A 144,179-nucleotide genomic window follows, 5' to 3' on the forward strand; every position below is an offset into this window, starting at 1 on the left:
GTGGAATTTGATTAAAATTATTGCAGCTTGGTACTCGAAAAACTAGATAAATTGATGGTAATAGAAAGCAGCTCGCTCTTCACATGCTTTGTCGAGTAGATGGAAAAGTTATTAAATTGCTGCGAACCTATGTATGTTTGAATAAACAAATAAAAAAAGATTTTTCTAAATCACACCATTAAGTGTCCACACAAATATGCAGCGCCAAAATGCAATGATTATAATGAAAGCATTTCTTAGATTCCTTTAAGTTTGAATATTTGCGCCAGATACTTTCACTTTCAATTGCCATAAGGTTGAACGTTTCGTAAACCAGTAGCTGCTCCTTATTATCAGCACAGTAACTTCACCGGTTATCACACACAAACATGATATTATGCGGGACCTTGAAAGCGTCTCTTCGCACGCAACTGATTTCGTTCGCGTTCAGCAGTAGCAGCTGGAGTGAGGGTAATCCTTTGAAAACGCTCGCCGGTAAATCCTTAATTTTATTACCATAAAGAACGCTGCAAATGGTCACCAATGCATGCAAAAGAAGACGTTAGTCAGGAGGGGGAGCGAATGAGCTCGAGATAGTGTTCGTAGCGGTTGATTCCACGGCTGAGAGCTTTTTATAGACATAGTAAAGAGGATGGGAGTGGCGACTCTGTTTACTTATGATAAGAATTTAACGTCCTACTCGTGTTGCTCAGATTTTTGGGGTTGTGCTCTAGGAAGTGGGACACCGTTTCCGGATTCCGCGTCCTCGCATACTTACAGCGACGTTAAGGACTTCAGCCCGCTGAAGGCATCGTAGGCGACTCGCGAAATATTGTTATTTGACAAGTCTATCCGCTTAAGGCGCCGGTGGTTAGCGAACGCTTTCGGTGGAATTTCGGTGATGTAGTTCTGCTGGAGCCGGCTGTAAAAATATTTAGATTACATATTATAATGCCCAAAGCGTCCCGGGAGATAACATAAACCCAAGCGACAGTAACATAAAAAAAGAAACACTTACAGCTCAGTAGTGTCCTCCGGTAGCGTGGACGGTACGGTGGTAAGACTTTTCTCCCGACAGTCGACAATTCCGTCGGCACAGCGGCACGGATGGGGACAGAGGCTTCGACCGCCACACTCCATCGGGGTGTTCTCGGTGAGGCCTACGTATTGATAAATAATAAACAGCGTTAGAGCTAAAATTTGGCTGCTTGGGCGTGATTTGATTTAATTTTGCGTAATGGATTAACTTTTGAAGCTCTCACTCTGATTTAATAACATTTTAAAGTGCGCTGTTTGTTCCACCTCATGAAGGTTGAGGTTTTTGCAAATAAACCTCGATTTAAACACGATGTGGTTCATTGTAGCAGTTCATGGAAGTATTCTAATGTTAACAGCGCAACATATTGCTGATGTTGTTGTACTTGAGCTCCTCTCCATTGTAAATTGTGCAAAATTTCCATAAATAAACACTTATACGAAAAACATTTATGTTTGATTTCATGCAACACGATGTAATAGCTTTTTTTACACACGCCTGGACGTTAGGCTCACTAGAGCGTGAATACGTGTTTTGCAGCGTGAAGTAAGTAATTGCGTAAAAAGGATAATAATGACCAATTATGTCCCCGTCGCCATGTGGTCTAATCGAGTTTTATGGAGTGATATGTGACTATTATCAAACCTCTAATGCTTTCTCAACGAGCATCTACTTCGTATTGAATTAGGTCGTGCATTATTTTAATGGTACTGACAGTTAAAAAAGGACACACAATAATGCACGAGTTGTAATCGATTGCCTCGCGTCTAGACACGTCGGCAGACTGCGTCGGAAAAGTTCGATTTGGGCCGGTTCGGTTGGACGATTATTTTTCCACTAATTTGATTTCATTGATCCAAAGGCGTGAATGTGTGTGTGTGTGTGTGTGAGCGTGGGCCAATTCTAGCCCATGACGTGCTTTTCATCTCTGTAACACTGCACTGGCGTGGAGTGTGAAAATCGCAAACCAAAACCCCCCAAACGAGAATGCGTTATCCGTTGCCCTTTCTAGAGCTGAGCACACACACACGTAGGTGGCATAAATTAACATTTACATATTCATGAGTGTCACGTACGGAGGAAGTGTTTGGTAGCTGTGCAAAATGGGTCCGCGAAAGTGTGAACACAGTGTGGTCCTCGGGGTACGTTGTTGCGTTCTATGCAGGCAGTGATGTTGTGCCCAGTGTCCAGATTGCTTCTGGTTTTCGCGGTCTTTACCCACCGACCCACACCATTTGGGCTGTGTGATGATGTGGATGCCAGGTACAGGTGATGAGTATGAGGTTTATGAGTTTATTCCCCTGCAGTAAGAGGAACTACACGCGGAAATGCAGCGGTCGTAGCGCAGGTGCAACGTTTAATAGACCCATTTGCAGTAAAATTTGCCTTTCCTGAATCACTCAATCGTGCGGCACACGTATAGCGTTGAGTGGCGGTTCAACCAAATCCTCAATTTGACCTGCTTTCGAATGCGTACCATTTCAAATGATGCGTCCACAAAAGCTGATAGCTCTCGTGGTTGAACCGTGGTGGATTTGATTGGTTTAAATCTACTGCAGGACTTTTATTTCCTTTTTGTATTGTTTCCATCATCCGAAAGCTGACGTTTTTATCCAGCACTTGGTACACGGCAGAGATTATTTTTGAATGCAATTTGCATCAGTGAGTGTGTGTGTGTGGAAAAGTGAGGAAAAAAACATTTTCCACCATGATGTCGTTGTTGGCAACTTCATTAGAATGCTGGGGAAAATAAATTAGTGTCGTATCACGTTTGATATGGTTTCGCCAAGCCAAGTGTCGGACGACGTGTTTGAACGTAAAAGCTCGTTGCAGTGTGGTTCCGTAATAATAATAATGAACACGAAGAAAACGCAACGCAATTTGCGTGTGCTGCATAATAAAAAATGTAATTATTCGCTGGAAGCTTTAATAAAGACGTGAGTTAATTTTCAGGGGTTTGGAGAACTTTTTGCATTTTATGAATAAGCTATGGAACGTGTAGAATGACAATATTGTAAAAAATAAATGAAAGTAGTATAACATTATTCTAAATCCTATGACGAAATTGTGAATCACATTTGTTGTTTTTTTCATAAACACCTCAATGTAAACAAAGTACTTGCGATTAATTTTATTACAGAAGAATTGTGGACCACTATGTCACCACTCTCCAATGACGGTCGACCAATCGGACGACAAATTAGTTTGAGGTTGATTGAATGAACATAATTGGAGCAATGCAGTGTTCCGAGGGACATAGTGGTTACTGTACTGTCATCGTTGGGTGCCTATGGTTCTAGCTATTGTGTCTAAGGCCGCTCCCAAACAATGTCCCAGCCTGGATGAACCTCACTATAGGGAACATCCGAGACAAACCCTACTTTGTACCGTACTGACGAAGGGGAAAAAACCAAACACATTGCGTGTTTTCCATGTTGAAGTATACACTAGACAGCCATATAAGTCCATCCCATGGTGCACTCACGGCTCAGAACAAACAACAATTATGTGGCACTCCAGTCTGAACTGAATTCCAGCGTCGCCTGCGTCGTTCAACACACCTGAATTAGGACTGACCGTTCGCGTTGGCCGTCCGCACACTTACCGGAACATTTGAAGTCCTGCTCGTGCAGATCCGCCACATTCTGGCCCTTGAGCTGACCGGGCGAATGGCACCGAGTGTACGGTGCCAGACGTGATGCATTCTTCAGATACCGTGCCAACCAGGAAAGATGACAATCGCACGCAAACGGGTTCTCCGAAAGGCGCAGCGCTCGCAGGCGTGGCATTCCGGCAAACATGTCGCGCGGAAGCGTGGTGATGTTATTATTATTTAAGGTCCTGCAGGCCCGCAATGAAATGAAATGAAAACGAAAGGTAAAAGAAAGGAACCACCGCATTGGTGTTGGTGTGCTCGGAAGTAATTTCATTCGAACAGCCACTGGTGAACTGGCTTTGTACTTACAGTATCTCCAGCTCTGTTAGTCCTTTCACGGCACCTTCATCCAGGCAGGTGATTTGATTGTTGTCCAGCTGAAGACTGCGCAGCGCCGGTGCTCCCTTGAACGCACGTTTCGGTACGGCAGTGAGTGCATTGTGTGACAGATCCCTGTAAATGTGAATGTTTGCGTGAATTCATGATTTAGTGGCTGTTGTCATTCAGCTACTGTGGCGTAATCGTAAGTGAGATACGAGCTGAATTTGAGAGACACTAAATGCTATTCTAGGCTTTATATATTTTGGATGCATGTGTTGTGTTTTGTTCCGATTGAATGTTACTGTTCGCATCATATAGAACGGCAAAACGACACATTGAGCAACATCAATCATGCTATCAATCGTCGATTAGATCCATTAACATAAATTAGAAAAGATATCACAAAAGTGTGCAAACGTAAGATAAATGTTAACAAATGACAATTATCAATAAAAAAAAGTCATCGTTTTTGGTGTCGTTAATCATGCAAACTTAAACTTCTGAGACTGTTCAACATAGAATGGGAGCTAAATATTCAAAACAAAAGATGCTTCAAAAACACAAAAGCCAAAAACTAATTTGTATTGCATGCATACGAAAGACTGAAAAGCGTTTGTCCATTAACAAAGTATAAAAAACACAAAAGTCATATTAATTTGCAAAAAAAAAAAAAAAAACAAGACATAAAACAACAAGGGGAAAGCCAAATCTTGTCGCTAATTAGAATCGATCTGCTTTGAAAATGTCTAAGCAGCTTTCGGTCTAATGACTTTGACTTGCTGAACAAAAGGAAACAAATGACTATACATTTGCTAAACCGATAAACACAAAACACACAAACAAGAAAGGAAAACAAAAACATACATCGAACGGAAATAAATCACTACAAACTACTACTTACAATCGTAATAAATTAGCGGCACTGGATAAAAAATTATCTGGTATAGATTTTAAGCGATTGCTATTAAGTCGCCTCAAAAAAGGAAAGAAACGGAACATAAAATCATAATAATTATAAGAGTGATGAAAATAAGACAAAAGTAAGCAAATCTCGTGACAAGAAGGACGAAAGAGAAACGATTGAAACAAGCGAGTGAGCGTAGCCTGTGTAGTGATGGTCGTTAAACCAGTCGATGTGTCGTTGAAACTTAATTAAAGATACGTCACAGTAAAAGGAGTCCACCCACTGTTGATTATTGCTGACGCCAGTTCCCTGTCCCGTGCCCTTTTCGGGCGTCAGCTTGCCCTCGCCGGAAGCAAAGTGATGTAGGAGAATATGAATTTGCTTTGCTAAGCAATATTGATGTTTCTTTGTAGCTTCGGACAGCAAGGAAGGCGTGATCAATTACGTCAAGATGATCGTAAGATGAACGATAAAAACGAGGTTTCAGATAATTAACGGAAATCGATTTCCAATCGCATTGGGGCAAGCGATTGTGAGTTTCATTTCTATCTTTTTTCTTTTGATTTTCTTTTATTTAATGTGTGTGGTCAACAAGAGAGTCGTAGGATGTTGTTGACCAGCGGCGAGTCAAAATATTTACTACAATCATAAGTCGTCTGTATCATATGTATCGTAATAAAAAGATAATCGTAATAATGTATCGTAAAATTGATTAAACTTCTCTTGATTTTGTTATTCTTTTTTTAAACTTGATAATTTTAATAGGACATTTTCTTTTTTGTATTGTTTTTGAAATTAATTCGATTCTTTCTAAAAATTGTTTTGTAGGTTGTGAAGTGTGAGGTATACTATCTTAATTAATTTGTATTTTGTAGAAATATCATGGCACAAACACAACCAATTATCGTCATTGCTTATCAAATGTCATAAATTTTAAGCTCCAATGATACCTGTCTCATGAATCGATTGTCTATTTTCGGATTCATCGATAAAGACCATCACAACAACGATAGGAACCACGCTATATCGAATAAAAAATATTGCAAATTGGCCGTTACCACGCGGGGTGGATCTAATAATTCAAGTTATTTTATTATGCCCTTGGCACCTTTCGACGTAAAATAGTTGTAAATAAAGCCTACCTAACAACAGCAAAGTGAGCATAAATTAATACTAAACCGTCTGCAACTCTGGTGTTCAGATCAAACCAGACAAGAGTAAAAACTCACAAAAACTACAACGATTTGATGGTGTTGCAGCTGAGTGTAATATTGGAATAGGAAGAAACCATGTGTTTCTATTGGAGAAAACGTTGCAGCCGTAAGCAAACAACATTGTAATATATGTAGCAATCGAATAACAACCTCTGTCATAATATTTCCATTGACACAGGATAGAATTTGCACAAAACCACCGAATTGTGAAAACCTACGCATAAAGTTGACTGATTGACTGCGACAGGTAATATTCAACACGGCGGACAGGTGATTTGACAGGTCTTGTGTTGGTTAATATGAATCGAATCCGTCGGTTGGTATTTGGAGTGTCGGTAGAGCAAAGAGCTGTGGCGGTGCCTGTCAGCCCGGATCTGGCGACTGATGGACCAGATGGTTGGTTTGTGTAGGTGCAAGTAGGATTGTATTAGGGAAAGAATGCGGGCGATCGAAGAGAGGACGGGTTGGAATAGATAACAAGGCTAGGTAGAAATAAAATCATAACTTACAATCTCTCCAGCGAGATCAGATCGTGCAAGGCATCCTTCTCGATGGTGTAGATGTGGTTGTCTGTCAGTTGCCTGTAAATTTATAACACATTGAATTAAAGATTTGACGCAAAATAAAATACATTTCGTGATAGCTGAGATTATATTCAAAATGTTTAATGAATATTGATTAATGCTACTGCCTGTAAAATGGTAAAATTCTTCATTACGGAAGGCAAATTAAGTTGTTTGTATGTAAGCGACAGCCACCTCTCAGACTGAGTGAGTTATTGCACGCGGGAAACTTAAAAGAATCCGCTTACTTATAAATATTAATTTGATTATAGCATTAGCATATGTTTTTGGTGACTGGTGGATGTGTGATGTGTGAAACAAAACTTTGTAAGAGAATACATATAGACATCTGGAAGTTGTTAAAATTCTCTATGTCAATACTGTAGCTTGCTCTTAGCATGCCCTCAGTTTAAGGATTTTGTATTTTATTTTATTTCTATTAATATTGCTTTGCAATTAATTCGATCAGAGTTATTATAGTTGAAATTCCAACGCCAAACGAAATCATTTCAAACCCTTAATTAAAACTCGATCAGGATGCAGAAATGTTGGTTTATTTAACAGCAAAGAAACCTCTTTGTCGTACACCGTAAAAAACGGAATGGCGAAAGTGACGACTAATTAAAAACGTCATTCGGTTCCAAAAATACCTCCATAACCACCGTCGTACGGCTTCATGGAAGCACTTGGTAGCGATATTGTATTTGAATTATAAATTAATTGAAATCGAATCCATTCCCTACCAGCCATGCAATAAGTATGGCGCGACGATTGAACGTGTGATACGAACGTCACCGGAAACAAGTTATCTTTTAAGCGACCGTGTCAATTTGAATACCATTTCTTCTTATTTGCCTTATTTTGTGTCAGTGTGAAAGGTAGCGTACCACCATTTCCGGTGACTAAATAACAGCTTCGCCATCGATGTAACTCTAAACCTCACTAATGGGTTGAGGTCGGCCGGTCATAAAATTATTCCAAATTCGGTAAAATAAAAGAAACACGTTTCCTTTCCGATAACTCCATACAGCGTCACGTGCTATCCCATCTGGTGTCCAGTTTTGTGTGTTACCGGGGTGTTTTGGGGTGGATTAATATTTCATCATTTATTCCATGAAAGGTAAAGATGATCCGAGGACAATTCCAAAACGGGTAAAAATACGTTTTCGGTACGTCCTAAGTCCAAGGAGAGGTATTTTTTGGTGATCAGCGTAATTACTTAAAACTTATGAGCCTCGCAGTGGGAGGCAGATCCGAGTGAGAGAGATCTATTTCATCTGCTTTTTGTGTCCATTTGGGAAGCAATGAAGCACCAGGGCGATGAGAAACAAACTTATGTAAATTAATGATCAGCTAACACAATGCCCAACCGATCAAATTCCCTATGCCCAGTGAAAGTGGGACAGTTGTTTCAACGTTGAAGTGATTTGGCCGATGTCCAACTGGTTCTCTCTTGGGATAAAACACCTCGACATGCCCGTTGTGCAGTGGACCAGTAAAATACATCACCACCATCGTCGCAGATTAAATCGATGAAAGTTAGGGAGAATGATTGGGAATCGATTAAAATGATAAATAAATGGGCAACGGATGGATGATGGGGAAAGGCGCAGAAATGACTCGAATCGGTAAATCTTTGTCCTCTCGAGGGTTGCACATTTGAATAATGAGTCGGTGTTGCCGATGGGTCGAAGCTTCGATGAACTGCATGTGTGTCTAGCTCATGAGAGTAAATCATTCGAACCTTTGGGGCTGCGTGTGGTGAAAAAATACATTTTTATGGCGATACTAAACAGTGTCACTTCGGCACGTCTGGACCGCAGGGTCATTTGCGTTTTTATGGATTCATCCGTCGCCAGAGCGCCATGTTGTGCTGCATGGTGTCTCTTGATTAGCAAACGCCGCTAATGATCTCAACACTATCGTTGCGATCGGAATGAATTCATATTTCATTCCCGGATGTATTGGAAGCTCTCACAAAACGGTTTTGATGATATTTTGATGTTAATTTCTTAGTTGCATCATTATACTTTTTCGTTGTTAAAGTCACAAGTCAACTACTAGCCCAATATGCTGCCGATTTTAACACTGTTCATTGCGTCATTCAACACTACAAGTAAACGTTGGTACAGGAGGAAATCTCGAACCAATATGGGTGGCAACATTCCGTCGGGCAAGTTTAACTACACACGGGGTAACTTCATTTCCGTCCCGCTTCCACCGGATGTCTATCGTTGATCGTAAACGTCAGACAGCTTCAGGGCTGGGGTAATTTTGGAAAGCACTTCGCGTAACACTATTAAAACCATCCGACCAGCGGAAGTTGCAACCGAAGCGGTGAAGACCATTCTATCGGTGGTTTTCACTTGTCGCTGTGCATGTTCACGGTTGTGGTGTAATTAGTTTAAAAAGAGTCGTTCTCTCGCCATTCCCATACGACGTCCGGAGTTCGGGTCAATAAGGCGGTCTTCCTGAAGAGTGACACCCAAGGGAAGGGGGGAGCGATGCATACCGGGGCCGTGTTGCTGTGATAGTTCGCACAGTTTTATGGAGGGGAATTTCGGATTTTATTTAATTACTGCGAGACGTTCACTGTGCGCTGAAGGAAGCTAGCAACCAACGGCCTCGTTGTTTTATCGTTTCTGCATCTTAGACGACAACTTTTTACTTCGATGACTGTGTTAATAGTGTGCTAGGAAGTGAATTCAATTGTAAGACTAGCCTGAAATGGGGGAGACGCAAGGGCAAAGGCATAGGAAAACTTTACTTACAGTATTCGCAGCTTCGCCAATCCTTGGAAGTCCGACTCGTAGATGACACTGATGTTATTGCCCTGCAGATCACTAAAAGAGAAAGAGTGAGGGAGAACGATAGAAGTCAATTAATTGTGAAGAAAGGCAATCGGAATTGGTTATGCTTTGATCTATCGGCAATGGGAAGGTATGATGATGATTTAATTAGCAGAAATAACTTAATAATATTATTATCAGTGATAATTATCCTCAAAATAATGGTCCATTTTAAACTTAGCCTTCTTATACATAGACATGATATAAGATTGGTTCTCAAAGCAATAGCCAATTCACAACCTTAAATAACCTACATGGGTACTACAATGCCACAAGTATGCAAATATCGACTGACGATGGAGCTTAATTGCTGATATACGTTTCCATAGAAAGGATATTCACAAGTCCTTGTCGTCAATCGCCATGCGATAGCAGCAGAGTGTGTCTGACATACTCTTAAACGACATACCCTTTAGCTTTAACAGTATACTTTCTATATTACCGTGTCGAGACTTAGGCATAGTGTATGTTTCAAGTTTGACTCACTCATGTTTCCGGTAGATGAAAAATTATAGGTTTAAGCTTGGTCCTATGTCACAGATTGCATCGTCACGCATGGATGGTTTGGTAGAACAAAATCTCAATAAATTGGACTAAAAACCATGTCAACCGTAAGAGTGATAGAGCATGTCGTACAATGAACTACTAGAGCTCTTCACCAGCACCCTGCATGAAAGGTCATTTAATTATTATTTCGTTCAATTTGTATCCATCAGCATTCTTATGATATGGAATGACAGCAACAAAATTCTCTTCAAGACGACATTCCTTTTTGAATTTCAGTAAACACAGATAACCATTTGGGAGGATGCATGAATAGAAACGCAATAGCCAAATGTATTTGTTGTAGCCAACAAAAAATCGCAACGGAAACGCTAGTTCACATCGTCGTACATCTTTCGCCAGCTGTTAATATTCATGACACATTTCGCTCGAATTTACGCTTCTTAACACACTCTGAGAATGTGTGCTCTCGGTTTGTTACCTCCCGAGTGGCTGCCTCGCGGAGGCACATGTCCGTCTACATCTGGATGCATGTTTACACAACGGATTTACGAGTGTTTGCACTTGAAGATGAGCGAAAGCGAGCAGATGAAAGGGAAATTGATGTGAGATTCGGACGGGACGAATGGGATTCGCTTGAATCAGATAGCTAGGGGCTGGAAGGTGAGATGTCCCACGGCGATGAATCTTCGTTTAGAATCCCAAAATTCTTCAGCAGCTGAAGCTGCATTGTGTGCGGAGATGCACGGTAGCACTCAGCGAATGCACACGTATTGTATGGCATGAATGGTGATGGAGGTGTGGGTGCATAAAATAAATAAAATGTTGCACTAGGAGGTCATTCCAGGCAATGCACTGAGGGAATATTTACGAACAACACAAAATATTGCTCAAACTGCATTAGAGTGCTTCTGCTGCTCGTGTGGGATGTGGTATGTACGGTGTAAGTAAAAGCAAGACCCGTCACCAAAATCATACTGCAGCACTGAAAAAGACGGATGTGGACGGATGTAGATGAAGCTGCATCAAAATATTTCCCCAAAATGCAAGCGCTTGCCACATGCAATCAGTGGCAACGTTGCTCGCTTGAAATGTTTGTACCATTTTTACTACGTCCTGTGGTAGTGTGGGATGATATGCACGTTTGACTAGATTCACCCATGTGCTATGTGTCAGTCACGGTGTCATGAGCCCGTTCCACAGATAGTTATCGTGTGAAAGGAGTCACACAACGCCAACTACGTTTTATAATCCCTGTGGCAGTGAATGTAAGTGAGAAAAATGGCACCAGGCACATACGAGACTCGTGTGATTGAATTCTCTACACAGTCCTGTTGAAAAGGAGCACAAAAGATGTGAAAGTGTGGACGATGGTCCCCCACCATATTCCTTGTGTCAGAATCAACTAACAGCCGCTCCCGCAACGGACACTACAAAAAGGATAATGCGAATGTCATGTACGGGGTAATGGTTCACGCACATTATGGGAGAGTAAGCAGATTTTGGTGTTGAATTGAAAATGTTAAAACCGATTGAAGTGCTTCGTTCACAGTTAACCAGCACATTTGGCACCTTTTTTTCCTGATGGCGTTAATGATGAGGCTTCGCGAGTCAAACGATTGCTAACGGGCGGCTTTTTATGTGAATGATCCTTGCTTTTATGTGTACTCTCTGCATTTTTTGTTGAATATGTTAGGTGTTGCTTGATTTTTATTTATTTTTGGTAGGGTCGAGTTCTGTTTCCTGGAAAGCGGCTTAATAGCTTTCGGCTGGATTATGAGCACTCAGCGGGGATGATGGTGAGCAATTAAAGTATTTTATGTGTCACGTTAATCCAGATGAACGTTTGAAGACATTTAAAGGCATAATGAGAGTTGATAATCTGCAAAAAAGCATTGCTCTATGGTTGTTTGGCTGTTGAAACTCTAAAGCTTAAAATGTATCCTTAATTGTGTGAAACACCAGTTCAGATATATAACATGAATATTACGTGATTATTTCGTATCGCAAAATACGCGTCATTTTTTACCCATCAACCGAGAGAACATTAAATAAATGGCAAAGCAATAAATTCTTATTGACACTAAGATGCCATGAAGTTTTAAATATTGGTTCATAATTGGTTTCGTGTTTCAAACGTTGATTCTTTCGCTGTTTTATTTCGATGTTTATGTTTTCGATGTTTCAAAATCCAGTATAAAATATCCGGCACAGCATGTCGCCATGAAGCAACGACCTGTTGACATGCAAATAAACATGCATTAGCATTTTGTATTCCATCTTATACACTCTAATACTGACTGAATTATTCGATGGAATGCATTTATTTTGCATACATACTTATTGTCCGATTGCGAAAGGTGTGTTGGTTTGCATGTTTGATTCATATTAGATAGCAAAAGCAGGACAATAATCATCTAATCCACTCTGTCTACACATCACTTTATTGACCGTCCGGTTTGAGGAACGCATACCGAAGGCTACAAAATAACAATGAAGTTGGTTTTGAATTGGTTCATAAATTAACTGAGAATGGAATATGATGAGCTGATAACGCGCTCCACCGACACTTTGCGGTGCTCGTGCATGCATTTACGTGTCCCCGTGTTATGGCGGACTTGGGATAGCCAAGCGCATTGGAGCATCCTCAGTGCTAACCACCAGCACATGATGTTGTTCGATGCTAATGTCATGTTAATAAATGGGGTTTCGGTGAAATGGGGCCACCCGGTGTTGGTTAGCGTGTCGCATATCGCTGCAAATATGTATGCATGTGGCAACAAAACACTGCACTGTATGTGCCGGGAAGTGCCCATAAGAGGCCTCTTGTGGTTTATCGTCCCTTCATCATCATCGTTGATACTGTGCGAATGACATTTTCCGAGCTATCGATCCCGTCAACGTGCAAGCATGCTAACAACATCCTGATTAGAATTTATAATCATCAAAGTGTCCTCTACGCTTGTCGGCGTTTACAACACCAATCCGTTCACGAAACTCATGGGATACTGCCCTGAGTGTCCTTTTGAATATTTTCAACTAATTTATCCGACAAAAGAAAAGGATTGGACGTCAGGGAAAAGTTAGTTTGCTGACAGGAAAAGTATACTGTCTTATTGGTATGAATTTGATGAGGGTCTGGCAGGGATCAACATAAACTTTAATTTGAAGTTCATAACAAATAACAAAAATGCAATCAGAAATCAGCCGATTAGCCTACAGTTATAAATGAGGCTATGAACACAAATTCAACAATGGTTCAACCCGTAAAACTCTGCTTGGAAAACATTAAACGAAAATAAATCGTCTAGATTTATCAACCTGGCCAACTGGTCAGTTTCTCAAAAGACTCTTGATATAATTCTTCGCTCTTTCTCTCTGCAACGAAAACATCTTAACGAAAACCTTCGGAATAGGCTACCTTCCTAAGAACATTCCACCAACATGGTCTACGGACCACCCCAAGCACGACAAGAAAGATTTGTGCTTCAGGAACTAGCATTCCTCTTCCCTATTTCCTGCAAGTAGCAAGCAGAACACAGTGCAGATGGGAGTCAAACAGCACATTCATTTCTGCTCTGAAGTGGAAGTGAGTGTGAATGAAAGCCAATCCGAAAGCTGCTACTAACGACGTTCATATGTGCTTGGGAATACTGGAGCAGCCGCAATTTATACAGTATCTCCATGGGTTTGGTTTCTAGCAAAATCACACTGAAACACGATGATGCTGGGTGTAGATGAGCATGTAATTATGTATGTTTACAGATATCATAAGACATGTGCACAACCAAATGGTAGGTGTGGATTCCGCCAGGGAACTGCCAATTTGCGGTGCTAGCAATCATGTTAACCGGAGCTGTTTGATGGTAGAGGAAGGGCGATAATTCAGAGCATAGGTCAAAAAAGCACGAAACCGATGTTATGGATACGAAGTTGGTATCAGCGTGGTACGGAATTTCTTCCTCAGCATCATTGCTATGTGACCAATTTGGTAATTTAGCCGACGATGGAGAATATTTGGAGCGTTTAATTAAACCACAAACCTACGCTGGATTGATGGTGGTCGCAATGGGATGACTTGTACGTGATGACGAAGTTATGTCAGTCGATGAATTCTTGATTAACGGTTTTGTACGATATGCATTGTTTAGATAAGACGTGATTTGTATTTGACTGGAATGTCAGAGACTTTTTGCAATTCAATAAATTGTTGAAAAGAATCTTTAATTAAAACCAAAAAGGACACTGATCTGACTTCTCATTGAAAAGTTTATTCTTCAACCTTTGTTTAAGTATAACTCAAACGACATATTAAAAAAAAATGTCGTCAACTACAAGCTGATTTCGATCCTTAACACTTGCCTGAGAGCCTCTTGACAAGACAGCAATCACGAGCAGACTTTGCGTCGACGCGATGTGAAATAAACGTGATAATTACTCCTATTTGCCTGGTTAATTAAGATGATTTCAATCTTGTTAAGACTCACGACATCAATGGTGAGTTAAAAAAAAGACTCGAGCATCATTGTTTGCTTAAAGGGTCTCCGCGGTTATACTCCACCCAATCTTACTGGCGAGCGTTACACGGCCATACGAATATAGTTGTGCTTCGCTACCAAAATAGAACTTACGACGAGTGAAGCAGTATATTCCTCCCAACACCAGACACATGACGAATGCATATTATTTTAGGTTCACGTTGCATCTGTCTTTCAACACTGAAATCGGTACTGATTTGACGGTATCATGTATTTTTTACGACTTATGTTCAACAGAAAAAGGTAGGAAAGGGGTCCTTTAGTAAAGCAATGCGACCAACACAGACGTAGCGGTATGGTTGGATCTCTACAGTCTGTCATAGGTTCTAAAGATTGGTAATTATTTCGTTCTACATTCACAGCGCTATCAGAGTTATGTCGACAGATGTGTTAAAACGGACCACAAACACGTTAGGCAATGCACCATAGCAAGGGTTGTGTTAGCTAGTGTCTAAGCGGTTTGGCTAAAAAAGACGTCTCTTTTAAACCCAACTTTCGCTTTTTGTTGGCGAGAGCTATCCACGCCAGAGTTATCCATAGAATCGGGCTTTAGAAAAGAGTACAATAAGCATTCAAAAGAAACTGTCAAAACCTGATCAACGGATTTACGGAAGCTTAACAAAACTGACAGATTTGACAAATTTAGACACGATGGTGCCTCAAGCTGACGGAAAGCAACCTGCGTTGAGTGCATTGTTCGTTCGGCAACTGACTACACCATATTACGGCAAGACTATAGCTGGTCCGATCCGACTCACGGTATCTGATTTATCAACGACCAGATCGTTGATAGAATCGTGGGTTTTTGATTGAGCATGCCAGATTGTGAAATGTAGATTAGAAAGCGCTGTGTTGTTTGATGATTGATCGAAAAACCTACACCTTTAGGGAGCCGATTAAGTCATCTACGTAGTTTATTTAATCGATTTAACATAACCTAAAAAACTTTGGGGCCCAAGTGACCATCTAAAGCGTCCAGATTGTTGATCTGTGCAAATGCTTATTGTGACAGTAAAAAGTTTACGTTGTCCGATTGAGTAATCGTGGGAGTTTAAGACCACATTTCAAAATGTTTATGACAGTCTTGAAACAAACACAAGCGACTGCCGTCTTTCTGGAAATATCATAATGGCTAATGGAGCGTTTGGCCGTAAATTTAGCTTCGACCGTTCTGCAAATATAAGGGGAACTTAGAATGAGGGGGAAGTGGGAAGTTTTTAGATCCGACACAGCAAATAAACAGCTGTAAAGATAATCTTGATCCAACGCGTTGCTGCTTGTGCCGGACTGACCGAGCGGTTATCAAAATGTGGTAATGATATAAATTATTTGCGCACGAGTCCAAGAACCAACACTTTAAACGTGGCAAAGTCACTGAATGTCTAAATGTTGGATCTTGGGTACATTAACACGCCGTAGCTAATCGACCCTTACTGACACCGCCTTTCCTGGGACCAAAACAACGAACTTTTGATAAGCACTCACAAAAACACACATTTTATTACATCACCTCTTTTCCTGGTGCCTTGCCGGCAGGTTTAAAGGACGCACTCAAACGTATCGTCCATCGCGGTAGCATCCTGATAGCTCGTTCGTTGAAACTCCCTTCTTCAACTGACGCCAACGCCAAACACCCGCATAGAGTAAGGTGTGTGAGTGGGCTTGGCATACGGTCGTAAAAAGCGTCTGAACGAGTAAATTTCAAGCCAAATTGATTTTCAACTTTAAGCAAAGAGGTTAAATACTTAATCTGATTTATGCTCCCAGATAAAATCTTCCAGCTTTTGCGTGCTGCAATGGTGAGGCACGTTGCGCTACCGTGACCGGGTAGCACAATTTGTCGAATCGTACCAGAAGCGTGGTGCATTTTGGGTGGTGAGTTTTTTGGGTTCTACCTTTGTTGACCATTCTACTACCGTCTGTTTTTCTCTTCACGTGCCACTCGCTTACCGCAATAAACCCATTGCAGAAGTTAGTGGCAAACGATTGCACTTTAGCGATTACAAAATGATCCAGTTTTACTGGCGCCTTTACGCGGCTCGCATAGAGATGAAACAAGAATTGGCGTTTATGCTTACCTGAAAGTAAAAAAAGAGAAAAAAGGACACGGTTAATTGACTGATTAATTATTACCAGGTGGATAAGAGTGTGAAAAAGGACAAGATAAAATCATCCAAAGGGTTTTAAAGGATCGAATTCAAGTGGATGTGGAAGGTGCTTCGTGATAATTAAGATGCTTTACGAACATTTTAGCCATCGGGCTCATTGTTCCATCGTTATCTAGGGTCTTGTACCAAGGTAAGACAAGATTGCTTGTAAAAGAAGAAGCTTTTCGTTTACTCAACACCTTCAAAGACAAATATGTTTCGTATTAAAGAAAAACTTTAACACACCGTACATTAAAAAGGCACATTTACAAAAAGAACTATTCCTTGTATGACTCATGACATCATCTCTACTTCTCAAATCCCATTGACCTTATACAGTCCTACCATAAATCTTTCACATTTCACTGCATCCACCGTCAAGGCAACACGGCAACAGATTATTTCTCCGTCTTCGGCTTTCCCTTTTCTAGGAAATCAGATTTATCGAGCCATGTCTGTTCAGATCGACGGATCTTGGTTTGGGGAAGAAGGAAGGTGTTTGCAAGGGCGCATTTATAAACCGATTAAGGCTTTCGATCGGAAGACAATCACAACACAAACCACACAAGACGCATCTATTTCTACTTTTTTATTAACGCCACCACAAACAGAGATTTACCATTTTCATTTGGCCCAACTGTCCTACCAGTCCTATACTATGGGCATGTTGTTCTAGATTTTCGTATGACCAGAAAACCAGGAAAGCATATCGAATTTTTGCTCAGGCACAAACCAATACCTGTTTTGGTTCTTTGGTGTTGTTGTTGGGTTATAACTACGAAAATTGTAAATCAATCTTGGGTTCAACGCCGGTGTACAAGAACATTGGAATTTTAGGAGTCCAAACACGAAATTGTTCAGTGTGCTTTCGTGGGAGAGGTTGTTGACTGGGGATATTGGTCAAACCTTTTGGTCATAAATTGTCCAGAAGCGAATTTAATTTGACCAGTAAGTCATGTGAGCCGGTTTTACCACAGTTGGCAGCGTATCCATTTGGGTTAACGTGTGGTTTGAACTATCCCGGTGATTAATGGGACCTGGGTCATCGCCACCCAAGTCGCCTCGTCTACACACTCTCAGATGATGCATCGAATATCAATCGAAGCGGTCAAAATGCATCGTTTCTCTGAGAGTGTGGCATCCAGACACATAAAAAAAGGAATCATGATGGTTTATATTGACATATGGCATGGAGAGCTATCGAAGTTGTCGACGGATTTCGCCGAAGCTCGGTCTAAATATCATCATCCGACGTTAATTGTTGCGACGGTCGTAAATCTCCAGCAACGTCCAATAGGCCAGTGCGTGTGTGCTTGCTTCATGGTACAAGCGTTGGCGTTTGCGGAGATGCTTTTCCACCCCATATGGTCCGAGAAGTGAAGCATGATTGTAAGAATTATGAATACCTTTGTTTATACAATGTGCCGTCTTCGCGTAGTACCATAAATTGTATACATCGTTTCAAGCTGACCGAACGTAGACAGTGACCAAACGTGAACACCACCTCCACACACACATCGGGCGAGTTGGCTCGTAAAAAAAACGAACCGAGGATCGGGGTCGAAACAATACGTCAAATTAATGGTTCCTGACAAGATGATTTGATTATGCAAAATAACAGCAACGCACTGTGGGAGGAAGTTGAAGGGTTCGTGTATGCCGCTGCGAAGGAAAGAACTCAGTCGGTGCTTCATAATTGGAACCATTCTTTACAATAAATTAACTTACGCAGACGGGGGGATCATTAATTTATATAGCAGCACACAGACAGAAGAAGAAGCAAACAACTGAGAAACGAGTGTTTGACATCCGTAAAAACAAACGAGGTAGGTTGAAAGCATTGCTTCCAAATTGAATAAGTTTAGTAATAAATGATTGGAAACCTCCTTCACAAGCACTAACGGGGATAAATAGACGTGCGAAGAACATTTTAATTTGTCTGAAAATTAGCATCTTTTGGACAGATTGCTGAAAGAGATGAGATCTTCTGATTGAATTCTAATTCACAGCGAAGCTGGTTTACGGCAAGTGTTTAGTTAACCCGTGCTTCCAAATTTTGATACATGTGAGAGTAATAATTGTATTTCAATTTGTGCGATAATAATGTGTTTCTGACCATTTTTCCTCAGAAAGATCCGATTACCAGCAGATGACCTGTTACAAAACAAACAATGCTGGCTGGTTCAAAGATGCTCCCTTATTTGCGAAGGACAAAAGCGTTTCTCGCCTTGAGCACGGCAGCAGTTACGAAACGGTGCTATCAGCGATAAATCTTCAATTTGTGCATCTTTCAGCTCACCCATCATGTCGTGTCTCGGATTACATGTCTGAGGATGATGGCAAGCAATATTCGTAACACGTTGCACATTTGTCTCTTTCTGCATCAGACATTCTTTTACCATCGGTAGCGAAAAGGAATGGTTTGGATGTAAAGCAAAACAAATAATGCTTCGTATAAATTACTCATTAGTTTTCCTGTACATATCATGATCCCGAATGGGAGGAGTGTGTAATTTTTCTTTATACCTTTGATTCCTCTTTGAACGACGCAAAACATGCACTTGACGACCGGGATTCGTTGAGCAACGGATTCCGGTCCTCTGCTGGGAACGAGATTTCAGGTTCATTTCTCATAATTTGATATTTCAATAAATCTCTCAGTTCTCGGGCGAATATCTTACAAATCAAAGACAGAAGAAGGCCGAGCATTTGTTTTCGAAGATGTTCCAGCAGCGAGCATGGGTATATGTCATCGAACGATATGCACAAACGCTTTTTTTTGGCCCTTTGCCAACGATTTTTGTGAGAAACAAGCAACGTGAACAACGAAAGGGATAACAGACGACTACGGCGACGACGAAACCAAGTGAATGCATCTGCCATGTCCGATTTATGATAAAGACGTTAAGGACTTCTCGCTTCGATAGCGTCGCTTTTTTGTGGCGCCTTCCAGCAATACCACCTTCATGGATGAGGGATTGGAGTTGGAGTGTGCAACACCGTCTTACTTTTTCGTGGCGGTACTGGTCAGAATCGAAAAGACAGAAAGAAGAAGCTCTAAGAGAAGAATAAAAAGGCAGTCACATAAGAGGATGGGCAGGCGAACGTCTCGAGACCGTAGCGAAAGATGAGCATTGCTCATCCTCCACGAAAGTTGATGAATAATTTAGAGCGGTGCTCATGTTAAGAACCCGAAAACCCAAAAACCCAACCACACTGGGAATCAAATCGAAAGGGATGATCATTTTTCCTGGTGGCAAGCTTTAGGCCGACTTTATAAAATAAAAATATTTATAATTTATGTGCTTTAAAAATTCACTCGATCTCGTAAAACTATCCCACCGCTCGACAGGGGGTTCTCTTGAAGGACGCCTGGAAAACGGTGTCCCTCTTACTTGAAATCTTCTACAGAAGCCCTCGCTAAGGGCGGGCTGCACACTTTTCGAAAAAAAACATTAGAGGCAGACATTTTTTGTTGTTTCGTTCGCTTCATTTCGATCTCTTTTCTACAATCAAAATTGGATCATCGCTACGGGGGCGGTATAGGGACGAATTTTTAAGAAAACAATCCCTGTCGACATTCCGGGTTTGCGTTTCCAAACACGAACAAAAAAAAAAAAACAGATTCAACGGTTGTGCAATCTCACTGCTGCACACACTCCAACGAATAACAAAGTTCTTTCTCTGCAATGCTGTTTTGGTCGTTATTGTCAATATTTTCTCTCTACTTCCGGGTGGGCATCCCGTGGGGCAAATTCGATTTCGTTTGTGGGAAAACTGAAGGATGAGACACTACTGGCGGATGTCGCCTTCAAATATGGTTTTTTCTTGTTCAGTTTCGAATATATTTATTTTTCGTGTGCATTCTTCTTGATGCAACTGACACTAGTACAGCCTTTGCCGTTATTGTGTGGTGCGTTTTCTTCCAGGAAAGGAAAAGGTTTTTCTTTTTTTCCAGTTCATTTCCCATCGATAATATATTTGTTAAATAAAAATAAATATTGTCCTGCCGTTGCCAAAGGCAAGTAAACTTCTATTATATCTCATAATGTTCATTGGGCGTTGGGTGACAGCATATCAAGGGTGTTATTTATGTGTCACAGTAAAAGCTATAGTAGATTACACCCGATCAATGGGATCATTAACGTTCTACGGATTTGAACTAGAAATTCAGGGAGAGAGGGATCAAATCAATGATAAAAAAGATCCAAGTGCTTAACTTCAGCTTCTCTATAAATAGAGAATATTCGGAGGTTGTGTTGTCGAATCTATACATTCATTCATTCATGTGCTCAGTCGATTAAGATTCGCTTGCAAGTAACATCTACTGCGGCTGAATAATGTGTTGTATGTTCTGGTGTGGTACCGCATGTTCTCCAAATGAAATATATACCTTCTCTGTACATGCTGATGAATATTTTTCTCTAAACATAGCGAACAAACTGACTCATAGGTAATGTAGTGCAATGTTTATGTTTGTATTACCGAACCGTAATTGCTACGTAAACACAGAACTACTTACTTCGGCACACTATCCACGTAATCTTGAAGCAGATTAGAAGTTCGAGTTATTTATCCATTCTCACGTCAATTTTGTGATAAATTTCTGCTTTTATTCCATTTCGTAGCAGAGGCCAACGTTGTTTACATGTAGGCTGAGGATGAAAAGCCTTGCCCTTGTAAAAGCCAAAGACCTGAGAGTTTTTTCGTTATATATCATTTAGTTTAGGGACACTTAGTTGTTTGGCAATTTTCAGTCATATTGAATTTTCCATAGAAATATGTCCATAAATGATTGGGATGTTTTGAATTGAAACAGGATTTCATGATTGTAAACGCTCCTAGTTGAAAATATATGAAAGCTTTTTCAACTTGATGAATGCTACAGATGGTTCCAATGAAGGATAGTACGAACAATGCGGTTTGCATACCGCACTCAGTCTTTGAAGATTTAACCAAAAAAGTACCCAAAATTTCTTTCATTCTTACGCATTGGACTTGAACCGATCAAAGTAAGACCCACAGATCGTTTATCATAAGTTCCAGACATTCCAGGTTTAGTTTGCTGAATCTCGGTATGTATAAATTTATCATTCTTTCCTGCATTTGCTACTGGTCGGACGCCATTTCGATTCAAAACTCCGCAAAAAATAAATTTAAACATGTTTAAAATGCTTCGTAAGCGTATACATATTTACAATAATGTTTCAAGAAAGCCGAGTTTTGAAAAAAAGAAAATGTTATATGTCTAAAAAATACTAGCTGAAATGAAAATATTTTTTTTGACTATCATGTTAAAGAGCTATGTTAAACAATAAAGTATGTACAGATAGAATTTTATATGTTAAAATACCGTCATATCTATGCACAAAATTCTATTAAACAGAATCAAAATTTTTTTTCCTGCCATAACAAGGCACATAATCCTCCCCGCTATTTTCAAGGATTGTTCCATTCTTTCTTATACGCTTTGCAAGCATAGTTCGCTTTTTGCCAAAGTCTAACTATGTTCAATTTCAATCACCATCACTTTTCCCGTCTCCGTGGATCCGTTGGAGTTAGAGGCATCATTTAAACTGGAGCCCGTCGGGATCGGAACGTGAAATATTGTTATGGGACTTAGACCGCGTGACGTGAAGAACGTGCCAATGAAGCGAGTTTTTCTTAGTTTCCTCTATCCACTGTGCTCCATAAGACCATAGCCACTAGCGTAAAGTGTTTGCATATGTGCGGTGGCCGTGGTTTTGCCTTCATTGTGGTTTTGTCTTCGTGCATGTAAAACCGTCCCCTTGGTTTTGCTTCTTTTCCTAGCGCCACACGTGGCAGAGGTACAGAAAGAATGTTTCTCTCATTTCTCGGTTTCGAGGTTTTTGCTGAACTTTTCTCTTTTCTTGTGAGTTGTGAATTGAAAAGAATGGTAAGAAATAATGTAGGATTTGTTTGAGGTTTTTCACATGAGGAAATAGAGGAAAAAACTCAATAAGTACGTGAGCATTGAGGGCAAATGTGATAAAACCGTGCTTTCATGGGGATAGAACAAACAGGTATTGGTGCCGAACATTAGCCATTAATCACTAGATTTTGTACTATGTTTTGTTCCGGATTTGTTTAGCTAACGAGCAAATTGAAATGGTCTGGCCCTAATGGATTTTAAATCCATGTATCACATTAAACACGAAACCAAATTTATAGAAACCCATAACATTTCATTATTATTTATATCATTTTTTTCCCATTGCGTGGTAGGAGGTTCTATATTTAATTGCAGGTATTCATTGTATTGTTCACTAACCATTACTTTTACTCAATTTATATCACCAGCAATTGTTATATTTAATTTGACAAATTTATCAAACACCTCTCATATGAATTGGCACTTCACTTGGAAATCCAAATGGAAATCCAATTTTCCACACGATAAAAAGTCACGAAGGAAAGATGTCCACAGCCAAATGGCAATAACCAAATGTGAAAACATTGCTTCCATTTCCATACTCCCTGATTCTGCTCAGTACGGATTGCAATCGTGTGAATATTTATTGACAAAAGATTAAAATAAAACCCAATAATTTAACTTAATTAACGTCAGTTCCATGCATTTTCCTGTGTACGCTCTGTATTCGTCCCATTTGTTCTCCTGATGGCTATGAGGATAGCTTTTGGAGGACCTTTTATTTTTGTGTGCACTTACTATCACATCCGGATGTGGGAAAGCCACTGTGGGATAATTTATCTGTCGCCTGCGTTGTCATCGATTATTCATTATGAGCCCATGATATTGACAAGAGGAATAAAAATCCAAATTGTCATCACAGTCATGTCCGGAAGGTCCAACAGTAGAATGAGAGCACCGATTGATTTTGTCTTCTTGTGTGAAACAAAGTTGGACGACAATCAGAACAGTTGAGTTGAGTGTTTCAGTGTATTATCAAGCACTTACGATGGGCAGTGTAATGTCCGAGTGGTTTTGACACTGATTGAATGTTGCACAATGATTGATTTCATTAGCATCATGTAAAGTGAGGCTGTTTCCGACCTTTCTCTGCATACATGATTTTGATTTTTTAAAATAAATATGAATCGACCATTTATTCGAGGAAAGTATATCTCAACAACAAATGTATGTAATACAAAACTAACATAAATTATTCTTGTTTTGAACATGCAACGCGTTTGAATGCAAAACACTACATTTTTCATGTTTAAAAGATCGTACATCTAAAAGATTATAGCAAATCCTAAACATTTCAAAAACCCGACGACAACGTTTTGCGAAGAAACATATTGTTTGAAGAACTTCTTGCATTTGAAGAACAGCGACATTACCACCTATTGTTTTCGTTCTTTCAAGAACACAATTGAACCGTACAATGATTCTATGTTTAATCCACGTACTCTGGCTGTAAATGGTTTTGAAGTGGTTTTGGATTATTTGCACCTTTAGATATTTTGAATTTACAGAATGCAGACCCGGGTTAAGTATCATGGGATAGAAAAGGGTTGAACAAGCATCTTATTGAACCAGTCCTGTTGCATTACAATCGAAAATTACATTTTAAGCCTCACTTGGCGCAATGCGCTTTTTACAACCTTTTTGAAACTCAAATACATTCTGAAGCACATGCTGTCGTAACAATTTTCCCCTTATATACTTTTTTAAATACGTTTACTTGTCACCATTCTGATTTGACAATCATCTTGAATATAAATACCACAGCAAACTCCATGGCGCCGTCCATTACTCCCTCACCATTAAATACATGACTCATCCGGCAGACGAAAGGATCATCATTGTTCATCCTTGTGATCCTGCTGGTTTCGTTTAGACGGGAAGCACTCAGACATTCTTATGACTCACGGTAAATGTGAAAAGAAATGTCTGCAAGAAGTGAGAGGTTTATTGAATCAGGACAACCGTTCAATCTACCAACGCTATTTGGAGTGAATGAATTTGTTTCGTAGGATAATAGAAACATATCCAACTCGTATGTGGCTTTTCTTTCTTAGGTATAGCTATGCTGTTTTAATGTAAGAACACGCTTCCAAAGGTTGTTTGTTGCTTCCGCAGGGCTACACTGCGTTATTTCTGTGTCTAACATTATTTTTTTTTTTGTGACAAGTTGTTCATCAGAATGCAACCATGGAGCGACATTGTAACCCTCTCCCGGAAGAATGATATTTTTATTAGACACGACTGTTGTTGGTATCATTTCGATGGCGGAGACGGTGGACACATACCTTGCACTGATGGCACCGGCAGTTAGAATGCGGACATCACAAAGCCAGAACTGTTTATGATGTATCGTCATCGTTGTTAGGTGCCTTGGAGAGCTACGGATGGTTAACCTGTGCCGAGAACCTGAAGCTTTACTACGGCCACCAGGGGAGCCGTAACTTTTTATTAGGCTCCTGTTTCTTGCTGTTGGCTGTAACGAATGTGCACCACCCCATGTAACTTTTACGGCGAGCATGGTGTCCAAGCACATGCATGATCCACCGAGCAACCAAGCAGTCTTTAAATTAATGCGGATCCGTATCATCGCCTATGCTTGTCAGTGTGGTTCGTTATGGACAATTCGGAATACAATATAATAGCTGAAAATGGCCCCATCCTGTTCTTGCATTAGCGGTACGCTCAATTGCGGTAGTTTGTTTTCGGCAGCTCCAAACCTTCCGGCCGCTCGCTAATTGAACCTTTTTCGCCAGTTGTTTGTCTCGGAGTGGTAATAAATTTCAATTTTCTTTATACCCTGCCTGTTCTTCATGCTGGCTAGCATCCGCAGGTATCCTTTACTAGCGCTAAACTTTGTTAAAAGCCCGACTCCTAATAAACAAGCTATTCTCGGGTGTTTGTCAGCAAAATGGAACGAGGATAATATGTACCTTGTTTATTACCTTTTCGTCCCAGAATGGTCCCGACGGTCGTCGATAGTGTCATCGAGGTTGGATCTAATAAATTACAGCAAATCTTCGATGCAGAGTTTGCTTTAGCTTCTTGATCTTAAACGTCTGTACTTCGTACTGTACTGAAGACTTCGAAATATTGCAACAGCCAGCAATCATAACTTTCGCGTTTTGCGTTGGTAGTGAAAAGCAAATATCTTTTAGCTAAGCGTTATAAACTACAAGTAATATAATATCGTACATGTATTTTTTGTGCTTTGTTATATTTTAGAAAAAAAACAGTGATCCAAACAATCAATACGCATACCATCTGTCAACTTGTTTATATTTTCTAACAAAGAAAGATTATCTTACCTAATCTGACAAACTACATCTCAATTTTGGGCAATGAAAATATAACAAATAATGTTAAAAAATTAACCCGTGTTTTTGGGGGGACAACTTTAGCGGTTGAAGAGCGAAAAGCTGATTTTGACGAAAATGGTAACCTGAAAGGAATGCTGAACGAGATTCGCGAAATGTATCGCAATCAAAAAAAACAACCAGCATCCCAAAATAAAAACGGTATACCGCGTAAACACCGCCAGACCATGATTAATTACACTTTTATGAAATTTTGACATCATTACATAATTTATGAATCGGGCTTTATGCGTCGATTTGGTGGTCCACAATACCGTTGCCTCCTGTCCATTAGAGAAAGGTTCGAGAAAGGTTATTCTCGGGAGCATTTGGGCGTCTGCTCTGTCCATTCGTTGCCAATTTGCTTCTGCTCAACAGCTCAACTGCAGTGCAACAACTCTTCACGCTTTCAGTCGGTTTTTTATGTGCTATAGATTGGTTTGAGTTGATTCCCGAGGGACATTTCGCCTGGCCCGAGCATCACAAGGGGAAAGTTTTTGGCTAACCGAAACAGATTTCTCATAATTCCACCAAGCATCCCATCTCAATCCAATGCAGTGGATTATACGTAACTGGAAGAGATGATTTTTCATCCAAAGCCACTCAAAACCAATCTCTGTGTTCTGCCCGAAGGCAGAGTTTATCAAATTATACAACTCCTTACAACTCCATCGTTTTTCATCTGGTTTGAAGGTAATAAACAAAGGAAAGATATAAATGATTGTTGGTCGATTACGATGAAAAAAAAATCGATTATTGCTTAAGCTATGGCTTATTCCCTTTCACGAAATGTGGTGCAATTTGTCCATGAATTTTGTGTGATCAATATATCTGACACAAAATTGTCAGCCTGTACAATCTTTAATTCATGAGAGCAGTTGGATAAAAAATATATACCTTGGGGGCGAAATCAAACTGGAAAGAAATTGATCATGAAAGTAATGGCAAACATAGGACTGATGCAGTATAAATATGGAAAAACGAAAGGAGAACACAATTCAAAGGCCAAAAATGCAAAAATGAAACAAACTAGCTTCAGACGATAAACCTGCATTTACCCTGCGGAGTGCATTTATTTTTGGTAAATGTGGTGTATGTGGGTGTGAACATATCGCAAAGAACAACATCGAAATCATGGAAATGGTTCGGTGCACAATGACGATGCACATGATTCAGAAACAGGATGCAAGAGCTCGCGGAGGTTTGGTACGGAAGTTGATCGGTTTGGTTTTTCGATTTCCACAGCCCCAACATCGGTGGTGGGATTGGTGTTAATATATGCAAACCGTAAACCGCACATGGTGGTGCATCCGTTGAACATACACTGCATTGAACCATTTGGGTAAAATGTTGTTCTACATTTGAAGATTGTGAGTGGGGTAATCATGCTCATGGCCTGTTTGAGTATAATTCACTCAAAAACAGCTATAAACAAAAACATTCAATCATGAAAATTTGATATCTTTTGTGTTTTAAATAGGTTAAAAGCGTAGTTTTCAGGGAATAACCTCTTGCTTTAATGATAAAGAGTTGTCTCGGTGATTCATGTCTGTTCAGTTCGAAAGTTCATTGGCCTCGTGCGATTTAAGAATAAAGCCTATCACTTAGATTCACCAAACGAACCACTGTTAGGAGTCTGATGTTCCAGATTACCTACACGATTCCCATTAAAGCACAAAACCAGATCTGCTATTCAATTGGCAATGAAAAGTGAAGCAAATTATACATCTTTCCATGTCGATTCATCCGATGGCACACTACAGAATGACCAGCGAAAACTTGAGCATCGTGTATCTCCAGTCAAATTGTGAGGGCTCCAAGAGAAAACGATATTCTGGAACGTAACGCCAGTAGGGTCGCCCTATTACGCTGTTGGAGCTTTCCGCTGTGAGGAAGTGGACAGTTATCCAATGCGCTGAACCATAGCAAACGCGCGAACATTGTGCCATTAGTCGAGTCAAGGGTGTTCTACTTCATCTACTCCGGAGGTCTGCACGATGGCGATCTCCCGTGGGTCGCAATAATTTTGTGTGTGTTATTTTTTTAATGTGATTTCGTTTTGCAGTCGATATCGTGCATGTGCCAATGTTTGTGAACTAGGTACGAAAGGAAGGACGGAAAAGGGGAACGATTTCCTTTCGTAACGTTGCTACATGTTGGTTGAGTTTTGTTGTTTTAGTTGTTTTGCTGCTCTCATGTGATTTGATCGTGCCATTTGAACACGTTTACAGCGTGGAATAAATAGCTTCTTCGATGTTTCGTTTTTCTCTTCGATTCGGTGATCATTGTTTTGTGATCTTCGAATATCTTTCTAGTCTTGGGATTTGTTTTTGTGGCACACCGTTACCATCTGATATTCGAACATCGGCAGTGCATGATGTTGTTGTTCCACAGGAGTACGATATCGTTGCTATCTTTTGCTTCTTCATTTCGACTTGCAAGTTTCTTTCGAGCATTCTTTGGCATGGGGAGTTCTAGAGAACCCTTTCTCAACACTCAACAGCAAAATAGCGTATTAATGAAATAAGAATGAAAAAGATACGATATTAGTAATACAATTAAACGTTGTGTCTCAAGAGAACCATTATTTTCCCTAAACAATCAGAATAGTCTACAATCTATAAAAGGTTTGCTAACGACTGTGACGATTAAATATTTCCAATTTTCCAACTTTTTATACAATAAATCAAACTACAAAGAGTCAGTAAATTCATCATTTTGCTTTTAATACAAATCACATAAACATCAGCTACGTGTAGGATTAAAATAGGTTAGTTAGGATTAGTTTCATTCAAAAATTTTGCTCGGGGGTTTTTTTCTTCTAATTTTTCCAACAACGACAATCCTAAACACAAAAAAAAAGTTAAAAAAATTCAACTTGGCAGGGCTAGCTAAACTGTTCAAACAATGAGGAAAGAAAACGAATTCGAACCCATTACAAATCTACAAGAGTACCCATTGTACACTGTACACAAATTTCAAATCAATAAAAACGTGTATACTACATACTATAAACATCAGCTACGAGCTTTATTTTTATCCTAGAAAATAAGATTCATGGAAGCAAATTTGTAACACTCATTTCTAACAAATGGTTGTCTCCGAGCACCCGTCTGCATGATAACAGTCCGTGTGACGCTGACGCCGAGACATAAAAATTGCTACAGCATTAATTAAGCACATCCCCATGGCAGAAAGATGATTCTACGGAAGGTAAGAGGAAGCGAAGATCGAGAAATCTCACCAAACATACCTTATATGGTGTTGCTTTTCGTGTTTAATTCAGACTGGTTTTGCCAAAGCTTGCAAGAAACGACAGTTGATGTTGGTAACGAATTCCAGTAGCATTCTGTGTCTACGTTTCAGGTCGTATAAGTTGTTTACAACTTAACAACAAATTAAACCACGTTGTCATCGGTAGAATAATTAAAAAAAAACAAAGGTCTTCGAATCCGTTCCCAAAAAAATCACAAAAATATACAAATTCAATGGCAATTCATGGATTTAAACCAACAGCATTTCATACACATTTATTTCATAAAGTGAGGCAAATGATTCTTCATGTAGTTGACATTTATTGTTAAACAAGCACGAGTAAAGACTTTTGACGAATATAAAACCAGTTCAAATAAACAAAAAAAAAAAAGACAGTAGAAATTCTCTGATAAGCCAACACACAACAACAGTTTGCATCGAAATTTGACTCTCGAGACCCTTATACGGACGGTTTGTAGGTTAAGTGGCCTCATTACTTTAACGACTCAATTATATTGTTTCGGGGGAAAATATCAACATAATCATCAGCAGCACTTTGAAGAATGCTCATCGGAAATGGAAATCTTCTACAAAGCAATCCGTTGGCGTGTGTCAGCCTTCAGGAGTTTTTCACAGCGCTTTGTGAAGCACTCTACCAGTAGATGTATATTTTTATTCTGGATATGTTTTGCGTAGTTTGAAACAGGCGGTAAGCAAGGGAAGCTCACTTACGCTAAATATACACACGTTTTACCACTTGAGGTCAAGTGAGTAATATCCTGCCACCCGTGATGGAGTGTAAAGGAAAGCTAATCGCGTGCACTCGTTGCTTGTTGATAGGGTTTTGCCTAGTGGTACCGCAAAAGGTTAAGAAAGGATAATTGAATTAACCTGTGGAATAAATATACCCTAGTAGGTAAGCTAATTTAACCTGTTGGACATGAATAACGTTCTTCACGAACATGTGACAGCAAGAGATGTTTACCGTCTTTTTTACGTGCGCTCCACAATAACTGCAATTATAATATGTGAAATCTGGTCATTCCAAATCCTTTTACTCAAAAAGAAAAAGAAAACAAACCCTTACAATCTATTTCAACACAGAATCGTTTCATCCTGTCGAATAAGGAATGCTTTTCCACAGACTGAGCAGTTGACCTAAAAAAATGAGCAGAAAATAAAGCACCAATTTTGACAGCTAATGGGCAACCATTTATCCACCGTGACTGGCTCTCGATCAATTCCGTTGACCACTCGATGAACACCGACGGAGGCTGCCGTAGAAATGTTCCGCCATGGGGCAACATAATGATGATTAGTTTTAACGCTTTAAAGCTTATCCGCTGATCCGGTGGATAAATGGCAGCAGTTCGCTACGCATTGGTGGCGATCCGCGGAACGCAGAGAACGGGTGAGGGTGTATTTCAATTTCATGATTAGCTCCGGTTGTTTCGTGTATCCATTTTTTTTCCATCGCGCCCTGTGACCCTCGTGACTGTAAATCGATGAAAATCACACCGTACACCAGTAAAGTAGGTTGAAAGACGGTGGGAAACATGTGCATGTGTTTTGATTTCCTTCGGCAGCTTCTTCGATTCTGAAGGTGCTTTCATGGCTCACTCATTTCGGCTGTGTGTCCACAATCCACGACGATTTACCCCGAAGAAGATGATGATTGATGGCTAATAATTTCTCGCACGGCAAGGAAAAACCGTACATAGCCGCGAATAAGACGGATGGGAATGTTTTCGACGGCATGGTAGATTTACGAAATCGAATTTAACATAGGCTACCTAAACCGGTTGGACAGAAAACTTCTAGCCTTCGAGCTACTGCCACCGTCAAGCGTTTGTTGGAAGCTACATAGTGTTGGTAGAAAAATTATTATGGTGATTTATGCAAACGAAACCACAAACACAACGCGCGATGAGCTGCTGGCAATAAACGCCGCAAAATCGTTTCTTCGCCAACTTTTCGCTCTCGGCAGGAGCGGATCTCCTACCCAGCAAGAAAGAGATGGTCCCAGATTCGCGAATGATGATGCCCAACGAGAGCAAGATTAATTGAATGCTTTAAAATATTCATACACGACATTTAAATTAACCTGTTGACTCTGGCGGACACTTTGCGTTGGCTAGGGGCTTTTGCACTGTCTTAAGCATTGAGATTCTTCGAGTGTCATTCCCATGCCCCGTTGTTTGAGAGAAACTGTTTCTGTCGGTAATCGCGCGTTGTGTTGTTTTGAGTGTTGAGAAGACGATCGCAATATGATTCGCGGCTTAAATGCTGCCGACGTCTAAAGTGTGGCCTAGTGGCGAACAGATTTCATCACGATCATGACGTCGCTTTTGAGAATGCTGACGATGGTGGTGATGATGATGATGCTGCTGCGCTGAGCAATGAGGTAGAAATGTTAAGTGCAGATTGCGTGCATAGCGTTGGAAGCACATTTAACGGTCGGACACCAGCTTGACATCAGAACGCCTACTTTCGCAAATGCAGAGTAACGTAGTGACGGACGAGGTCGGTTGCACGACGTTCATGGCGGTGGTCGACAGCGATGAAGGTCAGGATTGTACAGCTCGCTTGGTAGAGTGGAGGATAGAAGAGCGGAAAATTAATTAACCATCTCCAACGGTCCATCGGGACAGCAGGCGTGCGATTTTCAACACCTCTGATACACACCCTAAAACACTGCATTATGGTAGTAAATTTAATCGTAGCTTATCAAACTTTATGTTTGATACTATTGCCCATGGAATGGGGAGGCAAGAACACGCTGGACAGTTTATGCCCCATCGCCGACAAGAAGCATCCAAGCATTTTCAAACACGTTTCTTTTATTCAAGCAATATGCAGTATAAACCATACATTTCAATAAATCAAAACACTAATTTTGTTAATTGTAAAAGAACCACAAGAAACTGTGCCGAATCCGACCGTTGTGCAATCGAAGGCAAAAATTGTGTTATTAAATTGGACAGAGTAGCTTACACCATCTGACGTGTGAGCAAGTGGTAGACAGCGGTGTCTATTCAAAACGACTATTGTTATAAACAAGTGGACAGTTGTTTATTATGCTGGTAAACCCTGTATCGGTCCCATTAAAAACACCTGACCACTATAAAATAATCCTTCCCGACATAATTTTAAATAAAATTAAACAAAGAAACTTGATCAGAAAACAATGGCAGAGAAATAGAAGGTGTTTATATCTTAAATCTTGGTACAACGCTTTAGCTAATGAAATCAAGAACGACATTAAAAAAACTCGCAACACTGCATGGCAGAGTAATTTATCCAAAATGAACAAAGGCAAAAACAATGATAGACTCTGGAAATTCGTAAAAATAATGAAATCCGATTGTAAAATTATCCCTCCCCTAAGATCCAATGATAAAGCATACTTAACTGACAAAGAAAAATGTGAAGCTATCAAAACAAATTTTGAAAAAGCGCATAACATCACCCACTCACAAAAAAGTTCAATAGAAAATCAAGTGAACCAAACAGTGCATGCTTTTAAAGCCCGGCAACTCTTGGTACCAAATACAGACCCAACTCTATTTTGCAAGCCCAAACAAATTCAAACCATAATCAAAAAACTAAAAACAAAAAAATCTACCGGTTGTGATAAAATCAACAACCGTTGTTTAAAACAACTTTCTAAGAAGGCAATTATCTACCTATCATTTATATTTAATTGCTGCTACAAATTAAACTATTTTCCTTATGCCTGGAAAACTGCAAAAATAGTCCCAATTAAAAAACCCAACCAAGATCCTAGTAATCCAGCTAACTATAGGCCAATAAGCTTACTAAGTGGCTTATCAAAAATTTATGAAAAACTTATAGGTAAACGCATCTTAACACATGTTCAAAACAATAACATCATTCCATCATATCAATTTGGATTCCAAAAAGGTCTTTCAACCACAGATCAATTGAACCGATTAACAAAAACAGTTAAAGTGCAACGATGCCTAAAGAAATCAACAGGATTAGTACTTCTCGATCTAGAAAAAGCCTACGACACCGTGTGGCACCAAGGTCTAATTTATAAGCTTATTCAATTTCAATTCCTCCCAAAGATATTCTCTTGATTGAATCCTTTCTCTTAAACCGAAAGTGTATAATTCAAGTGAAATCAAAATACTCAGAGCCATACACCCCCCCTGCCGGTTTACCACAGGGCAGCGTTTTGTCACCTTGCTTGTTCAACATTTTCATATCGGATATTCCCCCAATGAAATCAGCAAAACGTTTTGCTTTTGCTGACGATTTTGCTATATCGTCCTCAGCCCGTTACCCTAGGACTATATTACAAAACTTAAATCATGGCATTAAAAAATACGTTGGTTATTGCACTAAATGGAAACTAAAACTAAATGAAAATAAGACAGAGGCTATATACTTTACCCGTTTCACAAGTGCCAGGAAAAAACCTAATACAAACCTAAAAATAAACAACTTGGAAATTGCATGGAGCAACAATGTAAAGTACTTAGGTATAAATCTTGATAAAAGGCTAACCTTCAAATACCACACTGAGCAAAAACAAATAAATGGTGAAAAAGCAATGAAAGTATTGTACTGTTTTCTAAACAGAAAATCAAAACTTAGCAGAAAGAACCAGTTTTTACTCTACAAAACAATCATTAGACCAATTATTGTGTACGCATCCCCAGTGTGGGGAAACTGTGCTAATTCTCATATAACGAAGCTGCAAATATTTCAGAACAAATGTCTAAAACGGATCCTTAATTTACCACCTTGGCATAGAACAACAGATGTACACAGACTAGCAAATTTACCGAGTTTGTTTGAATACATAAAAAATACTATGGCTAAATATAATGACAGACAACTAAGACTAAGGGAAACACAATGAACTACTTTAGACGTAAATAAAATAAGTTAGTATAAGTATTAATTAGAGAATAGTTAAATACCTAAGAACGTAGAATAATTCGTTAGTTACGTAAGAAGGAAATTTAAAAAAATAGAAAAATAAACAGGTACCAGGGTTTTTTGTCAATTTTTCCCAAAGGTTGGATCATCCTCCATAATCATCCCATAATAATTAATTTCAAAATGGCATAGCACAAGAAAGGAAATAGCTAGTATTGAGTTAAGGTGCGAATAATGGAATTAAGCGACCAGAACCAATGTAATGAATTGTGAAGAAAATTAAGTTTATGTATAAATAAATACTACTACTACTACTACTACTACACCAGCTTGACATCAGAACGCCTACTTTCGCAAATTCAGAGTAACGTAGTGACGGACGAGGTCGGTTGCACGACGTTCATAGCAGTGGTCCACAGCGATGAAGGTCAGGTTTGTACAGCTCGCTTGGTAGAGTGGAGGATAGAAGAGCGGAAAATTAATTAACCATCTCCAACGGTCCATCGAGCTCGGGACAGCAGGCGTGCGATTTTCAACACCTCTGATACACACCCTAAAACACTGCATTATGGTAGTAAATTTAATCGTAGCTTATCAAACTTTATGTTTGATACTATTGCCCATGGAGTGGGGAGGCAAGAACACGCTGGACAGTTTATGCCCCATCGCCGGCAAGAAGCATCCCCGCCCACTTTACGCTTTTAATTGTTTCGCGTAATTGTAATTTATTGCATCGAATGTAATGCATCATGCTGTTCGCCTGCAGTCGCTGACCGGTTATGTTGAAATTGATTTCGCTGCACGCCCTCGGACGGAATGTTCCTTCTAGGCGACGGTTTGAGCCGACAGCGCGAAAGGTGTGCGTGAAAAGTATTAATCATGTTAGAATAAATCATACCAGCTCTCAGCTATAGAAATAAGAAAGCACATCGCATGTAATAAATGGTAAGCTAATATCTCATAGTCAATTATCTAAGAAGATTCATTTTAAGAAGTAAAGTAGTTAGAGATTTACGTTCCACAATATTATTCTGATAGCACCCCAGCAAAATTTCAACAATTTTCAGAAGGACTTGCAATTGACCTCTCCCATGAAATTATAACTGATTTCGTTAATATCCTCAGGGCTATAGTTTATGTGAGAATAAAAAAAGGAAAATTCCCATTTTGAGCACACAGGGATCATTTCACAAAATAAGACATATCGTATTCATCCAATGAACACAATGTAGCATAGATGCAATCACACTAGATAAACATAGTCACTCGAAATCTCATCCAGAGAAAACTGCTCAATTCCCTATATATTATTCATTCTTCCTCCGCACTCCCATCACAATAGGTCGCGGATGGTAATAATAGTAATAACAATCACTATCGCACTGGTACGATGATAAAAAATAATAATAACAGCAATGATGCTAATAATAACAGTTCTAATAGCGCGCATTGAACAATGGCCACTTCCCTGTCCATTTTTGTGGAGTCTTTCACGCCCTCTCGCTGTTGCATCGAAGCACCAACCCGATGCTCTACAAGGCTGCTCAAATAAAATAACTTAACTTTCCACTTCCACCGATCAGTAGTTGCCGATTATTTGCATGACACGCAGATTCCGAGGATCCCAAGTGGGACTGGGGACCTCAACCACGGGTCCAAACGCGGGCGCTTATCGGAGAGTCCACCACTCGGGAAGCAGTTACTTGTGGCTAGCCGACTCGGACTGGAGCTTATTGGCACAGAGGTAAGTTGGACAATAAATTTGAGAAATGGCTAACAACATCACCACCACCATCGGACTTCGAACGTTGGCCACTTCCTGGGTGGAATCGTGTACCGCTATCGTCCGTTTCGGGCAACGGGCTTAATCACGAGTCACGAACTAGCTGAGCTTGAGTTTGTTGCTGCCCGTTGCTGGACGGTGGGATTGTGTCTTTGTTCCAATTCGACTCGACTCGGAGGGCTGCCTGAAAGATTGTGTGCGGTAAGCTGGAGCCCGTTTGACCATACGAAGGGTACAACGCACACGACCGCGTACTCATGCTCAAGGGAGGTAAGAGATCCCGGGGGAAGAGATGGTATCTATTCTTCGTAGTGTGGAGTTTCGCTTTTGAAGGTCTCTCCATAATACGACACGGTGGACTGTTCGCTAGACGAGGTCGCATAGGTTGAGGTTAGTTGTCCACTGATGTATGGCAGATGGAGAGGAAAGAGTGATGCGTAAGGAAATCCAATTCCAAGCCCTTAAACACCCGGTGGTCGATGAACGACGTTTGTGGTCGTTGTATTTTTTCTGGTCATATTTTTCTACTCGATTGCATCTCCCCATGAATGAACAATAAACAATCGAACAGCTCGAAAATGGGATCGCAGACTGTGATCGTAGGGCTGGAGAGTTAGGGGCAGTTCAGAGCCTTCTGCAAATATGAGTAAAATTCTGATCGGACAGTATGATGTCCAGTGTGAGATTAAGGTGAAAGTTTAGACAAATTGATTGACGCCAATTGTTCTACAGTTTGGAATGTAGCTCTCTCAGCATACTTTTTGTAAGATGGAGGTGCAAAAAAAGGTAACATTGTACTTTAAAAGGTTTTAGTCGCATGATGAATTGAGGATTTGTACTTTAAAAGGTGAAACATAATTTTGCACTTGAACTTTTTTATTCAGAAGGAAAGGTTCTACGATAGTACTTAAAAATGTTTGGTTTTACAACGTACACAATATTTATACGCTCTTCTGACCAACGAAATCATTTTAAACATTATAGACAACCATAATTTATGAAATCAAGATTCTGACCAGATAGCTTTCAACTCTTTTTTATCAGAGGAATGTCTGCTTGCATATAATCTCGTTACGATTCATTTGGGTACCGTAAACTTCTGATTATATGTTTGAAAATTGACCCTTTGCTTTCATGATGGGTTGATATGTCAAACTGATGGGACTCGTAGAACTTATGGAAAGATCTCTGAGGTAGCATTCCATCGCCAGTGTGTGATCTTTAACGATCCGATACATGATACGCTGCGATGGGAAACCTAAGATAAGCCCAGCTCCCTATGGCTACTTTCAAAATATTTTAATCCTTATTATACTCTTATAATTCAAGCAAGTCAGTTGACACTCCATTTTGGAGGTGAAACGAGGCCTAAAAACGTTGCCTTTAACGGTAACTTTGTTATGCAAGAATGTCATGGGACAGCTCTGTTTTTCGTCGGTAGATCTACGATTCACAAGCAAAGCAAGAAGAGAGATCGATTTGAAAGGAACGAATGAGTAATTGCCAAGACCTTCAATAACACCAATATCTATAGGCGTTGCTGATATTATTGGTAGGTCAACAGCATCTCGAACCAGCTCAATTGTTGAGGTCATCCAGAGAACGCGAGGTCTTGCCACGTTCCAGGAGGCAATTTATGGCTCTCCATCGTCATCGTTACTTCAGTCGGTCCAAACACATTGGTTCAATTTCGTTCGACGTCGTAATTTTCGAATGAAAAAGAATGTCTATGTTCACCAGAACCTGTTCCCAGAAGAGCTGAGAGCATGGCAATTCGGCAACAACGTACTGCAACATTATTCAATCGACTATGCGGTGCAGTGCTGTGAAGGTGCAGGCGTAGTATTTTTGTATTTTGTTCGTCCGTTTACATATCTTCTTCGCACAGAAAATTATTCTCTGAGCAGTGCAGTCACAAGACCGTCCTGATTGCATTGTTGTGCAAGTAATAAGTAAAAATTGAAGGTTTTCTTTATCTCTTTATCTGCAATTTAAAAATGTTCAATGCCCTGATATCTACCATGACTAATAAATGTTTAAAATTATATAAATAAATAAACACCTGTAATAATAGATTTCTTTTGCAGTAGTTGTTGTTGCACACCTTTTGACGTTGTTGTATGCCTTTTTTTCTTTTGGATAAAATCTCAGTACATGTTTTTGAAAAAATCATATAAAAACAAAAAGTACAAACAATATAGCGACTCCGTAAAAATAACATTCAGAAATGGCCCAATAAGATAGTACGGACAGTAAAGGTGAAAACATGAAAAAAATGATGCAGAAAAATAACAAGGGGTTTCCTGTATCTCACCCATCCAATTGTATGCACTGAATTGTGTCGCATTCAATTTGAGCGAACAGACGGACAAAGTAATTCTTGAATATAGTAGTATGCCTCCTAAGGGAAAAGGTTGTTCCACAGGGAGTGAGGCGAGTAAATCCTTCCACAGGGAATACTTTCCTGTTTTACCATTTCCACAGGATGTTTGTTCGAAAAAGTATGTTTTCTCCTGTTGTAGTTTCTCCTTTTGAGAGACAAACAGAATGCATTAAGAAAGGACAGTTCTTTGATGGTGGCGACGCAGTAATCAAAATTATTACAGAGGATATGATAGCACAACTCCTGTCCTGCTACAAAAGCGATACGAATTGTGCGGTGTGTAATGTTTTGCAAATTAAATGAAACAACGTGTGCAAATGATGTAATAAAAGTGCTGACAAGACTTAGAACTGGAAAAGGGGCAGTTTTGGTGATACCCACGGCAAAGTAATAATCACAAACACCTCAGGAGGAAGGATTTTATTGCTCTAGCAATGTAAGAGGCAGCATAGGGGCTTAGAAAACCCTAGTATGAGAGCATGACATTATGATGTCCTTTTTTTTGTCTTCCTTTTCGTTCCACCGAATGCGCTGTCAATGGAAAAAAATCTTATGCCACTGTTTTGACACTTACTCCCTCTTTTGCGTTTGCAGCCTGTGTGCAAGTGTAACACATCTGGTACGTATTTATACGTTTTTTTCTTATAATTATTATATTATATTCAAATTATATTTTAAAGAAGAAAGTATCAGATTAAGAAGCATACTCCTTTTTAATAAGCACGGATTTCACTGTAATTATTCACTAGCTTACAGGGTTTCACACTTTATCTCAAGACCGCGGGACCCCTTCCCGAATCTGTCTTAGCCAAAGCCAAGACTGCGGTATGATGCTTGAAAACGTTGATGATACCTGAATTCATCGGATGCAATGCTGAATCTGCGGCACATTTCTCGAAACACACTGGTCCGCGCCGAGGACATGCGGTCGAATATTTTTTTTACACGGATAACCTTTGTGTACAACAGTGTACTGAAAACAGTGAATTATTTTTTCGTGTTTTTACCAGAAAAGATTATTTAAACAGTTCAAACTACTTTCTTAACACTTGTAAATATTTTAATTAAACAAATATGCATTCACTCATTTTATTAAATTGTCATTTTTGGTAAAAAAACGAAAAGGATAATTGAGTGTTTCTAATAGACTGATGTACACAAAGGTTAACCGTGTAAAAAAATATTCGACCGCATGTCCTCGGCGCGGACCAGTGTGTTTCGAGAAATGTGCCGCAGATTCAGCATTGCATCCGATGAATTCAGGTATCATCAACGTTTTCAAGCATCATACCGCAGTCTTGGCTTTGGCTAAGACAGATTCGGGAAGGGGTCCCGTGGTCTTGAGATAAAGTGTGAAACCCTGTAAGTTCTATACTTAAGTATATGTGGTATAAATTGTACTTTTATAAAAAAAGAAACTCTGTGGCTGATCCCAAACGTAATGTGAAGAATAAAAATTGATTGATGTTTTATTTTTGCCATTCTCGCTACCATTGTATATTATTTAACAATTATTTCATCTGAAAAAGTGCACATTTAGCTGAATGACCATCGCGTACAAAGAGCGATCTATGTTGTCTGTAAAAAATCTAGTTATGGTAGTTTTTATTGCAGCAGGTTACGGTTGAATGATTTCGTCGCTCAAACGACCCAATGTTTGCCTTGAAATTCTTTCTTCTGTAGTGGTTGCGCCTCATTAGAGCAGCTCATATCCCCACAAGAAAAACACAAGTGTGCGGTGCAGTGGAAACCCATCCCCAATGCAATGCCATGGAAGCGCATGTGGCACTGATTCCCATGTCAACTACAAACATAATCGTGACGTTACTAATTAATATCTTCCGGTGTACCGCAGCCCAAACAAACGAGCCAGCGTTGGGTCGCGTTAGCAAAGTGAATGTCTTGTATAACATAAATTTGACGATTTTCGACATTTGTACGCCGGTATGCATACACGCCCCAAGAAAATGGAGCGACTACATGGACACACTTGGTGGGACATTCCTAAGTTGATGCGACCTGTTTCCATCACACCGATGGGCTTTGGTTGATTTGAATATATTAGAGGCACAATTACTAACATTTCCTATGTTTCACAACGCTCAAAATGACCTGATATATTCGATGTGATGAGTAAGAAAGGGATGGAATCGAGGAATGGACGAAGCAAAAGCCCAGCGGTCTGTGAGTTGCATCCCACTCGAATAAATTATCAATCGAGATCATTAATCTTATCGCATAAATGTCAAAATAGACAACACGCCGAGCGACACAGCTCTGCATAAACGCATGGAAAACGCAATTTGTGAGAAACGTAATTTACATAATGGGCGCAGATACATCCGTAGGAGTTTATGCTTGTGGATAGTGTAGACTGCTGCAAATCGTAAGGGATATGGAGTAAGCAAGATGATGAATGGCACATTCCACAAAAGGATGCGTCTTTTGCAGGCAAACAAGAACGAAATTGTTCGATTAAAGTAGAGCAGCCATATTTGGATCACATAACAAAGCTCCTATTTTGTCAATACTAGATACCAATTTTTAGTAATAAGGGTTCACTGTCGTGAATTCACTTATAAATAATATGCATAGAAAATCAATATATAAGCCAATCTCACACCATTGATCTGTTGTGACTTTTCAGAAATGAAGAGATTTGAATAAAACGCTGATTATGTTTGCCCATGGTGTAACCTATACCTTAAATACTAAGACCTGATCCTAATTGATCTTTGGGTATTATGTTTCATCTTACTTCAAACTGATAATATTCCACTCTTCGCCAATTTGTTAACAATACGTGATACTAATGTTGCTGGTGAAGACATGGGTATGAGCAAAAGCAGATATATTCTCACCGTTTGAAATTTCCTTAACTACTCATTATATGGCCAGCATTGTACGGTTATTCTGCAATACAGAAGCCTCTAAGTGGACTGTTCGCTAATCGATTTACTATCGCTCGAGGTACCGATTTACAACCAACCACTGAGTTTTGTTGCGGTGAGTTTGGTAGCCGTTGATGAAGCTCACCTCCGTGCGATACTGTTCGAGGGAAGCCTATCAAATTACACCGCTACTCGCTCATGTAAAATGGAAAAGACCCCGCAGGGACAGCGTTGCTAACTATCACATTCGACGGAGACGGAGATGCGTCCCAAGCGTCGAGTCTTTAGTGTCAAGCATAGGCGTCACGACTGCACCATCATCCGACAGTCCGGGTGATCGATTGAGATAGTGCCACCTGCACAACCCACCTCGGAATTAAGTGTGTTTGTATCATCATCCTCCCATGCGCTCAACCTTGTCAGACATACGCAGAATAGCGCGAATGGTCGACATTTTACGCCTTCTGGCAATCGCGTCGCTGGCAATTGAACGACCGATTGAGATCCCGGTGGGATCTCCGATAATGTTTATAGCTTTTCGAATGTGTTGTTGTTTTATTTTCCACCACTTGCTCGGGACACAACTGTGTCAGAAGGTATGAGTGATGGTGTAAAGGGCGGTACAATATCCCGGTTAAATGGGGCCGGAGGCAGTTGGATAGATTGCGACGAATGTAAGGAACTGCGTCGCGATGTATGATTAATTGAGTTGCTTTGGAGTCATGAGAGGGAATGCGAGGGAAACTGTGGACAATAACCGAACAAGGCGGCAGGTGAAGGTTTTTATGCTATGTGGATATTTGAGATGCAAAGAAGTAGCAAATCGAACATTGATTTTTGGATAGGTTATGCAAGTTATGGAGACACAATCCAATTTACTACTCACAAATCACAAAATAAACTGCCTTATATTAAAAAGTCTGTTTTCTTATTGAATGAAACAATTGAGCAAAAGTTATTGGTTTCACAAATCACATGGACTAGCTCTTCAGATAAATATTCATTTTCATTCATCAATCGTCTTTTTCTTCACGTTAACATTCTTTTTTACGGATGCGTGTGGAGGAGCAGATTGAAGAATCCTCTTGAAGACATTCGGTTTATTTATAGTATAGGCAAACTGAACAACTGAATCAGCTTAAATTTATAAGTGTAGTTGATACCGACAACCCCTCTCACTGCCTGGGCGAGAAGTGCTTTAGAGAAATGCACCTCACTTTTGTTTGGCTGTGAATGTTGTGAGAAACAAAAAAGACCAGAAGCCATACAACAACCTCAAATTTCTGGGGTTATCAAGAGAAAGCAACGGGAAACAGACACTGGCGGTGTGTGGTAGATTTATGTGAAATAAACATAATTTTCATTGCACACTTTGAAACACGTGACGATGGGAGGCTTCGATGCGGCATGTGGTTTTCCACGCCATGTCCCGTCTCGTCCGGAATTTATTGTGCTAATTAAATTTTATGAATGAAATATATTTTCACGATAATTAACTGACTCGTGTGATCTCCCTCTTCGCATCTTACATATGCAGCAAAACAACGCACTACGATGAGTCCGATGTACCGTAGACCAAGGGCGTACAGAAACGCACTAGACGTAGGTGATCGTGTCTCATGGGTGGCTTGATCGTTGCAAGCGAAAGGGTTCCCAAGCGTAGCAAGAGAAGCGCCTTGACGTTGTGGTAGCTCTACGACACATAACTGCCAGTCTGGCTACATTTTATGTTAAAATAAAGATTAAACCGTCCGCGCTAGAGAACCGATGCCATGTCATGATGGTCGATGCGTTTGAAAGATTGATCCGGGGCTGTTGTGTTGTGCTTTAAGGTTGACCTAAATCTGGGTGGAATATCTTCAACAAAGATGATATGGAACGATTTTGTTATAATTATATTTTCCTACGTTTAATGAGACATTTCTGGGGTAGCTTCACGACGATTGAATATTTTGTACTAAAATCTGCTAATTAAAAAAAGGTAACCTAAACTTTTTAAAATAAATGTTGATATTTTGGCAAATACTTACTTACTTATCAGGCGCTACAACCGCTTTGCGGTCTTGGCCTTGTAATGGGTTAGGCGATAGCTACGGTCGCCATATGATGAGCGTACAGCTGTACCTCAAGTACCGTCGCGGTAGGTCAGTTTTTACTGACATGAGCCGAGGTGGAATAACACTTTTGTTCGAAGCGGACTTTTCAACACTTGATCGTCCAGGCGATCATAGAAACCTTTAGGAGGTTTCCCTTACTGGAAACGTTGGAGTTTAGAAGCCTTACATTGGGTAGGGGGACATAACTAAACTCTTGAAATAAGTTGGAAGGCGAAGTATTAGGAAGCGTAACGTTCTATCTTGGCAGTCCGAACGAATCTGACTTGCCAGGGCCGGAATTGGTTTTATTTATACTCAACGGGTTTCGTACATTTGGTTTTGGAATGTGTTTTTGTCCTAATTAAAGGTTATTGATATGAATTACAATTAATACATTTTATTGGTGTGAGGTGTCTGTCAATTTGTCCCTATGCTGCGCTTTTAGTGTTTTTACAAAGGTTCTGGAAAGTTTCAACTGTTCTAGCCAAAGGACGAGTGCGTTCGTCGATCTTTGCCTACACTGCGCTTTTTAGCAATAAGTTGCTATGCGTTCTCTGTTTGTCCACTTTGCCGCAGTAACGCTTGAATTGCTTATGCTGCGCGTTTCGGTTGTTTTCAATAAATGTTTCTCAATTGTTTTTTCTATGAACGGTATGGTCTGGGTGTGTTGCTATGGTGTGGATTGATTTGCTGATGTGTTATAATGAATGTGTTGCAATGGTGTGATTTGGCTTTCCGAGGTGTGTTACAATGTGTCTATAGCTGATAGTGTGTATTATAATAAGTTCTGTTTAGCAGATATGCTACAGCCTGCCTCAGGAGTGTCCGAAACCGCTCACGGTCTCGCGCCTTCAAATAAGTCAATAAGACAAATAAGTAAACAAATAAAAGAAAAATGATTTATCTCTTTCATTAGTATTTACGAATGCTTCTAGCCATGACATCCCGCAAGTTGGTTATAAGCAGCTCTCCGCTGTTGTTGTAGATGAGAAACATAAATTTATGATGGTTTCAATTAATGTCGACCATTAAACCCATCCTCCAGTCTGTGGCCAACACGTGGTAGTGCATCGGTTTAATTAGTTTATAAATTGTTGTACCTATTTAAAACCAATGAAGCTGATATGTGCGCAATTGTCCATTAAGAGCCGTCTTTTTTTTATGTACAGTGTTACAATATAGCCGTATAGCGTATAGCGCGTGTAGTTTGACGGGCCAAATAGACAAATATTTACAGACATCAAGCTATGAAGTACCATGACAACTTTTGTGAGCAATGTTTTTGCGTTGCTGGCTGTTTAGTTGAGAATTTTGTGAACAAGAATTTTGCGTCCATATCGTTTGCTTCCGTGGGTTTGGAGATCGTCACTTTTAAAAAGCATATTTTTTGAAGCAAATATAGAAGATAAATGGTTTACAGGCACCAAAAATGGTCTTCCGTTGCGCTTAATTATTCATTATTTGAGAGCTGTATGCTGTTAATGAAACATGTTTTCAGGTTCATATGGTTCACTTTTGGAGCAGCTTGCTTCGTCGTGAATATCGTCAAGCCGTTATCTACCGGTAGGCCTGGCAATGGATCATTGTTTGGTGGAAGCCCTTATTGCACGTTAGTAGGATGTAAAAAGTAAAAAAGACAGTAAACTGTTTATCATCAAACTAGCATTCCCTAGCTTGCTCTGGGTCGACCAAGTCTACAGCTGTGCTCAGAATCTTCATGATGAGTCAGTTATCATATCGGCGAAATAATATCATGTTTCACACACACAATCACACACACATACACACTCCGTAAGCTAGGTAAGCTTAATTAAATATCAAAGGGAGTCATTTTTGATGCGTACTATGCAAGTACCAACAATTGGTAAATAATAATTTGTATATTTTATAAATCCTCTGTTTTTGAGGGGCATATTAAATTTAAATAAGATTTAATTAAAATAGTTTTTTTAACCGAGGATTGGCTTTTGTTTTCATTATTTGTGATTATCACAGGTTGTATGCGATGCTAAAATAAACAAAAACAGCAGGACTGTAATACGGTAATTTTCTTATACCTTTTTTTCGTCATGATTTTATGAATTCGATCACTTTAACGAGCAACATTGTCGGAGCATCATATAATACTGCTGCTTTAATTCTACTTGAAGGGAGGAAACAAAACTGTTTGTAGATTTCCACCCAAGGGTGTCTGTCTTCTCGAAACGGCCGCAAAACGGTGCAGAGTGCAGGATATAAGCTGATTAAACATGATCGTAAACTCATTGCAGGATGGGACATCGCATGGTACTTGGTCATGTACATTGTTACGAGCAGATAGTTCAGAACGGGCGTTCTGCCCAATGTTCAAGGAGCATGACAAATCATCGTCGATTTGGTGCAGCATTACGCTAAGTGACAGGAACGGGTACTTTCGAATGGCAAACCTCTTGTCGTAATATTGTAGCACTAGTGTCGTCTATTCCCCGTTGAACACCATATGAACACCATTCGGCTATTTTCACATGTTGGATGACATGAAGTACCTTTTGAGAGTATGTAAACTATTTGGGAAACAAACAGGATGGTATCAATCGAATCCCGGAGATGCTTCAGTACGGAAGGGCTCTATCGTTTGTTTTTGAACGGAAATGGTCTGAATGCTTGAACGAGTGATGTCAACTAGAACGTTCATTGACATTGGATGACATTGCGTCTTTATAAAAGGGGTTGTAGTAAGTTCACAATTGCAAGAGGACGACGCATTTTGACTGCTCTAAAGAATTGAACTGGGATTTGGGATTTAGTGAATTACAACAGCACACAATTGTTCAGTACAATACGCAAACTCAACAATCAAGAGCAACCATTTTTCAAGCTTCATCAATAATTTACATCATGCAAATTTTTAAACTGTTCCCAGGAGTCGTTGCATTCTATTTTTCATAAGCAAAGGGAGTGCTTGATTGTCTGCAGCATGATACAAAGATAGCCAAGTTGTTATTGGATACTGCCACACGGAATCCAACTCAATCTAGTTTTTCATTTTTCTTGTCGATATTTCTTGATAAAATTGTCGTGAAAATGCAACTGACAATTTATTCAAAACAACGAGTTTCATGCCTCACGACTAAAAGTACAGAGAACATTCCCTCTATTACCTTCGAAGGTAAAATATTGGTTCATCTGTCATCCCGCACCATCGCTAGTGGCCGAACAACAGGACATTGATGCTCTGCCGTAAGAATGCCCAGCTCGAGAAACTGGTATTTGCGTGAATGGAATATTTAAAAGCATAAGTACAGCCATCTTCAGTCTATGCGTTGAGGGAGCCTCTACAGGAAGAATATTGCAATGTATGGAAATGTCTTGACTTCGCTGAAGGTATATCTTTTAAAAACGTTACAATTTCTCCGGCTCTAACCAAACCCATTCGAGTTACGAGACGGTTACTTCACACAGTAGGATATCTCGTTCAATCATGCAATTGCCATCAGCACTTTTACTCCCACTGAAAGCTATTCCAAGCAGAATATGGAATTGATCCACTTTGTCTAAATTGCAAACCAACCATTTTGAGGACAGAAGGTGCAAGAAGCGTCTCCGCAATGCTGTTTAAGGCTCAATAACTCTATAGCAACGTGAAAGAACGCGACATTAGCGGCGCTATCGTCGTGGTGAATCTTTATCGATTACTCGCTTATATCAGCAGTTGTCGCGCGTTAAAGGATTTACTCAATTACTGAAGACAAAAAAAAACAAGAAAGATGTTGAGCATGTCTCCCTCTTTACCCTCAATCGGGTCCCAAGAGTCGCTTAAAGCACTACACTCTAAGTACACCCTGCTGATAGGACTTTTGAAAGGGTTTTATACTATCGTAAATCTTATACCTTCTATGAAATTGTATGTGTGTATATTTCTCTGCATACTGAGCAAGTTGATTGCCTCGAGAAAAGTACCGTTTAAAGTGTATTATCCATTTAGCGTGTTCCAATTTCTTTCAGAGTAGTATTGGTGAGTAAAACTCGGACGTTATACAGTGTGAAACCACGCGGCAGCAGCATAATCGTTTGAAAAGGTAAAGGCTGAAGATGAGAAGAGAGCTCCAATTGCTTAATTTTTATAGCGATATGTATAGACAATGAAACTATTTCTAAACTTAAAACAACTGGACTGATTGAAGAGTTTAACGTGTGGCCATAGATTGAGTAATATAAATATTCGTGAATAATTTAGAAAACCAGTAAGGTATGTTTGAAAACTTCAACCAAAAAGGGCTCTTTTTCCGAATAGATACAATCACATTAATTTATTCACACTTCTACACATCTGTTCTACACGTGTTTAATTTACCACCAAATGGCTTCAGTTTATATGATTGTATCGAATGTAAATGGATGATTAATTACCGTGCCCTGTTTAAAATGCAATTCGCACAACGTTCGAGCTGTACTACCCGGTTTCCTAGCAACTGATGAATCGGTTTGTAAATATTGGAAACCAATAATTTAAATAACTGTGGGCTTCCATCGGTCAACATTCACACCCATTCCATTATTTACAGCAGTGTGCTCCGCAAAGGGCCAAACGGTTGGCACATTGGCTTCAGTATCGTTTTCGACGCGGGGTGCGGTTGAATGCATTTATTTATCGGTGCACAAAACCACCATCATATTTGCGGTCGGACTGTGTGCGATAAGCAATCGCAATGAGCGATCATTGCGGATGCAGCACTTGGTCGATGCATAATGGTGATTCCTAATCGGTGCATAATTATCAGCCGATGCGGAAAACGTCCAATGAAATACCAATAGGGCAGGAAGTTGGTTGTATGTGAAAGGAAAAGGTGAAAACAATGATCTGCATACTCTCCACTACTGAGCACCGAATGGTGTAATTATTGGACACTGGCTTTTCCTGGAAGATATCAACGTTGTACAATGCTCCAACTACAAAGGACTGCAACAACCCAACAAATAGCATACTGACACAGCAATACATTCAGTTTCGACCACAAAAATGGTATGATTGCTCCAGGAATGCAGGAAACTTTATACATTTTATAGATGAGGTCGGCAAATAGTAATATCCTTCTAGACAAACGTGTGCAATATCATTGACGATGGTCCTGGATCGATAGGATGCGTGTTGTGGTAGATGCAATAGATATCCCTGACTGTGTGGGCCAGAACTTTTGCCTGTAAGATGAACTGTAAGATACCTTAGGATCACAGTAAAGCATGCAAATATCGCTTCATAAAAACTATTTGTAATAAAACATACAAAAACTTCGCTTATGTATCATCTACTCTTTTCTTTGTAGTGATAGACATGATAGCCATTTGCACAAGTTTCAACCAACTTCTATTTATTTCGACTGTCTACTCGATCAGTAATTATCGAGATGACTACTTAACCAAACTAAAGTACCAAACAAGTTTGCTTCAATGTTGGTAATTATCTATATCTAATGCTTATTTGATGTATTTGGTTCAATAGTATTAATTCATCTTAATCTTTAACTCATATCCCATTTTGTGAACAAAATAAATGATGTAGGTATTATCTTTTTCAATAAATAACAAAAATATATTCATAAATAACAACCTCACTCAAAAAACCATTGGATTGTGATCTATTGATATAATCAACACACACACAAATAAATGAGCATTCCAGTTTCCACCCAAATATGACGTTGCCCACATAGTTCTGCTTGAAAGCAAACATCACTTACAACACATCGGGGACAGTGTTGGTCGATTTGATAAACTGTCATCATTGAACATTGAATCGAATTTTTCCACTCTACAAAACACCAACAGCAAACACCAAAAGCAAACATTCTACGCTTAGCCTCCCACCATTGCGAACGGAAGTAATTGATGTCCCTACTAAAGTCACGATAAAAATCAAAATCCCGCTTTCCGGTCAATGTAAGAAAGCTTTAAGATGATGTTCCATTCGATTTTGAGAGCAGGAAAGAGGCAAAAAACAAACTTCGCTACGTAAGAAACCCATCCCTGCGATATCAAATCTTCCGAAACGAAAACGGACAGATTGGCTGCTAAAGCGCCAAAAGAGCAATCAAGGGGACTTGATTGGAGAATTAGGAGATCTATTGATGTAGGATCAAACATTCCCTTAGCTTACGATATTGGCCGGCATGTGAGAGGTAAAGAAGTACACTGGTGATGCTGGTGCACAGACGCAAATCGTTGGACCCAGCATAGTGAGTGAAATAAGCTGGTGTAATTTGATTGCTGGGATACTTTGATTTGAAGGATGTTTTCTTAACTTTGCTTCGACGAGGAATGGAGGCAAAAAAGATCTTGCCTTCTTGCTTCCCCTTTATCAACATGAGAAACGTACTGAGAAATGTTGTTTTTGTTATTATTGCGTAAAAGAACACAACTTCTAAACACTAACCGAACCATCCTGGGCTTGCTTAGAAGGTTAAGACTTGATTCAGTATAAAAGGGATCGTTTTACCCACTAAAGGGTTGCTGTTTGGGGGCTATTACTTGGAGTCAGGTAAACTTGAACATTTCGTGATAAGAGGAATGTTGAAGTGTCTTGGGAAGTAAGGAGTAAGAATAAATCGTGGATTAGTGGCGTCTGTTTGACGTATCCTTTACGCTGAAAGATATTTGCAACTGATTACTGGAATCTTTTTTTATGGCTTAATCTTAAGCATCACTTTTTAAAGCATCTGTCTCTCACTCGCTCTTCATAGGGTTTCTTTCAAAAGAAAGTCTTCTTGCTGAATATAACTCGGCATTTAACCACATGCCGTTTCTTGAGGGTCTCATTTGTTGGTCACTATTTTCCTTTTTGCTAACAACTACAAGGTGAACATGAACGGGATGTATTATCTGTGAAACACCATCAAAAGTATGTCTATGATATAAGAAATTCATGAAGATGTTGCTTTTAAGACTGCCGCTGGTTGACACTGCCGCCCACTGAGGATAGAATACTACTAAAACAAATATGTACGTCCTCGAGACATCTTAAAGAGTTCTTGGCCAGTGAAGGAATATCGGTACATAGCTTTGGTTTTACATACATTTCAGATATTGTATAAGAGAAACAAATTGTACGACATTTAAAGTGTCGAGATAGACCACTTCTCCATGAGCAAAAAGAAAAATCTTAAAGGCGTCTTGTATCTTTTCATAGAAACTGTTTAGAATAAGCTCTTCAAAACAGAAGAGTTGACTTAAAAAAGGCCCTGGGTGAAAGCAAGCTAAGGAAACAACTTTATCCTTGGACGAAAAAGTAAGTCTACTGTGGTGTAAAATACTGCTTCCTCGAAAAGAAGAAGAGACACTCCACTTTGCTTCGAGAGAAAAAGAGAACGGATGGGCTTAAAATATTCGTAACATCTTCCCTGGGGCAAACTTCGTTTTTACAGGATACGTAGATCTCGTAAGGCAACCATAAAAACGAATGAAAAAGGTGTGAATAAAAACGATAACTTACGTGCCATATTCTACACCTTCTTGGAAAAATGTGCGGAGGTCGAGCGTGTTACGAAGGCATTAGAAAAATTATGTCTATTGGATCCAAATGTCCGCAGTAATCAATTCCATCTTGACCGTGAGCAGTGCTGTTGTTTCAGCAAACGGATCCACATACATTTTGGATATTTTAAAACTGGACAATTCTGTACCATTAATGCTTTAGTGAATAGTGTGCAAAGTCTCCATCTTTGAAATCCTGGTATTTTTTATTAAGTTACTGACTTAGTTACTTACTTACTTGCCCTGCCACAGGAAGGTCCGAAACGCTCACGGTCTCGCGCCTTCGTCTGCCAGTCTGTTACTTATTAATTTTATTTAGTTAATTTTTCGAAGATTAATTAAATTTTACAGTACGATAAATTACTCGCTTGATGATTCGCTTACGTGTGTGGACTGAATTTAATGCAAATATTCCACCGCATAATTGTTTTTTTTTTCAAAAAAAAAGAAAAGTGAAAGCAGGAGTGGTATGATTCCCTCATTCATATGACGGCATTTTTATGGTAAAAAGACGCAAAACCTTTAAAACAATAATTATTTGTAGGATAGGGAACATAGAAGTGTTTATAAGTTCTTACTTAAATAAAAAAAATCGTTTTTTTTCTAATGTATAAAAAATTGTATTTTAGGCTTCACTTTTCGTTGACTTGCCTCAAAATTAAAAAAACGAACCAATTAATTTAAAAAAAAAACTAATTAGCTACCCAATGGCCAATAAGCAAGGAGTGCAAATTGTATTCGACTCGAAGACGGAAGCCTGTAGGAAGTATTTAGCAAGGGTGGGAAATAAACGAAAAGGAAAAAAGCTAATTTAATTGAAAATGCCCATTTCTCGCGCGCTATAAAAATCCCCTATTTTATGAAACGCATTAGTTTAGAAAAAAAAATAGGATCAAACGAAGTACGGTGCTAAAAGAAGGAACGTTGTGAAAGTGTTTAGTCGTAAGTGTGAGGAAAATAGAAAAAGATTTTTCTATAGGTCGGCTAATTTTTTCCAAAAGAAACCCAAAAATACTTTCCATACTTTACAGCTTCAACGGTTGGCAAGAAAATGGTACATCCTTGCGAGAAAAGTTACGCTAACTTTAGTTTTTATTGCTCCGAACATAGGCTGGGCAAATAGATTTTTTAATCACCCACAATCTAGAAATCGGGCTGCTTTAGGGCACCAAGAACGCGTATTAGAGAAGAAAAGTTTGTTAAACAAAATTCAGTAGTTATCTTAAATATCATTCGGTTTGTAAGTTAATATCAATAATAAATTAAGGTAGTATGTATGGACGATCACACCAAATTTTGAAGTTGTTTGTAAATATTCATAGCATTCAAATTACTATGCATTACCCTGTATCTCCCAAGGGAAAGTTGGCTATAAAACGACAATAAAAACCTTTAAACAATACAGAATAACGTTGTACTTTATATTGCTTATTTTAGGATTCCTTAGGCTGGATGCTTAGGTAGGATTCCAACTCAGTTACGTCGACCATTCTTTTAACCGTTCTAGCCTTCTTTTGACACTTTTAAACAAACTAATATCAACACTTCCTGGGAAGAAAAGAAAACCTGTACTTCATTGTTTCTGTACTACCATTTCAAAAGCACACGAATGAAAAGTCGTTTTCAATTTGCTTCTTATATACAAGTACTCCCCGAGGAAATGTTATCGGTGGTTTTTCAATGTATAACAATTTGCTACATTGTTCTTAGGCCTCAGGCTTCAAAAAAGCTCTACTGACAAATAAGGTGGTGGTAATAATTTGAATATTTTTATTTTAATGTCATTTTTATAAATGGGGGTGACACTAGTTCTACGTTTGTTTCATGTTTCATACGAAAATATGACTGAAGGGACACTCCACCCTATGTATTTGTTGTGAGATAAAAGGATGGTTAAATAAGGTCCTTGTTTAAATGTATTGCAAAGTGGAGAGTAACTAGCATTAATTGAAATATATTACAATGCCTAAACAATATTCCAAACGGAGTAGAATGGGGAAAATATTTTATTAAAATAACAGTTTATTATAGCCTTAAACTAGAATCAATCTATAAGAGGAGTGTACTTGAAACCTGAAAAGGAGATAGTATTGTAAGATGATGTCTTCAACTACACGTCTGAGCAATTGTTTTGAATAATCGAGGCAATAAAAGTTATTTAAGCCAATATGGTAGAACTTATAAAAAACCAAACCATCATTTTACTTTTTAAAATGTAGAAAAACTCAGGACCAATTATTCCTTTTTTACAGGTGCATACATTGCGTAGTGTCTGCAAACCCACTATTTCAGTTGCAGAGACACAGCAAACTGTCTGATGAATAATTAATCAGGATCTAGTCCTGTTTCTTTCGCATATCGATGTCATGCCAAAGGCTGGACAATGTAATGTACAATTAAAGTCCACTGTGGTGGAGAAAGGTACCGCAAAATTGAATCACACTACCCAGAATAATGTTTTCCCTTTCCTATTATCGTTTTCTCTGAGAGATCCAATCCTGTACTAATTCAGTCGTTTATCATGCTCCGTTTCATTCTATCTGTTTCAACCATCGTCTTCCTGCTTAAAGCATCCATTTTCGGGCAAGAATCTTCCCGATCATTGCAGGGCGTGAAGATGTAGTTAGTTCATCACCGCTTCAAACCAGCCACTTCCGTGGGAGGTTTGGTAATGTCTGGTTGGTTTTGGCGGTATGCGTTACGTTCCATTTGCCGTTCATTCAGTCGTCCACAGTTGACGGCCATGCTACGGTAACACGTACCACCAGCAAGAAGAAAAAACATCATCTAGAATGTCTGAGTAGAGCATCAAATGATACGGGAAGGTGATGAAAGACCTTTTGCTCATTTCAAGGGGAAGTAACCTTATTTTGCATGGGGTTCCAGGCTCCACGTGGTGGACTTCATTCCAGTCACGTAGCATTCTTTTCCAAACAATAATTTGTGCATTTCCGGGACGCATTTCTTCCTTCATACGTCGATCCATCTAGAGAGACATTTCGTTCTTTCTGTTAGGTACATGTTTTTTCGCAGCAACTCATAGTGCTACAAGCATGATGATTCAAAGCTGTACAAAGCATAATACCCTACAGGCACGCTATACAAGAAGCTGTAACACTCTGTAGGATCAGTTCACACTTCACAGCTCCACTGTCCGATGGGGTTGGATGGTTTGAAAAATTCAACATCCCCTCTTAGGTTGCAATAAACATGCAATGGGAGCTACCCAGGAGCGGGAAGCTACGACGTCCACATCAGACGCATGTTACGTGACGGCCACCGGAGTTGGTGGAACACGTACCAGCACCGTTTAACCTTCGGCGAAAGGGAAAAATATTTTATTGACGTTTTTGGTTCATCAAAAATTTAGCTAAAATTGTTCCCCCAGCATTCCATGCCTAGTGTTCGTTTCTGTTTTAGGGATGCTTTTGTGAAAGACCAGATGAGGATACTGCCTTAGCTGCTTATTGGATACTGGTGCGTGGAGTACGAATTATTATAGTCCTCACGGGAGCTACAAGTGTGCAGGCGAAGAAACAGACGAAGCGTTACGTTCGTCATTCTACAGTATTCCAAAGGTATTTTAAATTGAATTGTCTGAAGCTATTTTCAATTCATATTACGAGTATGGTCAGCGTAAAAATGTTTACCAGTGGGGTGTGATAGGCGAGTCCACATTGGTTTGCTTTTATGATTGTATTAATAAAACAATTGTTGATTTTTTACCATTGAAGAGTTGGGTAAATAGAAACGGTCAATAGCATTTTGAGTCATCAAGAGATATATAGTTGAATTATCCAAACAATCACCATTATTCCACCATTTGAGGTGCTCATCTAATCAGTATTTAAGAATCATATTTACACATCATGAAAATATTTCAAAAACGTTACTATTGAATCTCTTTAACTCATTTCACAATTAGCCGATACGAACATTACTGTAGCAGGCCAGGAGTAATGAAACATTAGCAAGCAAGCAGTTCAAATTAAAATTTTAAGGGATTTTAAATTATTCGGGTTATACTGTTAAATAACCGCTACTACAGACGTATGAAACACTTACAGTAACTCTTTCACTTTCCATTCTGATAGTAATGGAAAAAAAATAATTAGTGAAGGCTGCTTGTTAGTGAAAGTTTGGTGAAAATTATGGAATGGAAATGTAAATTACGTGGAAAAAGTTACACGACTCCATTTTCTAATCGTCCTACACAAAGAGAATTTTTCTAATCAAACCATTCCTGGCGATGATACTATTGAATATACTATTGTGGTGTGGCACGTTTCCTAACTAACCAAAATCATTACGATTGTAACTTGAGCTGGGGGTTTCCTCCAATTGCTAGGAGCACATTGAAAACTTTACAAAAATTGAAGGACTTCATGTTTTATGAGTTTTTCACTTTATTTGTATAAATTAGATTAAAATGAATAAGAAGATACTTCTATCTTTCATTGTACTTTAATCGCATTAATGATTAACAACGAGAGAAAACAAAAACGTTCAAGACACTCTCTCCTATGCAATAGGATAAAACACAAACGATCAATATTTCATACCGAATACAGGAGTTGTATTCATCTCCATTGTGTTTTCGTAAAAACTGAGGTGCTAAAGAACCGTTATAATCATGACAGTAGCTAGTGCCCACTGTAGAGCGTGTGGGAGTAATGAAATAAATCTTCCCGTATCAAGATCTTGCTCGGTGCTCTGAATAAAACGAACAGAAGAGTCGCGGAAAAGTTAAACCGCAAAGCATCCCGATAGAATCTGTGGCATGAGATTTTGCGGCACAACCCTCACGACAAATCAACCACGCTTGTCGGAGAGTAATGGAAAATCATCTTTCTCTTCACGTTAGATTAGATGCTGTTTGAAAGGGAGGAAACCATATCGGCTGAAACCCTTTTTTGGAAGTCATTGATTCTTTAGTGTGTAAACATGCTGGGTAGCTCGGTTAATTCCACTAGAACGTAGAGAAGAATTTGAGCCACAAACTGTGACACCCAACACCAGCAGTACGGGTTTCATTGCACATCAGCTCATCGGCAATCGATTGACGTTATAGTCGTGGAATAGGTATTGTTTTTCTTTTGGAAAATCGTTCCGTCATCGCCGTCATCATGCTTCACTATGTCATCGATTGCGTTGTCTTTTATAATACTTCCGCTAACGAACAGGACCTAATGCTTTAGCGGGACACATCTACAGAAGGACACATCTATTGAAGGATTAGAATACGTTAGTCTAACATGTTTTGAGAACTCAAATTTCAAAATTAACTTGTTTACTGAAATGTATGCTTTTGCAAACTTACTACATATATTTCGATTAAATAACAAGATATTGAAAAGGTTTGGTAAAATGCGAAGACTGAAATTCTAAAAGCCTTAGAGTCAGAATATGATGAATTTATAATAAGTATTGCAGAGCAAATACCTATAATAAATGAAATGTGTAGCACCAAATGAATATATTCATCCTAAGTAGACGGAAATGAACGTTGTACAGAAGCAGATTACTTCCGCATTCGCAGCGGAACTGTTGCACCGGTAGAAAAAAGGAAATAGTGAACCGAGTGTGTCCGGATATTGGAACATATGTTGGAAGGATATTCTATGCTCGTTTTTTTTTCTTCGTTCAACCAGTTGGAATCGATTTGAGTTCGCCCAAACAAAAAAAAAAAACTGTTTTGTTGAGATTTTTGGTGTCAGCCATCCCACCCCAACCAAAGATTGTGCTTAGGACATTCTCCGTTCAATTTCGTCTTACATCTACGAACCAACAAATGCTAGAACATGGACACTTGCATACATTCGACTATTGGTTGAATCAAGCATATATTTTGCCAATCAAATTCCTCAGGTGTAACTCTCCTGCAGACAGGCAGGAAGTGTAAGTGTTGGGTGTCATGGAAAAGCAATTCCGTATCACACGTCGTCAGTTCATATCATACCAATGGACCATACTGTTCACAACATTGATCCTTTTTCCTCCAGAAACTTCTCCGTGTACATTTTCGACACATAGATATGAAGATTCTATGGAAGCTCTACTAAGGGCATCGCAGCCAGAGTTTTTATAAAGCTTCAATGCATTGGAAGGTATTCTTGTCATCGAATCATGGACAAGGAAGGAGAGCATAGACAAGCAGAAGGGTGTATCGTTCGGGTCAGGTAAGAATGCAATATGGTACTTGATATGTCATACCTTTTCAGGATAGCAGATGGGGAAGGAAATTGGAAAATATAGAAAAATCGATAACAAGACGCTGACACTGTTTTCACCTGTGGGAAGCTTAAAACAAGAAATTTCTACTTGCAACACTTCTTTTAGTAGACTTTCTTTAGAAAAAGATATATTGATAGAAAACATATTATTTTTAAATTTATTTTATGTTTAATATGTTTCCTCACCGCATATTTTACATAAAGTCCATGCAATATCGCCTTGTGTTTGCACTTTGTATATAAATCAGGGATTAAATTGAATTTTATATCCTGTCAATAGATGAAAGATTGAACAATGTTGTATTTATTGCCAAATGAGTTTATGATTTATAATCAATGAAAATTTTAAATTATTAAAAAGTGTATTAAAAGTATTATTTCTTTTTAATTTCAAAAGGAATAAAAATTTAAAACTTCGATCATAATACTTTTAAAATATACTTTTGTAAAAGCAATATTTTAGTTCAAATTCCAGTTAATTATCTTATGTGCGCTCCAATTCGCAAATACCAAAGATTGTATGCACATTTATATCTGCTGTTTTTTTTCATCATTTTTTTTAATTCACGTTCGTGCGGCTATTTGAATGTGCAATGGTACTTTTATCTGCCTGCAGCCGACGCAAGAAATTGATTTTTTTATTCGCCACTGAAATAATGGGTCAAGAGTCTGTCAGGCAGAACACGAATAGATTGCCTCCAAGCGTGAACGTGACAGGAAAATGCCTCCAAGCGTGAACGTGACAGGAAAACACTTCGAACACCATAGAAAAGCTTTGGCGAATCGGTCAAAAGCAATCTATAGTGGGCAAAATAAACCTTCAGTCAATTCAGTATGACACCGTTGCAGAAAAGAATTTCGATTATTGAGATTTTCCATTTAACAAACTCACTCTACACATTTGCTGTCGAGACTCTGCCATTTCTGTTTTCTGTAAAAGCAAAAACAATTTAGCCAGGAAGTGTCAACTAGAACTTTGATAGTCAAGCGTGGGATGCATGCAATAAAATGGATTGGGGGGATATTTTATGAGCCCTCTATTTGAGTCGGGAAATGAGAAAAACTAAGCCAAAATGGACCTAGAACGCCAAATGGAATTGAAATTGACTAACGATAACTCGCGTTTCTACCTCAGGCATCACCATCCTTTGCAACTTCACGAGACTAACTACTAGAAACAATCTCATGGGATAAACGGGGAATGGAAAGCTGTACGTGAAATGCGAAAATAGGAGCGATGAAATAAAAACAATTCTGAATTGTCGTCTGAGTTTGACAGTTGCAGTGATTTGAGGTTATGGTGTTGTTGTTTATTTTTTTCACATTTGCACGCTTGTTCCACCATCAGGACATTCAACGGGCAGATTGGAAAAGTTGTAATGAAAAGCTCGACAGGCTTTAACGGGACAACAAACAGCTTGAGCAGCAGTTAGGATAAATAATGATTAATTTTACAGTGGTGCTACAAATTTCGCTCGCCAGTTATCTGGTTTAAGCAGTCGTTGAGATGTTTTATTATCTACCTTAACTGATGATGATTATGAGAAAAGTCCATTGCGTTTAAACTTTTCACAGGTCATTTACTGAGATAGCTGGCTGACAATTACAATCAACATAAAAGATGGCATATTTATGACCTTAACGCAATAATTTCGTATTGTTTCAGAAAAGTTTGTGTAGCAAAATATGAGATGATGTAAACGGTATGATTTTTTTAAACTCTCGTATTGTGTACGCAACTTAACACTCATATCATACACAGTTGATACAACTTTCAAACAGTACCTACTGAAAGACAAGGACTGATAAGTATAATGGAAAACTTTTAAATTGCTCTTACAACTCAAGACGATCATTGGTGCCTTCAATATGATGTCAAAGGGAAATGCAAACGCAAAACAAGCCAAAACAATGACTGATGACGATCAGGAAGCAAGTTGTATTAACGTTCACTATAGAAGAGCACCAATTTTCCAAAACTTTCCTGTCATCCAGTGGTTTATTGTACGACCGTTTACAATCTGGAAAGTGTCATAGGGAACAGCAACACAATCATTTAACTTTCCTTGCCAGAGGACCTTTTGACACACTCGTGACAAAATTATGGACTTTCAAACGATTACTGTACATATCCTGCCCATCAGTAGTAAAATTATCATTGACATGCGGTGCATGACGTCCAACCTCAAGGTGAAACTTGGTCCCACACTAAGCGAGTGCCTGAGATCATTTGGACCACAAAAAGACCGTAGTTTTAAATTACTGACCCAAAATGCAAAGAAGGGCTGGCAACACACATCTGAAAGCTTCCGGGAAAAGTTTGCACCAAATTGCTTTATAATCACTAGCTTTCCTGACATTGACGTCACATTGGGCGTGTTGTGGTTTCCAACGCATCCACATAAAAGGAATAGCATTTTAACATCCTGTCTTGGGAGATCGAAAGGAGTGACGGGAAAGGTGTGATTGAAGTTGTGGCTGGCAAATTATTATATCATTTGCCGCCCACTGCTACTGCTAGGTTGTTTCCCCCCGGGACAAGCGATCGTTCGTTTGAAGTGGTAGATGATGCTGTTACCGCTGAGCCGTAAAAAGTGCTTTGATTTTGACGAAAGAATGTCGTTAGCCTCAGCTGCCCTACCAGTTGCCTATGGAACGAGGCCGAGAATCGAGCAACGATCTGCAAACGATGGCAGGAAGCAGAACTAATTAGACTTTTAATATTTTCGACAACTCCGGAGAATAATTTGCATTTGATGGAAATCTCGCAAACCAAATATCCGTCGTCTACCCGATGTCGATCAGGAAGAGTTGCTTGCAGTGTTTCTGGGGCGTCAGACTGTCTACCGGAACACCAATGGGGAGGTATTGTTATTCCGGGTTCGAGCTTACTCTCCCAACTTTACTAGGTTAGTCTTCTACAGTCAGTGCAAAGCCAGGACCGGTTGAAGCTCAGACTCTATCGGAAATGACAGCAAAATTGATAAACTTTGTCGATGGTTTTGAATTAAAAACTTTTACTTTGCTTCCTGGTGAGTTGCTTCCTCGGCGAAGTAGTATCGGTGGGTGTGTCTGCGTGAACATGCTTGCAGGTCAAAACGTTCAGTGGAGCTAAAAAGCAGCAAAATTGATTTTCCCACTTCCTGAAAAACCATTACAAAAGTAAGGTTGTTGAACATGCCTCGGCTGATGATGATGATGTGCCAATGCTGAAAAGGCGCTCAATATCACACGCTGTTCCCTCTTCAAAAGGATCAGAAATCTACCGAACACATGGCTGGAATTGGTTTGACCTCATTATAATTCACGGTTGCGGAACCTTTTTGACCTCGATTAGCACATGTGTGAGTGTGGTAAAATAAACGAGAAAAATATGCAAATCATCGAAAAGAGCTCGTATGTATAGATAGAGAATTGAGCATTTTTAGATAACAGTCGTCAAAACATACTGACCGAAATTGGATAAAATGATACAGGAAAAACGGAAAGTAACAAGGGAGGGAGGAAACATAAACAGCTTCATCACTTTTGATCCAAATACACCCACGGTAGCTGTCAGCAAAAATCCTACTTTGAAGATTAATTTATGCAAAGTCACTTTCCTTCGTGAGATCAAAGGTTTCCGCTTCATCTATAGAGAGCCATAACATGTTACGTTTAATCTCTGTTTCCCTTTCTATACATTGTTTTAGTAACGTCCTTTTAAAATTTGCCAGATTCAAAAGTAAGATAGATAGAGATTAAAAATAATAAGAGAAAAAGGGAAAAGAAAGATGTTTGTACATTATTTACTCAAGAGGAATTAACGCTATTCAAGACACATGTGGTTCCTCGAAATTGATTGTTTGGATTATGAAATCGCCTTTCAAAAAAATTTAATCATTATAGTATTATATTTAAACACCTTTGGAATGATTCTATTACCAAACGAAGCAGTTCATCAACACTACACATTATTTTCTGAAATCCCTCAGCTCATCGTCAACTTCGAAATAAACTCCCATCCTCTTGGAATTTTTCATTTCATTTCATTTCATTTCAAGTTTATTCAAATTGTCAGCCTGATGGTTTCACAATTCCTAAATCTAACTAATTCCTAACTTAACCTATCTAAATTCCTAATACTAAAGCGAACTTTTGAGCACATGAAAAACAGATATTAGAATAAAATACAAACGTAAGAAAAGAAGAGTGAATAATATTAGATATGATAGTCGGAAAAAAGAGGATGAGAAAAAAAGAGGATAGGGAAGAGTATCAGGGAAAAGGATTATAAAGGATTATAAACGGGGGTGGGGAGGATCTGTGCTAGTATTAAAAGTGCGAACACACAGGAGAAGAGGCTCGTTGGAACCAAATGTGGTGTGTCGAGAAACCATGTTTAGTGCGCTACGTGCCCTTAAATTTCTGGAGGGTGCGTACAAGCCAATCTTCTCAAGGAGAGTGGGAGCATCAATAAGCCCATTGAGCATGCGTCCGATGAAAAGGACGCGCGCTTGGGAGCGTCTTACTTCCAGGGATTCCAGACCTAGTAAATTGCAGCGAGATTCGTAGCTGGGCATAGCGGCATTGGGGCCAGCCATTCGTCGAAAAGCGAACCTAGTGAAACGCTTTTGGACCTTTTCAAATCTTAAGATCCATCCAGAACGGACTGGACCAACGACCACTGAAGCGTATTCCAATGTTGATCTAACTAAAGAACAATAAAGTGACTTGAGGCAAAGTGGATCACGAAAATCTCTGGTAAGTCTACATATAAGACCCAGCGTTCTAGAAGCACTTGCGACAACCGACTCTAAATGTTCGTTTAGTGATAATTTATCATCCCAAAGGACGCCAAGATCACGTATAAGGGAGGTTCGAGACAGCACAGAATTGGAGAGCGAATATTCGTAATGGATAGGGTTGCGGTTATGACAGAAGGATATTACAGAGCATTTTTCAGGGCAAAGACTTAGCTGGTTGTAGGAGCACCATAAAGAGAATGAGTTCAGAAACTCCTGGAGCCGAAGGCAGTCGCTGTGCGTACTGATAGTTAAATATATTTTTAAATCATCAGCATACAGTAAATGACCTTCGGACGGGAGAATTGCATGAACATCACTGACAAAAAGTACGAATAAGAGTGGGCTCAAGACGCTGCCTTGTGGCACTCCAGAGGAGGGACAAAAGGACGAAGAAAAGGTAGTGTCGGTTTTTACACGAATGGACCTGCTGTTTAAAAAAGAATAAAGCCAGTCAATTAACATATTAGAAAAACCAAGTTTTTTTAGTTTTAACAGCAAAAGGTGGTGGGGAACGGTATCAAAGGCGGCCTTGAAATCCGTGTAGATCGTGTCTACTTGCAAACCAGAATCAAGCGAGGGTATGACGTGAGACGCGAATTGCATTAAATTCGTGACCGTCGAGCGGCTTGGCATGAACCCATGTTGGTTCACGCTGATCCAGCTTTTTACCTGGAAAGAAATTACGGAGTGAACTGCAATTTCGAAAACTTTGCTACAAGCCGGTAGCAGAACAATGCCACGGTAGTTTGACACGTCAGCGGAATTACCTTTCTTGAAGATGGGACAAAGCCAGCCCGATTTCCATGAAGAAGGGAAGCAGCAGAGGCGCAGGGATAGATTGAAAATGAATGACAAAAGAGGGGCTATCACCTCAGCCGTTTTTTTCAAAAGTGAGGGAGGAATTCCGTCAGGGCCTGCAGAGAAAGAAGGTTTTAGTTTTGAAAGAGCTTCAGAGACAGAGTGTTCATCGAAGCCAAAGCAGGACACATCAATCACATCTTGGGGGGTATACGAAAGACATTGAGATGCGGTATTGGGTATTTGCGAGGGAGTGCTAAAAATATTCGAGAAATGGTTGCGAAAAAGCGAGCAAATATCCTCCGGCGAAGAGGCGTATACGGACTCTAAATGCATAGTGCTCGGGAGAGAGCTGCCTTTGCGTCGAGCATTCATAAATTTCCAGAAGGCACGGGGGTACCAGCGGAGGCGCGTCTGAAGGATAAGAATATAACCATTGTAGCGAGTGCGGTTATAAAGTCGATATGCGGCAGCTGCATATTTGTAAGTTCTAAGAGCGTTAACAGAACGGGTACTCCAGTATGCACGTTGGTAGCGGGATTTGTCACGCTTCAGGGACTTTAAGGTAGCATCAGACCAGGGAGGGGAACGAGGGGGATTGCGCTTGGGACAACATTGCGGGAGTGTGGATAAAAAGAGGGATGTGAAAGTAGAAACGGCCAAATTTACATCTTTACAAGAGTAAAGTTGTGACCAATCTATATTAGAAAGAGAAGTATTTAATAGGTTAAAATCAGTTTTTCTAAAATCGAGCGAGGGGGCGGTAGTTAAACGAGAAGAGCTATGCTGAGAACGATTACTGGGGGTAAGTGAACCTGTGATTTTAAGAGACAGTTCCAGCGGGGGGTGGTGAGGGTCTATCTGTAGGATGGGAACTGGAGCTTGCGAGACGTATGTACATGTAGACGTTGCATTAGACTGATTTTTAGGGAAAGTAAAAATTAGATCAAGCTGAACCTGTCTGAAATTACTGACACTACTAAGCTGACTAAGGCTGTGGTAACGCACGATATCGATGAATAAACTTGAAGAATGAGCTGATGAGGCAGGAACTAAGAGCGGCAAGAAGGGGGGAGCTGGGTCCGGTGACGCGTGCCAGGTAATAGATGGAATGTTGAAATCACCGAACAGCAGTAAACGATCATTTTTCTTCATGCGCGAGATGATTTCGTCGATCGATGCATCTAACGTGTTGAGCGTGCTGGCATCGGCGCTGAGAGTAGGCGGCAGATAGATAGATCCGATGAAGAGAGAGCAGGATGGGAGTTTTAAACGTATCCAGCACTGCTCGAGCGAATCGGAAGCTGGAGAAATCTCACAGGCTGCGAGCTTTCGGGACACAGCGATGAGAGTGCCCCCGCCGCGAGAGCGTGAGCTGTTGCGAGAATTGCGATCGCATCGGTATACAACGAAGTTGTTATCAAATGCTAGAGATGAGGGAATGTTCTCAGAGAGCCATGTTTCGGTGAGAATGAGTACATGGTATTCTGTATCAGCTGAAGCGAGTCTGAGATCGTCTAGCTTGGTCCTTAAGCCACGGGTATTTTGGTAGTAGAACCGTAGATCATCGATAGGATGCGGGAATGATGCGTGTAAGGGTAGCGGGGCACTAACCGTAATAGGTGAAGCGACCGAAGGTAAAGTTTCGAAGCGCTCAGCAGCATGATGGAGAGGGGTTATTGGCGTAGAGGTGCTGTTTGACTGCGCAGTTGTCGCTGCTGGTTCGTCAACAGGGGGGAAGTTGGCGGCGCTGAATCGGTACGGATAGACGGAAGTGATTCGTGTTCTTGGGTCGCATCTGTTGATTGCCTGGGACGGGATGGCGGCAGCGGTGGTTGATGAAAATCCCGGCGAGCATTGTAGTCCAAAAATTCGCGGAATGCGAGGTGAGGGGGCCAAGAGCAGGGCGATAGAGCTTTGGCTTTCAGTGACAGGGGGACCCCGACCTTGAAAGATACAAAGGAAAGTCGCGATTCGTCTGCCCCTTGCTTCACCAATCGGAAAACCATGACGTCGCTGGTGTTCAGACGAGATTTTACAAAGGTGGTGAAGTTGTCCGCTGTGACGTCAGGGCTGATGTGTGCGAAGTAGATCCAGAAGCGAGGTTCGGAAACAGTAACCGTTTTGATAGCGTGATCATTGTTTGACGAACTTCCAGTGCCATGTAATAGCGGGGGTTGCGGTTGTTTTGGTCCCGTGACGTTTGTGTTGGTGCTTGCACCGGTGTTGATCTGTGTTGGTGCTAACGGTGGATAATTGCCGTCGTCGGATATGTGAGTGTCATTAGCCGGCCTAGGTGGGCAAACATCACGACCAAAATCCTGTTTAAGGCTGGAAATTGCGTTGTTGATATCGTTGCGTAAGAGATCTCTAAGCTCTCCCACAAGCGTAGATTTTAGGTGCTGCAAATAAGGAATGACAGCACATCCTTTGCAATACCACTTTAGTTGAGGATTGCACTTTAGGTCCATTATAGAGCCTTTACTGAGGCCTATACAGATAGGATGGTAAAGACCACCGCAAGTGCCACTACAGGGAACGGCCTCGCCGTTGATAGTGTTAGTGCAAGCTATGCAGCTCATCCTTTGCTGTGTGCGATGGGGCTATGACTGCTCGTGTGGTGGTGTGAAGGTGTCGTCAGGAAACTGATAATGGCGCTGATGCGAAGATCCACAGCGGCCTAACTTTTCAGGCGATGAAAACACAATGAACAGGCTCGCAAAACGTATTAAACACACGCAAATTGAGACAATCGCTCAAGTAGCTGCAGCGCAGCCAACAGTGAAAGAGCTTCGCGAGTTGTAACCGGGGTAAAACACTTGGCGAAAGGGGAGCTGAAGATAAGTGCAGCCGACGGCGTTCGCGTTTGACGTTTATTGGACGAATTGTATCGTTTCAGTTGTATAACGGTGGCAAACAAATAGGCAGTGTGTATCGTTAGCATTAAAACATGCTGACATCTAATGCTACCATGCACGGTGCAATATGCAGTCATGAACAGACAAATGATTGAGTTTTTCGCTACCGATAGTGCACGTTTGCTAATTCATGTGATAGAATCTAGAAAAAAGTGTATCCAGATCATTTAACAACATGCCCCAACGACCGTCCAGTTGGACTCGTTGGACAGCTGCACATCGTTAGAGACGCAATTAGGTGGACGGTTGAACTATTTATCACCTCGCGTTATGCAGTGATGTCATGTACGATCTAAACTGTTTGAAGTATTCAGTCGACTAGCTACACTAGCAACGGGTGACGGAGGGAGTTGAAGTTCATTGACAAACGGGTTGAAGTGACCATCTTTCACGCCAAACCAACTCGACTTGGCCTGTCACGGCTCGCTGTATGTTTCGATCAATGACAAATGATGGCTGTCGCCGGTTCAGGGTGAGGTGACGTACTTTCAGATTCGGACCGACCGGTTCGTTTCGATGATACTATGTGGTCTTTTCGTCTTCTCTGCATTGCAAAAGAAACCAAACGAACAACCTTGAAGGTATATATTGAACATCGTAATTGCGCAACCAAACACTTGGCACATGAGGGTTGAAATGCTTTGCACCTATCGTATCCCTATACCTGCTTGCTTTTCTACCGGCGACTGAAATCTCGGAGTCTACGGCGAACGGACGAAAGAAGGTATCGACTTGCTACATTCTTCGCTTAATTCTGCATTGCTGTGGACTCTGCCTGCCCATAGCAATTATAAAAACAATTTCTCGACTGGTCTTTTCGGTCGTTCCCTTGTGGTCAGCGGTTGTGTCGATAATTAAGCTACACATCGGCAACGATGACTCGGCAATGGCTATCGTTGCTAAAATCAAGGATAGAAGAGCTGATGGGAACGGCAAACCTGGCTTGTGTCTCCTTTGTACCATGATGCAGATTGGAATGGTTCTTTGGTGGCACACCTACAATTGTTGTTGGAGAACGTGCAATCAGCGCCGACGCGTATTTTGCGAACGAGCGCACCCACGCCACGTCACGTTCATGCTGGATTGCAATTAAATGCAATATGTACTCTATACCATTTTATCTCGCTGTGGATAACGGAGTTTATTTGGAAACAAAAATGCTGATAGCTCAAGTGCCAAGATGCATACCAATATCTCATACAGCAAATGAAACAAGCAACACATTATATGTTTAACATGTATATACACCCACAATTACCGAACTTACTCAAAACGATGGAAAAATGATTCTTCGCTGAAGTCTTCGTGCCATTCTTCAAACAACTGACATAGAACAGATCAAACAACAAACACTTCAACATCATTAGCTCTCCTAAGTCTTCATTCAGATCTTCCAGTCTTCGTCAATGTGAACGAAAAAGTTGTAATGAAGCTGAACCATTGAACCACGCCAATGACAACTTTTGCAAATACGATTCCAATCAATCTACTCTACTTCGAATCAATACTCTTCCTTGAAGCTTTCTTTTCTTCAGTGAAAGTTTTCCCCAGAGACTCTCCTATTTCTCAAGCTCCCGAAACAACAAACAGAAGCAGATAAACACACAAAAACAACAACACTGGACGGATTTTCTCGCCGTCCTCCTGAGTGGCACGTACGGAATCCGTTTAATGGACGCTGTGAAGGAACGATAATGATGCTGATTATCTTTTACCAAGCACTGACATGTGGGTTGGTTGGTGGAGCCTTGCAGTCTTGCGACGTGCGATGATCAGATATGCTGCAGTACAAGATGGAGCAGCAGTTTTGGAATTATTTGTTTACAAGCATGACTTTCGGAATTAAGCTCTCGTTCTTTTCATCGTTTCGGTTTGTTTGGAGGTATGTTTTCGATCACAAAGCCTTCATATAAAGCTGCTTTTCCACAGAAGTCGAAGAAGGAGAAATAGATTCATTTTCGATTCCGTGGCTCCGATCGTCATCTCGGGGTAGCCACAACGGACAAACTCGACAGCCCGTAGCAAATGCAATGAATCGTAAAACGAAACATAAAATCCACTGCTACCAGACGTGCCTTAGTATGGGTGTTGGTGGATTAACTATCGTTTGCGTCCACTGGGAGGTTGTGGTAAACGATTGCCTAGGCTAGACAGGGCCATTCAAGTCAGCTAGGAGGCCGGCTAGTCATACCTGTGGTTTCTACACGAGACGGGTGGGTGCTGCAGTACGCTACACATTTCTCTGTCACTGCATACTGGACCATTGAGGTGCGAGAGACGTCGTAGCAATTCCAACGTTTTGACTTCGGACATACCATCAGAAGTGGTCACAAAGTGAAGATTCAAGCCTAGCATGCCACAATAGCAACTGCCAGAACCCCTTTTCCGACTAATCGAGCGAACTGGGGAGCTCAAGTCCAGCAATAGCCTCGTAAACGGTCGTCAGTTGATGGTTGGCGATGATAAATGGATTTCCAACCGCTGCTTCCTACCGTGCGATGTTCCAATATCAAGGCAATCTATGGAACTTCTCATGCTGGTAGGCATAGTGAGTAGGAGGTAGGTATGATTCTGCCTACGAGATGAGATGGCAGCTTTTATTCGATCTCATTTAAATTGCCCTTCGGTGGAAGCTAGATGTTTGTCGACTAATAGGCCTACAATAACAACGGAGGCCATTGCGTCCGGTAGGGTTCCCTTTAAATAATGTCACCTTAAGGTAAAACCCAGGTTGATCTCATGTGGATGCTTCACACCGGGCTTGGGATGTAGAGTCGAATTTCAAAAAAATAAAAAATAAATAATTCATAATGGCAACGAAAAAACATGCTACAAAACGCAAAAATCTGCATTGTTTCTATACCTTCACCATTAATTCTTCGACATGACATAAATTACGGCTTAAAGGACACCAGGTCAGTAGCAAATTTTTGTCAAGTGATATTATCGAAGGAAAAGCATTCGATTCTACTTGCTTCCTTCAGTGCCCTAAATCAGTACGACACAAAAGGTATCACCTCAAACACGCAAGATAGCCGGAGGCATTGAACATTATGCCACCCCAACAGAATATGTTGTACAAACGGTATGGGAGATTTTTTATCCTCCGGCTACACTTTGTAGAACACAGGAATTCGTAAAACTGGAGCATCAGTATCGATCTGCCAACTTTTTTATCAATTTTGTTTTCAAAATCTTTTCGTTACATGGTTCCATTCCTTCGTCCTTTAAGATAAAAGAACATTTTTATCGCCCATTGAATGTTTGCAGACTCTTCAAGATGCACTCGTCACTTTAACACTGTTGAAATAAAAAAGTCCAGATAAAGTTACCCCAAGGCGTTGTTGAAATTTTGTTGGTTTGGTCTTGATAAGGGATCGTTGGTCCAACCGACTCACAAAGCAACCACGACAGCTTAACGGCATCTCTTACTACGGATACCTGTTTTTTCTTGCAAGCATTCATGCAAAAGGACGAAAAGTTTTCTACAAGATTTTAGGGATAGAGAACCAAAACTTTTCGTCCACCGTCCACCTCGCGAGTCGAAGAATTCTCACCAACACCAAAAAGTTCTAGTTTTACTTAAAGTGCGGGCGAAGGTTTGTTGCTCCCAACACAAATACCAACCGAGGCTTGAATATACTGGCGAGATGGACAAAAATAACCTTGGCTGGTAGGAACGCTCGGCATGGACTCGCACTAAGATATCCTGGTAGATGAACAATTTGGGCAAGCCACCACAAACTTAACATGAATAGAATGCTGCGCGATGATAACGGTAGAAGAAAGCAGGTCAAAAGATGTTTTAATAATGTACCTTTGCACTCAAAGAATTTCAGGTCACGGGAGGAACTATGATTCTGGATACAACATTCCCCAAATATTCACCCACGTACCGACCGGGGTATACTTCCGTGCTTTGTGAAACCTTCAGAAGGTTCCATGCGATTGGCTTTGTCTAGCCCTTGAGCAAGTAAGAATAAAGCTCTATCAAGTACAGAGAGCATGCGGGATGCTCCTGCTGTTAGATAAACAGCTAATACGGCACTGGTACGTGGTGTTTATTTCGTTAAAGTTAGGCTTCAAGTAAACTTTTCGGGTAAAGAGGCAGATTCTGTGCTGCATGCAATGAACGTTCTTACTGCCGTATGATGTAGACAGATTTCGCCCAATCGGTCCATGGTTCACCAACAGAACAGCAATCTACTTTTTCTAGTCTATCAACGAACGAGCCAATTGAGCAGGTGGTTTACATAGTTCTTTGTAAGCTGCTTTTTGTAAAGGCAACTAGCATGAGCAATTGACTTGGCTCACCATGGCCAAAAAAAGATAGTTCAAAAGCTTTTACAAGCATTACAAAACGTATTTAACCACATATTGTAAAAGATGGTCTTGATACTGAGTCTAAGCGTCTTTTGAACATTAATCGATTGAAAACTTATACCATGCAAAAGAAAACCTCCAACAAAAGTTTTCTCGTCCAAATATTATAAAATAAGCAAAGATTTTAACGATATTTTACATTTTGTAACACATTGTGAACACTAACAGTAGCAGTTAATATTTTTTGACAAATATAATTCTCTTTTGAATAAGATCGAGATTCATCGAGAAAAATTTACAAGATCAATATTAATTAAACCATCCAATCTATTTATATATCGGTTACTGCAGTCCTTGCTCATAATTCCGTTCAGGTTAATCTTTTTGCTCAACAAATATGTTTCACTTTAATACAACAAACTTTCAAAAAACGAATAACAAAGCTGTATAGTCTCAATTCTTGAGACGTCATGAACAACAAGCAGACCAACAAATGCTTCCATAATTGTAAATCATGTTCACTTCATCTGAACCGATTCGTTGTACCGCAGAGATGTCACTGTTAATGGTAGCCTCCGGCAGGCCGCTAGTTAGCATATCCAAAGCGCCTTTACCTGCCGAAAATGTGCCAAAGTGCCAAACTTCATTATTTACTTTGCATTTAACGAGACGCGAACGGTTGATTGCTTCGTCTGTTTAGTGTTGAATGTAGTAAAGGAAGCCGACAGACGCTTTACGTTAGTGTATCCATCTTTGGAGCTGCTTCCACTTTGACACGCAAGATTTCTTTCCTCCCTAAAACTAGCTGATCTTCCGAGGGTCTTGTGATGAATGTATTTCGCATAAACTGTTTCTCACTTCTTCCATCTGTGTACAGTTTACCGTGAGCCGAACCCGACAAGACAGGAGCTAGTGCGTTACGATCCGCAGAAAGATGTATGAACGTGTTTTATGACTTCACGTCGCTTTCCATCCATTCATTCAACTGTTTCCGTACAGTTCATCGTGTCATTTGCTGACGAACGCGTAGGATTTCCATCTAGCGGCACGCCGTTTGAGCCACAGCCCGTTGAACGATACGAATCGTTTGGTCCGACGGCCTGTCGGTTTTCTCGTGCCGCTGTCTCGTTAATGAAATTAATATTGCACGAAATGGAAACGTATGTAGCGGAAAGTGCATCAAATGGTCTGTTGCAGTGCGGAACTGGCGCCTTAGCTTGCGTTGCGTCGGTCCAGACTGCACGACTCCGTTTGAAGTCCGGTAATAGCGTGTTGTTTGTAGTTCTTTGATCATACGAAACGCTCTCTTGGCGATTCTTCCATTTCCGATACATAAGCTGGTCAATGTTTATGAAAAAAAAACTCTTCAAGCAACGAGTCCCAATATTATTAACGGGTGGTTCGACAAACAATTGCTTTTCATCTTGACTGCAATTGTGACCCTCCACAGTGACAGTCAGAACGTACATGGTAGGGCTAAATGATTTCCAAAGCTGCAGTCTCCTGTTCTCTACAAACCAGTCAACCTTTTCACTGTTCAAAAACAGTTGTACCGGTGAAACTAAATTGCAACAACCGACTTCAATAGAACGGATGATAAAAGTGAATTGTGTGCCGTCAACCACCGCCAACAAAATATGTCCGGAATTACAATCGAAATAAATTGCCAAAGTTTACTCAGACATTGTCCCTCGCAAAATTCGTCAATGGTTCCACGGAAACTGTTTTGCTCTATTCACTCGGAAACTCATTGCTGATGGCCGTTACTGCAATAATAACCACGTGCGAGGTGATTCCTAGCGGTTGCAATTGGGACTACTCTGACTATGCGGCAGATAGTTGCTTCTAGAATTCGGTTGTAGTACCCTTCTCCTTTCCTCAATCACAGCATAGGAAAAGCATAGTTTTCCCGATGTAAGGATGCTTTGTATCCTGGAAGGATTAAACGCGAGCACAACCTCGTTCTCGTCTTCGTCTCTGTTGACTGTCAATTTAACCTTTTCCTCGTGCAGAATTTGGTATTCCGAAGCACATTAGTCGTTTCGGAAAATATCGAGCAGCTTAGAACTGACCATGTTATACACAGCACAGCAAACGAATCACTTTATTCAAGGCACGATTCTGAAAAAATATATCCGGTTGTCCAAGTGTAGGCACAACCTTACACAGCCCATAGAACCTTTCATGCCATACGTCAGAAGCCAACATCATCTGGGCGGCACCTAGACTGGCAGACGTGGTGTTTCACATTTCGGTCAGATTTGAACGAAAAAGAATAGTTGAAATGCTCTCTGTGTAACACTTTATTGTCTTCCAGTGATTAAGGATTTTCTAAAGAAAATTTTCTACAAAAAGGCCTACATTGTAGTCAATCGATTGACGCATATAGAACTAGCGATTAAGAAGCAAAGCGTTCTTTGTTAGAGTATGTTTTATGTAACTAATAAGACTAACTAAGATGATATTTTTCGTTCATGATAAAAGTACCAGCCTTGCATAATTTATTCAAAAAATTATAGAGTAAAGTAAATTATTTGTCAATTTCACCTGAATTCTAAAAACTACAAAATACGCAGATATTGTAATCAAAGTTATATACACTGTATAATTCTTTGAACAAAGGCAATGTATAGTGCATGGACAATGTCAGCTAGTAACTTATTGGTGTCGTTCAAAATCAGCAAAAAAGGTGAAGTCGTTCTTGCATCTCTGTGTCTAACTCCATCACCTATGAAGGCACGAACGACAAACGTTCCAATGTCAATCAACGAAATAGGAAAGTGCTGCATGGGAATCTGCACGTAACGCCTTTGAGGTTGACCTTGAGGGGCACCAAGGAGTGACTAGAGTGCCGATACCCGTGTTTGATGTCCATTTATGGGTTGGCTATATCAACACATTTTTTCCTGTTCGATAGTTAATCAACGTTTTCTTTACTGATCGAGACTTTCTTGTGGGAAATAGTCTGGATCACGCTATATTTGGGTCATTGTTTAGCTATCGACATCATTGTAGCTTGTTTCAGTTTGAAATGGATGTATCCCAGTTATCAGCAAATCAGATTCAAATGCATTGGTTCCTTCGAATGATCAGATTAGTACCATGAGACATTATTATATGTTGTGTTGTTTTATTACAACAGCCGCGTTATTGTTTTTATTTTTTTCTTATTGCATTAAAGTATGTTGCAATCCTTCACATTTTGATACTTTCTTGGAGGATTATTTGAGACAGCAAAAGGTATTTGAAAAACTCAAATGATTTGTGAAATTCTCCACGCTCAACAACACCATCTCTTTTCTAAGGCGTGAAAAAGATTATTCGAAAAACTTCCCACCATCGCCACTGACGATAGAAAGGAGAAAAGTGTTGATCTATTCACAGATTGCACCATTCCAAGCAGCTGCAAGTTGCTTCTCCTCTCACGGGAGTTCCTTAATAGAAAAAGAAGATTCCCAGCAGCACCAGCCTCAACCGGAAACACACCGAGGCGGATGGCAATAATGAGATTGCAGATTCTTTGCAGAGTTTTTCGCCAGACGTTTCGTCCCACGACGCAGACATGCTCAAACGTAAGAACACAGAAGGAGCAAAAACTATAAAATGCAGAGACAAATTCTATGTGTCACTATCAAGCTGACAAACAGGCTCTCTTAGGGGAGAGTTTATGAAAGCAAAGCTGACAAAAATTGCAGCAGAATGCAAGATACCGAGGTCTCAGCAAGTGTCCGTTTTCTGTCGTTATGCAAGACTCTTTAGTATCGCCACCTTTACCTTCTTGGGTTCCCAGTTCTATGCAGACGCTGGAATGTGCACGTGTGTTGGCAGCAAATCCGAAATCCTATTAACTATACTAGTATCTAGGCAAACGTCACGTGGTTGAGGGACAGTGGGGTTAAGTAGTGGAAAAGAAAACTTAAAAAAAGTCACTCCAAGAGCTTCAACTATTTCATACAATAAAATTAAACGGGTTTCCAACCTCGACGGCACAAGCCAAACATCTGAAACATCTCGCATTTCGGATAACCACATATTGGTTCATCTTCCGGATGAAAGCGAATGAAAGAATAGGAATTCATCGAGTAAATTATCGATCACTTGCTGACAGTCCAAAATATGGGCTTATCTCGCAAAAATGAAGAAATATTGAATCCTCTCCGTGTAGCTAAAGATTATCAGAAATGTCTTCCAGTGTCAAATTAAGTTTCACTGGTAGTCTTCACGAGTATATTTATCTTTTATCAATGGTAAATATATTCGAACTATCGACCTGAAGACATATACAATTCTGCTTGGCAATATATAACAACAGTTCAACAAGGTCTGAAACAATTCTCTTGATAAAGTTTTACTTTCCATTTCTATCAACACCATTCGAGTTGCACACATTTATTGTGCACGTTACAGTTTCCGATAAAATGGGAGTTCTTTCTTAAAAGAAGACATTGAATTAAGCGCAACTGGTACGACCTATCATATCATATCTTTAGGTGCATGAATTTATGATTAAAGAGGCACTATGCCTCTCAGACATGGCCTGTAGAAACTTTTCCGATATCCGAAAAACTTTCGTTTGATTGGGTTGGTAGAAGAAGGAAATCGAGCATTCCCTTGTGAAAACACCGTTCTAGCAAAGAACACACAAACAAACCACACATCCACAGGCTAGGCAGCAATGATGACGCACAGTCGTAAAAGTTTGATTTCTCTTTCGACAGCCTTGTAGATTGGGATACGAAGGAGCCAAGAACGAGTCCCCGACAGTAAGAACGTGACATCGTAAAATGTGATAAAGTCCTATTGGCCATCCTTCAGACTAGGTTAGTACCAAAAGGATACTCTTCGCCAAACGGCAAGAAACACAGGCCAAATATTTACGACCAGCCTAATGGACTTATGGAATGTCGATACGCCACCTCACTCTTCTGCTGACTTTCTTCTGCTGTGTGTGGTGTGTAGACTGATAGGGCTTTTATTTGAACGGTCATTTTCTCTTTGTACCGTTCTCGCCTGAGTAAAAAGGCGTGTTAAGTGCTAAAGTAAGAGTTAGCTTTTCTTTTATGAGCGTGCGTTGTTGATTGTTTTCAGTTTTCATTTCCGCATTTTATTGCTTCATTTAATGAAACGCCAATGGACACCGGGCAATATTATCGATTTGACCAAACAAAAAAAAAACGAAAGGATGGAAGCAAAAGTTAATCACACAGCAAAGTTTTGTAAGTATTTTTTTTTTCTTATAATCCATGATTGGCTTCTTTTTGATCGTACGGTCACTATTTGCGTAAGAATCGCCGGGCGTCTCCTTTCGCATTCATTAGTTAGTACATGTAAATTGGCTTGCTTTGTCTAATGAATATGTTCAACTAAATTAAAAATGAAGAAAATTGAATGTGCTTCACTTTCGCATGTATCCTTTTATCTACAATATTGCTAGCATATACAATTTTCCCCGAACGATCGTAATGATTTTCTTATTGTAAAATACAATTGGAAAACGGTACCCTGTTGCCTGAAAACATTCTCAGGAAAAAGTGCTATTTGTAAAGGGTCTTTCCCTCTTAAAACCTTGCTTTTACGTTAGACCTCATGGAAACACATTCATGGAAAAGAACATGCATCACCACTTGTTCAACTTCAAAGCCGCAACGAACGTATGGTGCAAAAGCGGGAGATTGAAACGATGATTTATGATTACAGCAGAGTTATAAAAAATGTAGTAAGTCCCTTGAAGTTTAGATCGTACGATATGTTTGCTTTCAATTGCATTCAATTATGGTAAACTGCTAACGAGCAGCGCCTTTTCTGTATTCTGCGAGGAAAAGCAATGTTGTGCAAATAGATTTCTCCATTGAGAGAATCAAGTGTATGAAATACTGAATGGTTTTTTTTTTTTTGTAATAGAAGAAAGTTCAAAATATCTTTTAAATGATTCTAAATCTTCAGAAATCCAAAACACAGAATAACACAGGAATACTGTTATTTACTTCGAGGGCGGTCCCATTGTACAGTCGTCAACTCGAACGACTCAATAACATGCCCGTCATGGGTTCAAGCCTACAGTGGACCGTCCTCCCGTAGCAAGGATTGACTATCCGGTTGCGTGTTAATGATTTGAGTCTCGAAAGCCTGTACAAGCCGGCATGTCCGCGTAGGACGTTACGCCAAATAGAAGAAGACTGTCATTTTCTATACCTCGTGTAATGATTTGTAGCCCATTAAAAATAAAATACTTTACCTCGACACACAAAGGCACTCAAAACACACTTTTACGAAACGGTCAGTCTTAGTAAACTTACAATTAAGGAAACTTTACAGTAATTGGTTTATTCAACAAGCTTTTTTCTTTCAAAATAATCGCTTTCGTTTTATTCAGGGGTCTCCATACTACGGCCCGCGGGACGCATGGGGCCTACAAGAGCCTATAATATAGCCCGCGATGATTTTGAAAAGAATAAAATAATTATTTTACTTTTTTCCAAACATGATAAATAACAGTAAGCAGTTGAAATTCTTTAAAATGACTTACTATTTTCATATAAAAACGAGATTTGAACGTTCTCATTAACTAAAGGTAGTGTCAAATTGGCCCTCAACAAGATAATTTGCATTTCTATGCGGCTCGCGAACTGAAATGTTTGGAGAATCCTGGTTTAAATAAACTCCCTTCAAATAAAACAACATGTATAACATCGACTCACTACAATTGCAATTTACTTCCTTTCTTTGTTGAAGTTAACGTAGACATGGTTAAAGAATGAACGAAATCCAGCCGCTTAGTGAACCATTCATTGACGGATCAAATAATAGTGCTGCAACTATGTATCCATTTTGCAACTACCCAAGAGCTGCCGGTCTCCTAATCAATCTAAGGCTCTCGGACAGTTCATCAATCAACCACGGGTTGTTCAGTATTTCAAGTTCGTTCCAAATGTTTTATTTCGATATTCTGGGTTGGTAAAGTTACGGATGAGCAACTACTGCTTTCCCGTATCTCTAGAGTGTGTTGTTCGTACCGTTTGAGCTAGCGAAAGTGACTAATGTGTTGATGTTAGCGTCCATTAGAAGGCTATTGCTGTCTTGGTTTCTACTCGATGGTAAATACAAGAATAGCAACAGATGCGATTGCGTGGTGATTGGGATAAGCAATCAACCTTCATTTCAGACACTTTAGTTACGCTTTGTGGAAATAGTAGAACGGAATGAGTTGTGTTAAAATAATTGCACTGCATGGATCATTTGCTTTGTTTGAAATGAACTTCTGCACCCTTTTTTGATTCAAGCGAATAAAACACGTATTCCAAGCCATACATGATACCCAAACTAAACAATGAATGAATCAGTTAAAGTGCTCAGATTTTAGAAATGCACTTACAAGCATCCTTTCGCCAAAGATCAAAGTGTGAATGACAAACCCATTTTCGAGAGCAAGATTACCCCATGATACATGGGATACGTATAAGTGTAGGGTCTTTTAATGACACCATTTCATTATTATTTAATTGGCACTTAAATATTACCCCCAAAAGCTACATGTGCTCAACCATAGATTCCCAGACATTCTTGATGATGATGCTACGGCCATTAGTCCCCGCTAAATCCCAATGTCATGAATAAACAATGACGTCGAAAACAATCTCTCTAACAAACAGCAGCGCAAAACATATCGCATCGACAGTATTTCAACACCTTCCCGCTATCCTAGCGTATTCCGAATGGCACCGAGCACCTTGTCATTGAATTGTGGAGCACAAACATTGCAGCTTTCCGCGTTTAAACCAAAGCAAGATACCAAAAGCCTCGCATGTCTCCCTAACCCGCACACCGGTTCAACATTTCCGGATCGGTGATTTTGTTTACCATCTAACACATGGATAGGGAAGGGATGGTGATGACGTACACTTGTTTTTCGTGATTATAAATTTCCACTTCCATGCCACCGATCTAATTAATCTCGAAATAATTGACAACACCATAAAATGCAGATTTATGTTACCACAGTGTTGGATATGTTTGACTCCTTACACGAACCAGATAGAGCAAGAGAGAGGATGGGATGGACATGGGATGGAAATAGTTTATCAAAGTGGTTTCTGCAACCAAGAAACTTATCACGCCTGAACGTCGGTTGGAAGAGACCAGTAAAGGTCGTGATTCGCGCTTGTGTTATACCATCGTTTGTTGTGTTTGCTATCAGAACGGAAGACTGTGCGGGAAGTCATATGGTTGTGAAAAGTTATTCACTGTCATGACACGCATGATGCAAGGATGAGGATAAATATGAATTTCGTTGTGTGCAATGAAGAAATCCCACATTACGACAACTTTACACTTTGGAAATGTTTTCACAGATAAAGATCATTCTTCAATTTGTATTCATGTATTTCTACATATTAATATGTATATGGTATTGCTTGCTCTGAATGCTTTTTTCCAACGATCACTGGCGATAATTTAATATTCTCTCCTGCTGCTTGCTTTCTACAACGATAGAAAAAAACAACTCCTACAACTGTGTAAGTCGCGGTGAAAAACTGTCGTGTGGAAGCGAGGACCAACTTGAGCCAACTAGCAGCTCAAGGGAAATTAATTTTTCAATAACTTACAAAAATCAATCAAACAATCACCATACCATACCATCGAACAACTTCCGCCAAGGGGATCATTCTACCGTCATGAACCAATCTGCTCCGACTAAAGAGCTCTGCAAGAAACGCACAAAACGTTCGCTCTGATGTTATAGTAATCGATTGTGTCCACACGCACGTTCACGAGCAACCATTATCCCATTTGCCTGGCTAACCAACGACGCCTTGAACGAACGGCGCCATGACGCTACAGGCAAATACATATTTAATGAACTTTGTAATGGTTTCCATATAATATGTAGCAACATGGCCCTAGTGCAATGGGAGACGCCTGTAAGGTGGAAATGTTGTGGCAGGCGTTACTAGTACGTTTCCTTCTGACTCAGCCGGCGTCGGGCACCCAGAGGCTATTCCAGACGATGTGTGCTGGAAATGGTTGCGGTCGCGATCGGTAAACACTGTTCTGTTGCACTCTACTGCTGTAAGGAGTAACAAATCGAAATCGTTTCGATGCAAAGTTCATAGCGTGGGTGTCAACAAAATCACTCCTACAATAACCTACTGTCCATGGCTTTGAATTCTAACTGAAGCAGCATGGATTCATAGAACAATGCAAACATAAGCTGTGATCATTTTTAAAATATTTTTTCAATCTTAGTTTTTAAACAGTTCAAATAAAACAGTTTATTCTAAGAAACGCATTCTAGGATTTTATAATCAATTTTGTTCAGTTAATCCATCTCATCAGCCTGTTCCATGTTATGTGCCCCATGCCAAGGACAGACATATTCAGTCTTTCTTTCCCTTCATTGACATGGGATTAACGTATAGGATTGCCAATAAATTGCTTTTTGTCGTTACAAGCGTAACAACATAAACGGGTATACACGTAAGGAACAAATGACAACAACGTCATGTGAATGGCACAGGAAGGAAAATGTTCAATTGCCTAGAACACGGAATCGGATCCCACCGGATGACTAGAACGTGGGTTGATGCCGCACATACACTGACGATGACACAATGACAGTGCGATAATTAAGCGCTGAATAAATGATGGCACAAACCGCCAAGCAAGAAATTGCTGAAGAGCTTACTTTTATGTCTGCAAGCACAGGGCATAACCGCTGACATTGGGCATATTTGCAAGAACGCTGGCAAGATTGAAGAACAAGTGAACGAGATTTGGGTAAAAAGTTTTCACCACGGATATTGCCTCTTGGGAAACGCGTTACGGTGGCTTTCAAGTAAGAAGCGAAAACTTTATAATCGCACTTGAGACGCTGAGTTCGTTCAAAGTGCAAATAATTTCACGGTAGCTCTAATGAGTAATGTCAAGAGTTTTGGTAGAATGAAATGGGCTACCGAAGTATTTCATGACTTGGGGTGAGTAACAGTGGCTAAAAGTGTTTTACAACATAAAGATTTACGTTTTTAATTCAAAATTCAAACACTTTTATTTGTTCACCGAACAATTTCACTACATTTGGTTTCAATACAGTATATATATTTTTTATTTGTTATTTGGTTCAAAATTTAAACTAAATTCATCAGTGCTGAAAAAATATCTGTGTTGCTTAAAACACAGAAAGTGTGCTTTTCATCCTAAGCTGATCCTTTTTTTTTTAATTTCAAGTGGAAAGAAACCTCACGAAAAAAAACTCATTTTCACTGCCTCGTTCCACGAGTTCGCTCATAAAACTTAGCAAATTAAATAAGCCATGAGTTACGTGAGTAGCTAAGTGGGCACACTGCAGTGCTCGCGCTGGCACTTTGAACCATGCACAAACGCTGCAATGCTTCGCTGAAACAACAAGAACTGCAGAGAAGTCGCTGCTTAGCATACTGGTTCAGAGTCGTGCATTTTAAGCACTAAGCAGTACAGCGAAATGAAATGCATTGCACGTGCTTTTTTCTGTCTCAAGTGAAATGAAACCACATTGCCATGTTAAAAGAGCATGGTTATTTAAAAAGCAGTGTGCGATAAATTGTTAGCTTTAGTTTTGGCTGAAGTACTTTAATTCGTTTTACAATGCCATACAAAATTTGACATGAGGTGCTTTCAAACTGTATATTACACTTACAGTAGTAGTACACTTACAACATTAATATTCAAACGTTATTATTTCAATTTCTGATAAGTAATATAACCCTTTGGTTGTGGTTGTTTATCCTATCTTCTTCTAGCATTTTGTTGATGTTTGTTAAACCTGCCACAAAATTAATCCAAACGATAACAAAAGAATGTTGCAATCATGCAGACAATGGTTGAGTTCTCTCACATTATATTTGTGATTGCTTAAACTTATGGTGCAGTTTGTGTTGTGCTTTGTTATAACGATTTCTATGTCCTTGTTTATTGCAATGCTGTATTTTGGGTCTTCTCCACTTGCCTATTCAAGAACTTTCCTCATTGTTGTCTTTTTCTACTGGAAAGCTTTGCTCATTTCTTTGTGTTTTCATTCTTTCTCAAAAAAGCAATCGTAAAATCATTTGAATACACCACGAACACAAAGGAAAGTTCCGCCGTAAATACAGCAGCCGACTAATGTCACTGGATACTTTTACCATATGGCACAGAACGTTAAAAACTATTTTCAAAGAATTAGTTTATGGGGTTTCTTCACACCTCTTAAAGACCGCATGCAACCAAATTGCACGTTTGCTACGTTAGCGATGTGCGAAATTCAACTAACATGAATGTATCATAATGTGAATGCAACCAAAAACTCAAACTTTACAAAAATTCTCCATACAATTTACTAAGAATTTTTTTTTCTTTTTTGTAAACCTTCAACATACTTTAGAAATGACCTGACTATCCTTTCGAGAATAACAATATATGCACAATAATCTGCACACTAGCGTAGTTTTGTGTGCGATATATATCTGGCATTGGCATGAGGCCCGTTGACGGGCTTGAAAACCTTCAGAAAAGTTAGATGTAGAGTTGCTTGCAGGACGTTGAGTTTGACACACTAGCAAATAGGAATGGGTTTTTTTTTCGCTTACAGGATGAAGGATGCGATAGTTCACATGGTAATTTCTGTTCTGGGTAAAATGAGTGATACACTAGATAAGGTACGGGTGAACAAGATAAATGAATTAGGACAGGGAAATTGCATAATTCAATTTGAACATGAAGACTGCATAATGAAATTAGAAAGCTTAACGTTCACCACTACTACCAAAGTGTCCGCTTACCAACAGTGACAAATATGATTATGCGCCTTAGATACCTTTGGAGTGATCAAGCGCCAACCAAAGTTTTGCCATGTCATGAAGTACAGCGTACAATTTCAATGCAGTTTCATGATTTGCAAGAGGAACAATACATTACAATAAATTGTTCATATTCAAACTAAACATTTTTCCACATTTCAATCGTGTTTCATTATATGGACAGTTTCTACCATGTTTATTGTGTTCATTCTAATTCATTCCATTTACATCTTGGTGATATTTCCAGGATCAGGTTTGGCAACTTTTTTCACCTTCGTTGAACTAAAACTGGAAGCGTTTTAAAGCACCTTCAACTGTAGCTTTACCACTGTGCAGTAATTTATGGTTAATAGCCCTATTAATCTTTAGCTATATGTGCAAGTAAACTCGTGTGCCTCTTCTCTTGTAGGTATGCGCTATTCCAAGCAGTTAGCCCGTATGGCGCAGGAGGCCCACACGACGCGTGCGTTGATTGGATCGCTGAACACGAGAGAAAATAATAATCATTATCGGTAATCATTCCATTTCATTGCCACTCGAAGCACACCATCAGCTTATGGTTAAGTGTGGTTTACCCATTGCGCTTGGAGCTGATTGAAAATGGCGCAGCGCTCACTCTAGCGGTACTACGCCACTATGAACGTGATTCGAAGGCTCAGATCTTCTGCAGCGGATGTTCAACACGACGCGAAGAGCTCATCACAGCAAGTGGTATCGGTGGTTGAGCTCTTTGTCTTTCAACAGGAGTGCCTTCTGTTATGCAGCTCAACGTGATACAGCTGTGAACATTATACCAATGCGCAAACGTGTCTGAAAATGATCTCCTGGAACGTGATTCATGAGCGTTGAAAGATATAGAATAAGTACAAGAGATGGCGTTGGTCTACTACATGACATACAACTGCCATCGTAGAAGAAAAGTCCAGTAAAGTGGTAAGCTTTTTTAAAAAGGGATAGTGTGATATCACTGGATTATACTTGAAATATTAAAGTAACTTTCAATGCAATATAAAATAAAATCAACATTGAAACAAAATCAAAATACAAAAATACAAAATACACAATTAAGAATATTACAGACATATCGGAGATATCAAACATAAATATTTAGAAACGACACGCCAAACATTCCTAATAGTTTATTTTGTGTTCTGAAAAAAAAAGAAAAATTATACAAGTATTTTCATTTACACTAACCGTTGTGAGGGGATTTATAAAGTTAATTATTATTTTTTTGAGTTAGTTTTTTTATATCCAGACACTAGAATCTCTAAAGTAAATCTACAAAATCAAACGAACTTTATACATAGAAACAGTTATACACACACAGTATACAGTATACCCATATAATATTTAAAAGGAATTAAAACACGAATTAAGCTATACTAAGCAGAACTTGTTACTTTTCCTAGTGGCCATAAAAGTACAGAAGCTCGTACAAACTATCAAATGCAATACCAGACCTTGGAGATAAAAAAGAAATATGTAACTTGAAAGTAACACTCAGCGCTCAAACACCTCGCACTTTGAAGCTTGGGATAAATTGCGAAAGGGTGAAGTCCGCCAAAGATGAATGAGATTTGAAAGCAACGAATGGAAGTAATGAGTTTTCTACACCACAGCAACTCTGGCCAGTGACTGATGGGATGGACGTCAGAATAGCAGTGTCCAGTTCTCTCACCATAGTCGTTGTGTCATTGGGACAGTTTCAACTTGTTTTGTTAAATTTTTTTCCATTACAAAGTTGGAAAAATGTATTTGCTCTCCCTTCCTTTCCATTTATTAATGGATATTTTTAAATTGCCTTTAAAAGCATTAAGACTAGGCAATACGGCATATTTAGACCATTGTATCTGAATAAAAGAAGCATTAAGAGAGCAAGTTTTAGTTGTGATAATAGAAATAAAAATTATATGTACCAGTATGTACCAGTGTGATATATTTTGCAGTTTGGAATCATATTATTAATATTTTCTCTATGTACATCTTCTCCCTGCAAGACCATCAACCACTATTCATCACACCTTGATTTTTCACTCTTACACACCAAAAGAACACGACATTGTCATGCTGTGTTGTTTACAAAGAACTCTCTAACGCTTCCTCTGCGTTCTTTGGCCATAGCATCTTGCTAATGCAAAATTCAAAACTGAAAAAAAACTCCCCGCCACCTGGCAGAGTTTGGCAATGGAGACAAACAACGTTTGCCAGTACGGTTATTTGTGTTCTTGTTTACTGACCTGGCCTCTCGCGAAGTTCGTTCGCAAATACCGGTGCTGAGCACTTCTCTCTTCACTGATGTAATACTCCTAATACAGCCACTGCACAACAGACCAAGAGAACAGCATCAGTGCATCAGTTGAGGTGATGCTTTTGTCTGTTTGCTGTAGAGCGCAATTCTTTCAAAGAATAAAACAAGTGCACCCCGGGCAAGAACATCCCAACAACGGTGTATGTCGTTTGTCAGCTTGCTTCAGCTTATCTGCGTTACGCGTTTACCAGCACATTTGTACGTGTCACAGTAGGTACTAAACGGTGCCTTTTGTTAATGTATAGAGTATTTCAAAAACAACCATAAGAGATTACGCTTGGAACTGTATAAATAACTCATTTGGTAGTATACCCTTCAATTTAGGAGATTGTATCGTAAATATCAAGATTTTGGAATAATTAAGGCTTATTTGCCGATAGTTTTTATAAGCAATAAAGTGCAATGAAAGTTTTTTCAAGTATTTTAAACTTATGTCCTATTAGTTAAAGTGACAAACTTTGTTCACATCTACGTGAACTGAGCGAAACACGAATAATACGTGTTCTTAAATAGACGCACAAGAAGTTGCGCACAACTTGCAGCATGCATCGCTGAAAATAATTTCCGAGTCATCTACCTTGCTGATAATACGCATTTTCATACAACCAGTTATGATCAGAAGCGAACGATGATGAGGTTGTAATCGTTAACGCTAGAAGCAACGACGATGAACGTTCTTTTCTGACCAATTTCTTACATCATGAAACATACCACGGAGCAGCGTAAGAGAGATAGAGAGAAAGTCAACAATCTACCAGACCAAATACACTGTTACAGGGAAGGTGATGAAATTAGCTGCAAAATTTAATTGCCCATAAAATGAGCATTTTATGAGCCACATAATTTCTCCGTCCACATCAAAGCGTTTTAGAAGCAGGGTGCGAATCTTTCGCAGCTTGCGAATCATTGCGTAAAAAAACGCAGAAAAAACAAATTGAAACCAGCAAAAATATTCTGCAAACATGGGCGCAACCCACCCAGCACATCATCTGAAACAAGGGCAAACAACAACATCATATTTGCACTCCCTGTTACTCCTAGTCCTGCGTCTCAAGCATCGTCCAGAAGCGTACTTAATGCGTTGATAATAAACAACATGCCTTCCTGTACGCTTTTCCCACACCGACCAAACCTGCCTAACTCTTACCTAATCGGTTTCAGCTGCTGGCGCTAACTCGATCTAATGATGTCCGGCAAACAGGTTGCATTGCTCATTTCTTTTTAATTTAATAACGATGATATCTTCCAGCTGTTTGGGTAAATGATTCCAATCTCGGAAGGCAACGTTGATGGTGCGAAGAAAAATGCAACATACTGCGATGAAAAGAATGCTTGAAAACGAATCGGTGAATTTAATGTTCACACCTAAGTTGCAAAACAAATTGCTGCAGCGGAGGTTGAGGAGGTTGGATAGTTTCAAGAGCCCTTCAAATAATCTAGTTGCAATCTACGATACAAAATAATCCTTTTTTAAATAAAACACAGGATTTTATCAATCAGCTAAATAATAATAATAACTAAGCCTTTTTAACTAAATTAAAAAAAAAACACATACACTGTTTCAACTAATACTCTCTGAACATGAATTATGAAGTCAGACATGGGATATGTCTCGTACAAACAATGCATCATCCCATGTATCATCCTTGTGTACTTCTTTTGTATTACCGATTCCAAAGTTTCCCGTCATTATGGTCCATACTGAAATTACATCAAGCCTGGTCAAATTAAGCCATAAGCTTCGAGAACACATTGCTAAAACGGACAAGTGGCTAAGTGGGCTTGTTTGAGTAAGCTTGAGATTCTTTTCCATAAAACACCCCTTCAAGCTAAACCGGTTTGGCCAAAGGACGGATGGGTCCAGCGGCCCGTGACCGTGCATTAATGAGTGCGAGTACCGTAAACTCACTACTACCCACATTGGAAAGAGGATTTAGTTAGTCCCACTACGGGAAAGCTCTTCGACCCGAAACTCCTAGAGGCACACTTCAAATGCGCTTCTGAAGTGCTTTCAGTTTATGAAGTGACGACGATATTACATGACTCACTGTCGTACCTCCACCTCTGCATGGATGCTGGTACAAACATGTTGAACAGGACAGTGTACAGGACACACGAGAGATAGTCGAAATGGAACCGGTACGCTAAGCCCTGGCACGAGAAAAACACACCGCCATTGGGTACGCTTGGATTTTCAATTGCTTAATTACTTTATTAGCATATGAAGTACCTACCGCCTTGTTCGCGTGGAATACCTCGCATGAAAAAAAAAACACATACCAACTTGGAAAGGCCGATGGGGCGAACGCGGCGAATATTATTAAGCAAAACGCATGGTAATTAGCGATTAAGATTATGGTCGGCGTCGGGTTTATGGCGACCCGTAATGCAAATGAAGAGCTTAAAATCAATTGCAGGTGAATACGTGCGAATACCAATTGTGCAGGGGATACTATGGAAATGAGAACCAAAAAGGGTGTGAGCTAGAGACTACATCGTACAAAGCGCTGTTTGAAGCTGTCGAAATCATACTGTTGCTTCACTGGAGCAGTGTCTGCATTACGGGTATTATGTTAATCCTAATTATATGCTCACACGAAGCACCTTCACCTGCTAATAAGCAGTACTTCTAGCAACTATTGAGGCATGACCATTTTCTGGAACATAAGCTATTCATTAGTTCCAAGACATTTAAAGACCATATCTGATATTCTGAATCAAGTCAGGTCTCAAAATCGATTGAGCTCTATTGCATAGACTTACAGACCTTCTCTTATAAAATCACCCCCTTCTCTCAATGGTAACCGTTAAGTGCATTCCATCTTCCTCAAATGACTGCCATCAGCTATACAAACAACAAATTACTATTAATTAAGATTATGCAAATGCGTCTCTACAAACAGGCTTCTCTGCATGCTCCATCAACGTGTATTGGAAAATAAACCGATACAAACATCACGATCTACTTGCATTACACGCTCCACATTTCTCACGTTCACAAAACCCACTTAGTAGTTCGTACTGCTCCTTCACGGTACCCTTCTTTTGCATTCGGCTTCGACCAAACGACTTAGTTGTATGCAGTTTGCCAACCATCGAAAAAACTAGAAATCCAGTATTTGTCGTACCAGTGCACTTACTTACCGGTTTTCGAAATACACTCCTGGTGGCACATTTCCTCGCCCTATGTCATCGTAAATCTATTTGATAATCTCAATTAAATTGAAATAACTCTTTTCACGGTACGGCGTAGGTCCCCCAGCTGTGTGTCACATCTATGAACCCTACCACGTACCCCAGTGGTAGCAATATGCAGTTGTGCAGTGGTGCGAGTAAATGCAGTAAGTCTTTCAAAATGGACGACAACCATCGCCTTTCTAGTCCAACACTTCTGGACTGTGGATTCGGTTAACTGCACGAACGAACACGATAAAATTTACGATGCGACGCACGATACTGATCACGAAAAGATGCTTGTCTGGCCGCAATAATTGCTTTAAGGAAACCCCAGCGCCCTGATTTATAGTGCTCGAAGTGCTTGTATGACCGTAGTATGTGCATTACTGCAACTCTCTACTGAAGAATAGTTTTAAATGACGAGCGACTTATTTTTAACCTTTAGTAATAGAAGTATTTACAACAAGGACAATGTTTACAACCAATATTTAAGCAATTATACAGAAAATTGACTTCATTCTAAAAAGCCAGCAAAGCGACATGTCTAATCATCTGTTGAACTGGTTTTGTTTGATCTTCATATAGTCTACATCAAAGTATCTGCAAAGCTTCATCAAACAATCAAACAACGCTATTCACATTCCGTCAAAATATCTGGCTTAACCTGTTAGCAGATTTCATCCATATCGCAAGGATGCATTGATGTGTGAACATTTCCACGTTTTCGTATTGTCTCACTATTCAATGGAACACTGTTTCCAATATAAACACCATTTTGCTGCATGAATGCTTCCATTTTGTTAATCCATCCTTTTTTCCAAAGTTCTACGGTTCATGCAGACCATTTTCATCATCACTGCGCCAGCGTGGACTTTTGTTCTGGCGGCCATGCACTTGCTGACTTTTGACTATTTTATCCCCTTTTTGCATTTTCCACATACTTCACGGCTAGCGTTTGTGTCGCTGTATGTCAGTATGTCTGACGATGACATGTGGTTAGTATGGGACGAGCATTTCACACTCAGCCCTAAAACCACCGTTTTAAGTGTCCGAACACTGATTGCTGCACAATTTTCACAATTTTAGGGCAGTGCACTTGCACATTATTGAGCTTGGTGTGAGCAAACTATTATCGAAACTGGAATGAACCTACAACCACACCAAACCATGCGTGTATTGCAACGGAGTTGCTCATGCAATTCAAAAAACTATGTGAATATTTTATATTAATTGAAATGGAAACAATTTCCATCCAATACCATCGTGTGGACGGATATGTCAGGTACGGTGTGGTAGCATTAAACAAATGAAAAATATTCACACTAGCACCATGAAATTGTATACGTAAGTAAATAACGAAGCCTATATTTTATATAATTGACGCTTTAGATTTCTATTATTAAATTCATACTATGCTATAAAGTTAGAAACTCAGCTATTTACAGCCACAATTGCAGATCAATTCTCTGGCACTCAGTACAGCAGCCTCATTGAGATGGTAATTGAATGTATCAGATTGTTAATTAAAATCCTATCGATCGCTACTCTCATCAACCCACGACCATGGGGAGCACGACTTTCATCGTGTTGAGCTGGACATGACGGAGCTCCTGCAGCATTCATCCAAACGATGTCCATGTCATTGCATCTCTTCCAATCCCGAATGCCAAATGCGCAGCAAGTTCAAAAGCGTGATTTTGTGGGTTGGAACATTTAACAGCTACAGTGACACATGAAAGTTGCTGTAGACTATGAAAACCACCGCTGATGAGAACTGGGACTTTTTGCGTAACAGGAGCTTCAGAAGGGTCCACCATCCAGTGGACGTTGTGACTGGTCGGACGAGCTCTGCACACGATGGCAAGTTAATCATCACGCTGGTTGAGCCGTCGCGTAACAAAAAAACGCAAAACACAACGCTTCAATCATTGAGCACACAAAGCACCGATAGTTCGCTGTTCACAACACATCAATCGTCCATTCGACCTGTTTCAACTACAGAAGCGCCAGCTGCGAAAATGGCGGTATGGCCGTGCGTGACGTGACAGGAAGCATTCCTACAAACACCATGATAGAATCGCTCGTTTTTCTTCCATTATGCTTTCTGGTGCGTCAAAGGTTTACCACCACTAACCATTGTGCACGAGTTTAAAGAACATGAAAAATGCTCAAATTGACTGCAGGTATTTGGCTTTGGCATGGTACAACCCGAACGACCACGAAACGAAACGGAAGCAGTTTGCTTCCAAACACCTTCCCAGCATTGTGCACTAATTGCACCGAAAGGCAAAAACACCACATCAAACACTTCTCAATTCATCAAGCTGAAGTGTTCTAGAAACACCGATTTTACACTAGAAAATCGTTCTTCACAACCTCCTCGTTTCCTTGCAAAGCCATAATTTCTTGAGGCGCAAATGACCGTTTTCATTAGCGACTTTCCCTACGATGACATCATCGACTGTTGAGAAAATCTTTTCAGTCACGAAATGCAAAAACTATACAACCTCCGTGATATGAAAACTAAAACCTGTGACGGAAAGTGTATACCTAGTTCATTATGAACGTGCTTAAGCGTAGTTCTCACCAATTATAACGATCAATAACGTACACTGCCGCAAAGTAATCGTAAAAGAAGATTTGATCAACCCTTGCAACCCTTGATTGTACAAGTCTAAAATTCCAAAATAAAAGAGCTGAGCAAATAGTTAGAAACTGTATTTACATTTTGCACTACTCTATGTTTTTCTTGATCAAAACTTGCTCTATTCCAATTTGTTATCCCAACATCCAGCAAAAAGAATGGATGTTGAATTGACCATCATTACCGCAGCTCTTATCTCCGTTGACGCTCAGTCTAAGCACTACCATGGATTGACCATACTTTCCTCTCTGACAGCCTTTTCTAGACACCTGCCTCTTGGGGTTTCGTTTCCCTGAACTGTGGTTAACCCCTTATTTACTGTCTCATTGCAAACTAGAGCAAACCTTAGCCTGTCTCCAATGGGACCCATAATGAGTGTTACTTTACACCGAGTGCGGTAACACTATCGAGTGCTCAAGCGGTGCTCTTGTTTGTGTAGTTTAAAAGTGGTTTAATCCGGGCTTTTCCGGGGATGAGGCAAGTGTAAACTTACGCAGTATTTGATGCGTCACTGTGGACGTACTATTTAAAGGACTCCCTTAGCAATGCATCGTTCACGACGTGTATCGTTCCATGGCTTGTCAAACAACGAGGCAAACGGGAGGAAAGGCATAAGAGTTCTGACACCATGAATTAGCAAACAAAATACCACAGAGCTTGGTCTGACACTTACAGTCCTGGTACAGGCCAGCATCTGCAGTGACATCCGTCTGCCTTTCGTTGCGATACGAATGGACATCCTGGGCTGCTTGCCTATCAGTTGATAGACACAAAAAGTGTGCATAGCATACCTAGCGTACTGTACTTCTGATGCATTTTCCATGACACTCGTACCGTTAAAGTTTCCATTCATAGAGCAGCTTGTTAGTAAAGTTGATATTTGTGAAACTTCAGCACGGATACGGTTACTCAAATTGGGTGTCTACGGTATAAATTGAATTGCGAAATAGTTATCTTCTGGATTCTAGAAGAACCATTGAGATAAGAATCCCCACTAAGAGGTCTACCATTTCCTTTTCTATTACCAGGTTTACTAGTATAAGCATCATAGCACGCCACAACCCTCGAGGCACATTCAATCCTGTACACTCAAAACCACAGAAAACTTCTCCCACAAAGATGAGAGATTCTAGCATTCTGTTTTGGGTTGGTTTCGATGGTTTAGATTGCCTTCAGTACAGATTTGATAGTAACTATCGTTTCATATTTACCTTCCGTGTTTGAACGGTTTTAGTTGTGTACAGAAGCATTTCAAAAACCACAAAGATTCACCTTTGTGCTAATATCAAATCCAGTTTCACAGCAACGTAAGCAAGGGGGAGGCTTTCTTCTGTCAAAATATTTGCACACAACAATGACCATATCACAGATGATAATGTTGATCATTAAGTTGGCTAACGTCGATGATGTTCATGGGAAAAACTTAAACTGTTCCAATGCAATAGCATTTTCCAAACCAGAACAGGGATTCAGGGCTATTTGCGGACAATTATTGATAATTGAAGAAAAAGATTCCTAAGTATTGATTTTTCATAACTAACATATTAGTTTATTTATTAAATTAAAATACTTTATTAAAGACATTTTAATATGATGTAGCTATTTTTTTTTTCTTATATTTAAATAACAAAACTGAACTAAATAATGATTGATCAATTTATATCCATTTCCAATTCCAACACAACGGCAAACCGGTTCACCAAAAGAGAATAGCGCTGCTCCTGACACTTTGACATAAGAAATTCACTTTTAAATGAATGATCAATCGTTTAGCTAATTACATACCAAAGAGATTGTTCAGCGGCAACTACCACCACAAAGTAACAACAGAACTAACACACAGAGAACAACGCTTAAAACAACAACGACCGTACAACGATGGAAAATGATGGAGAGAACAAAGATTCCACACATCAGTATGCGTAATTATGTTATTACCATATTATTATGAGGTTTGTTTCTCCTGGGTGGGCAACGGAAGAGCCGAAACGAAGGATGGTGCATACGTATGACAACACGGTTTTCATTTGTTCGATTTTTCTTCTTTGAGTGAAACGTGTGTCGTGTGAACCCATCTACTAACAACAACATGGACAGGAGAAAATGGAATAATTTTATTTTAAGAGAAATTCACACAGCCAATGGAGATACATCTCGACCACGACATGATTGAAAGATACCACGAAAATGAAAATGAAACTAAAAAACATCGTCACAACCAGCCAGTTGGGAGTTGTTTGCCGTTTTCCACTTCCCATCGGATGAACATGTCAACTGTTACGATGTCTAGCGATGGGTATGTCTCGTTCGCGTTTGACATTTCCATTTCAACTTCTTGTCTGGTCATGGATGGCTCGGAGGTGTGTTTCGTGTTATGTTCTGCTCATCCCTGCTTAATTCAACGACGTGCTTGAGCTTTTCATCTTTGGACTCGTGCCCAAGACCACCCAAGCGTTCGCAATAGGGTCCGTGAGGAGACTCTGGTGAAAAAGACATCTATTTTTTGATGGCTTAGGTAATTTTAAACGAAAATAAAACACCTTCAGTTAGGTTGAAGAGGCGTACACACGACATCACCGCTAATCGATGAGACCAATAAATCTTGTCCATAACTCATCCATCCACTCTTTATGAATAAGCATAATATTGCGTGTCATGCCTATGCTCCATCATCACCTTTTTATGCCTTTTTGACTTTGACTGCGACGTTTGCGAGCTTTTCTCATTGTTACTGTCGAGGCCATAAATATCGGTATCTATCGTTGCTTCTCAAAAGCAATACCAGCAGGACCTTCAACGCGATCGTTTTCAGCGGCTTTTGAGGCTTGCATGTGTTCTCCTCAAGTTTCTCTTTTGGTCTGATTTGCTATAATTCGTCATGTCTACTGGTTAACAAGGTGTAGACAGCACATTGAACGTATAATGGCAATTGACGTCCAACCGTTTGACGTGAGAATGGGGCCAATTGTGGTTCGACAGCAAAGCAAAAATTCAACACGCAACCCATGAACGGCGCCATTGAATAGTCCAACATTGAATAATCCTGCTCGTTATGCATCGATGTGATAGACTCGTAAATTGAAGCTTCTGTCAAGAACCAACTTAAAAAATAATAACGATTATCGAATGATTTATTTGCAAACGTCACCATTAGCTGCAAAACCATGTTTTTTATGACTATACCATAGATAAAAGCAGCAAATATCCCATACAGTCTTTCAAATAAGGAAAATTAGTTCATTTTATTGGGTATTCAAATCTGACAAGGTGGTTTGATTTTATCAATAATATGTATGAGTGGTATATGTTATACCACTTTTATATGTATAAAAGTTGTGAATCTTAAAAGAAAATAAATATCCCACTCGTTTTTTTTTCACACAACCACAACAAATTTATCGAGGCAGCCATAAGGCAAGACTTTCGATTGCAAGGAAAAACGATATAAATGATTGCATTCAACGAAATTACACAAGCAAAACATGTATTCAACCATGTTGACCATTATATGCAGCCACTTCGATTTTATGATCAACCATTTACCGACTTAACATACCCTTTCACCTGTGTGTAAGCTACGACAGCGACAAAAAGATAAATATCCCGTTATGGACATGCAAATATGATCATTTCCCCTTTTTTGTCTCAAACTTATCGACCGTTTACCGATGGTTGTAGAAAGATTCACGGTTCGTCTTCTTCTTTTGGCTCAACGGTTCAATATCCTATTAATCTACAGTTATAGTTGACCAGCCAAAGTACCAGCAGATCGTCTATGCGTGATTGTTTGAAAAGAACATTCTTCCACAGCTTCTCATCCACCGATTGTCGTTATGATGGGGTGGAAAGGGAAGACTGCATAAAAAATCAATAAAAATACCGTTTCCATAAAATGATAATCGAGGTTAATAGACCATAATGAAGCACTGTGCAACTAAAAAGATACTTTATTGATTCTTAGTTCTAGCAACATGATACTTTGTCAGAAGAATCAAACCAAAACAGAAACACAAAAAAAAACTCTGAACAATAAAATTAGACAACAACCCCGGCTTCATCAATGTTCAATGTTTTAAAATGATATGACCAAATGACCAAACCAACTCGACAGGAAATCACCCAGTATGGAATCTCTTACCATCATTAACTGTTATTTTAAAAAAAGTATATACATTGCAAAAAAATATTTGGGATACTACAGAACATAATTTATAATTCCACAGAAGTATAAATCTAAGTAAAGTCTCGTATGTGCCAGTCTTGTGAAACAGTCATCAACTCGCACGACTTCAAATCAGTTATTACTTCAAGATTTCATTGAAAATATTCAACACATTCAGATTCTGCGTATATTTAGTAGCAAAACCAATAAACAATCTGGTTGATAAATAAATAATACGAGACATCCGCAATCGATACGACATTCTTCCATGCTGATTGCCACAGCAGGACCTTAACCCGACCACCCGACCTATTCAACTTCAATGTGCCTTAATGTCTAACTGACGTGCGAATCGAGCGAAATACTGTCCCATTCTACAATGAGATACACCCCGACGGATGGAACACAGCAACGTCTCTCAACTGCTACACTGCGGCTGATCGAAAGACTTGAGCGATGAAAAACAGACGCTCTCGATCGTGCTGCCAGTACTCAAGGACTGACTAGCTTCAAATGCTTCAAGCAGATTCTGTCTGTCAACAACCAGTTGAACCCCGGCGTCTACAGTTGAAAAATAAACCAACTCGTTGCACTACATGTGGGTGGATGCCGCGCTGTGGTATGTTTTACATTTTAATTCGTATTTTATTTATCTCCAATGCACCATGTAACTATTTGGTTCAGGGTTTTGTGGTTTGATTTAAATCCGAAACCCTTGCCGCCACTCGTGAATTGCTTGTCCCTTACCGACGCGACTTTTGTCACATTTTTCGCCACAGCGGGAGGGATTAAAACACGGCTCCTTCATACAGCATTAGGTTGGCTGGTTTATTGGCGGATCTGGGCCATGTAAATAAGATTGTTGTTTCACAGAGAGTTTACACTTGCACAGAAAAAGCAGCAGCCTGACTTTTATTTTTTCCTTTTGGAATAGGAGAAGGAGGAAACACTTTGGAGGACTCACACATGCAATGATTAAGATATTAAACTCATGCACAATCTTCTTTTACTTTACAGTATTCGCGTCCACCAGCAATTATATCAATCGAGAAAAAGGAAATCTATAACATGAGTGAACACGCTGATGAATCGGCTGAGGATTCGAAAACAAATACTTATTTTCTAAAACTGGAAGGATTGTAAAGAAACACTTCAATGAATGATTCTTGATGCAAAACAATTAAATAAATAATCCCGTGAAAGTATTGACGAGTTTGGCGTGTTTGGAAATCATAGTTTATCGGTCGAGCTAGTTCTGGATGCAGCTTTTCAAAGTATTTACAACTGTATTTCCATTTAGCATTATTATTAGCAACATTACTGAACATATTAATGAAAAATAAATATCATGAACAGATCATATGCATGCAGCACTCTCCGTACTTACAGTCTGTCAGTCTCCGATGGGATCTTTCGAGGCACCTGAGTTGTCTACCTGTGCCTGTGCAGGAACATAGCCGCGGAAATCGTGTTACTGCTCCAAAATAGCCTCCTCCTCCTCCGTACGGTTCTTCTTTCGATGGCACAACGAGCGCCAGTTCAACCGTCATGGTTTGTATTATCAACATTTTAAACTGAGGTCCTGACCAAATCGCACGTTTGGTCATCGTCATGTTGCCCGAAGCGCGTCTGGTGCTGCTGTGAATGTCGACACATAGTAACAATGCACGAGAACGAGCACGGAATGCATAATGCCATGCACTTTTTGACGTACCCTTTTTACTTACGAACTCATACTGGTACACTCCACCCACAGGGAGTAATTAATATTTTTATTATTTTCATTTGCACATTTTCACACTTCCAGTGAACAATGAAAGGCTTTTACCATGCCCAATTATTGCATGGGCACATTCCCGCCAAACCGGCTCGTGGCTACGGGGCAAACATTAGCACATATGGTCTAATCCTTTCTGAGCCGATTTTGCCTTCGCAACAAAAGGCTTTTTCGCTTTGGTTTTACTCATACAACACAATTTCAATAAAATCAGAACTTCTGTGCAATGTGCAGCCATACCACACCGCACATCTGTTCACTTGCACTTATTTGCCGGACAGTTCACGGCTTGGCACGAGCGAGGTCGATTAGCGTTGCATAACCATTACGCTTTCTTTGTAACGATCGGTCAGCAGGGCGTTTTAACTTTACATTCACTAATTGAATTAGGATTATTTGCTAGCTGCAGTTCTCTTATTACCGTCCAAAATCAGGGCATTTGAAAATTAGCAATGAAATTAGAGCTGTTCTTGATGTTGACATACATTAGGTGTTGTTCGAAAGTTTCACTTCAAACTCAAATGCCCCTTGCGAAATACACTTTGTAGATAGGCATAACCTTTTACAAAATTATTAGAACTTCCATCATTATAAAATTAGAGACGTTCTCATCAAATAATTACATTAGGTATGATTTTTTTATTTATTTTTTGCACCTAAAACGCAGAGAACACACTATCTCACATACTAAGAATGCCCAGTACTACCAATCAAACAATCATTTCTTCACCAACCCTCTAAGCAATTTCATAACATCGGTAACGAATCACCTCTTGCTTTCTACACATTTCACTTCCTGATGAAACCCATGACATGACGATAAGGCAGCTCTGTATCTAAAACACCATCATAATAAATGGAGTTTTTCTTTCCAAGGACAAAAGAAACATTCAAGAAGCACTCTATTGACAGAAAGTCTAGGTTGGGAGGATCTGTTTTGCTAAACGAAATCTTCTGTCTTGGAAATACTGTATGCGTACGTGATAAAAGGGAAAGCTGTTCGTCGAGCAAACTTTACCGCGCTAAATAACAACTCTCCCTGTTTTCGTGGCACTCACAAGCGCTTCCGTTTTCTCACATCCAATCAGACATCATGTAGTCGGGTCCTATCTTCATTTCGCATCTTGAGAAGAGGCATTGCTTCATCATGCGCTGCGTGCTATTTCGTTATCGAACGACACCATCGCAACGTATCTTGCGTTTGCTTTTTGTGTACCGCGCCATGCCGCCATGTCTGGTAAATAATCAAAGGCTGCAAGCAAGCCTGTGTGTATGGTACGGGAAAGTTGCCAAATATGTTTAGGCCAACATGTTTTGATGTACCGCGAACTCATGCTGTTTTACTTATAATTAGGAAATTCGTTATATGCACAAACATGAGATTTTCAACGGTTATCAAAACAATGGTTTAAAAATAAGCCTGACTTGCTTAGAGAAATGCTCCTCAATAGCTTGCAAGAGACGAGACAAAATTATGAAATAACTCAATTAAATCATCAGCCGACTAAATCATTTCAACCCTTTCCTGCATCATACTGGCACCTCGCATTCCCACGTATCTTACTAACTAGATAATCTGTTCTCATGAGTCTATGGCATTCTAAAGTGCAATCCGAAATAAATTCCCGGTGGATGAAATTCATCCTATCTGATGTCCTCTCAACGGGAAAACTATGCCAGCTACCCCGCAGGGACAACCCGAGGGACACGACAAGTGTGATACGTAATTTGAGAACCAGTGCCTTATCTGGAACCGGTGCCTTATACAGACAGTTAGAAATCACGTCTTATCAGTCCAACATATATTCTTTATATGTCCGTATGTTGTATAAAGGAGTTATGGAAGAGTTAGTAAACTGTAAAGCTATATGCAATTATACTCAGTTGGGAAATATTTCGCCGAAATACAAATGTTTTAATATTGGCGATATTTAACCTTGAACTGTGCTGCACAGTAAAAACACAAACCTAGCACAAACATGAACGATACAACAAAATCAAATTACCTCTTCCTAGGGTGGAACATGTCCAAGAGCTCTGCAATAAGCTGTCTGCATTTCGAGCTGCCCTCCAGCGAGCCTTCACCTTCGCATCACAAATCACCGCCCTGGCTCAGTAAGCATTGCGGGGCGAGATTAAACAGCGAACGTGACCAACACCAGTGCCGGAGTGCTTAAACAACAATTTTCTTCACTGTTTATGAAAGCATTACTCCCACCGTGCTTCTAACAGTAGAATGCAGGATCGAAACGTGTGCGTACGATATAACGTTATGCTACCGGAGGGAAGGTGTGCACTGACGAACCACAAGCGTGTATGGCTGGTAACAATCGGCAGATGACTGGGACGGCCGATACCTTACGGCCTTTTCCCTTTCTCATTCTGTAGCAGTTTGCTCGTTCTGAAGCATCAATCAATGCTACTGCCCTAAGGTTAGCGTACACTGCTAACAGTTTGAGCCACAGTTCTGGCTACTGTTGCAGATTAATTCTTCGATATCCATGATTCCGAGGGATCTCACAAATAAATTTACCCCTGCATCGCCTAAGGAGAGCCGCAATTCTGTCTGCATCATTTCCCAACCCCAACCTCGACAATCACGACCGGACATTAAATCAGATGCACTCGAATTTGGTACCACTTGAGCCGGTGGCTTGAGAGGGAGCACTAAGCACGGTTAAGAACACGTCTCTTCGAACAAACAGAAGCGTGTTCTTTCTCACCATACCAAGCCATGTGCTACCGAAACGATCGTATGTTTGCCTAATGATTGAATTGGGATGAAATTTCACTCGAAAAGCCACACGCGATTGCTCACGGGTGCTCATGGTACACTTTTGTGCCCTACCGACCTCGGGAAATTATTTCCATTTCTTACCGCTCTGATGTGCAACATGATGGACGAGCTGGTCGGGATTGCGGTAGATACACAGACGGAAGGGCCAACCGACCGGTAGCTTACCATTTTGGAACGGTAGTAAAAATAGAGAACTCGTGCAACATAAACCAGATAATTGGATTCTCTACAGGGAAGATGCCAAACACAGAGCAGGCACGCATCTGAGGCAGAACAACACCGAGCGGCACGCATTTTTAATCTACGCATCCCTGGATAGAAGGGTGCACACTGAAGTGTTTTCGTGTGCCGCTCTTGGGAAACGTAATGGATTAATTATTAAAATATTATTTCAAACTCTTACGCACACTAGCATCCGTAAACAGAAGACGCGTGATTTCTTCATGTTTGCTTCCAATTTTGTATTTTTGATGAGAACATATTCCTAGCAACACGCTTCTTCCTCTAAAACCATCGTGCGTAGTTCGATAATGGCGTAGCAAACAACTGCTGTAAAAGGGAAGCTACATTTCACAAACATTCCGACTACAACATTCTACCGTAACGTGAAACATGGGACGACGCACTAATTTTTGGAAGCTTTACTCAACCAACCAACTAAGTGAGCAATCCTTTTCTGGTTGCTTGTTGAGCACCGAGCCCGTATTTTGGCACGCTGTGTACATAAACAACGTGCAGCAAACTCATCCAAGCGCTAATTCCTCGGCATTCTACAGAGCAGGGTGTATTTGCCATTGTTTGGCAGAGTAAATTTACATTAACCTTTCGCACAACTTTTTTAACCATATCAAGGGCTTGTGCAAGCCCTTTTCAAACAGTTTCTGCAGTAAAGAATGAGTGCGCAGTTCACATCATCGTCATGCTCGTCACATGTCAAAGGAAACAAAACATTGTTTGCCAAAGCATTATGTAAAGAAGAAACGACCACTTTGACGAACTGTCATATAACAACAGCAAATCTGACGTGTGCAACTTGTCTTTGTTTACAGTTTTTGCGTTTTTTTTAAATATTTCTTTGTGAGTTCCTTTTTAATCGTGTACATGGTGTTAAGTCCTGTCACTGGTCAGGATTTGAGGATTATACAAACATAAGAACATAATCACAAGACTACATAGAGCGTTTCAATAGCAAGCAAGGATCTTAAAGGAGTTTGCTTGTCAGGGCAAACTTGTTGTCAATATTCAACGCAGTTATAGGATAGCCAAGTTATCAAATAGTTACTCATTTTATTGTTAACGATGCTTAATGTCTTTGTGATTATTGCTCTAATTGTGGCATGTCTTAACTCTTTGGTTTTTTTTTATTCAGCCGATTATTCATTACTTTTTTAATTTTTCCTTAAAAGTATTCTATTTACTATAGCGCTTTGAAAATCTTACTCTCATCTAGATTAATAATAAAACCCTAACAAAACAACAGAGATATTGAGCGAAAGTAGTGCATTGTTAACTCTTACCTGGAATGCTCAAATCGTTTCTCCGTATTTGGCTTCTGAAGATGCACAACAGAATCACTTGCAATCGTCTTTATTTGACTATTCTTACGAGTGACTCCTCAGTTCAGCTATGTCTTTGTCTACACTGTGCAGTAAGGTATTTAATTTTGAGTTTGAATTAAACTGAAGTGAAATACATCATGCCATTCAGACATTCAAAGCTAGGATCTCTGCATTTGGAATGCGATTATGAAGATAGTCGCAACACTCTGCACTGTCGAGAAAATCTTCAGATAATGAAACATTCATTCTCTTCCAGCTCAGAAAGTCAAGCAATTCCTTCCGTTCTTTTGCTTACCTAAGATTGTTTCTATCCAAACTGACTGAGAACGCAAAGAGAACAACCTCCGCCCAGTCGCTCGAAATGGATTCCTCAGCAAATTGTAGAGACAGTCTTAATATCTGACGGATACAAAAACTGTTTCACAATCCAAACTCGCACCGGCAGACAACAGCTTTTTTCGTGCCTATGTCCCTGTGGCAGGATACAACCCACGCGAGACGAAAGAAAAATAAACGAGCGTTCAAAAAGGTAGTTTGTTTTTGGTAGCAAAAACATGCTTTGCCTTTGGGTCTCAAATCGAAAGCCTGAGTAACCAGCCTAGATTGGATAAAGCAGCTGCGGGTGGGTTCCGTTTCCGTTTGGATTTTTATTTCTGCCGCATTGTCGCATAAACGCTCCGAGGTCTGTTTCCGTTTTGGATTTTCTGAGCTTGCTGTCGAAGTTCTGTCTTTCCGGATTTACCGTTTATTTTAATCCATTCTTTTGCAGATCTGTTCATACCATCTTCCAAAAATAACAACGACAACTGCCCTGAGGAAAACAACGGCTACAAAAGAACAGTTATTAAAACAAACGAATTTGTTTTGAATTAATTTACGAGCTTAAACATACGCAGGAGGAATATTCATTGCCGATCGTGGAAAATAATTAAATATCAGCCACATGGTATACTAATAATTGCGAGTGTATTAAGCTTAGATGCGCAGTAAATAGATGAGTATTTCAAAATAAATATGTGTAATGTCATCATAATCATAATTAGGAGCAATCAACATCATCAGAATATCTATGTCGTATAATTTCATTACATTATCGTGCCAGTAAATCATTTTTCAAATACATCCACCATCATCAAAAATCATCCAAAACTAGCATTCATCCATCCACAAACCAGTCCCAGCATATGTAGAGCTCAGCGATCCTTTCGCACCCTTTCTAGTGGGGAATGAAAGGGACAGTATTTCAATTACTACTTATTCTTACTCGAGTTTAGCATAATGCATATGGTTTATATGATTTGCACAAAACTAAAGGCCTAATGGCATAGAAAACTACCGAAATCGAACCCTTCTCACTTGAGAGCACTCTACACTCTCTCATGTTCTGCCTGAAGTGCGATCTGCTCTGCCAACATTCGGCCCAGCATACAATATGCCTAAGGGTTGACGCCTTCTGTGCCGATGGTGGTAACTCGATTAAAATTTAACCCCTCGTTAATGGATGGGTCAGCGTGTTTCGTACGAAAATCTCACCGGTTTCTCCTGGCCCGTAGCAATGAAAAATTGGTTACCCCTCTCTGTGAGTATTTCACTCCACCACGGAAAGGGTTTGCCGCAGGTCAGATTAACCGAAACATCATCGTTGGGTTTGGTCGTATGTCGTTTCAAATTAAAGTTGAGAACGTAGAAAAAACGCGTCATTCATTAATCTGTTTAAAGAAGTACCCTCTGAATGATTTCTATATTCCCGCTCATACCCTAGGCAGTACAAACTTTGAAGGTTTCGTGTCGGATTATCCATTTCATGGTGGGACAGTTGACGTGCATTTAGAAGGGATTTTATTTCATTATGCACGACCCGACTCGTTTCATAGTTTTGTTGAAAATTGAACAAAGAATTCAAATTAATTTTATGTTAATGTGGGTGTCATGTTTCATGAATGATATTTCAAAATATTTCACCATTAACTTCAGTAATTTGGTAAACAATAATCATTCATAAACAAATTACTGATCTTTGTCACACTTTCATTACGAAAAGTATTTGTCCCACCTGTACAAATGAAATTTCGCACGTCTAAGTATTTTTAAATATTTGTGCCCCGTTATCTAGCCAAAAATTTGAAAAATTTAATTGAAATTAAAATAAGCATAAATTTAAAGTTTTCCTGCTAAAGTACGTTGAAGGTCATTAGCAACATTCTTGCCGTTTGAATCAACATCAAATTGTTATATGACCTCTCACTTGCTGCGCCAAAGCAAGCGAAAGAATTCAACCGTTCTAGAGGTCATAAATTCTGTGCTAAATATATTGCTTTATCTTGCTCTCCTTCATGTACATTCGCTAGTAGGCCAGATCTCCTCGATCATCCTCAAAAATTTGCCTAACGATACAGCGTTCCTACGCAACATACACACACATCTGCTACCATGGCTACCGGCCGCAATTCACAGACATTCATCGGTATGGTGCAGTTGGTGCAACATATTCTCAACACACGGCCAAAAGGAGTGCTGCAACAAAATAACCAACACACAATTCTACCGGCGACAGCTTACCAAATTGGCTAGTGTAGGTAGGCTTTTAAACGGTTCTATGGTTCTGCTAGCCTATTTCATACTTTTACGCCTCTGGATGCTCTACCCCTCGTAGCTGCTGCTGATGCTATTTATGTGATTTATGCAGTGAGCGTTATTATTTATTTCGGTTTTATCTTTATTGCAGAAAACACAGCTCATAAAACAAACTCGACCACAACCACGTTTTCCAACCGACTCAACTGGTTTGAGGAGAGTGTGCTTATTTATAGATAGAGAATGGGTAGGTTCAAATTGGCCACTTCCTTTGGTTGCTGTTTTGCCGTTTTTCCACTCCGATTCGCTCTGTTTGTAGTTTCTTCTCATCTTCAATCTCAAATATTCGTCACGTTTTGTCCTCGAGTGTTTGTACAGCATAATACAGCTGCTGAAATGATAACTAGTCTTTATAATTCCCCTTTGAACCTGATAGTTTTAGTATCAATACCAACAAGAGTATTAAATTTTAGTCTTACTTTTTAAACGCACTCAGATGGCGCGTTTATTGCCAACAATTTATCGATAGAACCGATTGAAATTGTTCTGCACAATGCGTAGGTGCTTGCATTTAACGTCAACCAAATAACTTTAACGTTAATAATCTCCTAAAAACTGCCATCAACACAGATGAATACATCACAAAAGTCTACAAAACTAAATATCATAAGATTGATTGAACATTCGTTTAGAATTGACTTTGTGAATCAAAATAAAATGAACAACAGCTATTATATGAATCCAAACGGGGGAAAATCGTTACAACCTTTCCAAACTCAATCAATCCAAAAATGAGAAGCTTCTGCAAAAACTTCGGGGCAATCAAGCGTACCTAAAAAGTTTTACTCCAATCTCAAGTTTCGATTGATTTCGAAAGAGCGCAAAAGACACATCCGCCAACGAGAATGATTGCAGACATAAAAAATCATCATTCCAATGAACTCTACTGCCAACGAGATAAAGTTACGAGGGTTGTAAAATATTTCATTTCCTACTTTTACGTAAAGTTGTAAATACTCGGATAATCGATGGCCGACTTCGGTGATTCACAGTGCCAAAACATATTCGTTCATCGATCTGCAAACCAAACAGGTTTTGTACCTTTCTTTGTTGATTTTTTTATGATAATTTCGGCATATATGCAAACTTTCAATCACAAAACAGAATTGTTATCCTCTCAAACTCGGACAATAATGTATATTTTATTTGAATCCTACGAATATTACAGCTGAATAAACGAATGAAGAACGAAAAAGATTGCGTAATTTAACTTGCCGCACTAATGGGAAAAACATCATGATTTAATCTCAAATAAGTGACTTTTTAACCTGTTTTGAATTATTCATGCATGATATGTTTTTTATCACTGAATTAATAGATTACTTAATGCATTTTTGTATCTCTCACAGCTAACCCACAAACACTTATTCATCATCAATTTTATCAAATTTAAAAGTTGCACTTGTTCCAAACATGATGATGCTCATAATATCTCAAGCTTTCAACCATTTAAAAACGGAATGCGATGCGATGCGGAAAGAAATACAAACTCGATGACCGTCAACGTACAATTAAACAATACTAATACTTTCTCTGGATTTCCGAATTTACGCTGAGTTTGTTTGTTACTCTGAATTATTTATTTTGTGCACTCAACTAGAAACTATCAAACTTTGATAAAAAAAAGAATTGTAAGATTTCTTAAATTGAACTAATCTGCGAAAGTAATCCAATGGTAAGGTAAACAGTTTTTATAAAAAGCTTCACAATGAATCACAATTACCTTTTCTGACCGTAATAATTTGGCATTTCTTTGAACGTAAAACTGCCACAAGGCAGGAACACAACCCCTATTGAATAAAAGGCATTGATGGGTGGTTTAAATGAAAGTGCCTGAGAGCAGAAGCATGCTCAAAATATAATTTGTTCTTTCGGCTATTCGCTTCACCGTGAACAAGAACGGGCTTCCTACTACCAAAGGAATTCTTCCTACGTACAACTTAATTTCCCACTCTAATTCTACGAAACGACATCGAATGCTATACAATTTTTTTTTAATCTAGCTCCACCAAATCGTGTTTCCAGTCAATACCAGAACCGGGTTAAAGCGGAAACCACACAAAACCCTTTAAGATCTTACCAGAGGCAATGTTCTGGATGTGAGAGTTTGCTGAAAGCAGAAATTATTCATGCCAGAGCCACACAACAATGTGTGCGTTTTTCTTTTCAAACTTTACAACGAGTTTTCTGTATCTCTCATTATGAGCACAATTTTACCACCAAATAGTAATACAGTTGAGCTCCACACAGGACGTGGAAAATTGCTGGTATGGGTACCAATTTTATGATGATTATGCTATAACACTCTTTTCGCCCTTTCACCTACACCGAATTCATAAAACCCTTGTTATTGCTACAATGCAGACACGAGTTCTGAAACATAGCCTTAAGACATCCGCCGTTCCTGTGCTCAAATAATCAAAGTCTTTCTAGAACCCAGCACCGCTTCCATACCACGGGGAAACACAAAATAACACAATGGTACCATGGGGCTGCCGTGTTTACTTTCTCCAAACTACCTTCTGCAGAACAATTCCACCAGTTCCTTCAAAGATGCAAGAAAACCGCAAAGAAAGAACATGCTTTCTTCCGTACAATCGATTGGAACGTTTCTTGCAGCAGTAAAGACTGAACACAAAGTAGAGGAAGCTCGAAGTACAACCCCCACACGCGCCATGCCACTTATCGCCATCCAACTATCACCCCTGTCGTCATCAACGTTATCGGTGATGCTGTTAGCGCCGATGTCGCCGTAGGGGCGTCGTCTAGAAACGAATTTTAATTTCCTCTTTCACCAAAACACATTTCCCTTCTGAAACACCTTTGCGCGTGGAACCGCGTCTGTCGTGATTTGATGGTTTCTCTCTCTCTCTCCATGCTTCCACCATCATCACAAAGACACCATACCTAGCCATCTGAAAAAAGTACGAAAAACTGTTTCAATTGTAGTATTTGTCACTGGTCGTTTTCTACGTGGAAATACAGCCAAACTCCTACGCTTCAACGGAACACCGGATATGCTCTTGGCTTTTGTTTTCTCGCCCACCACTCCTAGGAAAAAAATAAAATACCGTTACCGAAATAAAATTGGCGTATCTTCTTGGTGTAACCTTTTGTTGTCACCTTTCGAGCAAGCATTTCAAAGTCATTATGGTAGGTGCCTTTACCGAATAAAACCACAAACACATTTTCATTTTGCTTGTCTCAATTTCACACGACAAAACAAATTTGGCAATAGCTGTAAGGAAGCACGACACAGCAACAAGACCTTAAACAGGGAAGAAATTAGTTATGTCTTTCCAAGCAAATTGAAATGACATCGGAATCTCCCTTCACAAACATTTTATGAAGGGTGACAATTTTTTTCATTTTGATTCAAATTACGACAGACATGAAATAGATATTTGTAAAGCGTTGTCAAAAAGCGCTTCACCATTGTCCATGCCGAGTAAGAGCTTTGTTTTCATTTGAAGACACGCCAATTACCTGTACATTGCAAACATTCAACGCAAAACGAACGACAGAACCATATTCAGCAGTTCTACCAATTTCAAATTCTTCAAATTCAAATGTAAACTCTGCGAAGATCAACAATGTTTTTCAAGCTGCTACATTTTTTGAGTTTAAAAAGCATGAAACATGAATTTCCATCCATTTATTTTCTTTCGGTTCCAGCCAGATGGTTTTATTAGACCAAAAGACAACGACCAAAAGACAAAGGACTTTCTGGTCATGAACGATTGCAAATAAAGCTTCATTTTGCAAATGGATTCTGTACGCTGCAATCCCTGACCAACAGCATGGTTGTAATTATTCTAATGGATTTTTTGCAACCTGTGGCAAGCGACATTCCTCCGTTGTATTCATACCACAAAAATGACCAAAATACTCACCCAGAACCTCCAGCATCAATTTACCGCAGTCTCTGGAATCTATACAAAAAAGGAAGAAACATTTTTGCATACTTTCTCGTGCAATCTGTTGTCAATGTACGACAGTTTCTAGCCTACAAAGAACACATTCATCACATCAATCCTCAATTACGACAACAGAAATGTCCGCAACGATTCCCAATGACCAATTTTAATCTTAGAAATGTGTCGTCTTTCCATTTTGGTTGCAAATGTCCATTGCTCAAACAAAACGATAAACATTTAGCTCGGAAGCATTTAGCTCCGCCAACAAAAAAGATGGAATTAGATCCAGCAACTAACAATTGGAAATGAAAACAGGATTTATTTTTAAACCATGACTTCTAAGCTCCTCAGAACAAAGAGGGCACCATTTTCTGCCAGTATTCCGGCCTTTCAGCGCGACTGCCAGCTTAGGACCGATAATGGGATGTCATGGATTATGGGAAACGTATTTGTGTTGCCGGCAAATGTGCAAGCACGGATTATATGTTGCTCATTGCAACAAGCACATGTTAGGATTTTTTTTTGGAAATTTGATGTTTTAGATCGGTTTTGTTCGTGGCTCTTATCAAATGAAGATCAGTATGTTAATAGCTAAATTATAAGAAAAATCTTCTTGGATTTGAATTGTTTTAAATTAGAAAACAGTTATAATACAAAAATCTAATAACCACAAATGTACAAAAGACATAAAATCCTTAAAAATATAATGTTTTCGTAAAAATTTCGGATATTTCAAATCAATCAAATATCAGGTTTCAATGTTGAATGTTTAACTGGAACTATTCAAGATCAATTAAATGAACTGAAGAATACATGTAACACCTTGTTTGATGTGGATGTCTAATTAATGCAATTTATTTCACTTATTAAAAATTGAACACTAACTTGCATTAAAAATTTCAACCATTTTTCTGGAAGTTGTTGTGTAAGATGTTATGAAATCACAGATTTTTAAGCTGCCATGAATATTAACACAAATATGTCTGCTACGCCGAAGAGGCCGAACGACTAATGGTTCCCAATGAAATGCCTTTTTATACGGAATGGCATAGTGATGGTGCATCCGTTTCCGTCGTAGTACTGCCGCAAGTCGTAGTTAATTTATAAGCATAAATTGATCCGCATCAAATCCAATTTAAACCAGACTCATTTGTTATCCTCGTTTGGGGTGAAACTTCTCGGTAGACTGGAAGAGGAAAAAGAATTGTCCGTAGGAGTAACGCATAGACTTCGTATGTTTCATCAACTCTATATTTACATCCCGGGCTTAGTTACTACTGACTGAAAATTGTTCGTTCTTTCTCTTTCAACCGTATACGATCTCCATGGTGCAGGTCGTTTGGAAACATGATATTCATTCATAACATCGTCTCGGTGGCGCAAGTTCTAAGAACGGTTGGTCCGAGCAGATCGGCGTTACTCTATCAAACAAGCGAAAGAAGAAATGTTGCATGTGGCTATAATGTAATGACTCGAGGCTATTGCCCGAGATGATTGCAAAATCTCGTCGCACTCGACATGCTTCCTGCGGCACAGGAAGGTACGCTGCAACACTGGTCGGCACGTACCTTGAGGACAAGAATTGATTGGATTAATTTTAATCTAATTCAATATGTAAAACATCTTCGGACGGTCGCCTTAAAACGTGCAAAGTCTTTCGTCTTGATGGTCCTTCTAGCGGATATGCTAAGCCATGTTTGCCTTTATCTGCAGAAAATAGCCAAACGTGCGGTGACATACTGCTGTTGGGACTTGTTTTGAGTCAATGTTTGAATTTAACGGAAGCCTCTTTTAGATGCAGAGATGGCGGGAAGTTTATTTGAATGCGAACCTTCTCCAACTACGTTGTTTAGTGAACAGCAATGTGTTTGATTCATGGTGAATCCTAACTGTGAGGCTAAACATTCTTGCACATTGAACAACAACATCAGCATACTAATACTATATGCAACTGATGACAGTTTGATCGGTTCGCGATGCGAAGATTCGAAGAACCAAAATGGACTGCTTCAGGTCAATTAGAGAAACAGCGGTTACTTTGAGTGGCTTGTCAAACATGTGCTTCGTCAAACAAAAGGTTCGATTATTGAGTTAATGAATTGTAAATAAAGCTCACGACACACCATTGACTTCATTAGCTTCATCATGAAAGGGATTAGAAACGTTCAAAGTTTAATTGGGTTTGATTATGGTGCCGAAACTTTTCGGACATTTTCACGGATCAATTTGTATGGAGATGATAAAGTTGTTTATTAATTTAGTGGACCAGTTTGGGATTACTACATACAGCACTCAAAAGGGTCCGAAAAGGGATTATTTGGGTGTAGAGCGCCAGTATGTTAATGTAGTTAGATTGTCCTGTTCTAGTTGACTGATCAATTTATCACCAAACTAACCATGAAAAGCTACGACTAGGCTGTGATTTAGTTGATTTATGTTTTTAAACTGTTAATTAAATTGATTGTCACACAATGTATTTTAGTTCTAAATATCCATAACATTATTTAGTTTGAAGTGCATGTTCTAAGTATGATAAATACTCGCAAAAGTCAAGAAAGAGACTGTTATCGACAAAGGAATTTAATTCATAAGAACTTCGAAAGATAGCGAACGCAAGAATGAAGCAAATAAGTACGAGAAGGATGTGAAAAGGCAACCATAGAATAAGCCAGAGTATGGGGCGAAATACAGTCCAAAGACAAATTCAAAGACAGTCCAAAGTTAAAAACACGTTTTAGAAAGCTTGTAATACGGTTAAATAAATAAGTAAGATCAAGTCAGTCACGATATGCGAGTGTCACCCATTTCTGTACATTGTAACTAGAGTATAATATTGCCACTGCATACCGAAACTGATTACAAAACACCAGTCAACTTTTATCTTCATTTGTTGATTCTTAGAAAACAACGAACCATACTCCTATTACAATATATACTTATACAAAAGACATAAACAAGCTGATCATGCCTTCAGAAGCCAGAATTGTTAGAATTATGATGTTTGTTTGCGGCATTCCGCAATGTGGAGAGGATCATGAACATACATTCAAATTGTGTTATATACGACCACCTAAAGTAAACCATATCTAATAACTGTATACATGATTATCTACAATGGAGCAGATTAAACACACAATGAATATAGTCCCGGTGCTGTTCTGACCACACAATCGAGACCAGCACTTCTTTACTTCAAGATAAATCTCAATTTCATTCTCACACACGTCATATGCCACGCCGCTTAGTTATGTGACCTTACGCTGCGTACGTTGCGTGATTGACAGCCACATTCTTTAATGGGAAGTGATTAATCAAATATTCAATTACTTTGACAGTTTGATCTTGGGAGCTGTATGCCAAACGCGTGTTCATCATATGATAAAATGCCCCGTAGCTTTCTTTCATTCCAAACAAGTGGAACCAGTATCGAATCGATGAACGGGAATTCAGGGAGTAAGGTGTCAAGATTGATCAGAGAAAGAATGAACATAGGAATGGTAAACATTTTTCTTTCAAAAATGTTTTTTTCTTCGAACAACATGCTCCAAAATGCACTATAACTGGAAACATGTTCTAAAGAATATAATATCAATTCTATGAAATAGGACCACAATAGATCATCTGTAATGTAAATACAAATCAAACCGATAAAATAACACAAACGGGAACATTATTGATATACTTTTTATTTGAACAACATGAATGTAAATTCCGTCCCATTACAGAAACACACAGGTTTCTGGTGTAACTTGATGGTCTAACGAATTCCGATCAAACTAAAAAGATATTAATGGTTGCAAAAATTACAACGTTAATATTCAGAAGCGCAATCTAACAACTAAAAGAAAATAAAATTGACTTTTCTAGTCTTTCATAAACATTTTCAAACACAACCCCCACGCTGGAAACTGTAATTTACTGTAACATAAGTAAAAGCTGCCGAAATCGACAACTGTTCACAACTGGCTAAAATGTGCAATTTTCTACGGGTGGTACATGAAGCTTTGTTACAGGGCCCCATATCCTAATCTCATTTTCATGCATCTTTCCAACTTCAAACAGACTCCAATCAAATCAGCACTTCCAGGCCTCAGGAGCAACGAACACAAGTGTTCTTCACAGGCTTGTATGACATACGAAAGTACACAGTAATCGACTACAGCTACCACCATGTTTCAAAGAACAGAAAAGCCTGAAATGCCTGTCATCAGATCCTCCTCATTGCGTTTCCTGACCTGCTACCGTCTTTGGGTGGATTTGATAAGTAAGTTCAATGTCGACCAAATTAGACTCTGTGTGTATCGGCGGCATGGTTCGTTAAGCATTGATTCAAATGCTTCCTTATAGCTTCTTTTCTATCAGCTGCTTCTTTTGAGTCGACATAAGAAACAACCTCCCATACAGACGTTAAAGCTTAAATAATAGGTTACAGCAGAAGGTCAAAATATGTTATGGACATTTTTTAAAACTATCTACAACTTTTACATTCCCGCTTCGTTCAAAAGGGGCAAAAACATAATAAAACACGTTTCATGGAAATTAAAACATTTTCGTGAGCAATTTAATTTCATGCAGCATTCTTGAATCAAATCATAAAATTTGCGTTTTTTTCAGTGACCTACCAAATGCTACATTTTTGTGTCTTCCTGTTCATTTTGCTCTTTTAGGCTATACAATTATTTTTTTTGGAGAAGATACATTGTCAACACTCATTACAATTTGCTGCTGATGCATATTTACCATGATCGTAACTCATTCCACATCTACACTACCTCCGACTTCTGACTCTAAACCGCTTCATATTCTAATCACCCTCCTAAGTTTCCACTGCCAACAACGAGCATAAAATATCCAGTATAATATCACCCAATGATGCCGTCTTACAGCATTCTTCTGGTCCTGTCTTTGCTTATCTGTCTTGACCCAGCTCTGCAACACAAGCGGCCAACCAAAGACAGAACGTAGCCATTTCTTCGGATTATACAGCATGCCCGGTCTAGTCACTCTGACAAGACACCAAAGTGCCGAGTTGGGTTGATTTGAATATCTTAATAAACCGAAATAGAAGAAATGTCTGTCATTCTGCTTCAGCCCTAGTACTATCCAAGAGAGTAGAATGTACCATCACACAGATTTTGCAAACGACTTCTTGCCAAGCCCAAACAGAATTTTGGATGGAAAATACTAAACATGTAACAAACGTACTTGCCTTTGCACGGTGTGGCTCTGATTCCTATGTTAGCCTGTTTTACGATCAGGCAAAAGAAGTAAAATGGAAATTACAAATTCACTGCTCGAAACCTGCAGCCTGCATGCCCTCTCATCATCGCACGCATATTTTGACTCTCACAATCTTAGTTTCAACGTCCATGGGACAACCGAGATCGAGATTTATCATTCCTTGATGTTTTGTCCAAATAAGAAGCATGAATGGGGGACTATTCCACACAATTTGAATAAATTTGTATCACTGGCCGAGAATACCGCTTAGATTTAAAGCCTGCATCAACACATCACTTCCTGCCTTCTATTTTGTAGGATCTATGTGATGCTCTTTCAACACTCACCAAGAAAATGTACCAAAAGAAACTCCAATCATAGATTCACTTTGTTGTTTCGTTGATAAGAAAGCAGTAGCAAATGTTACTTTTACAGAAGAGAATACCCATCGTCGTTGATTTACCTGAAGGGAGATAAACATTAAGTCTTCAGCTGCTTGAACACGAGGGAATTCCAAATGGTAGATAACAAACGTGGCTGTTTGTCTATGAAACTGTGTTTGTAGCGTCAAGATACATTTATACCATTCTCTGACAAATCAGGTTAATTGTGAAAATCTTGGGACACCTTACAGTGAGAAACTGTACACTGGTACGTCGCGATCCGTAAATATTCATTTTAGATTGAGAAACGTGCAAACGCTGCAAATGGTATCTGAAATGTATCCGAATTGCAAAGTATTCGCGCAACGACATCACTGATAAAATCGGCTACAATTTTATGAGCCCATAAAATCTCCACGCAATGGAATCCGGTACCACCGGATGCAAAAAGTAATGGTCGGTCCGCAACGACACGAGTTCTCTTCTGCTACGGTATCTTGTAGTATTTTGATGTAATTATTAACATCAAATGAACGATTTGCATTTCAAAAGAAGGAGTAAAAGACGAAAATTTCGTATGTTTTTGTGATTCATGTTTAGAGATCATGCAGCATTAATCGTTATTTCCCTGTGTCTCCAAAAATAACAGTTATGAATAAACAACGAAGGAAAGCTGCTTCAGATAAATAGATTGCAACTATTAAATCAACAACACATCTATCCAAATTGCTACTATTATTACACAGCTGTACTTATTTAATACATTCCTCTAATTGACAAGCTATGAAACTATAATAAAAGTCGTGAGAAACACTTTTATTGCGAAAGTTTTACAGCGTTATTTGTTAAGTTGAAGCAAAAACGTTCAGTGACTGAATACGAAAAACTTTGCATGCTCACCTCTATCACTTACCTATGATGATGTCTTATGGAATTTTTTCATGTCTTTTTCTATGCGTCCCTCATTCTCCTGAGTAATTTGAACAACAACAAAAACCCAAGGAAGCTACACAAAAGCTGGCAATCACCGCAATCTGTCAACCGTACAACGGCCATGGTCATAAAAGAATGGAATGTTTGCAAAGTTCATTTGAAGTTTATTTTGCTCTCCTGTCCTAGGAGGTGATCCTACATTTTTGGTGTGCAGAGAATGCTATGCCAGGGCAGAGGAAGGAGCAGGTAACTCCCTTTGAAAAAGGTACGCTGCTTCGGCCTTAAATCGGTTCACATGCTATGTGGAATGTTTTTCTTAACTTCGATCTTTCCGGTTCAGTCTGAATCCATCTATGCCTTACTAAAGCTACTCTGAATTGCGTATCATCGTTTCGCATTCAAGTGATCAAATTCAGCACAAAAACCTTAAATTTGAACTAAAATGGAAAAGATTTGTCTAGCTTTGGCTGTAAAGTAGTCTTCTGGATTCAACATATATTCAACCCATCAAAGTTTATTATTTATTTACAAAAGGGTCGATTCAGATCACATACGATTCTCCTCCACCTTTCGCCCTTGCTAGCTGACTTTCATTCTTAGCTTACTTGGCTTAAGGTAGGTGAATCGAGAAGCGATTGAGTCATGACATTCGGCTTGAAAACAAACACCCTTTTCTCTAAAATTATCATCATAAGCGCATTCTTTCCAAACGCCATCATATATTTACCTTCTACATAAAAGAATTACACCCCACAATTCTAGCATACTAACATTTCACAATACCAACAACTAGTATGAATTACAGCTTAGCCTCTCCCAGCAGGAATCGTTTTCCATTTACTCTGCCCTTTATTCGTCTTGATTCCATTCTCACCGGTCCATAAGATAGTACATTAAAAGCATCATGCCTTTTTTCCTTCACAGGAACTTTATTTCTACACATTCCAAAAGCGAGGAGTTTTAAATTGATTTTCGTCTGGCGTAACGAAATCATCAATAAAACGCTACATACCAATTGCGCACCAGCGAACGCGTACACTCCCTCATACGATTGTTTTCCGCCAACAAAACCACGACAAATAAGATACACGCGCGTCTCTCAGGCTACAGTACAAATGGGTTTTCCCCTGCCAATAAAAAAGGCGAAAGGAACCAGGAAGCACGACAGACACGCACCGAGGCGTCACTGAAGCGAAATAAGGACACGTGACAGGAGTACAACACTTGCGAGCGAAGATATTACACCGATCTGTAAGTGTGCAAAGGGATTTCGTATCCATCGCTATGGTAACACCATACATGAGTTTCAAGTGCTTCGAAACACTCACAGCTACCATAAGCGTTTCTTAGGCATACCCAAAATGCTTGAGAATTCTGGTGTGCTGGTATTCAAAAAAGGTGAAGGATATTGCGTCGATTTAGAACACCTGTGTGAGTAGGTTTGAGTGGTTTTATTTTGCTTCTATCTGATATGTACCTTACACTTTTCCTCTTTGATTTGGGAATCTCATAGCAATGCATGTATTCCAGGTAGCTTACCCAAACAAACCAACAATTTCCAAGATTTCACTCGTGTTTAAAAAGAAACACCTTACACCTGAGACGGATTGAATTCAGGACATAACGCCTCGTTTTTTCTATGCAATCGATTCGCAACAGCATTTTTAGAACGAAGCCACCATTTTACACTGAACAGTCAAGAGAAATATATTTCCCAAGACCTAATAAATTTGCAATAGACAATGTTTTGCGAAGCAACATTTCCGGAACTGATGGCAATGTGTCGTACGTGAGTTGCTTAGTTGAGTAGCTATGAGCAATCGTGCGAAGCTCAACCGAACGTGTAACGTTTGGCGGTGGATCTTCGTATGAATATAGCGGCTTTCATAAATTATCGTCAAACCTTCCCGACACCATCATCAATCACAAACCTGAAGGGTATGAAACTCTTTCACAACACACTTACACTGTTACTCCTGCTGCATGGGACTTTGCTTGTACCATTTACATGAACCATTTCATTATTTAATCATGTCATGTTCTACCTACAAGCAGCGGACACTTTTATGTTACATACACTCCGCCAATCGATAAGTGAATTAAACTAATGCTTCAAGCATTTGTCATCCGCTTCACATAAAGAACAGAGAGCCGCACCTCACGTTTATCACTAAACGTCATGAATAAGGCGATTGTGACGGACCATATCTGCATACAATACATAAGAAAAGTAAACACCTACTTGACCCTTATTATCACAATGCTGTTCTATTAATCCAAAACTATACCTCAACGATAACTCCGAAAACCACACAATCGTCTTTCGCTACTTACGAAATCCACATCCACCACTCACGTATGAAACAAAATACTTGTGCGGTATAACTCACGTGACCAGTAGGCCCGGAAGTGGCTGCAGCTCGATAATTAATTGCAGTTGAATGATACACTACCTCGTCTAGGCTGCACTGGACCAGTAATTCAAAATAGAGTACACAGAGAAACACCGCAACCATGTCGACGAATATATACGGATTCCTACGATTGGCACCCAAACAGGAGGATATTAGCATACAACATGCACCATGAGCCAACTCGTTTTCTCTCCATTGCTAACTGAGTACATTCCATCCTAACCCAATCTCCAGCAACCAGACAGGTGCTGATCTCGTAAGCCTACAGTCACTTCCCGATTAGCAGGTATCGCTTCCATTGCCTCACAACATCCATCATCCGCATTTCGCTTGTACAAGAGAACCCGTCCCTAAGCCACACATCGAGCAAGCGTTTTCTGAAAGTAGTTCCATGGAAATTCCTTGCAGTTCCATCGGTCTACCAGTACATCATTCCAGAGCAACGCGAAAAAGCTGTTCTCTATCGACATTCGAGCATCTCGGATGCGTTGATACCGTACCAATCGTCTATCAACTACCAACAGTTCCGTGGTTCAACCAACGTTTACTTCATCTGTGATTTATTGCAAAACAGCAGCCACCATGCGGTGTTACGAGATGTGCATCCGTTGCTTATCGGATCGAATATTGGTAACGTACTGGACCAAGGTTAGGAATAGCTGTTACTGACTCTCTTTTAATCTCCCTTTCCAAAGCTTTTTTATCGCTTCATTTTGCAAATTTTCCTTACTCTTCTACAAACGAGCACATGCAGATTTTCACACCCAATGCTCGCGTTTACATGCCAAAGGTCTTTGCACGGAAGGCCGATATAGTTCATTTCGCTGCGAAGGTGCAAACGAAGCAATAATAGCATATGCTCGCAACCCCACGACCTCTTCCTGCAAACCAACGGTTCACGTTCGCTAACGATGCTTATCATGCAGTTTATCTTCACTCTATCTAACAAGGTGCATTGGAGCTGAGATTTTGCTTACATTTTTCATCAATGCTGCATCGATAACAAAGCAAAATCCTGTTATCTTATCCATTCTGCTTGCATAGCTGGAATGCTAGGTTGATGCATCCCATGCAAAAAGTGCAAAAGAACACAAGAATTGTGAAGCGCTTCATTTGACTTCTGCCATGCAAACCGCTAACGCTGCTAAAGTTTCCTCGTTTGCCAAAGTATCTCAGTTCGTGGCTTTTCCATTTTTGGGTACACGAGAAAAACGCTAATTCAATTATTATACATCTCATACAAAAACAAATTCTCCAAAGAGACCCCTGCAACCCTACCAAACTAAACGTTAATTTGTATGCCACCTTAAGATACTCTTTGACGAACAATATTACCACGAGAGGAAGCGTGACTAACGAGTGCATATCACAATCCCATTCTTGCAACCAACAGGCGTCAGAATTGGGTCATTATTGTCAACACCTTGTTAGCTCATTGCTTAATGCTGCAAAACTATTTGTTGCTAATATACTTTAAAATTACTAACTATATATTTCACATAACAAATATTCCAGAACCACATGTATACCATACCATCTTCAGTTTTCTTCCTTGCTTCCTCATTCATGAAGCTGGTAAAAGCATTAATAATGTTTTACATTTCTTTCGAGCGAAATGTCTCTTTACTTGCATGATACTCTCACACACCTTGGGAAATCACTCTAAAACCTTCCAAAATATTAATCTCGACCCTTTGTTGACTTGCTATGCAAAAAAAAGACATTTCTTAGTCTCGTGTTGCACTCCCGCAACGGCCAAAACAATCCCGGAGGCAGCAGAAATACAATTCAACAAAAATAAACAAATATTCCTCTGAGACATTGTGACTCTTGTCTTGACAAATAAATTCACCTGTCCTCGTCCAAGTTACAATAGACATATCGCTATTACCAGTGCCCAAGAAAAAACACATTCATTTTCTCCAGTATCCTGCTCAAATCCAAATAAGACCCATGCTCTGGCCACAAAGATCGGAAGTGTGCTGGATTACCTACTGTAAAACGGAAAAGAAATTGTCAAATACTTCCCGCTTCGCAACGCTTCATTGCACGGGGATATTGGTGGTCGTGCAACCTGCTAGGTCACATATTGAAAATTGATCGACAGCAAACAAGCAAAAGAACCAAACTCAATTCCATCGATCGAGGCTTACTTGCTCCCATGGGGCCACTGTATTTGGATGTGAGAGCTATTATCATCTTTCAGCTTCACTTTTCATTCTCCTGCAGACGTTCTGGGGATAAAGCTTTCTAAGCCAAGCCAGGAGACGGTTGTAATGTAGCCTACATTCAATCGGCCATAGCTGTCCCCTTCTTGTCATCAATTCACTCGTTTGCTTTTGCTGACGAAGCAGTTTGAAGAAATTTGAATTCTCCGGAGGGGTGACAGTGGCTTGTTTTTCTTTCCTTGCGCTTGTAACATTTCTTGGTTGGAAAAATCTCTTTCTGTTCCCAAAACTGTATTTCTTCGCTTTTCTCGGGTTTCCTTTACTCATACAGTTTATTCAGTGTTCGAAAGCAGTAATCCTGATGGCCTTTAGACTGAAATTTTCTTTCTTTCACGCGGCATTTCCTTTCCGAAGAAGTTGTTGAACAATTTTCGTCTGGTGCGCACATTTTCCACTCCCTTGCCGTTCACATTTATCACATAACAACCAACGTGGGGTGTGTCTGTGTATTTTTTTAATTCTTTTTTGCTCCACTTACTTTGTACTTGCCTTTTTTTCTCTATAGCTGGATAGGCGCAACCATCCCAAACAAGGAAAATAATGCAATGGATGCATGCCGCTAACAGTAGAAGGGAAAGTTTTCACATAATTTGACTTAATTACGTCCGCGTTCACCAGCCGTTTCAGCCTTCAATCGTAGTTCATATTTACTTGTGAGTCAAGGCATTTAGTTTATTAGAAAGTGTCTTATTCTGCAAGGAAGATTCTCTTAGACCGAACTTACCAACCCACTCGAAGAATACACACCAAGACTCTAAAGTGCTATTCAAAAGTGTATTACAATTCACACAATAAACATGTGATTCAAACCATCCCTCTCATTTCACAGACATTTTGTTTGCTACCTCCAAACACATACAACCAACAACACAAAAAAAAATCATCCCATTATTTACCGCTAACGTACTTGCCAACAATCAACAAATCCTCTTCTTCAACCTACCAATAAACAATCTAACTGAAAATCTCTTCCAGCCAGCAAGATTTCTTTCAAACTTCTCACAACAACAGCTGGCGACTTTTCATTGCCATCGAGGGCGTCAAATTTTCAGCTTCACGCGTTTACTTTCGCCATCATCAGCCATCATCATCAGCAGCATCATCATCATCTTCTTCATTACCATTGCCACTGCTTAAACTCGCTGGCCTTTTCTTTGCGCTTCGTCAGCAATAGCACTGGATCCAAGGAAGAGGTTCAGTTTTACCATAACGACCGGTAATTTGAGACCGGTTTGCAATGCTCATTAACGCCAGCCAGTCGCACTGACTGCCAATGTTGATGGAAGTCCCATGGGATAAGACCAACCACTGCTTTCTTCTTTTCCTCATCGATTCCCGCGTGAGTCCCGTTTCCAAACGACAGCAAACACAGAAATTGTCACCCCAAACTGGTTCACCAATTTATCCAGGTTCCTGGTTTGTACACACGATGCATAAAGTGAACTGTAACAGCCTAGCAGAGAATGTGAGAATGTTTTGACGACGAAGGATGCTTTCTTCGTATTCAAATGGAAGATTTAGTTTACACATAGGGTGCAGCAAACGACCACCAAACAAAAGGCGTTCATGTGAAAATATCTACTTCAGGAAGTAATTTGACACATCCACCTCAAGCCACCAGTTTCTTTTCTCTTCCCATGACATTCTGAAAACACCTCCCTATTAAGAGATCACCAACAGCTAATATCTTCCTTCGGTCGTTTTTTGATGAGATTGTTAAGCCACTGGGACCTCTCTGTACACAAATTCTCTAAAAAGCGACACAAGGCACAAGGCCAAGATCAAACAGTTTCACACGTACAGCTGCGGATAAGATTTCCACCTGGAAGTACGACGCACGTTCAACGCCGAAACTTGATGCCATGATGGACCTCAAAGGAACACACGTTACTTCGCGGAATACGACCTTTCCCCCTGCCAATTATTGGCTGTGCCCGTACTAGATCAGGCTTTTCGTCGAGCTTATTCCATCACGCGTGTGTTCCATCACAGATTCATTAGCGCGCGTGCAAGAAGCCTCGGCAAACACGACGAATCCTCAACGTTATGAAGCAATAAACATCCTGCAGAGTTTCGGGATGTGGAAAGACTTTTACAAGGATTTTCTTATCCGTTGTTACACGCCAGTTTCCATTCACGCTTCAATCATCAAGGGAGAAAATCACCTTCCCTCGCTCATATGTCTTATCCTTGACATCATTTTGTATGTCCTCTGTCTCGCGCTGGAGCAATTTCTTTTCGAAACCAAGTTATCCATTAACGTTCTCGTATCATGTGCAAAAGCTCGTTCTGCTTCGCAGTGGTTAATAAATAATTCCTCTCTGTCACTACAACAACCGCAGCAGGAAGAACAAATCGCCATGCGTTACGTGAATCTGGTATATTTTCCTTTAGGGACGTGACATATTTTCTGTACATGAGGCAACTGTTACACAATGTTTGCAAAATTCAATTAATTCCCTAAAATTCTGGTTTATTTTTAAACTTTTTGGACCATTTAATACGATTTTGATTGATTGCTCCCATGGTAAACTCATCACAAAATTTAATATGCATCAAAATGTTATCAGAATAAAAACAAGAAGAGTCCCTAATAATTCAATGTGCATAAATTACGCCACACTTTCTATGCGCAACACATCCATCCCATGTCTTCCATGGAAATAACTTTTTCAGGTGGATCATCATCAATTTTGATTTGCTTTACCGTATCATTTCCCCCCGATTATATAGGCAATCATATTCAATTTCCATTCTTTTTTATGCTTATAAACATGCAACCAGATAAAATTCTTTTTTTTTTCAGTTAAATTTCAATAAACGAGAATTCAGGGAAACGAGCAATACATCCTTGCATTAAGTATAACGCTTCATATACTTTGAAAACGATTCCTAGAACTTTGTGGGCTAAGCTTCGTAGCATCTACCCCAAGAACAACCCCGAGAGTGAAAAATGTCACCTATTAGGACCAACACACATTACTACACACCCCCTGAAACACGAAAAGGAAAAATGTGTTCTCCAAATATGACCTACGTGGGGGATTCTACGCACACCCTTCCCCCGAGCCGCAATGATAGTATGTGAGAAAATGTTTGAAAGGACGAAAAATATTGCACAGCGTTCCCACAGACAGTAGCCATCATATCGCACATCAAGCAGGAACGAAAGGCACACTACCGAGCAGTAGGGAATAATTCACTGAAATTGCCACAGCTTCGTTCTCCATGGACCATTATTTGTTGACTGTAGCGTAAAGCTTTAATGTCGGCCACATCACTATCCCGGCAGTTGCCAGGGTGTCAGAGGTTTCAGCCCCGGCCACAGTGTGGGGGAAAATGGTTTAACAGTTTCACCACAGGGAAGCGCACATGCTGCTGCTGCAACGTGTTGCAACTACCGTTTTTCTCCATTTTCTTCTGAAATCATATGGGACCATTTTTGTGCTCCCGTTTTTGTTGCAATGTTTGGCTGCATAAGCAAATAATAATTCCAACAGTTTATTTAACAATAGCATCTCTTTTTTACCACGAAGGTATCCTCTAAAAAAGCGATACAGTAACGCACAGCAGCATGTCCGCTACAATCCTCAGCGATAAACGAACGTGCAACAACAACAAAAAAAACAAAACAGCAACGATTCCTGAGGTGAAGCAACAACGTTTTAATATTATAGCACAATAATGCTGGCTATAAATTGACACTGCATGCCAACGGTGGCCGGCGCAAAAATGAAAGGGCTTGACTTTATGACAAAAACACCGCACACCAACAGGCGAAATGGGTTCAATATGCGGTGGAAATGAGATACAACGTACAGCTCCGCAAAATCAACTTTGGCAAACGACACGGGTTGGGTTTTATTATTCGGCCATTCCAGTCGTTTGTTATTTTGACTCCCCACTGTACACCCTCCGCCATTTCTATCCTTAGCGCACGGACACGGAAGGAAGGTCCTCACAAAGGGATGTTTTTCTTGGTGTTGTTGCAAATTTTATCACCAGTAGAAAGCATTTGCTGGTAGTTTTTATTGTACAGTCGTCTATGGCTTCACTGTATGCAAGGATCTTACAGTTGGACGACCAACGACTCATTCGAGCAATTTTCCTAAGATAGAACACAACAGAAATCCGCCAACACCCAGCAGCAAAACACTGCAACAAGGATCATCTCTACATTCGCTTATGTTCTTCTGTCCGACCTTTGCTCCACTGCCGGATTGAATGAAGCTCCGTTGCCAACTGTGAAAAGTCGGAAAATGTCCATTTTCACAGCACGTTGAGCACGATTGTTTCGTTATTTTAAAGTCACAAAGCTGACCCGTTTACCACCCATCGCTTCCAACCTTGCCGCAAGCCAACCAGCACGGGTGACTGCAACGACACATTCCCAAAGTGCAAAGCAAAACAAAAACAGTGATGCACAATGGCAAGATGCACCACACATGCCAGAGACCGGGTGTCCATGTGCAGCAGCAGCAATTTTACGCTTCTTGCAGTTCCATTCGCTCTACCCTAGTCTTCGACCGGGTGGTATGTGTATAGTTTGAGCTGTCCGAGCCTGTCAGCCGAAACATAAATTATGTTATTTCACACACAAAAGCCGGCGCTATTTCGCTACGGGTTCACTTTGCCTGCAGGAGGCCAGAGGCGCTAATTGGTGCAGGAAAAGTTTGCGGACTACTTTAATTGTTACTGCTGACCTGCTGCTTTATCGGTGACCCGGTACCGTGGGGACATTCTTCACAGCGTTTGCTGTATGTGCTTTATGGCATGATCAACCCATTCTTTCTCCGGGGAGTATTGACACGGAAAGGGAGAAAAATATCCAGGATAAAACTTTTAAGAGGATTAATTTTTGAGCCAAAAGCGTGTCCCTGATGCAAGGAACCGTGCTGTGGTTGATCAATTGATGACAATTAATTTGATCATTATGTTCTGATACAACAGGGATGCCGACCCTCCTTTTCGGTCTGGATGCAGTCTCTATGTGTAATGATGCAGTTAATTTCTGCCGAAACGAATTTGATGGTGAGCGCAGCTGCCGCTGGAATCCCTTAATTTATTAACTTTGGATGATATGTTTTCTTCCTGTTTATGGAGCGTTGTGCTCACCACAGCATAGAGTTTCCACAAATTATTCAACTCATCTATAAAAGAGATAAAACCATAGCCTCAAAATAAATCAATATGTTGCCCACTGCTCAAACAGATGTTGGGCTAATTATCTATGTTCTAATACTTTTCATACAAATTGATCTGTATAACATCTGTATAACACTCTCCACAAGTTTCTGCTCTGAGGTTATGCCTCATTTTGGAACCATTAGGACCTTTAAAACATCATGATTAAACACAGGAATAATGCTATAAAATTCAAAATAAATGCAATAGTGTATACAATCTATTTCTTTACTTTGCATTGCACAGTAAATATTATGGACGACAACCAAGATGAATCAACAAACAACGAATTCCTATACCCATGAATGTCTAACTTGCTTATTCAGTCAGAGCGTATCTAATGTTAACCTCAAAAGTATCTCCACTTGTCTGTCGATTGCAATTCAAGCGTATTTTGAAAGATGACCTCCACCTTCTCCGACAAAACCGAGAGCAAACTGTTTGTTTTGGGAGGTTAGGTAGACGATTAAACGATTTTGCTTCCGCCTTCTAACATCGTGTACAAACCGTTGTTCGATACTTATTGGAAGGCCAACCTCTCGCCTTCTCACAAACCAGTTATTTGTTATCACAAATCCACATCACGAATGAACCTACATCGTGGGTTGTGGTAGACCTCTTGTTCTCAAACATCGGCTCAAGAGTGAACAAATGGATCGAAACGAACCGAATCGAAGCAATTTGATGGTGCTGGTGCCATGCTTCACATGTCAAGAATGTACGACTAATGAATAATTTCGTTTATCAAGTGGAATCAAGCGTGCATTGGACTGAAAATCCAATTTTATGCTTTTGTAGAAATTTGTGAATTTGTTTATGGAAGAGATCCTTAATGAAGTGGTTTTAAATTTGAATTATTTGTATGGCGACGATATGGTGAGTTGATTAAACATACCAGTCAATAGACAACAGTTTGTTCGATATTTTTTAGTTGACATTCGATTTTGAATTCAAAATTTATTATTATTTTTACTAGCTAATTATTTATTATTTACTAACGCAATTACGCAATAAATAAAATATATACTGCATTAGTACTTTTAACTGTTTGTTATTTACTTTCTTCATAATCTAATTTTAAAAATAATAACCAGCTACCAATTAATTCTTTCAGAGCCATGTTTAATATGTAAAGAAACGGATAAATCCTGAAGAAAAATAACCTATATTAAGATTCATTCATTAGCGAGAACTGATAACAAAATGGCAACCCTAGTATTGGTCGGTGGCATCAAAGATGAGATTCAAATATGGGAGAGACAGTATTATTCGTATTTGCAACTGATGAATTCATACTTTGGAATGTTGTTTATCTGTTTTTTTATTCTCCACTATAAGCATGACTACACTCAAAACGATGCTATAAGCCTCATTAACGTTATCTTGGATTTTTGCGCATGCAAACTTGGCATAACAAAATATCAGCAATGTGCTTAGCACTTAATCCTTGAATTATAAGCCTTGACAAATGAATTGTTTTGCAAAATTGCATCGCATTTACATCGAAACAATCATGAAATAGAATGAATATATTTCACGAAAAAAAAGGTTTTCTACTCGAGGCATTCGTTGAATGGTGGTGTTAAACCATGAATTTATCACTGTCTAGGATTGTTTGGCACACAATGATTACAAACATAAAATGATGCAAATATATTTGAGCACTTTCCTGTTATATGAATGCACTTAGATAAAGGGGATTTAATGAAAACAGATAGTAACGAATTTATATTATAGCATTAAAATTCTGTTTTGATCCATCAAAGCCGCTAAAGCCGAAATCACTGTAGCAAAAACAAAATGGTTTTGCGTTGCAATTTCGTGAACACAATCTGAACAAAACAGACAAAACACTTCCACTGGGATGGTGCAAAATTATGGTTTTTTTTTCCAAAAATGTCGAGGATGATACCATGCCCCTGCGTAATGGACATCGTTATTCAACAGATAATTAAGTGACTTTGCTTTCTTTGCTGCTTCAACGTGGAGAGTGGACTATTTTTTATTTCAATTTTACGAAACAGAATCTTTATTTTTTGCTGAGTTTGGTTAGCTAATGTATCTCCAAATCCAAATTTAGGAGGGACAAACAGATTTATTATATGTTTTATACGCCTTTTTTACACATATACTAATATTTTTTTCATACTTACTTTCTTGATGTAACTTACTAGATTGGACTTACTTTCTAGACCTTAAGATTTACTTACTCAAAATGTCATAAAGATAACGTTAAAGTTCGGATATTTTTAGATAAAAAGCGTTTTGATTCTGCTCCAGATTTATACAAAATACCACATTAAATTTCATTTTATTAACAGTTATGCTTATCTTTTCCAATAATAGCTATCACAGAACATTACTATCAAAAAATACCGTAAAAAAGTCAGTTGTTCTGTCGCAACATTATTCCACATCGGTAAAGTGATTATGATGATCAGTCTGTAAATAAACATAAATGATAAAAAATTATTGTTCATTTGTATAAAATATTGTTGCTGAGCGTATTCGTAACATTTATAATAATTTTGAGCCGATTTTTTTCAGTAAAGCTTAGCCAAATTTCAACAAACAGGTCAACATTTCGGTGTTCCATTTATTACATTATACAAGTCCCACAACACAAAAAAGAACAAGCTTAACAAGTGTCTATTGAATTGACTCTTTATTATCTTCCTCTTCCTTTCATTCCAGGGTTTGTTTCAGCCTGCTTTTTTCTCAGAAATGAAATCTGAAAGTAAAACATCAAAAGCACCACATCTTCCTTAATCACCCCCGGCAAAAGATAATTTGTGCTGCTCGACTAAATGCTTTCAAGTGCACTGATGCGCAATGTCGTAGCGACACCTTTTGCATTGTGCCGTGACGGTAGACGAGCATAGTTCGCTATGTTGAAAGCGACACCTCCCAGACACGAACGTTCTAATAATGCGGTACTATGGGGTAACAAAAAATACATCATAATTCTCCACGAGCACAAGGGATGTGTTGCGGTTTATACCAACGACTATCATGCCAAATTCTTCTTTGTCGAATGTTAGCAAATTAAGAACCGTACGGATTGCTCTTACAATGAAGGTCGGCAGTGTTCGTCCAACTGAAAATTATAAGAAGAATCTTTATTTTTATCACAAATGAATACGCTCGAATAAAAATGAAAAGATTTTTCACCCAAAGGTTATGTCTTTCTTCACAATGATGCTCTTGTTGGCTTAGGTTTATAACAAAGCTTTATATTTTATTGCTATATCATTACTAGGATGTGGACATGTTTTTTGCTGTTGGATTTCCAACAGTAAATATAACATTACTAATTTATATGTTAAAATAGCTGTTAAAAAATTAATTTTCGTACAGGTTGTAATAAAGCAAAAGAATACACTAAATAACACGGAATTATTCTCTATCAATCATAAATCAATCAGGGGTACTTGTTTTGATACTCATTGTTGCATTTTTGGCAATATTATTCCAAATTGACCAGAACTTGTCATACATCAGAAGCATAGTGCAAATTAGTCGCTACCATCGTACCCTCGAATATTCAGTTTGTGAATTCTATCACTTTTGCGGTCTGACAAACACCCATAAACAACATAGACAAAATATAAAACATCGCTCAGATGTTCTCTCCAACATTCATGCTTGACTTATAGAAGCTTCCGTACAGCTCTACAGTAAGAAACATAAAAACACAACAAATGGATACCATATCAAACGAAACAGCATCGTTTCACGCTACCGCTGATTCTGACCCCATACCCCATATTCCATCATGCAATGTTCTCCTCCCTCGTTGAGATTATGTTACATTTGTTGAGATTTATGTTATCAAACGGATCATCGCATGAAACTTCAGTAGCTGACCATGCCAGTTACGACCTGTCATCGCTCCATTTTCCGCATCGTTCCTTTGTCAACGGTCAAACACGGGTCACATTTTGGAGCTAAGTCTCCCCGCTCCGTTCGCTACGATCGGATGAAGTTTGATGGGAATCCATTTATATCATGTCAACGAAGCTATATAGACGACCGAACATGTATCATTGCAGGTATTATATTACCACGACCGCCATGGTTCTCAACACTTGCCCTTAGTATGGTTTGTGAAAAGAGGAAAACGTTATAAATCGGATGAGCTGCCATACAGTCAATGTTGAACGAGGTAAACGGGACACAAGCATACAACGCTTCGTAGAACATGAACTTCCACCTTTCCATACTAGAAGACATCAAGCGAGCATGAAGCATACCACGCATCAACGCTTATATTAAGCCGAGGGAAGTATACGGCCATCACGATTGTTATCGCAGCTCTTTCTTGCAACGTCCAAAATTGATGACCACCTTAATGGTCTCTTCCTTCAGTTGCGGACAAACAACATTCATTCCATTGCCACCTCTAGGATTCACTCCACTCTACAGCACCGTCCAATCCATGCCAGACAGTAACGAAACGCACCGCAAGAAGAACGCGATCACTTGATTGATTTAATAATTCCATCCCATACACAACCAACGTGGCCCCGCGCTGTTTGGCCGTTTGTAGGCCGTCTGTTATGGAGCGAGGTTGACGAGCTCTTGTTCCTCGTCACGAGCGATGACAGATAGTTGACACACAAAATGTATTAATCTGATGAATAGATAAATTGTGTTGATAACGGTTGGGAAGCGTCACTGCAACACGGAAGCAATGATAGTGCGCTTCAAGGTAAACATGGGATTATCAGTGACGAAATGCAACAAGTCTAAGGTTTGATATAGGAATAAATTTTACGTTGCCTTATCATAAATTTCCGAATTTATTGAAATTTACTTATTCCTAACCTTTCAATTCCCCATCCCATCAACAACTTATGTCAATGCTACAAGCCCAATATAACTCCACTGGCTCATTGCTATTTCGTAATATCAGTCAAACTAATTACCCTCCTCAAGTGCCACTCTGCTTTTGGCCTCTTGTTTGCGTCGCTTGGCATTACGAGGTGCTCGAAGTAGTTTGGAAAACAAAACACCCGTCACTGCTTCTATCGATAAAAACAGTACCTTTGGAAAAATACTTCGAGTCGTTCATATTTTGGGTCATTTGACGCTTTGGTCACTTAGCATCCTTAGCAGTATGCTTACCTTGTCCGTTCATGATACATTCACCATCACTCTCTCTTTCTCTTCAAACAAAACGAGCCAATGTTTGCTGCATCAATTGAAATAAAATGCATAGGCAAGCCGACTAGCGAGTGTGGAGATACAAGAGTTCCCAGGCGTGGCTTCAAGCTTATTGCATACCTTACCGACAAGTGGTCACTGCTGTCGAGTTTGCTTTGTCTATTAACCTTCATTAGCATTAAGGCATTTATTTGGAATTGTGTTGACATTGTTGCTCGACTGAAAAACTTCACAAAACGAGTTATACATGTGATGACCACTATTCCTTTGAATCATATACGATTAGTTTTCTTACTGATGATACGTATCAAGTTTTTTAACTGCCAAGATCACTCATATATTATCCTATATTAAAGTCTTTTGCCAAATTGTATCTCACTACTACGTAAAACTACCGTTGATTAGACTAGAAACCAAACTCTATCGTTTCTCTGAGTACCATTTGTCATTCCTCTCCAGAAAATTCTTGTGGTGCTAGTACAATGCGGTTTCTAATCGATGTCTCACAGATCAATTCCACTGGTTTGCCTTGATTTTATTTCTGTTTCACTTTGGTGTCAGATTATCTCCAGTATTCTTCCACCACATTCACCTCGCTACGTATTGAGACTTCATTCCGATGAGGAATCAGAGCGAAAGAGAGCGTAAAACATATTCATTGGTTGCCTTGTGCTACGATTCATTCAACTGCATACCTTTGTTCTGCATGCGGAATCGTACTCAATATCAGCCTTACCTTAGCACACAAAATGACACACACTCTCGCGTGCTTTGCAGATGAATGGTAACATATCCGGTAGGTGCTAGTGTCGGGTCAAAACCGAATCCACTCCACAATTTCCACTCGATTTTACGGATCTCTCACACACCCACGGATATGATTATTTCAAACAATGGAATAGGAAGGAACGGATTTCCTCTCACGATTAACCGGGACACATATTTTTAACCTTCAACGAGTTTGCGAGCAACCCTTTCTAAATTCCCGTTGAACACCAATGCAACGTTTGCCGGTTCGTGAGCGAATAAGTTTATTTGCTGGTTTGGATTCACATGGTTTCTACTATCTCTTGATTTATTGAGTTCCTGACATCTCCAATGCACTAGATTTTTATTCATAACCTTAACACATCTTTTCTAAGCGACGACCATCGTATTTCCGACACAAGAAAAACAACTTTGACCATGCCATTACACTTCGGACGTCATTACGTATTTTTCTGCATCTTAAAACACCGTCCCTTCATTGATACTCGTTTATGTGGGTGTGAAATCTTGTTTCACGCGCCACCATCTAAACCGGTTTAGTTCATTCACCTTCATTCGAACAACCAGGAGTGTCAACAATCACTACAAAAAATAAAGTTGCTAATACATGCGTTTCACTTAAAAAAAAAAAACTAACTATTCAACGTTTTCTTACTCATTGAAGTGGACAACGAATTGATCTCTACTGCTTGGTTTTGAAAACGGATGGAAACCCTTCCTAGTGGCAATGCTATGATTGGCAAAAGAAAAAAAAACTCAACATGAGACGTTTCAGCAGGTACTAGAACGTGAATCAATCGGACGCCAATTTGGAAACCTAACCGCAAACGTTCAAAAGCAATTTCCACAACAAAAGCATCCCGCAGGCTAGTTCAATATCGACCAGAACAGACAAAAAAACGAGAACAACTCTACAAATAACAAGACATCTTACATCACGATCGACCATCAAACGCCACCAGTCGCCTTGTTACACAAAGCACCACTCGGAACAGCAGTAACAATCGGTAACAAAGCACTGAAAGAAATCCCGAACAAAGGTCCTCCAATTCAGGGAACGGTAATGCAGGGCAAATGGCTGATAAAGGAGCTGTTGCTGTTGTGCTTGCACCCAAGAAAACGAAGCCTCGATACTGTCGAAACCCTTGTTATATTCTTGTTCGAGTTGGCTTGCAAGGATAAAGCACAAGGATCAAAGCACGTGAGAGCGGACAGATACCAGGCGGCGCTAAGGCTAAACGGTCTCGTACACCGAAAATGCACGCGTCCCTTTACTTCTCTAATATCTACACACTCACATGTGTTCTACAGAGCATGCTGTAAACATTGCTTGTCCTTAGCACAGCGGGATGTATGATGATGCGACACAGCAGGTGAAAAAGCCCTCTTTTTATTATTTTGTACGCTTGTCTCGTTTATTCTCGCCTGGAAGGGAGCATTCGAATAGGCGTACATCCCGAGACCTATCTCGAACGTCATATTCCTTTTCTAGACATTTTTTATGGCCTGTAGCGTTCGACGAAACCTTTTAAGGTCCTGAGCATCCACAACATGCTATCTTGTTTCCTTTCCATCAGCGGTTAGATATTATCAATGGTTATCGATACTATTTCCATACATTAACCTGTAGCAACAGAAAGCCGCTGCCCACAATATCTAAATATTACTGATATATTTGTTGTACATGTCAGTCAAAGTGTAACTACAAAAACCATTATTTGACCCAGATCACATACAACATAACCAACATCTCTCGATAATTCAATAAAAAAGAGGAACCTCAAGGACATCCCGTGATGCATTCTGCCGTGATGTCTAGAAACCAGCGAGACGTCCGAAATTCCTGACCGTCTCAACTCCACCCCAAAGCACTATAAAAAGTAATGACTTTTGCTCTAGCCATCACGCTTCATTCTCCACACTCAAACTCTTATCCGTTGGTCACATTCTGCGGGATGCTCTTCCTGAAACAAAAACGTTCAAGTGTTCTAACCCGAGAGGAGAATACTACTCCCAAGTATCTGACCATCCGATGACATGCGTCTATCGACAAGCGGAACTAAACCCAAGTGCTCTTCTTTTGCATCGCAAACCGAAGATCATCACACGTTTAATGAATGAATCATGCGACATCCTTTTCAATCCATATCCTGGCCATCGTACACTCACACGCAAAGGATGGGATGACGGTCCTCCATGAACATAAATCATGCTCACCGCGGGAAAGTGACAGAGTACTAGGGAATGCTAGTTCTTCCATCGAATATTCCTTTGCGACGATGCAGTTTCTGGTGCTGGTACAGATTCATTGCGACTCATTTATCATTTCGTATGGCAAGCATCTCACGCTCAAACCGAGCCAACGGAAGCGCACCTCCCATGCATCATTTCAACGGTCTCTGGTGAGTTGGGTGCAATTCTTCAAACACCTTGAACACTCTTCAGTAAGCACCCGGATGGTACAAATTGTCACCGGAAACTGCAACTACCAGCAGTTCCACTCGATCTACCTGAGTGACCAATCTGTCATCATGCTTGATGAGCTGCACTATCAAAATCGGAAGTTGTGTAACCACAAGGTATTTCATCTCGATTCTTTAAAGACATAGGAATAACTTTGAAACAATATATAATATCAGGAATTATGGAAATAATTTTGAAACAAGGTTGAACACAGCTATTAGCATTAGATTTCATGCATTTCATTTCAGTGTTTCGTCGAGGGTGGTCTAAAGAATCATCAAATAAGAAATAAAACCAAACTCATTGGCTAGTCCCGTAAACACAACGTTTTATTGCTTTGTCCCCGAATGACTCTCGATGTAGACTTCAAGTTTGCATTTCATCCATTCCATTCAATTATAGAACTCGTTTCTCATCACCAAAATGGTTCGATCTCTCTCAGACTCTCACATTCCTTCATTCGCTTACTCTTCATCTTCAATACAAACTGGTCAAAGAAACACTAAACATTCCACAAACGTAGACGACATGTTGCGCTCAGCTGGTTGTTTTGCTGGAATTTCTATCGAAGTCCTCAAACTTCTCCGCTCTTTTCCGGCTCTCTATGTATCGAGGGTCGCGTTTTGACAGCACAAAATTGATGTGGAATGTAAATCGTCGTTTAATTAGACAACACAACGTGAATTCTACGCCTAAACTGGCTCGTCAAGAATGTCTTTTTTTCCTCTGCGTCCATGACTGTTGCGAAATGCGATAAGATTTGAGCAAGAAACTCTGCCATCAGTTCAAGTCGTTTTGATTAGAAGTATCTTAACACAATTTAACGAGGAGTTTCGATTCATGAAACTCTTTGAAATTTATTTTCTAGTTTCTGTCCGCTGTCCGATTCATTCATATCTGTGCATTGATTGACAACGCCATTACCTTCCAAACATATTATCGTTCACTTGCAGTTCATCATACATTTTCGATTCCACTGCTACGATGTTATCTCCTCGAAAATCTTACCGAACCATTTGCCATTTCACGGCAAATGACGATGGATTTATACCTTCTCAGCCCCAAAAACCCAACAGGAATTATCTACCACTTAAATATCACTTTCCTACAACACCCCAACTGTGCGCCTAATCACTTCTTGGCAATACACTCTCGCATCAAACACGGAAAGCCCTCAGGTCATATTTTCATTATCTTATGATCTCTCACCATTCCTTCCTCATGCGGCATACAAACTCGTTGATCGTCTGGAAGTTCCTTGCCCCCCAAATATCGTAAACATCTCAACCACCTCACAGTCATCATCATCATCATCACCGCCATAATTGGCATATCCATTCAGGTCTAGTCTGGTTGCCTTTTTCAATACTGCTGTAAAGCGTCATAAAGAAGAGAGCATCCCAGCCGAATAGAATTTTCTTAACATAAACCAATAGAAAGAAACTTCTAATACAAAAGAAAAACCTCTAGACACTTGCTGAAAACCGAAAATTGCTGTGTTCTTTTAGCCACAGTATTGGCTTTTAAACGACTACTTCCTGTACCTCACAATGTCTCGGAATATCTAGACCCATCCAAAACACCTCAAATAGAAGCACTACGCTTTAATTTTGTTTATTTTAAAAGCCCTGCTCTCGTCTGTACCGTTCCATCGGTGTATTGGATGGGACCGAATGAATGGCAATAAAAATCATACAAACCGTCTCATTCAATAACACCACCGGGATGCGCCGTTGTCCTGGAGCTGACGACAGTCTCAAGAATGGCGCCGACATACCATATAGATACTGCAATAAACCCACAACATGGGATGCGTCCTGCAGCCGGTATTCAGGATTAGCGAAACCATCGCCATCGCCAGACCAACATTATGCCTGACGGTGGTAAAAGCCAAAGTATAATTCGATTGCGGGTCCCTTGCGGTTCCGGATCCTTGCATGTTGTCTCAAAAGGAAGACGAGACCGCCAACGTTTACCTTCCCTTTCAACATACAAGACACCAAGAACAGAGAGTACGCTTGTTAAGGACTTTGTCGTCCTGCCTCCTGTGTCTACAGCAATCCCTGGTCTATTTCTATATCTTTTAAATGTATTTCATCACGCAAAGCAACGATACCGGGGTTTGCTCCTCCCAGTTCGTCCTCCTCGTTTCGTTTTGCCTACTCTATTATTAAATGTAATTTATTTTTCTTCCTTTTGAGTCCCCTATCGCAAAACCAAACACCTATCGGAGCAAAAAGAAAAAAGGTCTTGTTCTATTTTAGAAACGAGACATTCTCCAGTAGCACCATTAAAAATGAATGCTTCAGAAGGTGAGTAACAATATCATGTTTTCTTTGAAACCCCATAAAATACAAAAATACATGTAGGCTTCATATTTTTCACGCTTTTGTAAAAATAAAATTGCAACATATTTGTTCATCCCTGTCTCAGTCTAACAGTTCATTGGACATGTTGCGTTCTTTACCTACACTTCGAGGGCTTCTTACCGGCTGGCTTGCGGCTGATGTTGAAAGCGTTCACTTCAGACACAAAGTGAACCACGTCTGCTACTAGCCCACACACTTTGTACTACAAATTATATTTATGCACTGCTTTACTCGCGGAAGCCTCAGATTCTATGCAATTGCATCGTGTTTCATCGCCCCAACTAGACAACCCAGTACTTGTCTCGGTTGAATGTAGCCGCTCGGCTCACTAGCAAGCTTGGGCCAAAGGCACGAGGAGTTAATGCACTTACCCGTGGAGAGTTCACTCGTTTGCTCCGGCTTCTGTTAGCTTTCGGCAGGGGTTTGGATTCAATTTCAATTTCCCTCTATCCACGACTCCCGGGCGGCCTCTTTCATTGTGGTGCTAAAAAAAAAACAATTTTCCATCGACAACTTTTTTCCGGTAGCGGTACATTCACTGTTTTTGTGTTCATTGCTCTATAAATCCAATTAAAGTTGCATGTGTCTGTCAAAAAGCGATTAAAATGCTGGCCTGGATGCTTCTATCAACAAGCGCGGAAATGAGATGTGGTTTCTTTTTTATTTGCCATACGAAGTTTTATATTTTATGCTAAAAATATTACTTTGCATGAATTATTTAATAAAATTGCCAACACAAAATAACAAATCAAATTTCACTACATGCATATGCTCAACAAAATACTTCCAACAAAAAGAGAAACATTCGTTATGCATAATTAAGACTAATGATGCAGTATGAGTTAAGCCTAAAACGAAAAACCTCCGTCTGTCGGAAGCATAATTGATTTCCGTACAAACACAAAAGTGTAAATAATCGCATTACGTTCTGCTTCGGTACACCGGAGAAGGGAACTCATAAAACATCAATGCTACAGCTTCGTAAAAAAACGTTGTATGACCATGCTAACGGAAAGCCATACTTCCCATCGCTGATAATGTTTGTCCGAATGTATGTTACAGATTTATTTTTTTGCTCAATCGAATTACATTTTGTATCTAATAAAGCTAACTAAAAGATAATTATAATAAATAAATGAAAGATAAAAATTAAGCATTTGTAGCATATTAATTAGTTCTATGGATATTCAATAGATATCTAGAGCTATAGTAGGTCTTTACAACAATAACAAACTTTCTCCTACTCCTTTTTCTTAGTAGTCGATAGAGGCCTGCCTGTACCACTAGTGGGCTTGGCTTTCAGTGACTAATATATTACCCGTAGCAGAATAGTCAATTTTACGTAAAGTGGCACGGCCCATTTCGGTCTTGAACCAATGAAGGGCATATTGTTAAGTCAAACGTAGATGACGAATAGGTTCCCAGTATTGTCATATTCTAACGAGGATAGTCCCAAATACACCCGTTCGTGGCTGCAAAGCAAATTATCACAATCCTCCATAAGACTTCCAGAACACGAATGCTGCTTTCGTTTTGTGTTCGGATGTGAATGTGTAAATTACAACACAATATGCTCTGCGTTTTTCCCTTTAAAACCTCATGCAGCTAAGCATGGCATACAGTCAGGGTCAAATAGTCCAGCTTCCACTCATTCCTCTCATTGCCACTTCCTGTACAGTTGCAATACAAAACAAATACAGAACAGAAAGTGCTACGTGATGTCGTCGAGCGCATGAACAACAAATTTCGAATCAGATACGGAACCGTTTTTTGTTTCCTTCAAACCCAACCGGCTTCATCTGGGCCATGATGGTTGAAAGGCGTGAAGGGATTAGTCTCACGCCGGGAGTTCTCTCGCTCTTTTGTTGAGCTCACGTTCCGACGGGGGGAAATCCACGGAGATCACGGAGCAGTCTTGCTCGATACTCATACACAGTCCGACTCCGCCATCAACCAAGCATGCGGAAATATTAACCCACGATTCGGAAGCTGCAAAGGTTCGTAGCTTTCCACGACGGGGGATAATAGATGCTGGTGACAAAAAATGCCAACGATGGATTAATTGATCTAACGAGCGCAGCATGACGTCATCCGTAACAATCGGGTGAGCATGATTGTTTTTCACCAAGAGAGAAGGCTTCATTCTCTGTGTGACGAAAAACATTCTAATTTATGTTGTAGAGTAACTTCATCGACCTAAAATGAATCAAACCTTGAAACTTTTTCATAATACCTCAACCTGGCTTCTTTACAAATTCATCATCTTCGCCAACCCAAAAGGACTAATGAGCTCTAATAATAATGTCACGAAAATTCTATCATGAATATCCCAGCACAATTTGAGCATCCGCATTTGAACTACAGTTTTCCAAAATTGAATGACTAATTTTATCCATTCTTTGAGCCCCACTCTTACCCTCAACATCGAACAGCGACACTATCGAGACACGTGCTTCGAAATGTGCCAACACATAGACCTGCGCTTGCTAAATCATGCATAACCGTCTTTGAGCGACGAGCAAAGACTTTTTGAGCAAATACCACCGTCAAAAAGGGCGTCACGTTTTACTCCCTCATCACGCAACAACCATCCTGCGATCCTACTCCAGCAAGGGATTTTCAATCACACCTTTCAATACTGCTGCAGCTACTAGTATTTTTCGCTGAATTCTACCCAAAGAGCATAAAAAGACACACATTCCAAAAAAGAAGCACCAAAGACCTGCCAGAATAAGGACTGCAGGGATGAAAACATTTTCGCACGTTGGATGAATATCAAATGAGCGTTTGAAGTAGCGCATAAGGTAAAAAGTCGTTCGCGGTTTGGCTCAATCTTTGCGTTGCCCCATGCCGAGAAAGGCAAATATTCACTGAAAAGGGGATCCAAGAGTTACATCATTTTAATAGCTCAATTAGTGTGTTATGGTCTTTTTGGAAGCTGTGCATTGAATATTTCTATAGGTAACATTCAATCAACTTTCCAAACGGTATGTTTGATTCTCAATGAAGCTATGCCACAGGCAATGTCAATCGGTCATGTAGCATCCAATGCACTCAACCCACTCCAACCCATTCAATGTCAACTGTCATAGTTATTACCTCGTCATTGTCATGCTCTCATTCGGGGTGCCAGGCAACGGATGTAATTAGTCTTGTTGGTTTGATTGGTATTTCGATCGAATTCAATTCACTCACAAGAATAGACGCTCAACTTCCTCCGCCCTCCTCAAAATCCCTCCCAAATCTGATTCATACATTAGTTCCATTTCCGGTGACATGATTTCGACACCGGTGTTGCGTAAAACAGAGACACCATCGTCACAAAGATCCCCTTCACCCTCTACCAACTGGGTAAAATCGACAACGAGTGGGATTATTCAACGAAGGTAGTCATGGAGGACGGATTTTAGCACACTGGCCATATTCCTGACACTGCAAAAGTCTTCAAAATGCTGTAGCTACGTATACATTGGCTCTCTAATCTAATTAGTAACATAGAACTAATAGTACTTCTACAAAAAAGACACTTTTACCAAGCTAGTTTGTTGATTCTTCTTTTGGCAATAACTTTCATTTTAGGGGCGACGTTTGCGCACATAAAATACACGCATCAAATCACAAAAAAGCAAAATAAAAATAAAGCTTCATAACTTGCACAACATCATTTATCTGCTGAAAGTATAACAAATAAACACCCCAAACTCTGAATCATTCTGAAATTCTACAACAAATTCGGCCCAACCTCTAATGGCGCATGATTAATGATTGCTCACTTTCTTAATTGGCCACACCGGCCATTCTCAGTTGTTTTCTCCCATTCTCCCAAAGAAAAATCAATGTTTCCTCCTCAAATGTCCGAGAAACATGCCGACATTCCGTGGTGTTTTACATGCTTCAATCACAACCAAACAAATAACTAAATAATAAACCATCTTGCACAAAAATCAATCATGCAAAACGAAACGGAACACGTGGAAAAACGTGACCAAGAGCGGAAGAACCCATACATTTGGTTGTGCCGAAACCCATTGCAAATAACGAAAGAAAAATCAACCAGCAATCTAGAAAATAATCTATCAATCAAAACGATTCCTCCCGAAATTGCATAATGTTTACATCTGTTTGTATCCATTTCATCCATGCTCTCCGAGTCCATCCAACCATAGCTCCGGGGGCATTTGTCCAGAATAAGAACACATAAATTTACATACATAATGGACCACTCAAGCCCATTTGAATTTGTCCCTAAATGCGCCGGTCATAATTATATTTAGCTTATTAACACCTTGCTATGGCTGCCAAATGCAGCCGTGTTGTTAATCTGGAAAATTGCATCGAACACAAATAATTACCTTCCGGCTGCTATTTCAAAGATCGGAGATGAGGAATTTATTTATACAACATCAACATAAATCAATAATTATGTTCCAAATGTTTCCGGTTTCACATTTTCCTGCAGATTCCTTCTCAACGAATCGGCTCAAACCCAAAGAAAAGCTTGTGGACTGTGGAGTTTATTGAAGCTTTCTTTCGGCCTATTCTAGGGTTTCTTTTGACAACTTAACGAACCTTTGCCACAGCTTTCAACACAATTTTGAAAAGGGATGATCACAAGGACACATGTCAATAATAAAACGCTACTTCCGCACGTTTTTCCTCCGTTCCTTAGGATCCGGAAAATGCAAGAAAGCCAATTTCATATTCGTAATATTCGATCAAATTCTCAAACGTTTCTTCTCTTGTGTCAACAAAAAAAGGAGCATGGCCGTTGGCAGGTCAATATCGATCCTCCGCGACCGGCGTTGCTATTAGCTTCCGCCGGCGTTCCACATGTCCGTGTTTATGGTTATTTTATTTCAAGGTTTTTCTCCGCATGGCATGGAAAGCGTCTCATCGACAACTGTCAAAGTTTGACAAGGGAAAGGAGGAATTATGTTCCGGAATGGGTGAGATGTTGAAAGGTCAAACACAATCAAAGGAAGCGATGGGGCAGAGTGGGGCGATGAGATAATCCCATTCGTCTCCAATTTCCCCGGGCAAAGCCCTACTTTTCCTTTTGTTTTGTTGCTTAGTCCGCTGAAGAAATGAACAAATTATCTTACCTTTTCGATTTCTTTCCGCTTTTGTGGATATGTTGCCGTCGTCAGGTGACGTTAACGTATCAAAACATTCGAGAAGTATTGTTGTCCGTATCATGCTTTCGGTACCAGGGAATGTGATGTTTTGATCCTTCCATTATTTCTGCTCGAACAGTCGGTGTTACCAATCGTCCCACAATCCGATTCGTGATAAATATTGGTTTACTATCACAATCACACCCATTTCAACATAAGGATATTGTGGATCAATTTACGAATATGGTGTTTTTCGGCGCATAAAACTTTTCCGTTTCGGTTTCATTTTTTTGTATATATGAAAATTACAATATTTAGAGATACCGAAGTGTTATCACTTGCTCTATGCATAATTTTTCACTTTATCACTTTCTAAAACAATATCATTTTAAATTTACTGGTATTGAAGCGTCTTATTATTATTCTTAATTTCTTTTAAACTTCAATTAGATCTTCTCAACTTCAATTTCAACTTAAAAGATAACATAAAAATACACTTGTTTCATTGAATTAACAAAATACACCGCGTAATTTCCCAAACAAACAACACGACTGGTTAGAAGCATTCCATTTCACTTGCACACCTAAGCCGTACGCACCACATGTAATTCGCCGATTCCTTTTGTTTTGAAATTGTGAACAATTTCGCGTAATCCAGAAATTGAGAATCCAAATCACACTGGCGTCATGCACTCTCACCAACGCTGCCACCTATTTCAACTCGACTAATGACGGCTAGCGTACTGCGATGCTTTCGCCTCGAAACATGCACCCTGCGAGGTTACAACTCGACAGCGCTTCGTCGTCGTGTTCTCTTCGGTCGGTCTCAGCAAGAGCGAGATGGCGGATCCCTTGTTGACGCCGTTCATTTCGCTCACACGTTCGAACGATGAAGGTACCGTTCGCTTGTTCGGAACAATGTTTATGTTAGTTGTAGCTTTTTTTGCAGCATTGGAATGATAATTATGCTTTGAGAACAATGTATGAACACAGTATAATAATTCTAATTTTCGGTGCAATATGTTAAAAATACCTTGCAGTTGCAGTAAGTTCAAATTAATTATTATCATAAAAAATCCAACTATTCTCAAAGTCAACACAAAACTACCGAAACTACAGTAGCATTTATTCAACAATCGCATAAACAAACTAACATTTTTAACGACATGACCAACTCACAAACACATACTCCCATGTTTTGGCATGATGTTCAGAAAAGAGAAAGAACGAGAGAACGATCTTGCTCTCTGCGCCACAAACGTGTTTGCTCGGCCCAAAGTACATATCCAGCATAAACGTAAACGCACACATGCTCACCTCCAACACCGGCTGATGTATGTATTCGGTATGTTTTGGTTTCGCTTGGAGCTCGGTATTCTGTAGATATAATGAACGAGACAATTATTTAAAAAAAATTGGAGTATTTTTCCTATAGACATTAATTTACGATAACATTAACGAAATAAGCATTTAACAAAATAAAACAATCAATAATTCTAAACATGTAATTACTAGTTTTATTTATATTCGTACATATTCGTACAAGTTATTCAAATGTACCATTTTTTTCAAACCATTTTCATAAAGTTCAACGAAATGTGATTCATTTGGGTTCAGCGCGCACATTGAATATTCCTACATCTACAAAACCGTTCACCAATCATTCTTTCCGCCATCAATACCGTACCAATGAACACGCATCATACGCTTTTCATCCGGTTAATGCTTTCGTTTTTCCCTCCACAACGCACGACGAGCACCGTTTCAAAAAATGGCCAACGGAACCATATCGTATCGACCCAGTCCTGATGAAGTGCATGGTAACCGTAAGTCACGGTGCAGTTCCGCTGCGTTCGCAGCAAACCTACTATACCCGTGCGACGTCAGCGTGTGCGATGCATTTCATTGATTAAAAGCTTAACATTGCATCCGCTACAGCCACCTCCGACTGGGTCGTGCTGTGAGCGAAACCATTTTTAAATATTAGTTTTTCCCTTTTTTTCCGTCGTGCATGAGATTGAGGTTTACAAACAAGCTGTTATGAAGCACAATACAACCCATTGAGTGGCGGGCTGTTTAAAATTGCCTGTTGTTTGCTCTGCAGTGTACAGAACAACCATTTTAAAAACCAACGCTTAATTGTACTCATGCAAAAAGCAATGCTTTATTTTTCCGATCGAAATACTTTTTCCATCACAATGACACAGTTTTCCCTCGTTGGACGATTTTACCTCCTGTTTGTATTGTTATTTCGGGACAACATGCGGTTTGGCTCCCAACCCACTCACTTATCACTTGCCTCCTGTTCTTGCCACCACTGTGTCGTAATAAGATCGTTAGTTCAATTCGGTCGACCCTCGAGAGTCGTAAGAACTGTTGAGATTTCCAAACTGTCAAATTTATGTCACGCTCGCTCGTAAAACTCATGCCAGCATGCGCTTTTCCTACTTTTGACACGGAGGAAGATAAAGACAAACCCTCCCCGACTAGAACACGCTCCACGAGACAACCCACGCTGAGCAACTGCGACTGGGGAGATGATGTTCGTGAGTTTTATTCGATAAAGCTAATGATCTGTGTGCCGAGGGAGCAACATATTATTCGGACAAAATAAACAAAACCTAGATATATTTGGTTGGAGGTTTTAGAAATGCTGATGCAAGTGCACAATATGTATGGAAACAACACAATAAACACTTAACCGTCATATGCAACCGTACTAAATCTAAATCCAAAATACTTTTCAACGTGAAATATTGGTCAGACGAATTGAAAACACACGATAAAAGCCAACACACCTTTTACCCATCCATTCTCAGTCCACTTACAACATTCCAAAGCCAGTCTTCACGAAGCCCATCCTTCAACGCGGCTACTAAATTATAATGCAGATCATCACCGACACCCGCGAGAGTGCAGTGGCGCTTTTGCATAAACGTCTCGCGAAACTCCCACCATCATCCACCGAGTCCCGTCTCTACCATGCATCTGGAACCATTTTTGCGTAAATCCTATGCGCCGAGAGTCGACGAACCAACGGCCATAAATCAAGTCACGGTGGAGTCGGGCGTCTTTTCAAGCGGACATGCGAAATGCAAATGCATATAAATCAATTCTCAATGTGCATCACGGCACGATGCACCAGGGGAGAAGGAGCACGGGAATAAATGCGTGCCAGAAGCTTCATGAGACTGAGAAGAAAGCAAGCCATAAATACCAGAAGCAAAAGTGCGTTAACGTGATTTGTATTGATATTTCTAGTTCATAATGTAACTGGCATAATGCATCTTTGGCAAGCATATCTTCTACAGTCTGTGTTTTCAGAATGTTTGGTTACTGAATACAATCCAATTTGAAGTTCATTTGCATGATTACTTTGCTTATCATCCAAACGGAGATCATTCTATGAGGCTTCTGAAATGCTACCAACCCGTTATCCACACTGTTATGTTGTAAATTAACGCCCTTTTATGTGCTTCTCTTCGCGTTCTCGTCGTCCACCAAACGGTCAATCTTTGTGTTCAATTTTTAATCCCCGAATAAAATCGCCCTCCCATCATCACTTCCTGCTAACTGCACCAACACGTCCTCTGTTTACCAGCATTTGCATATGAATACACAAGCCTACGCAGTGTGTTTATGCTTACGGATGAAAAAGAACACAATTCTACCTTGTCTAGAAAAAAAACATCCCCAGAAGATCAAATCATAACCACACCACCTCGGGCGAACCGCCCCTCATTCCGAAAGGTAAAAGGGTTGCATGGTCCGTTGCATCGTCCGAGCGCATCATTTGACTAATCGCACTGATTCCGCAGCCTTATGCGCACTCACACAGTCAGCTCACGGAGCCAACGGGATCTTGCCAGGAACCAACCGAGATATAAAGAAGATCGACTCAACAACGGCTCAGCTTAACATATGAGTCTTTTCTCATGAGGCGCATTAATCCGATTATAGCAGCAGCGAGCAGCAACTACAGCAACAGATATACGTGCTAAGGGCGCCGTAAAACACGACGAACGGCTGCTGCTGGACTCTCCCCACCTCCGCCTTCCATTCTTGGTCATCTGTAAGCTAATTCCCATATTTAAATTAATTCTCCCCAACACCTCCGACGGAAGGTACTCCGTGTTTCCGGTGTTTGTATGTGGTTGGCGTAAGGTAGAGCTTTGTCTGGTCCTGTAGGAAGAGAGACTTTGTTACCATTTTTGTATTCAACGTACAGGAAGTAACGTTCGAAAGTAATGTTATCGTGTGTGATGTTGAAAACTATATGAATTGCAAGGTTTTTAGTCTTCAAACTATTCAATTGAACACTGCACAGCTGATTGCTTGGTCCAACAACATTCTTAACCATTCCGCGTTCGACATTTGCTCATAATCTCCCACAGCGATAAGGCTTATTGCTCTAATCATTCCTCATTTGCTCACACCCTACAATGATGGCCAATAAAGTGTCAAAACCATCTTCTTACATCTTACCTTTGCCTCACTGGGAGCACGTTTACTCCAGAAGCTAGACTTTGGCAATTAAACGATACTCTCCGATGACAAATTACCCCACTAATACACTCCGTGTCTTCTTCCCGTTGCCCTTTGCGCCAAGAAACGGGGTGTGTATGTGTGGTTCCAGTGCAGATAATTAACTACTCCCCCATCGAAAGAAAGAAAGAAAGTGTGTGTGTGTGTGTATGAGCAGGCCAGATTAGGGTGACCCCTACCCTCGGTCAAACTTCTTTTGATTCATTGCGGCGCAAAAGGAAAACAACTTCCCAATACGATCACCTTAAGCCACCGAACGAACAGAATGGAACGGAACGAATGGTAAAAGTCTCTCGTACAGGGCCAAGAATCCAACGGGGCTGTTGCAAGACTGTTTGTCCACTCACGCGGCTCTTCTGCAGCACGCACGCGGTTCAACACAACAGTTTGGCTCTGCTGCACGATGTTGGCGAAATTTAATTAAAGAAATAAAGACGAGGTAATCTGTGGACTTTTGGGGTGAAGTTTATTTTATCGCCGATTTGTTTGCAACTTCCGTCTTCGATTTGTTCCACATTCTATGGCGCAGAGCACTGGAAGCGGACGCCATCTCGACCAACAAAAAGCTAACAAAATGGGAACAATTGGTAACGCTGTCATATGATTCTGTATTGCTTGTTTAACTCGTCGTAGGGCGCCATTATTAGCAGCCTCGCTCCAGGGCATCTTAGCTTCAAGGGAAACATCCGTGGACCTGTAGGTCTGA

The 144,179-nt window shown here is 39.8% G+C and overlaps 1 long non-coding RNA gene and 1 pseudogene across 1 annotated transcript; both read right to left on the reverse strand.

Moving 5' to 3' along the window:
* Positions 1-331: 331 nt before the first annotated feature.
* LOC1273171 (protein slit) lies at positions 332-95,630 on the reverse strand (annotated as a pseudogene).
* A 29,699-nt stretch (positions 95,631-125,329) lies between these two features.
* LOC133391501 (uncharacterized) lies at positions 125,330-139,797 on the reverse strand. The gene is made up of 2 exons (XR_009765005.1): positions 138,917-139,797; positions 125,330-125,490 (listed from the first exon to the last, which is right to left on the reverse strand). It is a non-coding gene; the product is annotated as an uncharacterized LOC133391501 (long non-coding RNA).
* Positions 139,798-144,179: the final 4,382 nt, after the last annotated feature.

Source organism: Anopheles gambiae, chromosome 2, assembly GCF_943734735.2.
Source record: "Anopheles gambiae chromosome 2, idAnoGambNW_F1_1, whole genome shotgun sequence".
Lineage (NCBI taxonomy): Eukaryota > Metazoa > Arthropoda > Insecta > Diptera > Culicidae > Anopheles > Anopheles gambiae.